The sequence below is a fragment of the Manis pentadactyla genome, chromosome X (assembly GCF_030020395.1).
Source record: "Manis pentadactyla isolate mManPen7 chromosome X, mManPen7.hap1, whole genome shotgun sequence".
Lineage (NCBI taxonomy): Eukaryota > Metazoa > Chordata > Mammalia > Pholidota > Manidae > Manis > Manis pentadactyla.
This window is the reverse complement of record NC_080038.1, coordinates 110,105,550-110,235,761: the sequence shown is the minus strand read 5'-3', so window position 1 is coordinate 110,235,761 and position 130,212 is coordinate 110,105,550. Positions and strand designations below refer to the sequence as shown.

The window sequence follows — 130,212 nt, the reverse complement described above, 5'->3', positions numbered from 1 at the left end:
TTTTGAGTTTTTTGAGGAACCTCCATACTGCTTTCCACAGTGGTTGAACTAATTTACATTCCCACCAACAGTGTAGGAGGGTTCACCTTTTTCCATATCCTCGCCAGCATTTAGTGTTCCTGGTCTTTTGGATGTTAACCATCCTAACTGCTGTGAGGTGATATCTCATTGTGGTTTTAATTTGCATTTCTCTGATAATTAGCGGTGTGGAGCATCTTTTCATGTTCCTGTTGGCCAACTAAATTTCTTCTTTGGAGAATTGTCTCTTCATATCCTCTGCTCATTATTTAATTGGGTTGTTTGCTCTTTGATTGTTGGGGCATGTGAGTTCTTTATATGTTTTGGATGTTAACCCCTTGTCAGATATGTCATTTACAAATATATTCTCCCTTATTGTAGGTTGCCTTTTTGTTCTACTGATGGTGTCCTTTGCTGTACAGAAGCTTTTAAACTTGATGTAGTCCCATTTATTCATTTTTGCTTTTGATTCCCTTGCCCAAGGAGATGCGTTTAGGAAACTGTTGCTCATGTTTATATTCAGGAGATTTTTGCCTATGTTTTCTTCTATGAGTTTTATGGTTTCATGGCTTACATTCAGGCCTTTGATCCATTTCGAATTTACTTTTGTGTATGGAGTTAGAGTAATACAGTTTCATTCTCTTACATGTAGCTGTCCAGTTTTGCCAACACCAGCTGTTAAAGAGGCTGTCATTTCCCCATTGTACATCCATGGCTCCTTTATCATATATTAATTGACCCTGTATGCTTGGGTTTGTTTCTGGACTGTCTATTCTGTTCCATCATCTATAGATCTGTTCTTGTCCCAGAACCAAATTGTCCTGATTGCTGTGGCTTTGTAGTAGAGCTTGAAGTTGGGGAGCATACTCCTCTAGTTTTATTCTTCCTTCTCAGAATTGCTTTGGCTATTCGGGGTCTTTTGTGGTTCCATATGAATTTTAGAACTATTTGCTCAAGTTCATTGAAGAATGCTGTTGGTATTTTGATAGGGATTGCATTGAATCTGTAGATTGCTTTAGGCAGGATGGCCATTTTGACAATATTCATTCTTCCTATACATGAACACGGGATGTGTTTCCATTTATTGGGGTCTTCTTTAATTTCTCTCATGAGTGTCTTGTGGTTTTCAGAGTATAGGTCTATCACTTCTTTGTTTAGGTTTATTCCTAGGTATTTTATTCTTTTTGAAGCAATTGTGAATGGAATTGTTTTCCTGATTTCTTTTTCTCCTAGTTCATCGTTAGTGTTTAGGAATGCAACAGATTTCTGTGTATTAATTTTGTATCCTGCAACTTTGCTGAGTTCAGATATTAGATCTAGTAGTTTTGGAGTGGATTCTTTTGTTTTTTTATGTCCAATATCATTTCATCTGCAAACAGTGACAGTTTTTCTTCCTTACTAATCTGGATGCCTTTTATTTCTTTGTATTGTCTGATTGCCATGTCTGTGACCTCCAGAAACTATGTTGATTAAAAATGGATAGAGAGGGCATCTTTGCCTTTTTCCCAATCTTAAAGGAAAAACTTTCAGCTTCTCGCTGTTAAGTATGATGTTGGCTGTTGGTTTGTCATATATGGCCTTTATTATGTTGAGGTACTTGCCCTCTATACCCATTTTGTTGAGACTTTTTATCATGAATGGATGTTGTATTTTGTCAAATGCTTTCTCAGCATCTATGGAGATGATCGTGTAGTTTTTGTCCTTCTTTTTGTTGATGTCGTGGATGATGTTGATGGATTTTTGAATATTGTAACATCCTTGCATCCCTGGAATAAATCCTACTTGATCATGATGGATGATCTTTTTGATGTATGTTTGAATTCAATTTGCTAATATTTTGTGGAGTATCTTTGTATGTATGTTCATCAGGGATTTTGGTCTGTAGTTTTCTTTTTTTGTGGTGACTTTGTCTGATTTTAGTATTAGCATGATGCTGGCCTCCTAAAATATGTTTGGAAGTATTCTCTCCTCTTCTACTTTTTGGAAAACTTTAAGGAGGATGGGTATTAGGTCTTCACTAAACGTTTGATAAAATTCAGCGGTGAAGCCCTCTGGACCAGGACTTTTGTTCTTAAGTAGTGTTTTGATTACCAATTCTATTTCATTGCTGGTATTCAAAATTGGTCTGTTCATATTTGCTGTTTCTTTCTGGGTCAGCCTTGGAAGCTTGTATTTTTCTAGAAAGTTGTCCATTTCTTCTAGGTTATCCAGTTTGTTAGCATATCATTTTTCATAGTATTCTCTTGTAATTCTTTGTATTTCAGTGATTTCTGTAGTGATTTTTCCTTCCTCATTTCTGATTCTGTTTATATGTTTAGACTTTTTTTTCTTGATAGGCTGGTGAGGAACTTAGCTGTTTTGTTTATTTTCTCAAAGAACCAGCTTCTCGTTTTATTGATTCTTTCTATTTTTTTATTCTTCTCGATTTTGTCTATTTCTGCTCTAATCTTTATTATGTCTCTCCTTCTACTGACTTTGGGCGTCATTTGTTTTTCCTTTTCTTGTTTCATTAATTTTGAGTTTAGACTGTTCATATGGGATTGTTCTTCTTTCCTGAGGTAGGCCTATATTACTATATACCTCTATCTTAGCATGGCCTTTGCTGTGTCCCACAAATTTTGATGTGTTGAATTATTGTTGTCATTTGTCTCCTTATATTACTTGATCTCTGTTTTTATTTGTTCATTGATCCATTGATTATTTAGGAGGATGCTGTTAAGCCTCCTTGTGTTTGTGGGCTTTTTTGTTTTCTTTGCGTAATTTATTTCTAATTTCGTACCTTTGTGGTCTGAGAAGCTGGTTGGTACAATTCAATATTTTTGAATTTACTGAGGCTCTTTTTGTGGCCTAATATATGGTCTGTTCTTGAAAATGTTCCATGTGCACTTGAGAAAAACGTGTATCCTGCTGCTTTTGGATAAAGTGTTCTGTAGATGTCTATTAGGTCCATCTGTTCTGATGTGTTTTTCAGTGCCTCTGTCTCCTTACTTATTTTCTGTCTGGTTGATCTGTCCTTTGGAGTGAGATGTGTTGAAGTCTCCTAAAATGAATGCATTGCATTCTATTTCCCCCTTTAATTCTGTTGGTATTTGTTTTACATATGTAGGTGCTCCTGTGTTGGGTGCATAGATATTTATAAAGGTTATATCCTCTTGTTGGACTGACTCCTTTATCATTCTATAATGTCCTTCTTTGTCTCTTGTGACTTTCTTTGTTTTGAAGTCTATTTTGTTTATACAAGTACTGTAACTCCTGCTTTTTTCTCTCTATTAGTTGCATGAAATATCTTTTTCCATCCCTTCACTTTTAGTCTGTGTATGTCTTTGGGTTTAAAGTGAGTCTCTTGTCAGCAGCATATAGATGGGTCTTGCTTTTTTATCCATTCAGTGATTCTATGTCTTTTTATTGGTGCATTCAGACCATTTTCATTTAGGGTGATTATCGATTGGTATATAGTTATTGCCATTGCAGTGTTTAGATTCATGGGTACCAAAGGTTCAAGGGGAACTTTCTTTCTATGTAATTGTTTAACTTAACTCAATATGCTATTACAAATACAATCTAAAGGTTCTTATTTTGTTTTTCTTGTCCTTTTTCTTCCTCCTCCATTGTTTAAATATTAGGTGTCATATTCTGTACTCTTTATCTATTCCCTGACTGACTTTGTGTATAGTTGATTTAATTTTGCATTTGATTGGTAATTAATTTGTCTACTTCCTTTTTAGCAGTTTTATTTTCTCTGGTGACAGGTCTTTAGCCTTAGGAGCACTTCCATCTATAGAAGTCCCTTTAAAGTACACTGTAGAGATGGTTTGTGGGATGTAAGGTCCCTCAAGTTTTGCTTATGTGGAAATTGTTTAATCTCTGCTTTAAATTTAAATAATAATCTTGCCAGGTATAGTATTCTTGGTTTGAGGCCCTTCTGTTTCATTGCCTTAAATATGTCATATTAATATGCTATTCACTTCTGGCCTGTAAGGTTTGTGCTGAGAAATCTGCTGATAACCTGATGGGCTTTCCCTTATACGTAGATTTTGTCCCTCTTTTGTAATACTCTCTCATGTCATTGATCTTTGCCATTTTAATGATTATTTGTCTTCGTGTTATCCTCCTAGGTTCCCTTGTGTTGGTAGATCTGTGTACTTCCATGACCTGAGAGACTATTTCCTTCCCCAGATTGGGGAAATTTTGAACTATCATTTCCTCAGAGATCCTTTCTTTCCCTTTTTCTCTCTTTTCTTTTTCTGCTTTCCCTGTAATGTGAATACTGTTCTGTTTGGTTTGTTCACACAGATCTCTTATTCTTTCATTCCTAGGATACTTTTTTCTCTCTTTGCTTTAGCTTTGTTTTCCTGTTCTCTAATTTGTATTTCATTTGCTGTCTCCTCTACCTCATATAATCTACTTTTAAATCCCTCTATTGTATGTTTCATTTCAGATACTGTAGTTTTCAAAGTTTCTTGCTCTTTTTTGAAGTCCTCCCTGATAAGTTGAATATTTTTCTCTGGTACAAGTTGAATATTTTTCTCTGGTACTCTGGTTAGCATGTTTATGTTTGTCAAGAATCTTTTTTTAAAAAAATCTTTATCAAGAATATTGTTGATTTTAGTTTCACTTATTCCTCTTTCTGGTGTTTGTATTTTTGTTTGTACAAGTTTTTTTGCCTTTTCATTCTAGTGATTCCTATGGAATAATATCTCTGTGCAGGCGGCGCCCTCTAGTGCCCTGAAACTCTCATCTCTGGAGGTGTCAAGCACCTGGATTAATGGCGGATGTCGCAGGTGAGCGGCACCAGTGCCTGCCAGGTGGAAAGGGCTCTTTTCTGCTTCCCGGCTGCAGTGCCTGCCTCCACTGCCAGGTGCTGTGGGCTGTGCTTGCAGGGAGAAACCTCTGCATTACACCCCTGTAGCTACCATAGGGCCCGCCCTCTCCTGACTGGGCGCAATGGGGCCAACAGATGTTCCACACCAGTACCTGCTGGGAGGAAGGAGCGGTAGGCTGCGTATCTCAGTATGGGTCTTGGAGCTGCATTGCTAGCCAGGGGGTTGTAGCTCCTGAAAGTTCCCAACCTGCTAGGCTGAGTGTGCCAGGATGATTTTGTCCACCTGTCCTCTCTCCTGAACAGCAAGCTCGTGTAATCTTTGCCCCTTTAATGCCCCTCTTGCTGTTGGGAAATCTTTCAGTGTGCCCACCTTTCTTTTGTACTAGAGTGGCTGGTTGTGTGTACCTGTTCTCCACAAGCAGCTGGAATTTCAGTCTCTCTGAATATTCTGCCTGTCTGCTTTCCAACCTTACTAATCTCCATGGTGCCATATAATGTGGGTTTGTGCTTCTGGAGCAGAACTTCAGGACTGGATGTTTAGCAATCTTGGTCTTCTACTCCCTTCCTGCTTCATTTCTCTTCCTCCTTTCCATGAAATGGAATGGTGGGAGGGTATTCATCCTGCCAGATCGCTGCTTTGCTACATTACCCTTTTCTGTGAGGTCTTCTCTTTTCCCCAGATGTAGGCAGTCTTTTGCAGTCTTCAAGTCACTCTTTCAGGATTAGTTGTATTTGCTGTATTTTTGTGTTATATGTGGTTTGGGGATGATGTTTCTGCCTCACTTCTCATTCTGCCATCTTTTTCCCCTTCCTTCTTTCTTAAGTTCTCTTTTATATAGAACAGTGCATTGAGCAAGTGTTAGGCCACAAAATGTGGGAGTTGATATTGTCAACAGAGGGTTGAAGTGATGGACTATGAAATCTAAAGTTGATAAGGAAAGGAAAGACAAAAGTTCATATGGTGAAGTAGACGGGTCTGTTAGATGGTGATTGAAGAACTGATGCCTTGAGATTGGTAGAGTGAGAATCCTGAAGATCCTCTCAAATGGTATAATGACAAAATTTATTTCAGTTAATTATTGCTGGGTAAGGTCCGGAATATTACTATGTATTTATGTGGCTATAATGGGGGTAGAAGTCAAATGATATACAGAATAAGGTAATGAAAAGTACAGAATGATGAATAAGTCATTGACCTATATTTGAAATACCCTAGGATGTCGGGACTTGGAGTGAAAAAGAATATTGAACTATGAGTCAAATCTTTATTGAATCCAGGAACGTTAGAAGCAACTTAAAGTTCTGCAACCAAAAGATGTGTGGTTAGAGATGAATGGCATAAGCCACATTTTTCACAGGAAGCCAGAAGTGTGAGGCTCTCATAATAGTATGAAATGAAGAGGACACTGATCTCATCACTTCACGCATTGCTGAATTAAATGTGGGAGAAATAGCTCTACTTGATCATATCTCAAGAGAAGTGTTACCCAGAGACAAACCTATTTAAATTAAGGTCAGAGGAGAAAGTTAAATTGTAGTCCAGTTAAGTGTAATGGATGTTTAAAAGGAATAATGGAGACACAAGAGAGAAAAATATCAGTGGTAGATTTAGTCAGGTGAAAAGAATCTGAGAATAGATAGCTAAATGAATTTATATTCTGGTTGTTGATCAAGGATGACAGGAATGAATGGATTAAGTTGCTTCACAGGTACAAGACATCCTGGCTTTCTCCTAAAGGATGGAAGCAAACAGGTATAGGTCCATTACACTTCCAAGAGGATTTGAGTCTTTGCTGGATTCAAGGGAGGGGTCTACTATTCAGCTTGAATGGTGAGGAGTCTGGCTCATAGCTCTAAGGATTCACAGAGTAGATGTGAGATTCCCATTACTTTTCTTCTTTTTCATTTCATTGAATCTTTTGAAATAGTCCAAGTTAGATGTTCTATAGAATGTCTCACAGTCTGGATTTATTTGCATGTTTCCTTATCATTAGCTCCTTGTGAAACATCTAACAGAAAGATCACATGAGTGGTATGCATAATTCCCACAGTATCACTTCAAGGAGCACATACTGTCAAGGCATTTCAGTATTGTTGAGGTCAAACTTGATCACTTGGTTAATAATGTTTACCACTATGTCTGTCCATTATAAAGCATTATTTCCCCTTTGGTCCAATGATCCATAGCTTAAAGGGGAACAGATCATTTGGTATAGACAATGATACATACTCAGCAGGGATGTGATAAATAGGTAATAAGCTAAGACTAGTATGCACTTATAATCCATGTATTACAATGGATTATAGTGTATAGTATATAGAGCTCTTATAGCTCCAATCAATGTTATACATTAATTAGAGCTATAAGAGAAGTGCTTGCAGGACCATACATGAGGGAGCAATTATTTCTGTGTGCCTAGAGCAAGGATGCTTTCAGAGGAAAACGATAGGAAAGATTTGGAGCTAAGGTGGTACTGGAGAGTTGGATCTTTTAAAGTGAGTGAGAGTTTATTAGTGGCCAAAAATGGTGAGGGTTTCCCAGCCAGAGAGAAAGGACGTGAGGGAAAGCAAAAACAGGTGCATGGAAATGAGTGACTAGATATGAGATTGGAAAAGTAGACTAGGATAGGTTATGAGAAACGCTGAACTTAGCCATAATTCTGTAGTAATGATTGCTAATGAAGGTTTCTATGCAAAGGAATATTCAGTTTGAGCTTTTAGAGAGATGTGTAGATGGCACCGTGGCAGATAAGATAAGGTGAAAGATGAGCAAAAAGTCAGAGGTTTTTATGAGAAATGAGGGCAAAGACTAGGTCAGTGGCAGTGGAGTAGGAAAAGAAGGGACTGATAGGAGATTTTTTTAGGGATTAGATCAACATAATTAGATGAGTGGCCACATGTGAGCATTGGAGAATTTAAGAATATATCTGTGCTTTCTGAACTGAATCATACTGATGGTGATGCCATTACCAATTTAAGGAAGATATGAGAAGCAGATTTGGGACAGGGAAGGTAAGTTTTACTTACATTGAATTAGAGTTACCTAAGGCATACAGTGTCCTATTGTAATTTCATTTGATTTTTTCCTCTTTTTCTAATGAATCTTTTTTTCCTCTATATATCACATATTACTACTTCGATCACAGAGAGTAAACTGGAGTGATATGAACAACACAAGTTCCAGGTAGGCATGATAGGTAAAAATATGTCTTTTGACCTAAAGATAACTGGGAAGGAATCAATCATTTGTTTCTTAGGCTGCACATTGGTACTCTGACTTTGTGATAGCTGAACAAATTTGGATTAAAACTCTAGAGAACTGTTCTCAAAGGATTTTGTACCTAACTCTTCCATATGCTTTGTGAAGTGACTTAAGCCATTTATTTTTCAGTCAAATGAGAATAATCAACCCACAGATGGATTCTTTTAACTTTTAAAGATTTGAAAGTTAATTAGGTAAAATGTTTCTCTTTCCTTAGAAGCCAAGCGTTTGTTATAGTGGTCCCAACCAAGACAAATTATGTGTTTTCTTTTTCTTGAATTTCTTTTTCTGACAAAGCTGTTTTGTTTATTATATCTAATTCCACCGAACTCTCTAATTTCAATAGATACTAAAAATAAATCCCCTAGAGCAGAAAAAGAATGGACAAAGAGAAAATAAGCCAACAATATGACACAGAGTTCATGCACAGCTGGCTACAGTCTAATAAGCAACATCTAAGAACACTGGAATCTTAAGAACATTTCCCTGATTATGGTCATGATCTGTTCCTTCCAAGAATAATATAGCATGTGCAGTATTTTAATAAGGGTGGAGAAAAACACTGGTAACAAGATCTCTATTTTCATTAGTATCTTCAGGTCATGACATGTAACCAAAGATATCTATCTTACGTATTCGTTGGAAAGTAACTTAAGAAATCTTTAAGCTATAAAAGGTTGATAATTTTGAAAATAAATTTAAACAGAAATGATAGATCTGTGAAACTTTAAATAAAATCTGAAGATTTCTAGGATGACCTGGAGTTTCAAGTTGTGGGTGTTTTTTCCCCCCTCTAATCCAAAGCAAGTTTCTCCTTGGGGAAATTCTACTGCCAATTTCCTTGTTTAGGTTATATTCTCTACTGGGCAGGGTTTATAACTCAGTCTTCCCAGATATATTTTAATGTTTTCTCTCCAAGTATCTCGTAGTTATTTTTTGGCCTAAAGAGTGTGTAATGTAGTTTTTGTTCTGCATGTCACTTGGGATGAGAGGAGAAACAGATTGAAACACTGCATTGGGAAAAAGAGTAAGAGCCATATACCTATTTGCCTATACTTCATATTTTCCTGCTTATAACTTGGCTTTCTACTGTTGTGTACTTCCTCCTTTTGTACCCAGAAATTTCACGCTGATTCTTTATCTTCCAGTCTGCTAGATCAATCCCGTCCGGATTAGAAATTAAAGAACAGAGATTAGGAAATGAAGTATAAGAATAGAATGAGGAATCTGCAAGAAAAGAAAAACAAGGAACCAGAAGATCTGGAGATGAATGTAATCAAATATATGAAGCAGACATGTACTTGTCTTTGGTATCTTCTATTTTCTTTGTTCAGCCTTTCTCTCCACCTCCACCATCCTTCATTTGCTCATTCATCCCCTTCTTGCCTAGTTTGATTTTCTTTTCTGTAGGGCTTTGCCCCTTTCTATCTCATCAGCTGTTTCCTCTAAGATATTAGTGGATACATCTAAAAGTATTATCTTTCCTGCATGCATTTGCATTTACTAAAACTCTGTTACAAACTAGAATTCTTTCTAGGCCCAAGAATGAATTCCTAATGGTTTAATGGAATTTGCTTCACTATTTGTATTAGTGTGTTCTTTGAACCCCTACTTCCATATTTATCAGTTTCATACTTGCTTCCCTCCAGAACTTCATTCTTCCAGCTACTGCAGTCCACTTTGTACATGCTCAGTTTCAGGATTAGTACTTCACCCAGATAGCCAAAGTGAAGTGTTGTGGATGTGTGTATAAGAAGAGTGGACAGTACCTAAATGTACACACACACACACACGCACGTTTGAAAGCTTTACTGAGAGCTATAATTCCAGTCTAAGGAATGGAGACTCTTCCAATCAAAACAACAGCATAAGACACTCTCTAATAGGGAACATCTGCTTCACCACTGCTTTTAGGAAAAGAGTATTTTATCTTGGGAAACTTGTATCTATGGTCACTTAGTTGCTAGGTTCTTCTTGGACTTTCTAGCAGTGAAATATCAGCTATGTGATTACAAGCTTGAAAGTAAACTTTTTTTAGTTACTCAGAAGCTATTTAGCAAGTGTGTGCATGTGTGCGTGTGTGTGTGTGTGTGTGTGTGTGTGTGTGTGTACATTCCCTTTGAATTAGCTTTTCTCTTTTCCAAGGGAACAGTCTCTTGCAGGGGGCAGATACTTATGCCCTATTGCTCTAGGAAACTAATGGAGGCAGCCAAGTTGGCTTTGGGGAATGGAATACAGGAGAGAAAAGAAACCATACAGGTGCTTATTTCTTTTTAAGGACACTCAATATAAATGTAGACTGGAAAAAAAAGAGAAAAAGGCAATATAAACTTTGCCAGACCATGAGGAAATCACCTTCCTTAATATGATGTTCTTTGATTCCTTTGGAAAATAATAGTTTGAATGAATAAAGGTACAGATAGGATTATAATAAATTGAAAGATAGGTAAACACAGTGATCTGGTTGTGAACCTTTTCTACAATAGCAAGAGTGTGAATATTTTCCCCCAGCCTTTCTATAAACTGATACCCTCTGCATATGGATATTGTTGTCTTTCTAATATCTTTTCAAAAATCAGCTGCAGACTGATAGCTGTCTACCAATCTCTGTTCTCCCCTTCCTCCTGTGCACATAGCTAGACTACATTTCCCAGCTTCCCTTACAGTAAGGTTAGACCATCTAAGTTCTCTTCAATGGAATGGGAGCATAAGTTATATGTTAATTCCAGGACTTTCCCATAGAACCTCCACACATGTACTTCAAGCTTTATTTGCCTCCCTATGGGAAGGAATGGTGGCAACCAAAGCAAGATTGGAAACCATGTGGAAAGTAGAAAGGCTACTTAGGGACCTGACTACCCACTCTGGATTGTTACATAACCAAGAATTAAGGCTTTGTTGTGTTTAAGTGTTACACACTTGTATTTATTTCTTAACAGTTTAATTTATCCTACTACATTATTGTAGGAGAGCACTGTATCCCCACAAAATCTGACATTGTCGAACATAGAGTAGGTACTCGGAAATTGTTGAATGTACAAGCCACTACACTAGTCCATCCATGAGAGATCTCCCAGAAGGTATAATTACCATGGGACACTAAGCTACAGTATTCCCCTACTTGCACATAATCTCATTTTAAGTGGTTATTGATATTCTGGTATTTAGCACTTACTGAATGCCATGTTTTACTTGCAAAAATTCCTGTTGAGGGAGATGGTGTTACTTCCATTTAATACATGAGGAAACTGAGGTTCAGAGAATTAAACCTCTTTAGCAAGGCCACACAGTTCCTAAATGGCCGAGCCAGGATTAAAATTCAAGACTGAGTTCAAAAATTTTTCCATTACATCATGCTTCCTTAAATATGTGTATGGTATAATATGCCATGTTTCTTTAGATTTGTAATCTTGAGACTATAATACGATTCAGAACAAAGTATGATCACTTGGAGTTAAGCAAATTTCTCAGTAAAGTAATAACACAAGAGATATGTAATTGTAACCAGTTAATAGAGCCATTTAATTAGTCTCATAATCAGTTTATGATCACCTCTTATACTCTTTCTTCCTAAGTGACTTTTAAACCTACAGAGTAAATACAGTAAAAACTCAGCCAGAAGGTATGTTGGTTGAATTTGAGACACCATGATTAGATGATTTCCTGGTTAGAGATCAGAAAACAACAGACAACATTTTTTATTTTAGTCCTTACTTTATGGAAAATCTTACAAAATTTAGAAATTTGTTTTCTGACCATTGAACAGACTGGTGCAGTGGTATCCCAAATTAGAGTAATGTACTTTAGGGGTTGTTTTAGATGGACTTTGGGTGTTGAGGGGTTGAGTACACATATAAGAATGTCTATTTATTTTAATAAAAAAAATCTATATATAATAGCAATATATAATTAAATAAACATATATACAAAAATAATGTTATTCTGTTTGACAGTAGAGGATCACATGTGATGTCATATGCGTTATGCTGGAGCAAAAGTGTGGAGGACTGGACAGGCATTTATTTAATTTTGCCATATTACAAGATATTGAAGTTTACAAGTTCATAGTTAGATTTCTCAATCACATTATCAAGATTTTTAAAAAACAACCTTTGCAAAATGGCTAAAAGATTCCTGCAAAGAATATTGATGATATTGCTAATAATGTAAGCACAAGTGAATAAGAATTTCACAGCATTCTTTGTCAACTACATTATTAATGTAGATGCAAAATGAATCCAAAAACTATCAAGGTCTAATTAGACCAGCCAAAATGTCCTACAAACTTCAAAATTAACAAGAAGACTTCGATACATGATTTACATCCTGTGTAGTAACAGTAAATTTCACCTTAAATGTTTTATGCCTTAGGATATTAGCAAATTATGACACTACATATATATAATTTCTAGATATATATCTACTGAGAGCATGTGTTTAAAATAAGAAAACACAATGAAGTTTGTTTGGGGACCCTTACTACAACCCTTTATCTTACTGCATTGGCAATATTCATTTACATGTCTGTTTTCTATACTAAATACTAATTTCCTTGAGGCAACAGGGACTGTGTTGTATGTTTGTATCTAGAGTATGTAGCCCTTGGCTTTGCAGTGGCAGTTGCTCAGTGCTAAGTGGAAATAGAAGTTCATAGCCAACATTAAAAGGTGCAAAGGACTAAAACCACCTGCATTCTCTCACCAAATATTGTACACAGTTTTTGGTCATGTGATCTGGAAAAATGTACTTTTACTTTTCTCATCTAGAAACTAGGGTGAATATTTGCTCTACCTATCTTGATGGTTTCTTATGAAACTCAGATGTAAATATCACTGTAAATTTTAAAGCCATGTACAGCTGTGATACGTTTATATTTTTGAAATACAAACTACTTTGGAGGCTTAGTGTCTGAAAAACTTAAGAAAATGACAGAGGAGAAAAATGTCAATGTCCTGAAAATTAAATGCCTTTTAATATGTTCAGCCTTTGTAATGCTGACACTTTCTTTCAATTGTTCAAATAAATTGAATGTACATGCTATTGTTATGGAATTTTTTGAAAAAGAGATGGGAATGTAGACATTGCTTAACGTTTCCAAATGCAGCCTATGATTCATGTGGTGTCAGCATTCCCTTTGTTCTTGCTTTAGTTAGTTATGCTTAAAAAGAACTGATACAGAGATAAAAAATGGAAATAGAAAAACTAAAGGAAAACCAATGGGCAGCTTCCCTGTTCTGTTTGAGAGCTCATTTCCTAAGAATATCAAGATTTATAGTCACATATGAAGGCAAGTCTAGTACTTCATTTCTATTTTGTTATCTAAGGTAACTGAGTATCTTTGGATTTTGTCTTTCTTTTTTGATTGTGAGAAAACGAACTATAACAGTTTAATGAAACCAGGGACATATGGCACCTTGGGAGAAAGGAATTTGGCATTAAAATCTCAGGGCTTTAATAGGTAGGGATCCCAGGAGCAAGGATAAAAGGAGTGAGGTTTGTGTGGAATTAGGCTGACCTGTGCTACTTGATCAGAGTTAAAATGCTTGAGACTTCAAGTGAGACATTTCCTGATTATGTTCTGATACCACCTCTCGATGTTTTCCTGAACATGTTTGTACTCTCTTCATTTCCCCACAAACCATTTGCTGTCCTTCCCCTACACAAATCCGTCCATGGTTGTCTCCTTTTTATGTTAACTTGCCTTCTACTATTCTTCTCCTTTAGTCCTTTTGTTTCTTGCATGTGTGGCCTTGTCTAAGTGTTTATATATTATGCATATGTGATTGTGATATGTGAATAGATTTGTTTAAATGATGATGAAGTGCAACTTGTAAGGTCTGAAGAAATGTTTTGAAATAGAAGCAACATCCACTAATAATTTGCAACTGTATGAATTATACTTGCTATTTCTGTTTTCACCTTAATGATTTAACTGGATACCTTCACTAGTATATCAAAATAGAGCATGTCACAGTGACAGTTGTTATGCTAGCTGTCCCTCATAGGGATTGTTCTACTCATTCATTGATTTAGAACATACTTATTGAGCATGTCATGTGTGTCAGGTACTGTTTTAGGTACTTGGGCATCATCAGTGAACAAAATAGACAAAAATGTCTTGTATAGAGTTTAAAGCCTAGAGGAGAGAGACAGCCAATAAATGACAAAACCAACGAATTAATTAGCTAGCTAAATAGATGATACTGTATATTAGAAGGAAATACATGCTTTCAAAAATACAGAAATAATAGGTATACTGGGGCTGGGGAATGGGGGCAAGTATTGGTACAGATTGCAGTTCTATATAGAGTGTTGACAGTGTTGGTTTTATTAAGGAGACATTTGCAAACCCAAAGGAGCAAATCAGGAACTGGACCAGACGGATCATTTAGGGCCCCTAAAATCTCACTACAAATGTGATACCTATTCTGCCTAAGTGTAGGGTTGGTCCCAGTTTAAGTCACAACAGGGTTAAATCCAGAGGACACCATTCATTTCTCTTGGCTGTGTGATTCAGCAATAGAAGACAGAATCATTAGAGAGGCATTGGTTCTCATGCTAATGTATAATATATAGGAAGACAAATTTTATATTGGCAATACCTTCATACATTCCACAAATTCAAATTTCAAATATATAAAATATGGCAATTAGGCCATAAAAATGCACCTTGGGATACACTGTGTAATTCTCCAAAGAATCTAACTTCACAAAATGAAGTGGTCTGGAAATAGGACAAGTATCTAGTGCTTAGCCAAAATATTTCTCTGGTGACATAAGAACTAGGGGGCCAAGAACGGCATCACCCACTCCAGATTTCTGGCTTCCTCCCAGGAGTCTAAATATTTGTTTCCTGAGAAATACCACTTGAATAATTTTTTGACCTCTGGACAGGATACCACAAAGCTAAAACTGCATTGCCCTTATTTTGTTAGCTGGAGTCAGGACTTAATTTTTTTTTTAAATTTGTGTTTTTTTGCACTGTGGTAATGCAGCTATATTTTGGATAATCTGGGCAATACTGCTTACTATTGGGAGATAAAATGGGAGATAAAATCCTAAGGAAGGAGCAGAATCTGTAGACCCCATGGAAATTGTAAATACATTCTGAAGAGTTTGAGTGCAAAACATAAAAAGAGAAACTCAAATCCAGGCAGACCTTAGCAGAATCCTGATGCAATACATTTACCTAGAGAAACAGAAGATAGGTCACAGCATGAGTTGTGTCCTGAGGGGGAATGTTGAAGTACAGTATTCATTAACCCAGTATGAGAGAAGCCTGAGGCATAATTCCATAATTGTTTAAAAATATCCATGACTCAGATCAGAAGGTAGTCAATAAATACACTCTTTCTTCTTAGATGATTAAATAGACTCAAGAAAAGTCGTGGGAGATTTTGGAGAGACTTTAGGAAGAATCTTATGAAACACTGGAAATGGTTCATGAGGAAAGTTGTGGAATCTTCTCTCGAGAGGTTTATAAGTAGGGGAGAGTCTCATCTGTCTGTGATGGTTTGAGTGCAGCAGCAAGATGTAGCAACCCTAAGGTTTCCTATGTAGTACTACATTTGGTACACCAGCTTATTGGGAATCATGTTGTCTTTATGTAACATTGGAGTGTACTGGCATTGGCATTTAATTTATTGGTTAAGTGATATGTTTTTTAAAAATGAACAATCTATAAAGAAATTATAACTTTTAATAGCTTCCTCTCTTTTCCAGACATAATATCATGACAGTCTGAGTATGTTTTTTTACTGTGTCAATCTTAATTATAAAATTTGTGATGATTAATATTAACATCACCCATTCTTCTTAGAAGGAGGGAAAGTAATGTGGACTATGCCAGTCCTCATAAGCCCTGTTACCTAAACCATTTTATAAAAGAAAACAGTATTTATTTAAATAATTTTATTTTCATTGATATCAGGAGGTTACCACATTTAATGCTCTTTTGCTGTAAGTTCATTTGCTTTTAACCAATATTACTCTCCTTACATAGGGCTTGTAGAGACAATTTATAAGAAGCAGCTGGATCTCACATTTGGAAAGGTAAGTTTTAATTTTATTAAACTTCATAATAAAATTGCATAAATATATTTGAAATAAAATAAAATTTAAAGTCTTTTTCAGGGAATAATTAGAGCTAGACTGGGAAGGTTATCAAACTGATTTTGGCTATTGAGGAAATTAAGATCCTGAGAAAGGGAAGTTTGTATCTAATATTACAGTGGTGGCATTAGGGCCAAAACTCAGGTCCCCTAACTCACAGTCTAGTGCTCTTTACAACCCACATCACTCAGTCTTTCTCAGTAGTGGTGGTTCTGTGTCTGGTCGGGTAGCATGAGATGACATGTAACATCTGTTAGGGCTAAGAATCTGTTGGCTCATAGAATTATGATAACCATATGAAAGTGCAGCAGCAGAAAAATGTTCCTCTTCCTTGTAGGTTCTTTGATTGGTCTAATAATCAAATTGCCATAATACAGATTAATAAGAGAAAAAATTTCATACGTGTGGGAGCTCCATAAAAATGAGGCCCAAAGGACAACTGAGGTAACTGAGGCTTATAATAACATCCTGAGGAAAGGAGAGGGGGCTGGAGATACAAAAGGGAGGAAGGCCTTTCAAGGAAGGTGAGAGGAGATGGTTGGAAAACAAAGGTTGCCCTGGTATCTCTGGTAATAGCTCTCTTCCTGGTACATGCCCCCTTTCCAATGTAAATTAGGCAATTGAGGGGGAAATAAAGAGCTTTTGCTGAATCTGCAGTTAAAAAAAAAATCAGCCTGAAATGATCCTTATGCCAAAGGGACATATTTTGGGGTGACAAATTCTCCTCCCCTTGAAAAGTGAGAGATGACACAGAGTATATTCTATGAAGAAGAGGCACACAGGAAGGTTACCATGGCAGAGGGAGACTCACACAGAAGTATTTCTTATCAGTTTAGAGATGACCTTGTTCTTTTAGGATTCTTTTAGAATAACAAGTTAGGAGAAAGGAGAGACACTCATTTACCATGCATGGAAATGCAAACAAATTGGGTATCATGGGAATTTGCCTTACATTAAATGTCATAGACAATAGTTAAGAAATTAAATGTGGCATATATTGGCCGCAACAGTATCACACCAAACCTTAGAAAAATATATATATTTATAGCTGTTGAATTTTGTTTGTTTGTTTGTTATCATTAATCTACAATTACATGAAGAACATTATGTTTACTAGGCACCCTCCTTCACCAAGTACCCCGCCCAGACCCCATTACAGTCACTCAGCGTAGCAAGATGCTATAGAATCACTACTTGTCTTCACTGTGTTTCACAGATCTCCCCATGCCTCCCGCACATGCAAATTAAACATGCTAATCATAATACCCCCTTTCTTTTTCCCTGCCCTTATCCCTCCCTTCCCACCCATCCTGCCTAGTCCCTTTCCCTTTGGTAACTGTTAGTCCATTCTTGGGTTCTGTGATTCTGCTGCTGTTTCGTTCCTTCAGTTTTTCTTTATTCTTATACTCCACGTATGAGTGAAATCATTTGATACTTGTCTTTCTCCGCCTGGCTTATTTCATTGAGCATAATACCCTCTAGCTCCAACCATGTTCTTGCAAATGGTAAGATTTGTTTTCTTCTTATGGCTGAATAATATTCCATTGTGTATATGTACCACATCTTCTTTATCCATTCATCTACTGATGGACATTTAGGTTGCTTCCATTACTTGGCTATTGTAAATAGTGCTGCGATAAACATAGGGGTGCATCTGTCTTTTTCAAACTGGGCTGCTGCATTCTTAGGGTAAATTCCTAGAAGTGGAATTCCTGGGTCAAATAGTATGTCTCTTTTGAGCTTTTTGAGGAACTTCCATACTGCTTTCCACAATGGATGAACTAATTTACATTCCCACCAGCAGTGTAGGAGGGTTCCCCTTTCTCCACAACCTCGCCAACATGTGTTGTTGCTTGTCTTTTGGATGGTGGCGATCCTTACTGGTGTGAGGTGATATGTCATTGTGGTTTTAATTTGCATTTCTCTGATGACTAGCGATGTGGAGCATCTTTTCATGTGTCTGTTGGACATCTGAATTTCTTCCTTGGAGAACTGTCTGTTCAGCTCCACTGCCCATTTTTTAATTTGATTATTTGCTTTTTGTTTGTTGAGGTTCATGAACTCTTTATATATTTTGGATGTCAACCCTTTATTAGATCTGCCATTTATGAATATATTCTCCCATACTGTAGGGTAACTTTTTGTTATATTGATGGTGTCCTTTGCTGTACAGAAGCTTTTCAGCTTGATATAGTCCCACTTGCTCATTTTTGCTTTTGTTTCCCTTGCCCGGGGAGATATGTTCATGAAGAAGTCACTCATGTTTATGTCGAAGAGATTTTTGCCTATGTTTTTTTCTAGGAGTTTTATGGTTTCATGATTTACATTCAGGTCTTTGATCCATTTCGAATTTACTTTTGTATATGGGGTTAGACAGTGATCCAGTTTCATTCTCTTACATGTAGCTGTCCTGTTTTGCCAGCACCATCTGTTGAAGAGACTGTCATTTCCCCATTGTATGTCCATGGCTCCTTTATCGTATATTAATTGACCATATATGTTTGGGTTAATGTCTGGAGTCTCTATTCTGTTCCACTGGTCTGTGGCTCTCTCTGTTCTTGTGCCAGTACTAAATTGTCTTGATTACTGTGGCTTTGTAGTAGAGCTTGAAGTTGGGGAGCGAGATCCCCCCCACTTTATTCTTCCTTCTCGGGATTGCTTTCACTATTTGGGGTCTTTGGTGTTTCCATATGAATTTTTGAACTATTTGTTCCAGGTCATTGAAGAATGTTGTTGGTAATTTGATAGGGATTGCATCAAATCTGTATATTGCTTTGGGCAGGATGGCCATTTTGACTATATTAATTCTTCCTAGCCAAGAGCATGGGATGAGTTTCCATTTGTTAGTGTTCTCTTTAATTTCTCTTAAGAGTGTCTTATAGTTTTCAGGGTATAGGTCTTTCACTTCCCTGGTAATATTTATTCCTAAGTATTTTATTCTTTTTGATGCAATTGTGAATGGAATTGTTTTCCTGATTTCTCTTTCTACTAGTTCATTGTTAGTGTATAGGAAAGTCACAGATTTCTGTGTGTTAATTTTGTATCCTGCAACTTTGCTGTATTCCGATATCAGTTCTAGTAGTTTTGGAGTGAAGTCCTTAGGGTTGTTTATGTACAATATCATGTCATCTTCAAATAGTGACACTTTGACTTCTTCTTTACCAATCTTGATTCCTTGTATTTCTTCGGGTTGTCTAATTGCCGTGGCTAGGACATCCAGTACTATGTTGAATAACAGTGGGGAGAGTGGGCATCCCTGTCTTCTTCCTGATCTCAGAGGAAAAGCTTTCAGCCTCTCGCTGTTCAGTATGATGTTGGCTGTGGGTTTATCATATATGGCCTTTATTATGTTGAGGTACTTGCCCTCTATGCACATTTTGTTGAGAGTTTTTATCATGAATGGATGTTGAATTTTGTCGATTGCTTTTTCAGCATCTATGGAGATCATCTTGTGCTTTTTGTCTTTCCTTTGTTTTTGTGGTGGGTGATGTTGATGGATTTTCGAACATTGTACCGTCCTTGCATCCCTGGGATGAAACCCACTTGGTCATGGCGTATGATCCTCTTAATGTATTTTTGAATTCGGTTTGCTAGTATTTTGTTGAGTATTTTTGCATCTACGTTCATCAGGGATATTGATCTGTAATTTTCTTTCTTGGTAGGGTCTTTGCATGGTTTTGGTAATAGGGTGATGCTGGCTTCATAGAATTAGTTTGGGAGTACTCCCTCCTCTTCTATTTTTTGAAAAACTTTAAGGAGAATGGGTATTAGGTCTTCTCTGTATGTCTGATAAAATTCGGAGGTAAATCCATCTGGCCTAGGGGTTTTATTCCTGGGTAGTTTTTTAATTACCTCTTCGATTTCTTTGCTGTTCATTGGTTTGTTTAGATTTTGTGTTTCTTCCTTGGTCAGTCTTGGAAGGTTGTATTTATCTAAGAAGTTGTCCATTTCTTCTAGGTTTTCCAGCTTATTAGCATATAAGTTTTCATAGTAGTCTCTAATAATTCTTTGTATTTCTATAGGGTCCTCCGTGTCTTTTCCTTTCTCGTTTCTGATTCTGTTGATGTGTGTTCATTCTCTTTTTCTCTTAATAAGTCTGGCTAGAGGCTTATCTATTTTGTTTATTTTCTCAAAGAACCAGCTCTTGGTTTCATTGATTTTTTCTATTGTTTTATTCTCCTCAATTTTGTTTATATCTTCTCTGATCTTTATTATGTCCCTCCGTCTGCAGACCTTAGGCCTCATTTGTTCGTCTTTTTCCAATTTTCATAATTGTGACATTAGACTATTCATTTGGGTTTGTCCTTCCTTCTTTCAGTATGCCTGGGCTGCTATATACTTTCCTCTTAAGACTGCTTTTGCTGCGTCCCACAGGAGTTGGGGCTTCGTGTTGTTGTCATTTGTTTCTATATTTTGCTGGGTCTCCATTTTAATTTGGTCATTGATCCATTGATTATTTAGGAGCATGTTGTTAAGCCTCCATGTGTTTGTGAGCCTTTTTGCTTTCTTTTTACAATTTATTTCTAGTTTTATACCTTTCTGGTCTGAAAAGTTAGTTGCTAGGATTTCAGTCCTTTTGAATTTACTGAGGCTCTTTTTGTGGCCTAGTATGTGGTCTATTCTGGAGAATGTTCCATGTGCACTTGAGAAGAATGTGTATCCTGTTGCTTTTGGATGTAGAGTTCTGTAGATGTCTATTAGGTCCATCTGTTCTAGTGTGTTGTTCAGTGCCTCTGTGTTCTTACTTATTTTCTGTCTGGTGGATCTGTCCTTTGGAGTGAATGGCGTGTTGAAGTCTCCTAAAATGAATGCATTGCATTCTATTTCCTCCTTTAGTTCTGTTAGTATTTGTTTCACATATGCTCGTGCTTCTGTGTTGGGTACATGTATATTTATAATGGTTATATTGTCTTGTTGGACTGCCCCCTTTATCATTATGCAATGTCCTTCTTTATCTCTTGTTACTTTCTTTGTTTTGAAGTCTATTTTGTCTCATACTAGTACTGCAACACCTGCTTTTTTCTCCCTGTTGTTTGCATGGAGTATCTTTTTCCATCCCTTGATTTTTTATTCTGTGCATGTCTTTGGGTTTCAGGTGGGTCTCTTGTAAGCAGCATATAGATGGGTCTTGCTTTTTTATCCATTCTATTACTCTGTGTCTTTTGATTGGTGCATTCAGTACATTTACATTTAGAGTGATTATTGAAAGATATGTACTTACTTACTGCCATTGCAGGCTTTAGATTCGTGGTTACGAAAGGTTCAAGGTTAGCTTCTTCAGTATCTTACTGCCTAACTTAACTCGCTTATTGAGCTATTATAAACATTGCCTGGTGATTCTTTATTTCTCTCCCTCTTTATTCCTCCTCCTCCATTCTTTATATGTTGGGTGTTTTATTCTGTGCTCTTTTGTGTTTCCTTTAAGTGCTTTTGTAGGTAGTTTATTTTATTTTTTGTCTTTAGTTGGTATTTGGTTGGTCTGCTTTCTTTGCTGTGATTTTATTTTCTCTGGTGACATCTGTTTAGCCTTAGGAGTGGTCCCATCTAGAGCAGTCCCTCTAAAATACCCTGTAGAGGTGGTTTCTGGGTGGCAAATTCCCTCAACTTTTGCTTGTCTGGGAATTGTTTAATCCCTCCTTCATATTTAAATGATAATCGTGCTGGATACAGTATTCTTGGTTCAAGGCCCTTCTGTTTCATTGCATTAAATATATCATGCCATTCTTTTCTTGCCTGTAAGGTTTCTGTTGAGGAATGTGATGATAACCTGATGGGTTTTCCTTTGTAGGTGACCTTTTTCCTCTCTCTATCTGCCTTTAAAACTCTGTCCTTGTCCTTGATCTTTGCCATTTTAATTATTATGTGTCTTGGTGTTTTCCTCCTTGGGTCCCTTCTATTGGGAGTTCTCTGTACTTCTGTGGTCTGATCGATTATTTCCTCCCCCAGTTTGGGGAAGTTTTCAGCAATAATTTCTTCAAAGGCACTTTCTATCCCTTTTTCTCTCTCTTCTTCTTCTTGTACCCCTATAATGCGAATACTGTTCCATTTGGATTGGTCACACAGTTCTCTTAATATTGATTCATTCCTGGAGATCCTTTTATCTTTCTCTATGTCAGCTTCTATGCATTCCTGTTCTCTGGTTTCTATTCCATCCGTGGCCTCTTGCATCTTATCCATTCTGCTTATAAATCCTTCCAGAGGTTGTTTCATTTCTGTAATCTCCTTCTGGACATCATCCCTTAGCTCTTGCATATTTCTCTGCAGCTCCATCATCATGGTTATGACCTTTATTTTGAATTCTTTTTCAGGGAGATTGGTTAAGTCTATCTCCCCAGATTCCTTCTCAGGGGAGGATGTCTGGGTTAGTCTGGTCTGTATGAAATTCTTCTGCCTTTTCATGGCAATAGAGGTAGTTGCGGGGAGCTGGTGCATGTGTCGGCTGGGAGAACGTCCCTTCTTGCTGGTATGTGGCCTTCCTCTCCTGGGAGAACAGTGACCCCTAGCGGCTTGTGCTGGGCAGCTGCATGCATACCGGGTTTCTAATTCTTCCCAGCCACTTTGAGAGAAGCTCTGCCCTGCTGCCTCAGCCTGCTGCTCCACCATGGCAGAGTGGTGTCTGAGGGGAAATGGGCGGGAGTCTGTTTATCTCCGTGAGGGGCCTCAGAGCTGTGCTGCCACCCAGGGGGTTAGGGCGCCTGGAGTTCCCCAGGATTCCCAGGTGCTAGGCTAAGTGTCCCGGGACGTTTCTGTCCAGCCATGGGGTCCCTGTCCCTTTAAGTCTTTCAAAAAGCACTCGCTTTTCTTTGTCCCAAGGGTGCCAGCGGTGGGGACCCACTCACAGGTTTTACTGTCCCGTTTCCCTAGTATCCAGCACCCTACACACTGTGTGTCTGCGCTCCAGGTGCGTATGGCTAGGGCTCGCTATTTAGCAGTCCTGGGCTCCCTCTCCCTCCCCGCTCTGACTCCTCTCCTCCCGGCGGGAGCTGGGGTGAGGGGCACTCGGATCCCGCCAGGCCGCGGCTTCTATCTTACCCCCCTTCCCGAGGCGCTGGGTTCTCGCAGGTGTAGATGTAGCCTGGCTGTTGTCCTGTATCTTCTGGTCTCTCTTTTAGGGATAGTTGTATTTGTTGAATTTTCAAAAATATATATGGTTTTGAGAGGAGATTTCCACTGCTCTACTCATGCCGCCATCTTGGCTCTGCCCTGCTGTTGAATTTTTTGCCAGGTTTTCCATAGTCAGCAGTATCTGTGGAGCTTGGAATTACAGTCTGTGTTATAAGTCTTTGAGTGACGTAACAGGGAGAATTGTCAAGCAGTGTGGTACTCTTTTAAAATATTCTGGGTAATGTGGAAGGCCAATATATTGATACATTAAGTGAAGGAAAAAGCAGTTAGCCCTTAGTCTCCATCCCTAACAATTTAGCCCTTGATTTGATATTGTCTGGACTAGCTGTTTATTTTCCCTAGTTTCTTTTGATAGGGAAAATTTACAAGGACAGCAACCTAGCAGGTTGCTCCACTCTGTCTCACACCCCTCCCTCCTCAACATAAACAACACTACAAGGACAGTAATTTAGGAGGTGGCTCCCCTCCTCCTCACCCCCCATCTCAACCCAAACAAAAGGAAAACACCCCCTTGGTTTCCCCATGCTGCCGAGCATGGGGTCCCAAGGTTCACTCCCTAAACTGCCTCCCCCTTGCCTGCTCGCTTGCTGTGCACTTAGGAACGTTACAGATAAGGAAGCAGAAAGGTATAAATTGCTCCCTTTTCCTTTGTTTGGGGCTCAGACTTTTTGGGAGATTACTCCCCTCTGAGCCCGCCGGTGTGAAATAAAGCCGCAACACTCCAAGACCTCCGAGTGCCGCTTGTTTTTTCTGTCGGTGATCCAGTCCAGGCTTTTTTTCAGTATTTTCTGTAACATTTGGTTCCCTGACCGGGAAACCCAACCAATCTGGCCCCTTGTTGCCACCGGTTTGGGGCAACGGTGGGGTGTTGATGGAACAGGAGATCACAATGGAGAAGGTGCACCCTGCCTGACCTTTCAGCAGTCTCCCACCCGGTTGCCCTGGGCCAGCCCCGCTCCGCTGTTCCCGCCGGACTCAAGGAGGCTTGGCATGTGAGGACCTGGTTCTGACACTGAATCTGGTAAGGCCCCAGGGCCCCTGACCCAGCCAGTCCCACCTGTTGGGGTGGAAGAAGAGCCTGATCACCTCCTGGGAGACTTATTAGAAGTCTCACAGGTAGACATTCCCGGGGGGGGATGTTTAAACTCTGGTCTGCCTGGGTGTGTGTGTGTGTGAGTGAGTGTGCAGGGCAGCTGAAGTCATTCAGTCTGCACTGAATCTGTGATTCCACGGCCTGCGCTACAGAATCTGCGTGGGCCCTCATCCGCTTTTGCGGTCAGCCATCAGGGCATATCGGTGATTCAGCTTCTGCTGACCTGGCCTGGGACTTATACAGGTGCACCTTAGCCAAGGCTGGCCAAAGTCTCCGTGAGGAGCGTGAACGGACGGGCATCTGACTGGTCTCCTCTCTAGAGGAGGCACCCCTCTCTTGTCTGTTGTTGCGGCACCGTCCACGGATACATCATGGGGTCAGGGCATAGTAAACCCACAGTTCTCGACACTATGATCAAGAATTTCAGAAAGGATTTTCAGAAAACTACAAAGTAAAACTAACTCCTGGCAGGTTGAAAACCTTGTGTGAATCTGTATTGCCCACCTTTAGTGTAGGGTGTCCTCCAGAAGGAACCCTAGATGTCCCAACAATCCGCTGAGCCTGATGGGTCATCCCTAGAGATCCAGGTCATCCTAATCAGTTCCCATACTTTAACTCCTCGTTAGAAATTGCCCAGACTCTTCCCCCTTGGGGGCAATTCGCTTGCAACAGGCAAGGACAGAGAGAGAGAGACAGCAGAGAGAGCAGCGGGACAGTGAGAGAGAGAGCAGGGGGACAGAGAGAGAGAGAGCAGAGAGTGCAGCGGGACAGAGAGAGAGAGAGAGAGAGCAGAGAGAGCAGGGGGACAGAGAGAGAGACAGACAGAAGAGAGAGAGAGCAAGCAGCAGCATGTGCAGAGAGTTGTGCCTTTTATTGTAGTAGATCCCCTTGGCCTGTTGCCTTGGGGAGGGTCGGGATGTTTAGAGATAAGGTAGGGCAGGCCCAGGCATGATTCTCACCGGCTTTTGTGCTTGAGACCATGGAGTAAATGGAGGATAAATTACTATATTCTTACACTTGGAGCCACAAAGACAGCGGCAGTCTCCCCTCTCACAAGAGGTGAGAGCAGGCATCCAGGAACAACTGATCAGACTCAGAGAGGCAGGCATTCTAATCAAGTGTCAGTCACCCTGTAATACCCTGCTTCTGCCGGTCAAAAGGCCAGGAGGAGGGCACCAGCCTGTTCAAGACCTGTGAGCCATTAATAGAGTGACTGTTTCTTTACACCCAGTGGTCCCAAGCCTGCACACCATCTTCAGCCAGATCCCAGAGTCTGCCAAATAGTTCATGTGCACAGACATAAAGATGCCTTTCTCCGTCTCTGGCTGGCCCCCCAAAGCCAGCTCTTATTTGCCTTTGAATGGACTGAACTAGATAAGGGCGCAGATGCAGTTAACATGCATGCAGCTTCCACAAGAGTTCAGGAACTCACTCACCCTCTTTAGAGAGGCATTGGATGCAGACCTTGCCAGCTTTCTGAGAGATGCCACATGCTGAGCCCTCCTGCGGTATGTAAATGACCTCCTCCTTGACAGTGACACCCAGGAAAATTGTGCAAAAGGCACAAAGGCCCTCCTGCAACTCCTGTCAGACTCAAGATACCGAGCCTCATAAGAAAGGGCACAAATCTTCCAAGAGCAAGTCCAGTACTCAGGCTTCCTCCTCACCCAGGGAGAAAGGGCACCAAGGCCAGAGAAGGAAAAGGTCGTTAACTCCTTGCCCCAGCCCAAGACAAGGGGGGGCATGCGAAAGTTCCTAGGGGCTGCCAGGTTCTGCAAAAATCTGGATTCCCCGATTCTCAGCAATGGCAAGGCCCCTCTGCAACCTCCTGGGGGGCCAGACTGAAAGCCCCTGTCTGGAAAAAAAGAGACAAGAGCCACCTTCCTGGAAATAAAAACTGCTTCAGAACCGGCACCAGCCCTAGGCCTGCCAAATATGAAAAGGCCCTTCAATCTCTTCGCTACATAATAAAGGTAGCAATTCTGCATTGCAAAGAGCATCAAAAAGAAAACAACCCTACAGCACAGGGAAATGGGATGGCAGATGAAGCTGCCAAAGCAGCAGCCAGTAAGGAGGCAGAGAGAGCTCCTTCCCTCACTGTGGCCCTAACACCCTGGTAGAGGCCCCACCACCCAGGTACACTGAAAAGGAGAAAGACTGGAGCCACTTTAACTGACAATGGATGGTGGATGTTACCAGACAGATGTATCTTTGTCCTGACTGCAACCGGGAGGCAACTAGTCAGCGAATACCACCAGCTCACCCACCTGGGAAAAACTGCACTGGCAGCCCTCCTCAAAAGCAATACTACTTCAGCCAGTTCCCAGCACTGTGCCGAGCAGTGAGTAGACAGTGTGTAACTTGTGCCAGAAATAATACTTGGTCTGCACCATGACTCCCACCTGGTGTCCAAAGAATGGGAGTTGCCCCCTTTGAAGACCTTGAGATAGACTTCACAGATGTCCAACCAAGCAAGGGACTCAGACACCTCATAGTAATATGTGTACATACTCTGACTGGGTCGAAGCCTTCCCAACCAGGACAAAATAGAGCCGGGAGGTAGCCAAAGTCCTCCTGAGAGAAATTGTGCCCTAGTTTGGCCTACAGTCCACAATCCACAGTGACAATGAGTCTGCCTTTGTAGCAGATGTAGTGCAAATGTTAACTAAATTCCTCAATATTACCTAGAAACTTCACACTGCATACAGCCCACAGAGTTCAGGGAAAGTAGAGCGAATGAACCGCACCCTCAAAAGAACCCCAGTACATTCCTTCCAGGCTAGGGACTCAGTCTGAGTTAAAAATTAGAAAAAAGAACCCTTAAACCTCAGTAGACTGGCCCCACATTGTTGTTCTAACTACTCCTACTGCCCTCAAGATTGCAGGCATCACTCCAAGAGTCCGTCATTCCAGAGCGAAAAGGGCCTGTCATCCTGACAAGGAAGCACATCAGTGGGAGGCCCAGCCAGACCTCCAGATCCTGTCCGCCTCCGCATCCGACGATTGCCCTCTGACTAATAGACACCTGCGCGCCGTAGATCCTGGCTGTCATCGGAGTGGTGTCTTCTATTCTGGGCATTGGACTCTGTGCTGTTGCACCCCTGGACTGGACTATTCCTCAAAAAAAAGTTGCCCTTTCTATTGTCTATTGGGTAATCGTGAAGTTGTTTTACTGCGCTTACCTGTCTCTCCTAGCTGGACCCAAGTCTCAGCCTGCATTTCCGAAGTACTTCTCTGTAATGTTTAATTGTACAAAAGTTATTAAGTGCATAGTGGGCTAAAGGGAGCTACCTCCTTTCCCCCCATGAGATTTCCTAGGCAGAACAAGCTGCCCCTTTACTGATCCCTGCTCTAGTCAGGCTCAGTAGAGCTGGATCAGCTGCAGTAGGCACAGCAGCTCTAATAAAGAGACTTAGGGCCTGATGCCCTAACAGAGGAAGCTAATCAAGATTTAGAGCAGCTTGAAACCACCATGATTCCGCTGCAAGATCAGATTGATTCCCTGGCTAAAGTGATGTTGCAAAATTGTAGAAGACTGGACCTCCTGTTCATGTCACAGGGAAGCTTATGTATAGACCTTAAAGAAGATTGTTGTTTTTATGCAAATAAGTCTGGCATAATTAAGAGTTATCTAGCCAAAGCAAAAGAAAACATCCAGCATAGGAATAAAATGTTAGAAAATAAAAAGTCTTAGTTCCAAGAATGATTTGAATAGAATCCATGGCTAACAACTCTTCTAACTGGCCTTGCTGGGCCAGCGATTCTGCTGTTCCTTAAACTATTAGTGGAACCCTGTATATTTAACCGGCTCATTAACTTTATCGAGGAATGCATTTCCTCCATACAGCTCATGTATATGCGGAGCCACTATGACCCTGTCATAAGCCAAGGAGATGATGCCTCCTAAAATGAAGTGTTTGAAGGGTCATCAGAGTGGGGAATGATAGGGAAAACTTACAAGGACAGCAACCTAGCGGGTGGCTCCACTCTGTCTCACACCCCTCCCTCCTCAACATAAACTACACTACAAGGACAGTAATTTAGGAGGTGGCTCCCGTCCTCCTCGCCCCCCTCCTCAACCCAAACAAAAAGAAAAACACTCCCTTGGTTTCCCCATGCTGCCGAGCACCGAGCACCGCGCCCCAAAGTTCGCTCCCTAAACTCCCTCCCCCTTGCCTGCTCGCTTGCTGTGCACTTAGGAATGTTACAGATAAGGAAGCAGAAAGGTATAAATTGCTCCCTTTTCCTTTGTTCGGGGCTCAGACTTTTTGGGAGATTACTCCCCTCTGAGCCCGCTGGTGTGATATAAAGCCTCAACACTCCAAGACCTCCGAGTGCCGCTTGTTTTTTCCGTCAGTGATCCAGTCCAGGCTTTTTTTCAGTATTTTCCATAACACTTTTACTTCCCATAGGCAGATACTTTATACCAATCTATACCTTTTGCAATGCATACCTAACTTGTGGGCATGAGTGAGGACTTGGTAAGGGCTTCTGCAGACTTGAATTTAGTTATGTGGGGGAGGAAGAAATTTCCTCTACTCCTTGAGGTTTTTCTAGCTGGTCTAAGAATCAAATTGACATGAGACAGATTATTGGGAGAAAAAAACCACAGTTTTAATTAGGTATGTATGGGAAAGCCATGGACATGGGTTCCAAAGACAGGGAGAATGAGGTATATATGTCATCCTAAACCAAGGAGAAGGGGTTAGGGATCTGAGACTTAGAAGGAAATTGGAAGTAATTCACAGGAATATGAGAAGAGTAAATGTTTGGTAAACAAAATACTTGATGGGCCACACAGAAACAATGGGGCACAGAGAGAAATTTTAACATATACTTCTGGCATTCCTTCCTGTTTGTCACCCGTAGTTTACATTATAATATAGCTCTCCTCCTGGAATAGTTCTTCAGTCTAAATTCTTTTTATGCAGTTGCAGGATAGGATGTCAAAGTTATCTTCCTGAGTCTTTTGAGCTTTGGTGGTTTCTAGCTCAAAATAATCTGCATGTCAAAATGGCACATCTTGGGGGTGTCCTGCCCTTGGTCCCTACAGCTACCTTACCACTGAGGTCATTCAGTAAAAAAATGACACTTTAATACTTACTAAAAGGGGCAAAGGATATTTAAATCTTTATAAATAGCTATAGGTAACACAAATCAGGTTTACATGTGTGGCCAATTTTACTTGAAAAATTTGTAGGGTAGTCTCCATTACTCCTTTCCCCTAATTTAGGTATTCCAAACTTCAGGAAGAAGTGGAAACGATACCTCATTTTCTACATTGGCTTCCTTAAAATGCCTAATTCCATCTCTGGTTCCCTGAGATTCTGCATATGGAATTGATAATCCAGAGAAGGGGCCTGGCCATTGTTACTTAATGTTTGGGAACTTAAAAATTATCTGTGGATATTTGTTTCGGGGGAGCGTTGTATATTTTCCTTGGTCCTTGTCCCCGCCACCACAAAGAATTGAAGGGCAGAGACACAGTAGTGAATCAGAGTAAAAGTTTAATTTAAAGTTACTTAAGGAGAGAAAATGCAGCAGGCAACCTCAGCGAGGAGAGGCGGCCTGAAAGGTTGGAGAGAGAAAATTTAAGATTAAAAGGTTACACACTTACAAAGTGTGGGCGACCTCAGAGAGAGGGATGCCCCGATGGGGGTTCCCCCTTTTAAGGATTTTTCAGGAATGTAACTAAGGCCTGGGAGTACAGACCTGTTAAGTGGCCTTTGAATACTTAGAATTAACACAAGCAACTTCCTGCTCTGATTTCTCTGGAGTCTTGGTCTGGGAGCTTATCAAAGAAGGCTGCCTGCCCAGCCCCCAAGGTGGGTTGAGTTATCGTCTTTTTGCAAAAGAGTAAATTAAGAATCTTACTTCTTAACTTCTTGGGTATTAAAATACAATGTTCAAGATGGAATCCTTCCTGCCTTTTACTATGTTGTTTACGGCTGGGCCTGCATGCTAAATTAGTAGCCTAGGTTACAAACTACTTGATTAGGGCAGGAAGAAGGGAAAAAACAGCATTTAGGTAAAGTTAAAAAATAAGGTGGGCCTGCATGATTAACACAATAAAGACATGGGCTATGCTGAGGTAACCCTCCTTTATGTGGGGAATATTCAAACATTCCAGGCCAAGTTGCTCCTGGCTTTTTGAGCTTTAATTGATTTACTTTGGTTCTTTTTAGTGGACTTTCCTGGCCTTTTTCTCTTTCCTCCCCACTCATATCTATTTTCCTGCCTAACATTGCCTAACATTTGTATCCTGAGACACTTTCTGCTTCATTTTCTCCAAAGGAGGGGCCTCTTTTGTATCAACAATGGAACTTGATGGATTTCTGTTAAGCATTTACAGAAAATGGTTCTTGCTACTTAAAAAAAAAATCGAGGAGGCTTAGGCTCACTCACCAAGTGTGGAAACGAGGTCTTCAGTGGTTTAGCAGTTCTTGTTGTCTCATTTCCCTCCCTTTTGGTCATTTTTCATTATGTTTACCCTTCCTCTTCGAGGATTTTTTATTCATTTATGCATACAACTGTGTATTCACACATTTATTCTGTACACATCACTAAAATTTACCAGTCTTAGTCTCTGTACTTTTCAAAATACTCAAGAATTAGTCATGCTGTGCAAATGTGAAAGAGTAACACATACCATGCTTCTTTCTCACACAAATCTCTTGAGTATTTTATGTGAATATCAATGGATTTTTTTAGAGAAAATAATTCCTCTTTTGGGAGGGGGGGTCAGAAAGGAGGGATGTCAATATTGGGACTTATAATTGGGATGCCAGTATAACCTCAGGAGGTGGCAGGGGGTAAATCTTGGCAAGTAAATGGTCAGGTAGAGCTTTATTTCATTCACTCTCCATTCCAGTTAAAACCTTCCATCACCTAATTCACACATAGACTTACTGTATGCCAGGCACATAGTAGGTGCTTTGTATATATTCATTTCATTCTCACTACAGTCCTTTGAAGTAAGCCCTATTACTATCCCTATTTTAAAGATAAGGAAACTGAGGCATAGAGATGTTCAGTACATTCTCCAGGGTCACAGAGTAAATGATGGTGTTGAGGTTCTAAACCAGCCAATCTGACTGCAGATTTAATGCTCTTAGACACTATACTAAGATACAGAACTGGTATGATCAATGTAGTATGTAGTCTGCATTTCTCTCAGCTATTATGTGTCTTCTAAATGTTGTATTCATATGCTAGAGAGCAGCTAAGAACTACGGTATACAACTTTGCTCTCTACATTTAAACACAGCACACAAGGATTTATGGAGAATCTACCAAGAACTTCAACTGAAACTAGCAGTAACAGGAAATCAGTGTAACAATTTGGTGACACAGAAATAAGGAAGATTTAAACCAAAATTTTTAACAGCTTAATAAGGTATAATTGATATACAAAAATTGTACATATTTAATGTGTACAATTTGATGAGTTTGCAGGAATTTTTTAAAGCTGTCTTTTGAGCCCTGGAATTATGAGTTTTGAACAGCTTTCTCTTCAAGAAAATCTTCAGTTATTGTCTCCTAGTTGTCACTAGGGAGCTCCTCATGCCAGGAACTCTGTCTCTCCTCTCGCTGAAAGTCTCCCTAGCTCTCCTACCTTGACTGTTTGCTAAGTTCATTCTTCCAGTCTGCAAACAAGAACCCCAGTATCACTTAGACTAGAATTCTTGGCATCATTTTCGATTATCCTCTCACATATCCCATATCCAGTCCTTTAGAAAATTCCACCAGCCCTACCTTCAAAACATATTCAGAATATGGCCATTCTCACCATCATGGTGTAACCCGCCGTCATCTCTTGGTTAGACTGTTGCAAGAGCTTCCTAAGTCATTTCCCTGTTTCTGTTTCATACCTGTGCAGTTTATTGTTTACTTAGCAGCCAGCTATCTTTAAAACATAACTAATTTCATATTCTCCCCTCATCAAAACCTTCCAAAGGCTCACCTGTCTCATAACAAAAGCCAGTCAAAAATGGCTTACTAGGCACCCCACAAACTCCCCCCTCTACCTCTCTGACTTCTCCTCCTCCTCCTTTCTTCCTTGCTTATTCTACTGCAGCCACACAGGTCTCCTAGCAGCAACCCATCAATCATAGTCCCTTCTCAGGACCATTGAACCTGCTATTCCATCTGCCTGAAACACTCTCCACGCAATTATCTTCATGATGCCCTCTGGCCTTTTATTCAGGTCCTTCCTCAAAGACGTTCCTGATCATCCTTTCTAAATAGCTTCTTTCCCTCACTCCACCTATCACTATCTAGCCTCTCACTCTGCTTTTTTCTTTTTCATGGCATTTATCATTACCTAACATTTCTGCTCGTTTCTCTGTGGACTATCTCCATTACCTCAATGTGAATTCAGTGAGGGTAGGAATTTGTTCACTCATTGCTGTATCCCAATTACCTAGCCCAGAACTCAGTAACTATTTGTTGAATAAATGACTGAGTGACTGAATGAATCACTAAATGGCAGTAGCCTATGAAGAAAGTAGGTCATAGCCTGAGGAAAGAAAAAAAACATTTCTTCAAAGATATGCTGCCAATCTAAAATATAGTTCACAAGATCATCTCAATATTGCTATAAAATATCCAGTTGTTTTCTTCTCTTTTCAGGCAGGATAGCCACTTTGAAGTTAAATGTTTATATTCAATGAATATGATCCATAAAATTTGTGTTTTTTTCTAAATTAAATGTACAGAGTAATAGATGTGATGGTTTTTGAAACCCTGTTTAGTAACCCATTTAAGCACTTTAAAACCAATATGCCACTAAGAGAATGGTAGCTTGGGAAAATGAATACGTGTTGTTGATCTTTATTTTTCCTGAAATTATGGTGTGCCCTGGCTATTAGGAATTTTCTGCTGCTTGTCCAGTCTCCAGCTGGGACTTAACTTCCTAATTGTATTAAGGCTCAATCTAAGGACACACACATGTAACACTCTGGTTTTCTGTTAACAGTTCATTAACAAGTTCATTATCTGTTTGTTCCTGTCTCAGCATTGTCAAAAGACAAATCAGGAAAGATCAAAATGTCACGGTAAAATTCTGTATGATTTTTCTCTGAACTATTTTGAATGAATAGCTGTTTATTTTATAACACATTTAGACATTAAAGGGATAAATGGCAGAGTGTTTTGTAATTTGTATTCTTGGAAAACAATGTAGGTAGAAAAGACTCATATCTGGAGAATAACCTAGTCTGTTCTAATGAATTTTTGGAGGAAAAGCTTTACCATATATAATTTGCCATATTTCCAAAGGATTCAAATCAATTAGGGTATTTGACACTAAATAGTAGTGTGATATAATGTAAACTGTTGCTTATATAAGCTGTTACTAACTAAATGACATTGATTGGATAATCTCTCCATTCAGGGTCTTGGATTCCTTGGCTATAAAAAGAGCATGTTAGACTAGAGTTTTTAGAATTGTTTATTTAGAATTTTAGTATTATTTAAGCATTAACTTAAGAGCAGGAAGTCTGTGTCACTTGCCTCTATAAACTCAGTTCCTAGAATATCACATATGTTCAATAAATATGTATTGACTGCTTCTAGTTAGGGTAATCAAACCAGGCATATTACCCCCTTTGTTTCTGTTTAAATTCCTCCACATACAACCTTTAATCTAATAATGCAAATAACTAATGACAAAAATAATAATGACACAATAGGCTGATATTGTTGGTTTAAACTGCTTGTCAGTGTGTTTAATGATCACCCATGTTCTTTAGTCCTCACAATAACCCCATGGTGTAGCTACTACTAGTATTAGTATTAGTATTATTTAAGCATTAAGTTTAAGATTCTGTGAGCATGATACTTCCTGATCTTTGATAGTAGGAGTATCAATAACCTCCCATGATATGATTAATAAATATTTTATCTTGATAATCACTGGTAATTAGGTGTATCACATAATGGGTACATGTGATTTCATTGTACTATTTCTAGTTTTATTTATGTTTGAATATTCTTATGCAGTAGCATAATTTAGAAATATAATTGATTAATAAAATGCTTGATAGCAGATAATAGACTACATTCAAATGGACCTTGCATCTGTTTGGTGTCTATGTGGATTTCTTCCATTGGCCTCTGAAACATTTACACAAAATAGCAGTCTCTCTTATGATCATTACAGGGCAGTTTTCTTCAGTTTTTAGGTAACTCTGTCAAGGTTCATACCAGATTAAAACATTTCCCCAGGAACAGATTATCAAGGTGAAGGCAGTTATTGATCAGGAAACTAGCAAAAGAGTCTTATAAACATGATATAATTTATATTGGTCTGGCAGCTCACAACATATAAGTTAGGTTGCCTTAATTATCTGTAACTCACTCTTAAACCCAGGGTGATTTTTCCCCAAGCCACCCTACACACTGCCAGACCATTTCTGGAAGATAATGTGGCAGATTACATTGCAGCTGAGATGTTAAGCAATTCTGGGTTCAGGTCCCTATGTCAACCATTTCCTAAATGTGAGACCTTGGGAAAGTTTTGTTTTACTTCTCTGAGCCTCAGTTATTTTCTATGTAAAATGGAAATGTCAGTAGTAGTAGCTACACCATGGGGTTATTGTGAGGACTAAAGAACATGGGTGATCATTAAACACACTGACAAGCAGTTTAAACCAACAATATCAGCCTATTGTGTCATTATTATTTTTGTCATTAGTTATTTGCATTATTAGATTAAAGGTTGTATGTGGAGGAATTTAAACAGAAACAAAGGGGGTAATATGCCTGGTTTGATTACCCTAACTAGAAGCAGTCAATACATATTTATTGAACATATGTGATATTCTAGGAACTGAGTTTATAGAGGCAAGTGACACAGACTTCCTGCTCTTAAGAAAACCACATGCTAAGGGGAGAAACAGATACTTGAGAGCTTAGAATCAGAACTGAATTTGAAGGAGTAACAGAGTAGGCAATTGCTAGATTGCTGAGATTTAAGGAAGGTAAAAACAAAACAAAACAAAACCTAAAAGAAAAGCCTTTGGCCTGTCAGTAGATCTGAAACACCATTAGAGTATTTTTGCTTTGGACTTTATACATTCTTTGAGTTTTGGATTCCATGTGCAAATTCCTTTGGGAGGAGTAACACATTTATGAATATCAGTTGCACTTTCATGAAGATTTATTTCTATATTATTTAGATACAAGGTAAGTTTTTATAATCAAGAGACCGCAACAGACCCAAGATGGGCAGGCAGCAAGGGCTGTAGGAAGCCATCCAAGGCCCAGGGGGCTTTTACTTTGTTGCTTTCCCATCTCCTAGTATGTTAACTTTGTATATGTGGTCTAATATGGTTCCCATTATTGTGGCTGTGCTATAGCCTGCTGATTGTGTGAGGGGAGACAAAGAAGAGGACAAGATTTTCTTGTCAAACCATGATCCAAAAGTTGCAGATATTACTGCTGGTTGCATACCGTTGTCTAAATTTCTGTCGTATCTTCTTGCCAAACTGCAAAGGAGTCTGGAAAATTTAGTTTCTGGCTGGAAGGCTATGTACACAACTAAAACTCATGGGTTTCTATTACTAAAAGGAAGAGTAGAAGAATGGATGCTGAGAAACAATTAGCCGTCTCTGCCATAGTTTTATCAGACAACTTTATCTTGATAAACTGCCTGAAAGACCTAGGCCTTTCCAAATAGGTAGATTATATGACTGACTCATAACGAAATGGTTATAAGAAAGGTGACTCGTTGGGGGTGTTTTCTGACATCAACCAATTATCTGGTCTCAGATTCTCTGACACAAACTGGGTATCCTACTATTCAATTCAATTCTGACATTAACTATCTGTAGTTAGCAAAGACCTCACAGATTAAGGGATCAGTCCCACAAGCTGTTCCCATGTCAGATGCCAGTTGAAAGTCCCAGTACTTCTGATCAACCAGCTATAAATTCAGGAATTTCTGTGACCGCTTTCAGGTTCAGTAATTCACCAGAACTACTTATGGAATTCAGGAACAGCCAAATGGAAGTGATGCATAGGGCAAGATCATGTGTGTGTGTGTGTGTGTGTGTGTGTGTGTGTGTGTGTGTGTGTGTGTGTGTGTGTTGGGAGGATGATGTAATGCAACTCAAGGACCTTCCATTGTCTCTCCATGCATGTTGCCTTCCAGTACCTCCATGTGTCCACCACTACTCAGAAATTTCCATGGGTTTTAGGAACTCTATGCCAGGAACTGGGGACAAAGACCAAACACTTTTTTATTGTACTGTAACTTGATGTTATCAGGAGCAGAAATAGCCCCCAAAACCATCTCTGCCTGAAGATCCTCGCCCTTTTCATCACAAGGCAGGTAGAATGAGTTTTCTCCTCTGAACTCCCTTACTTGCCCGTGATTCTATCATAATGTGCTGTTCTTACCACACTATACTGTAATCAGCAGTTTCTAGTTTCTACAGCTCTAACTGGAAAGTGAGCTGCATGAGATAGTATCTAATTCATTTTTACCCCGAGTATCTAGCACGATGCTTGGCACCTTGTTGCTCTGTAAACTAGTGAATGAACATGAATGAATAGAAAGCATAGTCTGGCACTGCTGACCGCTGTGGTCTCTGGGTCTGTTTAAGCCTGTTTGGTGTTAATCTGGGCACTGGATCATGATGTTGCTAACTGTATTTCCCAGCTCATGTGAGTTTCCTGAGAATCTCAGCTCTGGTGTACTGCTGTGGAATCTGTGCTAGTCTAGAGGGGAATTCAGAGTTCGTAAATTAGTTGGTTTCAGAATCATCAAGACTGGATTTCAGGGAAAGCAGACAGTCTACATGCATTCAGTCTCACAGAGTGTGCTCCTAATAGGAAACTGCTTTTCTTTGTAATATGCCAAGTTTGCAAGTCATTTTTCTGGGGTGTTACGATTTTTAAAAACGCCTTTAGAAACTTTTAAGTTTGGCATTTGCCTTAATGTTTAAAAACTGTTCTCAAATCCAGAGAATTTTATTAAGAACTATGTCAGTATATATGCATGTTGTGTGTGTGTATACATATCAATCAGTGGTTAATTTTATTTTTTTTATTTTTCTTGTTTTTGCTTATTTGATGTCCTTTAACCTTACAAAGGAAATAACACTTTGGGGCATTAAATGCAGACTTTACTGATTGCTTTATCTGAACAGCAGTTCAGGAATACCCATTTCCTGTTTTGATGTTCAGCAGAATGGGAGTTATCGAGCTTCATACAATGAGAGATACCATGATCCTGCCAGTCAACTATTTCAGTTTCTGAGGAATCAGAGAAAGTCCCAGCAGTAGCGTGATTTTCCTTCTCCACAGGAAGAGCACTAGAGTAGGTGGCAGGTCCACCTAGATTTTCTTTCTCTTGAATTTTTGACTTCTGGAAAATAATTTAACCTGTGAAATTTGAGTGATATCCATTTACAAAAATGAAATAGTATCCACTTAGCTATCTCAGGGGATAATAGGTAAAATAAAGTAATACATATGATTCTTCTGGAGAGGCCAGGACTAGTACTTGTCTACCCTAGGTCCATCCTAGCTGAACTTCAGGGTGTCAGCCTAGGAAGTCTCAGTTATGACACAACCCTGGCCCAATGAGAACTATTCTCTTTTAGCAGGGAGAAGTATGTAAATAGTCTACTGTGTGGTAGTCCCCTGGGAATGATTTGGGCCTCTGGGAAACTATGTAAGCATCAGGGTTAGCTTTTATTATCTCTTACCCCACCGTCTGCTGTTGGCTATTTAATTGGGCCTTGGCTCAGATCTAAAGCTCAATTTTTCCTCTGTTTCTGTTGAAATTAGGGCCCAGGCCTAAGTCTTTTTGTTTAGTTTCTGCTGCCCCATTCCAGGAACTGACTGTTGACTACTTGCAGTCATTTGTACCATTGTGCCCAAATCTCTCAGAAGAATGACCTGATCCTGGAGAACTTCTGTACGCTTAGGCTTTGATGTATCTCTTCATTCCATGTCCCTTGGGTGATCTTATCCCTGGCCTACATCAAATGTGGGTTTATACCCTTTCTTGATTTTGGTATCAGCTAGCTTCCACCTAGGTAGGACTGTTCCAATTAGTCTTAACCAGCTTCCTTTCTCTGCACAAATCAGGTTTATGCCTAAATTCTCTTTTTCTTAGGAGTTGTGGTATGTCTTGTACCTGGGGCAGAGTAATGAGTGCTAAGGTACAAGTACACAAGTATCATTGGCAACATCTATTGATGTCACTAGAAAGCCATCAAATAAAACTTTTAGTGTATTAAAATGACTTCTCTTTTTAGTGTCTTTCTCTTCACACCAAGAAGCAAAGCTTAGCCTATGCTTTCATTAATGAAGCTGTCAAATCAGGGTGCAAGTTCATATCTAATGAACTTAAAAATCTGAGGTATGGTGTACTATTGTTTCCAACTGCATCTTAACTGTACTTATGGTTTGCAAATCTACAAATTTGCTGTATCATTCTAAGATGTTATTATACTTCTATTTCTTTGAATTGTATCTCTCCATTGTACTAATGGTATATACAGTACAATGAAATATTTGCAAGGGCCAGAAGACTTTGAGGAAACAGGAATCTTAAAACTTCCTGGAGAGTTTTTTTTTCTTTTTTTAAGAAGATAAATGAGTTAATTGGAATTGCAATCACAGGAAAAGGGAAGAAGATTTTTGAATCTTGGTCTCCTTTTTCTTACCATCACGTCAGCAAATTCTGAACATAAAATTTCTCACGTAGGCCTGATAAATAATTCATGACAAAAGTGATTGGGAAAGAGCCAAATTAGCTGACATCTAAAAAGCAGATACCAAATTCCCTAAATCTTGTTTCTTCCTGCCTTCCAACTTCAGTTTAGGATGAAGCATTAACTATGCAAATGAATATAAAGAAAAAATTCTTAGGGGTATAACAAAGTTTGTAATGGAGAGAAGACTGTACCATAGTTACGTCTTTATTTAGACTCCTTGCTTTTTATTTGTTTAATCACATATTTAGTGTAAAGTACATCTTTAGTATCTGGGAGAAGTTATTAAATCTGACCCTGTGTTCCAAAGTGAGGAAGATACTTTTTATCCTCTGGAATATTAGGTGGTATACAGACTGGATCCAATCTCAATTCATTACTGTTTTGGAATAAATCACTGACTTCATCTCATCTACCTTAGGAAAGCAGTAAAAAGTATTCTGGCTTCTTAGAGCTTCTCATATTTCCTGGACATGGAGATTAAATCAGGGTGGACAGAAAGTCTGTAGAGATTTGAAGGATTAGGGACAATTTGGTGGTGATCTGAATTTCTTTATTTTATCTGAGCTGAAATAAAACCTTGTTTGGTTATGTAAAGATATATTTGGAAAACTTTTAGTGGAAAAAAGACATATACATAACACTCAACTAAATTTTAATTACAACATCAAGGATTTTAGAAATCAGAGAAACCTTAGGTATCTTCTAGTTCTGCTAATTTTACATAAGAGAAACCAACCATTTCTTAGGGAAGATGCAGAGATAATTTCTGTTTGGAATTGAAGCTTAGATGACTTCTGAGGTTCCACTCAATAAACTTAAGGAAATTGCCAAGATCACCTAGCCGATTGTGTAGGAGAGAGTCTAGAGTAGATTCCAGGTTTCCAGATTCTTTGTCTGTTTATGACTCTTTATACTTAGGTATTTGAAACTCAAAACAGTGAAGCTCTTTGGATAGTACACTGAGAAAACAACATAGACCTGGCACAATCAAATACTTACCTTTGAGTGTCTTTTAATTCCCAGTTTGGTGAGTCACATAGTAAAATAATATTGGCATACTGAAATGTCATATCAGGAACTAACTAAAAGGGAAAGAAAACTACTCAGATTAATTTTGTGATTTCCTCCGAATCTTTTGACAAATGTAACTTTGAATGCTGACCTGCTTTTTGCAGATTCTCTCATGACAGTTGATATATTTAGTGGATAAAGCAGAGCTCCTCCTACATAAGGACTTCAGTTCTGAGGTTGTTTAAAATCCATTAAGCTAAGAAGCTGTTGATTGAGACATTTCAGTGGTATTGCCAAAGAATTTGATTATACTGGACACATTATTCACTTATAGTAAGTCTGGAACATAAGTTTTGGGGAGGGAGTCTGGGGGTGAGAGGTAATTTGTTTTGAATAATTATTTCACTTTATTCATCTTTATAAATGAGCTCATAAATCTTTTTTGTGGCAAAAATAGTTTGACTTGATATAGTATTAATTTGGGGAGATGCTATTTGTTTTGCATGAAGCTAATTAATAGGTGCTGGATAATCAGTATGAATAACACTACTGCTTTTAATACTTGTTCTCTTATTAGTCTTTATTTCCTATAAAAATTGTACCTCTTACAAGCAAAACTAGTCCTTTGGAAATGGTAAAGATAGTTGTATTTTAGAGTTAAGATGTTTTCTGAGATAATTTTCTCTGTGGTTTTTTTCTATAAATACATAGTAGTCCTTTATTTTGGACTAACTTTTCTCTCTTAACCTCTGAAATAACTATAGACCAACTCTAAAATGAATTATTTATATGATGTTTTGATTTAATTTATGGAACATGCATATCCTCTGTGTGGTGATTTCATTTATCTGTACATTATGATTATAAATATAATAGAATTATTGAAATAAAAATTCCAATTTTCACTGCTTTTGCTCTGAAGTGAACTAGCATCTTACACACTTGATGCTTGTTTTCCTCTGAAAGAATACATAATTAAATCTGACCATCATTTTTACATACTGCATTCCCTTGGGATCCTTCCAGATGATTTTTTTTTTAATATGTAAGAGAGTTTGTAAAACTATGACATGAATACAGGGGATTACCAGCTCTTATTGATAGAAATTTTAGTAAACTATAGAATATTTTAGAGAATTCAAATAAATTGCATGGATTTATTATTGTTGTTCTTATTCTATGTAGAGAATAATAAACTAAAGATGAAGAGATCTGATTATCAGTTGTAGGTCTCTTCCATATAGCCACGTGACCTTGGGATGGGCATCCTATCTCTCCCCCCTTAGTTTCTTCTGTATCACGAGCCAGATGTCCTGACTCTACCTAATGTAATGAAAGGCAATATAAGTGTTAGAAATGGGTTTTTAAAGAGTAGGATTAAACAAAGGAGAGGCAGATCAACTCTTGGATCCTTTTTTTTTTAATACTAAGATCTTACCTGTGAAAGAAAAGCTGCTTTCAGAATATTTTTTGAAAATCAGAAATATCACCTGTATTTTGCTACAACCTGGAGGAGTTGGGGGTGGGGGATGCATTGCTTGTTTTGATATATTTTTCAGTGTCTTCAAGATATTGATTGAGGGTGGCTCCTGGATGTGGGAGAAGTAGAAGGCCAACTGAGAACAATTCAGTTATTACACCCGCTATGCTGCAGACATTTTACTTGTGGTATCCCATTTAATCATTTCCTAAACTGTGGTGGCAAGTATTGTTGCCTTCATTTTATAGATATGAAAGTAGAGGCATAGAGAGCCGAAATGTCTTTCTCAGATCTGTGAGGCTGCAATGTATATACTCTTTCCATTATTCCATCCTGCTGCTAGGGTCTCATTGAGCCAAAGTGGAGAAGATACACTCTTTGAAATTAAGTCTTTCATTGTTTCTGTGGAATTAAGATGTGTATGCTGGGGAGATGGATAATGAATAGGGTCATAGAGTCGTTTGGCAGGTGCCTACATGGTATGATTTGGGAGGTAATTAACAGATGCCTGCCCACAAATATTACCTTCATTGGCCTGTCACAGTCACTTTGCCTGAGAGTTTATCAGTAAAGTCACGGCTTTGGGTGTAGGAGGGTTTTTTAATTTGTTTTGTTTTTCGTTGGCAGTGGGTAGGTTGGGGGGGCTTTCAAATACACATATCCCTAGGAGGGCCCACATATTAAATCTTTTGTCACTTAATACTTAATCAGGCAATGTGGAATAAAAGAAAGAGCTCAGATTTTGTAGCCTTAAAGACCTGAAATTGAATTCTGATTCCACCATATCCTACTGTTTGACTTGCATGTGATAACTGGAACTCACAGCTTCACTTTCTTCTTGAGTAAAACAGATAATAATGCATATGCATAGCCCCTTGTTATGATAAGCATAATATATTTAACATCTGGTATGGGTCACTGTGGTAAAGTGGGAAGAGCAATGGAATGGAAAGCAGGAGACTTGGTGTTCTGCCATATCTGTTTCATTCATTGAAGTAAATATTTATTAAGCATCTTCTATGGGTCATATACTATGCTAGGCACCAGAGATATAACAGTGAACCATTTGAAGTCCCTGCTTTCTTATATTTTAAATTGTAGTTTGTTGCTAACCCAGCTGTACCCATACCTTGTCATTTAGAGAAGGATTAATGTTCTTCACATTTTAGAGATTGGAAACTAAGGGGTAAATGATAGAATAGTAAACAAAATAAATATCCCTGACCTCACTGAGTTTATAGTCTAATGGAGTAGAATTTAATCAGATAATCCCACAAATTAGTGTAAGATTCAAGCCACTGTAAGTCTTTGAAGGAAAGGTAGTCATAACTTTAAAAGCATGTAACTGGGACCTCATTTCAACTTCTCTGAACAATTGACATCTGAGCTGCAATCTGAAAAGTGAATAGGTGTTAAGCAGATCATCCTCTACACGTGCTTACTCAGTCTTCTGAATTTCCCTCAGCTCTTTCAGACCTTCTTTGATGGCTGTTACAAACTTTCTCCTTTCTTTTTAAGCCTTCTGCTTAGCTATTACACATTTATTATCAGGAGTATACTTGCCTATGAGACTGTCCCTTTCACTAAACCGTGAGTACCTTTTAATGTACTGCAGAATTTCATTCCCTAGTGATTTCAGTAAAAAGTACAGAGAAGACTCACACAAACCAATCTGGGAGAGGGAGTATAGAAAGCTTATAGAAGGGAGGTACTATGTGGTCTAAATCTCAATGAGAAGATGCAATCAATGACAAGGCTAGGTAAAGCAGGATTGGTATCACAGGACCTGCATATGGAAAAGCTTAAAACAGGCCCCGTTCATTCAAGATGTATAGGTAGGTGGTGAGACCATAAGTGCTGAAAATGTTGGTTCAGCAAAACAGCAGTAGACTCATAGACACTGAGAGGTCAGGGAGGTGTTGGGGTGGGTGGGTGGGGAGGGTGAGGGAGATAAAGGGGCACAAAAATTCTCAATCCTAATGTAACTTGTTCATGGGAATAGTATTACAGCATGGAGAATATAACCAAAGGTTGTGTAACATCTTCCTGTGTTGACAGATAGTAACTGCACTAGTGGGGGTGAGGTTTTAATAATATGGGTAACTGTTGAGCCACTGTATTGTATATTTGAAATGAATACAAGATTGCTTACCAATGATACTTCAATAAAAACAAAGAAAATGCTGGTTCCAGATAATGAAAAGTGTTGATTGCTATGCTAACAGGTGTGTACTTTATTTTATGAGAGGCAATAGAGCATAGAGGTTAGAGCATAAACTCTGGAACAACACTTGTCTGGCTTTGAGTCTGGCTCCATCACTTACTAGCTATGAGAGCCTGGGACAATCATTTAACTTCTCCATGCCTCATTTTCCTTATTGGTAAAATGGGATGACATCAGTACATACGTTGTAATGCTGTGGTGAGGACTAACTGAATTCATACAGTGATGTGCTTATGAAAGCGCTGGCACACCATGAGCACATTGAATTGTGAGCTATTATTGTAAATAATCATGGGAATCCAGTGAAAGAGTTGCAATGGAAGTATTTGTGTTTTGAAAAGGTCACATGACCACACCATGTCAAATGACCTGATTCTGATTCTTTGAAGTTGTTTTTCAACAGGGAAGGTTATGTGCTGAGGTGGGGGTGCAAGGGAGAGGAGATGAGAGGATTGAAGATACTGGAAAAAGTTTGTAATGATTTTCAAGAATGGAATTAAGTTGAATAGAGGCATGTAATAGTGTTTCTGAGTAGTAATGTGGGTTTATTTAAAATTGCATGTTATAAATTTATCACGAAACCGATCTATTGTGGGACTTCTTCCATCAGCCCTTACCTGCCTCACATACAGGCACAGAAAAAACATGAGAGTTGAATTCATTTAGGGTTGGGATTTTATTAGGAAGTTGTAAAGAGGTAGAGGGGGCAGGGTTAACTTAAGGTATGGAAGCTAATCTGGATTGAACAAAGAAAGTAAGAAGGCAAAATCTGACAAATGGATTTTGAAAAAACAGTCAAACCTTTGCAAACATAAAAATTATCACACTGGCAGTACTTAAAAATGTAAGCTAGAATGAAAGGAGATTATGGGACAATCATTTAACTTCTCTGGCTTCTCTTTTCTCATCTGTAAGTCATGGTGATATATGGTGGAAGCCATGTATGTGTTTATATGTGTAAATTTGTACATACATCTCAATAATTGCAAACTTTTTCCAGTATCTTCAATCCTCTCTTCTCCTCTTCCTTCACCCCCACCTCAGCACATAACCTTCCCTGTTGAAAAACAACTTCAAATAATCAGAATCAGGCCACTTGACATGGTGTGGTCATGTGACGTTTTTAAAACACAAATACTTCCACTGCAACTCTTTCACTGGATTCCCATGATTATTTACTACCAAAATTTACTACTTTTGGTAGTAAGTATCAAGAAAACCTGGGGGCATAGGGACTTCTCAAGAGTATCCCACCCACTTCTAAGGAATGAAATGGGGTGGACGGTAGGTGGTAATAGTCACTATAACCCTCCCATGAATGCTCAGTCAAAGGAAGACAAAACCATGTTCTATAGGTGTGATTCAACAAAGGTAGTTCTCTTATTTATTTATTTATTCGTTTTTATTTTGGTATCATTAATCTACAATTACATGAGGAACATTATGTTTACTAGGCTCCCCCTTCACCAAGTTCCCCCAAAAAAACCCCATTACAGTCACTGTCCATAAGCGTAGTAAGATGCTGTAGAGTCACTACTTGTCTTCTCTGTGTTGCACAGCCCTCCCTGTGCCTCCCCCTACATTATACATGCTAATAGTAATGCCTCCTTTCTTTGTCCCCCCCTTATCCCGTCCTTCCCATCCATCCTCCCCAGTCCCTTTCCCTTTGGTAACTGTTAGTCCATTCTTGGGTTCTGTGATTCTGCTGCTGTTTTGTTCCTTCATTTTTTTTTGTTCTTATATTCCACATATGAGTGAAATCATATGGTACTTGTTTTTCTCCACCTGGCTTATTTCACTGAGCATAATACCCTCTAGCTACAACCATGTTCTTGCAAATGCTAGGATTTGTTTTCTTCTTATGGCTGAATAATATTCCATTGTGTATATGTACCACATCTTCTTTATCCATTCATCTACTGATGGACAATTAGGTTGCTTCCATTTCTTGGCTATTGTAAATAGTGCTGCATTAAACATAGGGGTGCATCTGTCTTTTTCAAACTGGGCTGCTGCATTCTTAGGGTAAATTCCTAGGAGTGGAATTCCTGGGTCAAATGGTATTTCTATTTTGAGCTTTTGGAGGAACCTCCATACTGCTTTCCACAATGGTTGAACTAATTTACATTCCCACCAGCAGTGTAGGAGGGTTACCCTTTCTCCACAACCTCACCAACATTTGTTGTTGTTTGTCTTTTGGATGGTGGCCATCCTCACTGGTGTGAGGTGATACCTCATTGTGGTTTTAATTTGCATTTCTCTGATGACAAGCGATGTGGAGCATCTTTTCATGTGTCTGTTGGCCATCTGAATTTCTTCTTTGGAGAACTGTCTGTTCAGCTCCACTGCCCATTTTTTAATTGGATTATTTGCTTTTTGTTTGTTGAGGTGCATGAGATCTTTATATATTTTGGATGTCAACCCTTTATCGGATCTGTCATTTATGAACATATTCTCCCATACTGTAGGATACCTTTTTGTTCTATTGATGGTGTCCTTTGCTGTACAGAAGCTTTTCATCTTGATATAGTCCCACTTGTTCATATTTGCTTTTATTTCCATTGCCTGGGGAGATATGTTCATGAAGAAGTCACTCATGTTTATGTTGAAGAGATTTTTGCCCATGTTTTTTTCTAAGAGTTTTATGGTTTCATGACTTACATTCAGGTCTTTGATCCATTTCGAATTTACTTTTGTGTGTGGGAATAGACAATGATCCAGTTTCATTCTCTTACATGTAGCTGTCCAGTTTTGCCAACACCAACTGGTGAAGGGGATGTCATTTCCCCATTGTATGTCCATGGCTCCTTTATCGTATATTAATTGACCACATATGTTTGGGTTAATGTCTGGAGTCTCTATTCTGTTCCACTGGTCTGTGGCTCTGTTCTTGTGCCAGTACCAAATTGTCTTGATTACTGTGGCTTTGTAGTAGAGCTTGAAGTTGGGGAGCGAGATCCCCCCCACTTTATTCTTCCTTCTCAGGATTGCTTTGGCTATTCGGGGTCTTTGGTGGTTCCATATGAATTTTTGAACTATTTGTTCCAGTTCGTTGAAGAATGCTGTTGGTAATTTGATAGGTATTGCATTGAATCTGTAGCTTGCTTTGGGCAGCATGGCCATTTTGACGATATTAATTCTTGCTAGCCAAGAGCATGGGATGAGTTTCCATTTGTTAGTGTCCTCTTTAATTTCTCTTTAGAGTGTCTTGTAGTTTTCAGGGTATAGGTCTTTCACTTCCTTGGTTAGGTTTATTCCTAGGTATTTTATTCTTTTTGATGCAATTGTGAATGGAATTGTTTTCTTGATTTTTGCTTTCTGCTAGTTCATTGTTAGTGTATAGGAAAGCCACAGATTTCTGTGTATTAATTTTGTATCCTGCAACTTTGCTGAATTCCAATATTAGTTTTAGTAGTTTTGGAGTGAAGTCTTTAGGGTTTTTTATGTACAATATCATGTCATCTGCAAATAGTGACAGTTTGATTTCTTCTTCATCAATCTGGATTCCTTGTATTTCTTTGCTTTGTTTATTTGCCATGGCTAGGACCTCCAGTACTATGTTGAATAACAGTGGGGAGAGTGGGCATCCCTGTCTTGTTCCCGATCTTAGAGGAAAAGCTTTCAGCTTCTTGCTGTTCAGTATGATGTTGGCTGTGGGTTTATCATATATGGCCTTTATTATGTTGTGGTACCTGCCCTCTATACCCATTTTGTTGAGAGTTTTTATCATGAATGGATGCTGAATTTTGTCAAATGCTTTTTCAGCATCTTTGGAGATGATCATGTGATTTTTGTCCTTCTTTTTGTTGATGTGGTGGATGATGTTGATGGATTTTCAAATTTTTTACCATCCTTGCATCCGTGGGATGAATCCCACTTGGTCATGGTGTATGATCCTCTTGATGTATTTTCGAATTCGGTTTGCTAATATTTTGTTGAGTATTTTTGCATCTACGTTCATCAGGGGTATTGGTCTGTACTTTTTTGGTGGGGTCTTTGCTTGGTTTTGATATTAGGTTGATGCTGGCTTCATAGAATGAGTTTGGGAGTATTCCCTCCTCTTCTATTTTTTGGAAAACTTTAAGGAGAATGGATATTATGTCTTCTCTGTATGTCTGATAAAATTCAGCGGTAAATCCATCTGGCCCGGAGGTTTTGCTCTTGGGTAGTGTTTTGATTACTGATTCAATTTCGTTGCTGCTAATTGGTGTGTTTAGATTTTCTGTTTCTTTTTGGGTCAGTCTTGGAAGGTTGTATTTTTCTACGAAGTTGTCCATTTCTTCTAGGTTTTCCAGCTTGTTAGCATATAGGTTTTCATAGTATTCTCTAATAATTCTTTGTATTTCTGTGGGGTCCATTGTGATTTTTCCTTTCTCGTTTCTGATTCTGTTGATGTGTGTTGATTCTCTTTTTCTCTTAATAAGTCTGGCTAGAGGCTTATCTATTTTGTTTATTTTCTCAAAGAACCAGCTCTTGGTTTCATTGATTTTTTTCTGTTGTTTTATTCTTCTTAATTTTATTTATTTCTTCTCTGATCTTTATTATGTCCCTCCTTCTGCTGACTTTTGCCTCATTTGTTCTTCTTATATAATTGTGATGTTAGACTATTCATTTGTGATTTTTCTTCCTTCTTTAAATATGCCTTTATTGCTATATACTTTCCTCTTCAAACTGCTTTTGCTGCGTCCTACAGAAGGTGTGGCTTTGTGTTCTTGTTGTCATTTGTTTCCATATATTGCTTGGTCTATACTTTAATTTGGTCATTGATCCATTGATAATTTAGGAGCATGTTGTTAAGCTTCCATGTGTTTGTGAGCCTTTTTGCTTTCTTTGTACAATTTATTTCTAGTTTTATACCTTTGTGGTCTGAGAAGTTGGTTGGTAGAATTAAAATCCTCTTGAATTTACTGAGGCTCTTTTTGTGGCCTAGTATGTGGTCTATTCTGGAGAATGTTCCATGTGCACTTGACAGGAATGTGTATGCTGTTGCTTTTGGGTGTAAAGTTTTATAGATGTCTATTAGGTCCATCTGTTCTAGTGTGTTGTTCAGTGCCTCTGTGTCGGTAGTTCTCTTTTGACTTTGGTCATCCAGCAGTGAGTAATCTCTAATTATGGACTCACCCATCTCCCTTTTCTAGCACTTTTGCAGGAAGAACTGTACATTTGTATTAGAATTAGTGTTGACTCATTGAAAGGAAACTTGAGCTCCAGGGCATTTTGATAATCACCACTCAAAAAATATGTGAGGTGAGCTGTAAACTTCTGGAAAAGATGAAGTAGCATAGGATTACATATGTGTGAGTGCACCAGCAGAGCATCATTCAGAAAACTGGCAGCAGGTCATGATGGTGGAAGAAATGTCATGGTTCCCAATAGCAGCTCATACTAGAACCTTCAGGCTGCCAGAGAAGGTTCTCCAGCACTTATATCCTCTTGTTTATGATAGTCCGGAATTTAAAGGCTTCAAAGGGGGACAATGAAGTGTCACCATGGAAAGTTCCTACTTCAGTATTTTGTGGTTACAATATCTGAAGTGGGGAGGTTCAGTGTGTTTTTTCCCCAGGTATCTATCTAATCAGAGACTTTAACCAAGGAAAGTGCTTCATAGCTTGAAAGTGATCCTTTACAAGAATGAGATTCTAACTAAAAGGATATAGAAAATGAGGATTGGCTTGTATACATACATACTTCGACTACTTAGAAATTTGGGCTTAAAAGGTTATGAACCTTTAAAATATTTTAATACACAATGCTAAATACTACTCTAATTAGGTTACAGGTTCTGCTTAAACAAGTGATTTATTTTGCCCTCATGAAATGTCTGCAGGTAGCTAATCCAGGGCCACATGAATATACAGCTTTACTGCATGAAGTCAGGGGCCCTGGGCTACTCCAGACTTGCTGTTCTGCCACCCCTAGGGTGTTTCCCTCATCTGCTTGATCCAGGGTGGCTCACTATCAAGACCACATTCAAGCAGCAGGATGGAGAAAAAGGGGAAAGGGAGAAAAGATCCAGTTCTATTTACATCTCTTAGGTCAGAACTTAATCACACCATATATAACTGAAAGGATGTTCAGAAATATAGTCTTCATTTTGTGTGGCTGTGTGCCTAGCTAAAACCTGGGGGCTCCATTACTACTGAACAACAGGAAGGAGTATTAGGGAACAGCTAGTAATCTTAGCTGTACCATCTCCAAAAAACGCCCATACCAATTCACATTTCTACCAGAAGCCTGAGAGAAGACTCAAACTTTATTAATTTTGCTCATATAATGATTTATTTAACTTTAAATTTATATAATCTAATTTTTAAAGACATTTTTTAGAAAAGTTTTAAGTTCACAGCAAAACTAGGAGGAAGGTAGAGAGTTCCCATATATCCCCTGCTCTCACACACAGCCTCCTTCATTATCAGCATCCCACACCACTGTGGTACATCTGTTAACAACTGATGAACTTATATTAACATAATCCTTATTCAAAGTCTATAGTTACATTAGGGTTCACTCTGGTGGTGTACATTCCATGCGTTTGGGTAAATGTATAGTGACATGTATCCACAATTACAGTATCTACAAAGTATGTTCACTGCCCTATAAATCCTCTGTGCTCTACCTGTTCATGCCTCCCCCTCACTCCAGCCCCTGGCAACTACTGATCTTTTTGCTGTCTCCATAGTTTTGCCTTTTCTAGGATGACATATAGTTGGAATCATATAGTATATGGCCTTTCAAGATTGGCTTATTTCACTTAGAAATGTGCATTTAAGGTTTCTCTGTGTCTTTTCATGACTTGATAGCTCATTTCTTTTTAGCACTGAATATTTCTCCAGATGTACCTCAATTTATCTACAGGTCATCTTGGTTGCTTCCAAGTTTTGGCCATTATGAATAAAGCTGCTATACATATCCATGTGCAGGTATTTGTGTGGACATAGTTTTCAACTCCTTTGGGTAAATACCAAGGATTATAATCACTGGCTGGTATGGTAAGAGTATTAGTTTTGAAAGAAACCACCACACTATCTTCCAAAGTGGCTATGCTATTTTACATTCCCATCAGCAATAAATGATATTCTTGTTGCTCTACGTCCTCCCATCTTTTGTCATTGTTGAAGATTTTGGCCATTCTAGTAGGTATGTAGTGAGTAACTGTATTGTCTGCTCCTTCAGTAGACTTGAGAGCAGGGGACACTGTGTCTTGCTTACTTTCCTATCTGTAGCCTATCTGAGTACAAAATAGGTGCTCAGGAAAAGTCTGTGAAATGCAGATCTGGATGGATGCCTATGACCATGTCAGCACCAATACAGCAATCAAAGGACAGGTGATAAAAGTAGACACTACATTCTATTTTGATGAGAAGACTCTAGAATCACTTAGGAAACATTGTCTAACCCAGACTCAAAAGAAGCTATCAAAAACAGAATGTGGGTGAGTAGGCAGTCCTACCTCTTAGGATTATGAAGTGGATTTAGAGCTTTTAAGCAAATGATTATAAAGAACCTTTAGTCTTGAAGCAGGAAATTCATTTTTATGAATGGCAGCCAGTTCACTGAAGAACAATAAAGTTCTGTCCACACATAAGTAAAAAATAATTTCTTTTTGTCTAAGCACTTTACAAAAATAAGCTTACAAGGTCACAAAACTGGTTTATTCTTCAAGTAATGCATGGAAAACATTATTCTGAAGTCAAAGAACTAATGAAAATATATTAAGAAGAGAGACTGCTCCTATATTTTTTAAATGACAGGCAGTGAAACAAAAATGTACTAATTTCCAGTTAATGGAAAAAAGAAACATTGGTAAGTAGGAAAATGGAAAAAGAAGAGAGAAGAAAAGGGTGCCAGGAGAGAAAGGGGCATGAGGGAGAAGCAAATAGCAAGAACCTGAAATGATGAAATAGCTACCCTCCACACACAGTCTTGAGTCTCAAATAGGCCACCTAAGCCAGAGTGCAAATCCTCCTGCCTAGAGATTTGCATGATTGGAGGCCTTTGGGAGTATATACAGTTGTATTGTTTCATCCCTCAGTTTCAAAGTTTTCAAAATAAAATAAAGGCTATATGTTACTATTCTGCATTTTGAAACCAGGGCTAGAACCAGAATTTCTGTTATTTCTAGATTCAGGTCATCAATCATGTTTCTGACTAACAGCCAAGTTCTTCAAGTGCCTTGTAAAAATATAGTCAAAAATGTTTCTAATTACTTTTGCTGCAGAAGACAAAACTAGAAGAAAAAAGGGAAATCTCAGATTGGATGTAGAAAATAAAGATGTTCTATAGTCTAGAGAAATGACAGATTTTAAAAATAATATTTCATTAGAAATGCAAGAAGTTGGAAATAGCTCTGCAAAACAATTTGAGCAGATGGAAAATATTTATTAAAGTAACTGCTAGTGAAACTAAACTTGAGTAGTTTCTAATTGTCAGAAAAATGTTCTGCCATGGTATGGTATTCGTTGATAAAAATACCCTGGCCTGTGTCCCTCAAATAAGAACACCTGCTGTTACTAAAGAGGTACAGTGAAAATCTAAGGAAGAGCAGGATCAAGCCTTTACGTGAATGTGAGATGTTCTCCATTCATGTTTTCAAGAGGGAAGAAGAAATGAGTGATTTCCCCCTAGCAAGAGCATCTTATATCCTTTCATAACAAATTTTTCAAGAGAGTTACTGTACTCACTGTGTACAGTTTTTGCCCTTCCCCTTTGCCTAAACCCATTTTTATCTGAGTTTCATGTCAGGTATCCCACTTACTCCCTTATCAATGTCATCAGTTATCTCCAGTTTGCCAAATCCATTGGAGCATTCTCAGGCCTTATCTTACTCAGCCTGTAATTAGTTTTTGACATTGTCTGTCACTCTATCTTTGAAACATTTTCCTCACCTGATTTCTAGGACACCGCAAACTGGGTTTTCCTCTTTCTCCCTGGCCTCCCTTAAGTCTCCTTTGTTGGTACCTCCTCATCTTTGACCTTTCCATATTGGAGGGTCGCAATATGTCCTTGGTCCTCTGTCTCATCTATACTATATCCTAGGTGATGTTAGTTGATCCTGTGGTTTTAGATACTGTCTACATGCTGATGACTCTCAAATATATATCTATAGCTCTGGTCTTCTCCTTATCTCCAGAGTCAAATATCCAACTACCTAATGTCATCTTCTCCCCTTGTATGTTTAATTAGTTTAAACTGAACCATCCAAAACCGAACTCTTTTCCATCATCCCTAGGCCCCATAAACAGTTACTCAGTTGCCTATTACAAAAATAGAGGCATAATCCTGTGATACTTCACAGTCAATCCATCAGTAAATCCTATCAGCATCTCCACTGCTATATCCACTTGGTCCAAGTCATCAACTCTAGCCTGGGTTATTGCTTCTATCCTTTCCTTCTAAACAGAGTAGCCTTTTAAAATGTAAGTTGCATCATGTCATTCTACTCAAGATTGTCCAGTTGCTTACTCTTCTACTAAAAGTAAGTGGGAAATTCATTACCATGACCTACAGTCTTCCTGTCTAAGTGGGATCATCTAAACTTTTCTGTTTCCTGTCTCACTGGTCGTGTTATTCCTAGGACTACTAAGCTGATTACCACCTCAGAGCTTTTGAATGTGCTGTTCCTTCCACCTGGAAGATTCCTCCTCTCTATCTTCACCTGGTTCATTCCCTCACTTCATTGAGGTCCTTAATGTCACTTTTTTTAAAGAGGCATTCCCTGACCACACTATCCCAAATGAACCCCCATTATGCTCGTATTATCCTGCCTTATTTTTCTTCATAGAGCTTATAATTATCAGATATGTTTATTGTCTCTCTTCCATACCAGTAAGTTAGTTCTGAGAGCGCAGGTTCTTTTTTTTGTTCAGTGCTGTATCCCCAGCTGCTGGAACTATGCCTGGCATGTAGTAGGCTTCCAAAAAAATTGTTGAATAACAGATAGATGATAGAAATGCATGTATGTTTTTGTTAATATTCTTTTCCAAAACTGATGGTACTATATATGATACAGTACCATATTTTGATGTATTTATAGTTTATACTTCATGGACATGAAAGAGCATGCTGTTGAATAACCTTGAAGTAATATCAAACGTGCTATTGTGCATTTTGTGTTCTGTTTTTACTTAGTATGGAGGGGGTGGGGCACACTCTGTTACTTACTTTTGAAGTTACGTGAAGGGAATGTTTTCAGTACACAGTGTTTGCTTGCTAACAAGTATCTGGAAGCATCTGGGAGTGGGGAGAAGGGTGTTGAACAAAAGAGATTATTTTGCTAGTTTCAGAGAAGTGCCTTTGAAAATACTGCATTGCTCTTCAGCTGTGACTTCATTTGACTAGAATGTAAGGTATGTTAAAAAATGATTTGACCTATTTTAGGAAATTGATAATTGATGACCTCGGGGACTTTTTTTAAAGGGTTGTAAAAGCCTATTGGTGGTTTTTTGAATGTGATTATAAATGTATAAAGTTCTGATCTGTTCAGATTAGAGACAGATTCTGAAATGTGTAAACTGCTCCTTGAATTAGCACTGTGTACCTGGCAATAGCTATGAGAGCTCAAAACTTAATTGTCTAGCTTTGACAGTGCTTCAGGAAACTTTAGCTGGATAAACTCAGGATGTCATGTAGAAAACCATCTAAAAAAATCAGGGAGTAAGATGACTGTGTTTCACAAGATTTACTGAACGTATTTCATAAAAATCAATAAACAATGTTAGTATGTAATGTTGGCAGGGACATAAATATAATCATGTTTTATATAACTGGATGATAAAGTGATAACTGTCAAAAAGAGATCCTACCTGTATTTTGTGTCTACAGTGATTTTCATCATTCAGCACATGCCTAACTTCTTTGTGTACTTTTGTGGAAAATGGCTTACATTAGACTAGTGGCAAGCATTGTGAATCTGTCTAATTCAAAGTCGTACTGTGTTTGAAAGTACACAGTCATCTTCAGCATTCTTTACAAACTCCTCCACTTCAGGGCATATTATTTGCTAGTTATTATCTAAATTAGATTTTACTCAGCATGGGTTCATAGGCTGTTTGTACTGCTACTGAGCCACGTATTGATCTCAGTGTGTTGTCAGGCCAGAGGTGCTGATTATGATGCTGAGTCACGGCCAGGAATGGACATTTGTGCACATGGATGGTCTCCTTGAAACAAGATTAGTTACTCAGGAAACCAGTTCTTTAGATTCGCATCCTGAAACCGCGGATGCATACACAGCAGATTAACAGATGACATAGGATGATATCTCAGGGATAACGAGTGAGAAGAAATTGAGCCTCACTAAAGTGAGGTTAGTTGAAAGATAGGCTGATATGTTAAAAGGAGCATAGTCTTTAGAATCATATATACTCATTTTTTCTTAAGTTGTATGACCTTGAGTAATTTAATTAACCTTTCTGGGCCTCAAATGACTCATTTGTAGTATTGGAATAATAGTAATAGTAACTATCAACTTTTGTGAGACTTAAGTGATCTAATCCATATCAAGTATTTGGCACAGAATCTGATAACTGATAAAAGCTTAATAACTACAGTATCTATCTATCTATCTATCTATCTATCTATCTATCTATCTATCTATCTATCTATCTATCTATCTATTTATCTATCTATCTATCTATGTATTTTTTTTTCTAAATTCCCTGGCAAAGTTTGTGCTAGAGCCCAGATTTCCTAATCAATATCTCCTTGTGTAAGACCATGATACATTTATCATTTCTCCCGTAGACAACACTCAAGCCTTTGCAGTAATCCTACTGTTCCATCTTTCTCTTCTCAAGCTCTGCTTCTTCTCTTTTTTGCCATTTTCTTTTTCTCCAAGTGCTATTCTAATTGCTTTGGTTGATATTTGTAGGTATTTTAAATAATGTGAATGGAATGTATCAAATTTTATAGCACTGATTTTTTTTAACAATGGCAACAGAAATGACATGGCCATACTTCTTTTAGGTGGTTGTGTTTTTTTAAGAAGCCACTTTAGTGACATTGAAAAACTCCATTCAGCAGTTTCCAGTAAAAAATTGTTTGTCTCTGCAACCTGGTCACTGCCTTTATGAACAAAAGAAGAACTTGTGGTCATTTCAGATACTTTGGACAAATTTTTTTTCTTTGTCAAGGTAGAGAAGGAACTTTTCTACAAAGCCATATTATTATATAAGTGACTACGTTCTTGGCCTTTGCAACATTTTTCTGTCCCTTAACTTCGTTTTTACCTTTCCTTTCAGTACAGGCTGTACCAGCTATAGGATCTTTTGCAAGTCAAAACACTTCTCTAAGCCCCAGTTTTACCTATTGTAAATATGTAATACCAACCTTATACACCTGCAGATTTGTTAAAATAATTCAATAAATTATTTGTAAACTATAAAAAGCTAAACAAATTGAAGGAATTATTGTTATTAAGACAAAGATCAGTAAAGGATCAACAAGGGTGGTGGAAGTTGGAGGTTAATAGTAAGAGCTTAGTTATCAACTGCAGATAGGTCGATTTTGCTGAGTTAGTAGGAGCAGATGTGTAGGTTGAGAGAAGTTATTTTCAGGGTTTTTCTTAGTAACAAGGTGCTCTGAAGCAAACCCCTCTTAAATTGATAGAGCAATTTCCTATTCTCATAACACTTTCACATACATTATCTCATTTAATTTTCAAAAAAAAAATCTGCCAGGCTGATGTCATTACCTTCATTTTATAGATGGAAATTCAATTATACTTTAACTCAAGAACATAAGTAGTTCAGGCAGGGCTGTAATCCAGGTTGGTATTTATCCCATTATGCCTTTTTTTTTATGTGATCCTTTGGGAACTAGATTTATTTTTTGCTCAGCATAATGTCCTTGAGGTCCATACAAATTGTTGTGTGTATGAAAAGTCCATTCCTCCTTATTGTTGAGTAGTATTCCATGGTATGGAGTGCCATAGTTTCTTTCCCACTGTGCCTTTTTATTATACAAGTTCCTCAGCTATACATGTTAGTTAATCCAAAGAATAATTAGTCCTGTCAGCTTTTACTGTACCTTGCTGTGATTCTAAATTTGCTTTAAGTGGCTTTTCGCCCAACCCATAACCTCTCCTATCTTGTGATTTGTAGAATCAATACCTGGCCTGCTGGCTGTTTCAGGAACACCTGTCTATTTTTTTCAGTGTGCTTGATTATCAGACAGGAAGGGAAGTATTAGAGATTCTAATTAATGCCTCTAAAGTGGAGAGGAGAAAAAAGAGGGCCTGTGATAATTGCCTATGATAATTCATTTCTTGAGAAATTGTGTTATTGGTAAGTACCTGGAATTTCTCCAATTATGCAAGGATTATCCCAGCCAACTCTTAGAACAAGGGGATTATGTAGCTTGTCTTTAAGGAGGTGGGGAAGTGGGTCTGAAAACAGGAAATAGCTTTAGGCTTGCTGTTGCAGAGATCCTCGGTGGGAAACTGTCTGAGCAATAGTGTTGTGTGAAACTGAGTAGTTAGAAACAGGAAGCTGCTCTCCACATTAATCTTAGGCATGGAAAATGCCTAATGTAGTTTTCATCAAGGGCTCTGGTACTAGATGTCTGGATTAAAATCCAAGATTCACCATTTATGGTCTGTGTGACTTGTGGGAAGTTATTTAATTTCTCATATGTCTCAGATTCTGTCTTTAAAATGGTAATAAAAATAGTTTGTATGTCCAAAGCAGACTCTGGGTATTATATGAAATAATGTATGTAGAATGCTTAGCATAGCATAGTGCCTGGGATGCTGTGAATGCTGAATAAATAGTAGGAAGTATTGTTTCTATTATGGATATGACTTATCACTTATACCTTATATGTTAGACAAGATTTAGCTGGAATGGTATTTGGCAGAAAAAATAAGTGCTCAGTGAAAGGTTACTGAATTATTACTCTGCCAAAAATGTCATGATAATAAAACTCTGTGGTGGGGCCGATGGTTTGGGTGATGACAATAGGTTGAGAAAGGTTCATGGGGAGGCTTCCAGTAAGATAGCTGCAGGATGGACACCTTATAAGAAGATGATATATTTCCTAGTCAGTGGAAAGGGCTCAAGAGAGCTGGCTTTCAGTCCTAGCTCTGCCACCAATAAGTTGTATGAGCCTGGACAATTCACCTTCCTTTCTGGGTATTTCCTCATTTTAAAAAATACAGAGTTAAGACCAGATGAGCGGTTAACTGTGGGCTGGGGATGGGGATATCAGTATACCAAAAACTTTTCAAATTGTGTATGTCTGCATTTCCTCCCCCATCTTCCCTCTGTCTGCAGGTCCCTGGCCCTTCATGTGAAAACCCCTGTCCTTCCTGGTAATCATATAGTAGATAAGCACCTCATTGCACTAGTGACAATCCTGTAACCTAGAAGCCAAGTAAAGAGTGGTCTTCGTGTTTATTTGGGTAAGAAAGTCTAGGTGGGACCCTAGGTGTAATTCAGGAACTCCTTTTGTGGGTTTATAGGTAAGTGACTCAGAAAGGCAGCTATCCCATTTCCTACCTTTGCTTAAATGTGTTGGGTTGATCCAGGAAATGTTTGGTACTGAGTCAAATTTCAGTAGCCTATAAATAGAACAGAAGCAAGTGATTTTTAACTGTTTACTTAGAATTTATGCTGTACATGACATGGGGCTATGAAAAATTTAAGGACAGATTGATAGGGGAGAGAGAACTTTAAGATCACTCTGAGAGCATTTTAAGGGAAGCCTGCTTGTCTTAGACCTTATAGGTAACATGAAAGGATTTCTCTTTGTGAGACCTATTGCCTTGGATCCAGAAGTAACCAGTATGTTCATCTCAACCTATGAGAGCAGCTCTGTGGAAGGTCTGTGGCCTTCTGCTATAACCAAACCTACCTACTATTTACAGATGCTTTAGAGGGCAGCAGTTGGCTGGTGAGCAGGGTGGGAGAAATTGAGGACAGAGCTTTATTGGACCTCAGTAAGGGAAATGGTATCCTCTTATGATTTTATGAGACATAGAAAAAATAGCATGGTGCTGATTCAGCCTGGCTAGCTAATTGAAGGAAGACTTAAATGCTGGCGTCCCAGAGGAAGAACTTTCATAATCCTGAGTCAAACGTGCAGGACTCAGCATACTAGGGTAGAAGTGAACTGGACTGGGAATCATCTCTCTGTCTTAATTCCAACTCTGTTACTAACTCGCTGTGTAATCTTGGGCAAGTATGAGTTTTACTTCCCAATATATAAAGGAGAATGGGTTAGCATTGTCTTCAATATACCTGCTAGCTCTAACAGTTTAGTCCTAAGATTCTATTATGTAATAATTGAAGCCTACCAACATTAGAACATTGCAGATGGACCAGGTAGGATGAAGAGGGTGGGGAAAGAGAATCTCTCCTGCTTAATTTATGTAAGAGAAAAGAAAGGTAGTCCATGAATGTTGGGGTAAGTGGCCTTTAATCCTTAACTTTCTGTGAAATTGTTGGTTTCAGGAATAAAGACTCAAAGAGAAGTATAGAACTGGGAGCAGTGATTTTTCTTTGGAAGGAGAGTAAGTAATTTTTGATTGAGTAGGTAGGGGAGACATGACTTTTAAGTTTTGATCATAAAACTAGTATTCTTCAAGAATACAAAGATGATTAAATTGTATTCTGTGGCAGTGAAGCACTCTTTTAAAAAAGGGTGATAAGTTCAAATTTGCCCTTTAGAAAGGTCATTCTTGCTGTCTGTGGTGTGGACAATGGTGTGGAGGCAGTAAAGACTAGATAAAGAGATTCCTGGTAAGATCCTCAATTTAGGAAATGGTAGTGATAAGGGAGAGATTGGATCAGAGAGGGAGGAGTTCAGGAAGACTCCCAGATTTCTAGTTTGGGCAGCTGGGAAGAAGATGGTACCATTTACTGATACAGGAAACACAGGGAAGAATGGAACAGATATGAGAGTAGAAGATGATACTTAATATTTATAAAAAACAGGAAAGTTCTGTTTTATCTGAGGCTTTGGTCTAGGTTCTGAGCTTTCTCATTAGTCAGATAGCTTTAAAATACTTTTTCTCTCAAAAAAGAGGATATGTATTAGCATATTTTCTTGGTTGCTGGGGAAGAGGATTGCTATGGACACTAATGATATAACTCCCCCTGTGAACCGACAGAACACATTGGTGGGTCTGGCCTAGTCTTCAGGCTGAAAGCTATTTGAAGTTATCCCATACTGGTCCTAGCATGTGATATGTGGAAAAGTATGGGGGTGGGGGTGGGAGAGTTGGGGGGTGTGCCAGGAAGTGAAAGGATACAGATTTTATGTTTGTTTTGCTTTTATTTTACTCTTATAAGAGGGATGAGACTAGAATCCTCCCTTTCTAATTATATTGGTTCCAAACTTGATTTTTCTGTTTCCATGGTTCAAAGGGGCAGTTTTCCTAATTACAGGTAAAAAGCATGCAGAGAGTTCCAAAATGTATTTTGTCACATTTAGTCATTTGGTTACTTCGAGTAAGATGAAGTTAAAATGTTATATTTTTCCTTCTTAGAGTGGAAATTTCAGGGTATTAAATCTTGGAGAAATGGCTTTCAATCATTTGGATACCAGATGCCTATATATTCTTCTTCTTTGCACAGCATTTGGCTCTACTTTGTCTTCAAATGCTGAGATAAAAGGTAAACCTACAATGGAGTAGTTTTAAAATTAGGGATATTAACTGTCTTTTTAACCTACCCTGTGAAAGTGCAAAACATGTGCATGGATTGTTAGAGAAATATTTTCAGGAAGTTCATGTCCAAAAGATTTGTCAGCCTCATGTGTAAAGGTAATTGATGTTAACAAATATTTTGTGGAATAAAACTAAAATACTTTCCATATCTTTTTGTATAGTCTTTTCTAGCAGATAGGTTAATTCTCTGAAACCTCATTGCCTGCTACCCAACTGACTAGAAACTTAATTACTATCCTTAACCTTTGAGGCAATTAGATAAATAAGAAAAAATATGCAGAGATTTAAGTAAAAATAATTACAGAATTATCTAATCATGTCTAATGAACTTTTCTTATTACACAAAGTATTTAGAACAATGCAGTTGACAAAGATTTCTAACCATAAGAGTCCAACAAAGGATTATTTCATCCTCAATAGAGACCTTCTTTATTGGTACATAGGAGTCCCATGTCAAATCATAATTTGTGCCATGACTTCTTACTGTGGATTCTTTTTCTCACTTCATTGATATTATGAAATGGCATATTAAAATATGAACAACAGAAGAAATGAGAGGAAATTATGAGTAGAAAGGCAACATGAGGATAACTATACTACGGCTAGATTTGCTAGTAAAAGTTTATAGTATTGTTTTTGTTGCTTTTTAAAATCACCAGATGGGGGAGCCATTGCCTCCCACTGCCCCTCTCCCAAAATAAAACAGGCAATTTCCTGATGCCACTCTACTCAGCTACTTGCCAGTTTTTCTTGTGTCCTTTGAGAGAGAGTAGCTCTGGTTTACCATATTCTAGGGATAGCTCTGAACTTTAGTTAACTAGAAAATTTGATTAACCAGATTGAAGTGGCAAGATCTATCTGTTCTCTTAATTATTAAAGCACTTAGCCATAGTAGTCATATTTTATATTTTCTGGCCATTTTTTGTATGTTCCATGATGTTACATGTGTGCAGTAAACACTGAATTAATACTGATTGGTTCTTGCTATTAGAGAAATTTATGTAATAAAGTGTTTCCATCCTAGACCAAATTCTGGTCTGTATGACCAAAGAGATAACTCCATGTTGAATTTCTTGTTTCTATGAAAACTTAGTACCTTGCTAGACAAAGTCACATTTTGCATATGTGATTTCTTAAAGAGGGGATAACTATATAGCAATAATCTAGATTTTCTAACAGTTTTATTGAGATATAATTTACATAACATAAAACTCACATAGTGAGTTTTTAGTATATTTGCAAAGTTGTATTAACAGCACTACAAATTCCAGAATATTTATATCACTTCCAGAAGAAACCCCATATCCATTCAGCAGTCACATCTCATTCTCCCCTCCCTCTAGCCCCTGGCAACCACTAATTGGCTTTCTGTCTCCATGGATTTGCCTATTCTGGATATTTCATGTAAATGGAATCATATAATATGTGGTCTTTTGTGACTGGCTTCTTTTCAATTAATGTTTTAAAGGTTTGTCCATGTTGTAGCATATGTCAGTACTTCTTTCTTATGGTTGACTAATATTCACAGTTACTTACCCATTTATCAGTTGATGACATATGGAAGTAATCTAGATTTGGCAATCTTTGTCATAAAATACAGGAAAAGAGTAAAAATATTTTATTGATTTTATTTCAGTTAATCCTCCTCAGGAATTTGAGATAGTGGATCCTGGATATTTAGGTTATCTCTGTTTGCAATGGCAACCTCCACTGTCTCTGGATAATTTTAAGGAATGCACAGTAGAATATGTATTAAAATATCGAAACATTGGTAATGAAAACTGGAAGGTAAGTAGAGCATGCACTTGCACTAGCAGAGTGATTATTGGGAATTTTCTTGTGATTCATGTTGTCAGTATCCACTCTAATTTCCATATCTCAAGAGCTATTATTAAGGTACAACAGGCTGCCATGCCTGCTGCTATTTCCTGTGCTTCCTGCCACATCTGTTTTCATCCTACCCAGTATTAAGACTGTCATTGGAAGTACAAGAAAAAAAATACTTGGTACCATGGAATATGGACTTGAAGAGTACTTAAACATTTTACCATATTTTCCAGTTCCTTATAAACCTGCATATGCTAGATTATGAGCTTTATCTCTGTAGGAATCAAGCCTTATTTATCCTTGTACTCTCCCCACAGCATAGTTCTTTGCATATATTTTAGTAAGCACTCAAGGTTTATTGAATTATTAATTACTTACATAGTCAACAAGCATGTTCAAAGATTTCTGTTGTACAAGGCATTCTGTTACGTTCCTAATTCAGTTAGGTTGTTTCAAGGGACAATTCAGACCAATGATTTATTGGGCAACTTTTTGTGCCAGGCACTCTGTAGGTATCAAGAATACAAGGATAAATGATATATGATTGTAGTCGTCCAGGAGCTCACAATTTTTCTGGCTTACTCCACTTACTTCCAAGATTTTCCTTTATATGATTCCTGTAGAGTTCCTCTGATATTTGAAAGATGATAAGTCATTTCTTATTTAATATACATATGGTATGTGAAAATAATCTCAATTTCAAGTTGGTTATAGCTCAAATTCCTGCTATAGCCTTTTTTTTCTCTTCTAGAATTTTTTGGGTTTTTTTGAATGAGATGTTAATATTAAAATGATATCATCAAATGATAAACAGCTGTGAGCTATGCCAGAAATTTATGTTACATTGTATGAGATAATCATCAGTAATTTCTTAGATATTGGGAACTCTCTGGGATATTAATGACTTCTTAGACTTTTTAATGTGGTGTATGATGTCATCAATTTCTAAGCTTTACTTTGTCTCATCTTTTTATCAAACAGACCATCATTACTAGGAATCTACATTACAAAGATGGGTTTGACCTTAACAAAGGCATTGAAGCAAAGATACACACACTTTTGCCAGTGCAGTGCACAAACGGATCAGAAGTTCAAAGTGTATGGTCAGAAGCTACTTACTGGATATCACCACAAGGTTAAAACAAAGCTGTCTTTATATTAATACTGTCAGAACAACCCATGTAGGGAACAACTCCCTTAATTCTTCTACACCACATTGTATGTACAAGTGAGAGTGTGGCACAAAATAGAATCCTTAGAAGTGGGTGACTAGCTTTTTTTAATTCTCAAATCAGAAAAACACATTTGGCAAAATATGCATTTTATTAGATTAATAAAGTTCCCAACTTTTGCATCATATTAGTAAATATGCATTTATTTGCTTAACTGCTCAGAGCAGCTACTGCATATGCTTACACTAGCATCAGTAATGAACCCTCAAAGGTTTTTGATTTTGCATGTTCCACTTAACAGTGATTTCCAACAGCTTCCTTTTGAAATAGTCCTGATTATGTTGATTGCTAAGTGAAATGGAGAGGTCAAAAGAAATGAAATAAAATTACGTAAGGATTTCACAAATGATTCATCACCATGCCTCTCAAGTATTCACAGGTCATTCATTTCTTAGGAAATCTGGAAACTAAAATTCAGGATATGGATTGTGTATATTACAACTGGCAATATTTATTCTGTTCTTGGAAACCTGGCATGGGTGTTCATTTTGATACCAATTACAACTTGTTTTACTGGTAAGTATTTTTATAATAAGAATTCTGTAGTAGGAAAATATTTATCAAAATTAATCCACAGCATGAGTAACTGTATTTTCACAAAATTAAATTCATTATATTTTTCAGAGTTGTAATCATGATAAAGGTTGTCTACTATTATTTGGGGTTTTCAATGGTAGCAAGTAGGTTCAGGCTGTAGCTACTGGAAGACACTGGGTGAAAAAAAGGAATGCAATCATTGTTTCTATACTGAATTAAATTTTGTATCCTTTAGATAGATGGAGTTATAACCTAAAATTTTTTGGCATATTTTATATTCTTGCTTTTTGAAAAAGCAGGTACCTATTAAAACTGGTCCTTTTTATGACTTCCTTACCTGTTAAGTGTCACTGACGTTTTTAAACTTAGAGCCATCTTCAATCTTCTATCTCCATTTATAATTGTTTCATGGTAATATTGATTACCATGTTCTAACACCCCTTTTGCAAGGTTGCACATCTGTTCTTTATTTCCCATATTTATTGTAAGAACTCTACTTCAGGCTCACCTCATTGCCACTCTTGCCCAAAAACCTCCCGTAGCTACTCATTGCCTCTGAGATAAAATCTAGGCTGGCATTCAAGCCTCTGCCTCACTGTATCACTGCTTTTCCAACACTGTTTTCTACTATCACCAGCGTGAATATTCCACTCCATTTAGATCCATCTCTACATTTCTTTCTCACCCATGTTATAATTTTTTATGCCTGTGTGTGCACTGCTGTCTGGAATGCCCCATCTCTCTCACCAACTCTTATCCATCTTTCAAGGCCCATCTGGTATTCAGTTTCATGAATCCTTTACTAATCACATCAGCTTTTCTTTCAGTTTTTCTCTTAACTATTACTTAAAATAGCTCTTAATTACTTATTGTCCAGATGGCATTTAAATTTTTGTCATACATATATGCTTTGACTCCCTCATAAACTTTTAAACATTGGTGTGTATGAACTATTTCTTGTATTTCCCTTTGACTATCTGTTCTGTGCTATGCCCATAATAGATTGTCACTAAATATTCATTAAATGAATGAAACGAATGATAATGGCATTGGTAAATTGATAAGTACCAGAATTTATGCATTTGTTAAAAAACAGAAAAAACAAGACAGGACAAAGTGTTACTCTTCATGAGTTTCAGGCCCAAATTATCATGGTGTTTTTCTTTAGGAAATCGTAATATGTAAGTGATAAGGTATAAACTATGAACAATCTTAAGAACTGGGTTCTGATCCCTGCTCTGGCATCATTTAACATGGTAGTCTTGAGCAAGCAGTTTCCCTTTTGGGGAGTCTCAGTTTCTTCATGTGGAAGTGGATGGACCATTTTCTAAGGTCTAGCTTACTTGTTCATTAATTCAGCAAATATTAAGCAATTGTTAAATGCTAGGCAGTGTTCTAGATAAAAAGAATGAAAGTGTGAATAAGACAAAGTCCCTGCCTTCTTATACATTGTAGTTCATGTTTGACATAACTTTACCCGCATCTTAGTAAAGTAGTGAGGGTGAATATTAACATTTTAGAGACTGGAAAATATGGGTAGCATGAGGTTTCTCAGTGGCACAAAGTAAATCTTTGTAAAAGTCAAGTCTAGAACTCAAGTCTCCCAAATTTGAGTAAGGTGAACTAACCAATAGACTACAATTTTACAAACTCTGCCCAAAGTAAATACTTAGCATAGAGTGAATTCAGTCCAGTCCAGATATTTATACCAGCACTTTATCAGCTGTGAGACTGACCTCATTTCAAAAGGGATTTTGGATGCTTTACAGAGAATGTCACATTTTGTATTTGCAAGCTATTGTTTAGGAAAATAAACCAGGCATTTTGTTGCTTGGAAATAGGGAGGGAAATCCCCCCTAATTCCCATTAGTTTTATTACTGGAAAGAGGTTAACTTTCAATGATATGGCAACATTTCTTGTCTAAGAGAATGGGAAATTAGATATTTATTTGCCAAACAGCTTCTCTTTTTCTTTTTGGCCCCATTGGCTTTTCTGAGGTTTATCTCTTAGTGTGTATTTTATCCCCAGAGTTTCATTCATTTTATTAAACACTAGCAGTATTTTATAAGTCTGCTTTCTTTTAATATAAGCTAATACAATATTAAAAAGGCAGTATCATCCAGGACTATCTATATTAACCCCAGATTTTCTTAATAGGAATCTTAGTCTTTGATTCACAAATCTACTAAGTACATTTGTAAGAAACCTTGCCTTATTTTGAGATTTTGTAAAGACTCCCACCAAATCGTAAGCTCATGAAATCATGGACTATGTTTGCTTTCCTTACTGTTGTATCCCTAGCACTTAGAGGATCTGGCACATAGTGCTCAATAAATATTGCATGTTCTTAAATGATTTTTTTTATTCACGGTATTTTAAATTAATTGAAAATTGAGCACCATGATACTAGAAGATAACTGGTAGACACAATTCTTACAACACTTCTTTTTACAGGTATGAGGGCTTGGAACATGCATTACAGTGTGCTGATTACGTCATGGTTAATGGAAAAAATACTGGCTGTAGGTTTCCCTATTTGAAGTCATCAGACTATAAAGATTTCTACATCTGTGTTAATGGATCATCAGAATCGCAGTCTATCAGATCCAGCTATTTCATTTTTCAGCTTCAAAATATAGGTGAAGTAAACAACTTCAATAGTTTAGGCCATTTACAACCACATGGAAGAGAAGAGATACAGATACACATAGATACCTGTGGGAAGGCAAAACCAGAAAAGGGAGGGCCAACAGGGCAGAGCATATGAGGAAGTGTTTATTAAATATAAAAGCATGGAAGGTGAGGAATTGAATGAAGGGAAAAACATCATTTTCATTTAGAACTTATAATTTATTTCCCAGCTTCAAAGAGTTAGTCTGCTATATAGTATTTTTGTCTAGTGTTATTGATAAGGTATGGAATCACTTATTCCCAGGCCTCAATAAGCACATGGTTCGCTATTTTCTCAGTCTGTGTTAGTTCTAACAATTACAAGAATGATGGGTTCTAGAGTCAACCATATCTGTGTCTGAATCTTGGGATTTACCACTTTCTAGCTGTATGATTTTGGCCAAGTTACTTTTAGCATGTTTCAATTACTTTATCAGTAAAATAAAGATAATAAGAGCACCATCTCACAGGTTTATTGTGAGACATGAATGAGTTTATGATATAACATCCCTGATTCCATGCCTGACACATCACAAGCTCTAAATAAGAGTTAGTTATTAATACAAAGAGTAGTTATGATTGTGGTAGTTGTTTCTAATGCTACAAAATCGAAAAATGACTAATGATTTGGATCTTCTAACTTCTCCCTTGGGTTTAAATATTTATCAACATTTGACTTATCAAAAAATTAGTATCCAAAATAACCAAGTTTCTTAAGTTAATCTTGGTTGGTGTGGCTCTGGGGGAAGGGAGTCCACCTCCTGGAACAAACTCCCCTATGAATTTGGTGAAACCAAGTAAGGCAAAGGGAAGGGTAGGTTGGGAGAAACCATTGTTATTGCTTACAGCTTGCTGGAATTTGCTAGCTAGGCCTGGCTCTGTCCCCTCTGGCCATGACATGCACCCTCCCCAAGTCCTTTCTCCCCAGTCCCTGCTAGCAAAACCTGCTCTGTGCTCCATTTCTCTAAAACCATGGCATGCTCTCTACTCCCCACCCTGCCCCTTCCTGGAGGAACTCCATGGGCAGGTCCTTGGTGACTGGCAGGTGCCAGACCAATTATGTACCAGGAACAAAGGGGAGGAGAGAACGGCGGTTTGCTCTTTACCCCTTGCCGCAGATCTGCCAAGACAGCTGGAGGCTGCAGTAGTAAACACCCATTATGTAAATGGACTAAGGCCAGGTTAGAAGATTCTGAAAACTATGCCATTTACCCCACAGTTGGCAAGCAACTTTGATTTTAATTTATATTATGAGAATAATAATTATAGAGTAATTATCCTGGAGGATTCTATTACCAGATGTCCCTAGCTTTTGGTAAAGGCTATTGCTAAACTCCAATAACTTCCTGTTGAAGTGCTTTTCTTTTGCTTTTCAGTTAAACCTTTGCCACCAAACTTCCTTAGTTTTACTGTGAAGAACTCAGAGGAAATTAACCTGAGATGGAGCATGCCTGAGGGACCCATTCCAGCAAACTGTTTGATTTATGAAATTGAGTTCACAGAAGATGATACTACCTGGGTGGTATGGACATTGCATTTATTTGGGAAAGCCATAAACATTACCTTTTAAATAAAATAGCAAACATGAAAACCAAAGTCAGTTGCTATCCACATGAGGAATAGAACCTGATCGTATCTTAGTTTAATTTCCATAAACCAGATAATCTAGCAGACGAAAGAAAGATTCTTGCAGTCTGAAAGCATAATCAATCATACTAATTTTAAAGCGGCATAGGACCTTAGAGATAACCAAGTCACTTCATATACAGATGAGAAAACTGGGAGTTGAATTGATTTGAATTGATTTACAATCACATAACACAGCTAGAATGAGAATCCAGGTCTTATTCCCAGTCCACTACGGTACATTGGTTCCCAAGAAAAGTTGCAACGAAAGAAAAGCTGTTATCTTGGATAAGAAACACTCTTCAGCTCTTTGAAATGCAAAATTGAAGTAATTGCTTCAGTAATTTATGTTTCCCTTTGAGATCGTCCAGCCTTATGTGTTCTCATATCTGAAGGGGTAGTTTCATGCCAAGCCCTGAGCACTGTTACACAGATCATGGGGCAGTTAACAAAAATAAGAATGAGAGAAAAAAAGCTCTGTGTGTATAAACTGTATTGTTTCCATAGAAGCAGTATTCACATGATAGCTCTGTCTTTTTGCTGATTTAGTGTGTGTAGCATTTTCCAGTTTATGGAATCTGGGAAATTTGACACTAATCCAAATACTGGGTATCATAAACAGCAAAGCTACCTAGGAATTTTGCCCTGTCACACATGCCATTTACTACAAGTGATCCATTATCACTATAGAAAAAAATGTTAAAATACAGATAAGGAATGGAAGAAAAATGAGAAAGAACCCACCATATAGAGAAATAATCACTGTTAGGATTTTGGTATGTATCTTTCTAGTCATTTGATATATTTTATGTAACAAAATCCACTATGAAAGTGGCAAACCAAGTGTGATCTGTCTAGCCTACAATTAGATCAAATAATGGCATCTTGTTTTTTCCTTGGCTTTCAGACTACCGCAGTTGAAAATGAGGTATACATCACAAGAACATCAAATGAAAGCCAGCAATTATGCTTTTTAGTAAGAAGCAAAGTGAATATTTATTGCGCAGATGATGGAATTTGGAGTGAGTGGAGTAATAAACAATGTTGGAAAGGTAGGAGATAAAAGAACAGTGACTAAATAACTGGAGCTACTTGCTAGCAAAATTACTTTTCTTTCAGTGTATTTTGTAATTGTGGAAATCAAAATGCTCTTGCATGTGGTCTACAGAGAAGATAAATTAGCAAGCACCTCCATCAAACATAGATTTATAGAAAATCTGATATTCAGTTTTAACTAGAAGCTAAACTAGTTGAACTAAGGGTCTTGTCATAGTTCTCTTATCAACATTCTTGTATTTTTAACTGATAGTAAAGAGAATATGCTAGTTCATTGTTGGGAGTGCCTATTTCAGTCAGTATTTTCCTATGCTTTCAATTCCCCAGAGAACAGAAATCTTAAAGTGAGGATAGGTCAGCATACACTTACTTTCAAGCATCTAGTACTGTAAGCAATAAATGTTTTTCCAATTAAAATGTCATTTTTAGTAAAATGCATATTCCATTCACTTCCAACACTGATTTAAAGTGACTTATAACAAGACATCTTTAAATTAAATAACAATATAAACTAAAAAGCCTTAAGAGGCAAAATATCAACTGTATTTCACTATATACTAACTTTATCAATCGAAATTGCTAATAATTGTTTGAAATGAAAGGAATTAACATTGCTTTCAAGTATATAGATATGGAAATACATATACAGATGTAGATACAGACAGATTCTGGCATTTCTATCAGTAATTCATCTTCTCTCATGTTGTTCCGTTGTAAGAGAATCCCTGCTCGACTATTACCACCCTACTAATATACTGGTGTCATTGTATCCTTTCATTCATCAAATATTTATTAAGCACCTCCACAGAATTTACATTTTTTTCCCAAGTTGAGTAGAGATAAGCAATAAACAAAGCAGCTAATAAACAAAAAATATACCATGTAATCACTAAGGGCTATGGAGAAAAAATAGGCAGAGAGTGGGAGAACTCAATTAACCAAGAGATAAGTGGAATCAGAAAGAACACTTACTGGTTCTAAATTTTTCAGTTTTGTCACTGCTATAAGAAATCTGGAGACTCTATGGAACTGACAGTAAGTAATATCCTGAATTATATCCTGTCATTAGTCAAAGCATAGTTTAAAGTGGATATGGTGAGTTTTTAACCACATCCTAAAAATATACATCCTTTAAAATATTTTCCATACAATCTTAAACATGATATTGATGACTACACTGAGGTTTCTTTTGCCCTGATGGGTACCTCTTAGTAGAATCTTACTTTCAGACTAGGAACAAAGAATTTCCTGAGATGCATGTAGCCTTAGTTCTTCAGGACGTTTATTATTGGATGTTTCAAGTCATAGAAAAATAGGACGATAATTTTTTTTGGAAATGAAAGTATGTCTTCTTCAGGATTGACTCTGTAGAGGGAAGCTAACTGGAACCTCTGGAAAAGAAGCCTGCTTTCCCACTTAATGTTGTATACCAAAAAACTTACATTATTAGTTGTTTCTCCAGATTATATTTTTGCAAATCTTAACTGAGCTGAGCATTTTAATTTGACAGGTAATTTTCTAGTAGAAAAGAAGATCCTACAAATTAGGACAAAGAAAAGGTGGGGTAGGGAGTAGATTTGAGTGTTCATATGGACCTAGGATTCAATATGCTCTATAGTAACTTCAAAACAAGTAGGAGGTACTAGTTCTGGAAGGACAAATTTTGTCTACTTTGTAAATTTGTCTAGTGTTTGCTCGTTTCTGGCTATGCAGAAGAACCATTAAGCCGTTACCTTTAAAGGAAAGAAAGAAACATCTCTTTAGTCTCTAGAATGTGAGACAACTTCAAAAACATGACCTTTAAAGGCTAGCTCCATTATTTACACAGTGACTTTTATTGAAGATCCAGCGTAGGGGAGTATCATTTTAGGTTCTTTGGCTGGTCTAATAATTACATTGACATAAGACATATTAATAGAAAAATTTAATTTCATATGTATGGGAACCCCACAGAAATATGAGACCCAAGGGCAAGTCGGGCAGGTAAGGTTTATATGCCATTCTGAGGTAAGGAATGGGATTGGGGTCAGAGGCTTCAAATGGAAGGAGGGTAATTCACAGAACAAAAAGAAAAGCAGATGTTTGGTAATTAGATGTTTGTCCTGCTATACAGATAGGTCATTCAGATAAAAGTTATGTCTGCTAATTAGCTCTCTGTCTATCTAAATTCTTTTAGGTAGTTAAGGGAAAGGTAAAGTTTTTCTTGAGTCTGCTGGGTCTTGATTGCCTTCAGCTCAAAATAATCTACTTGCCAAAGTGGCATATTTTGGGGTCATGTATTCTGGTCCTCTTCAGCCCCTTCTCCAGCCCCATCCCTAGAAGTTTCATAGTCCAGAAGCAGTTCAGGTACGGTTGTATCTCATTTTAGGAGGTTGGCTTCCAAATCTAGTGCATGCAATCAGGTATTTAATAAGAGGTATTTCTATAGAAACAAAAGTAAAACAAAGGTTAATTGTTGGAGCAGATTATAAATTGCTGTGTTCTGACAGTAGCCAGTTGAGAAGACTGACTGGTATGAAGCATCTTAACAAGGAATGAGGACAGGGACTAGCGGTCTGATAGATATTCCTGGTTTGCAGTTTAAAATTTGATATTTCATCTGGTGATCTTTTTGAGTGGCCCACACAGCACCAGGCACGTAGATTGTCTGTACATGAGCTGCTGTGATTTTTCTAAAGTTCGTATCAAGTCATGCACCTTCGGCTTGCATGACTTCAGGAATAGGACAGTTTTAGCTCTCAATGATTCCAAGTCAGAGGGTGGGAAAAAATTGGAAATGTCAGTTTGAAGAGTTATATCCAAATATGGGGGAAACTGGAAGACTTCAGGATCTAGTCTAATTTACAGGTAGAAACCCAAACCCCAATGACAATAGCACTTGAATTTGATATCCACAAAGGTGTATTAATGAAAAATAACTTTTCTATCTACAGTCCTCCCCATTTTTATAAAAAGTAACCACAGTAAGATTAATTTGGTTGCAAATTAAGCCATTTCAATAAACTTGGACTGATTATTTACATGAGTTAACAAGAATAGTGATTGATCATATAGGCTCTTTTAAATCTGCTTTCCTGAAATTTTTCATAAAGAATCTCAGATTGGGCTATAATTTTTTGTTGTTGTCGAAGTATAGTTGATATACAATATTATATTTGTTTCAGGTGTACAACAGTTATTTAACAATTACATACATTACAAAATGCTCACCATGATAACTGTAGTTATCATCTGTCACCATATAAAGATATTATAAAACTGACTATATTCATTATGCTATACTTTTCATCCCATGACTTATTTATTTTATAACTGGAAGTATGTGTGTCTTTAGCGCCTTCACGTATTTCACCCATCCTCCCAACCCCCTCCCCTATGGCAACCACCAATTTGTTTTCTGTATTTGTAAATCTATTTCTGGTTTTTTTTGTTGTTCATTTGCTTTATTATTTTAGGTTCCACATATAAGTGAAATCAAATGGTATTTGTCTTTCTCTATCTGACTTATTTTACTCAGCATAATACCCTCTTGGTCCATCCATGCTGTTACATATGGCAAGATATCATTATTTTTTTATGGCTGAGTAGTATTCCATTGTGTATATCTAACACATTTTATCCATTCATCTCATCATAGACACTTAGTTTACTTCCATATGTTTGCTATTGTAAATAATGCTCATTGAAAATGGGGGTGCATATTATCTGCAAAGTAATGATTTCATTTTCTTTGGATAAATACCCAGAAATGGAATTACAGGGTCATATGGTATTTCCATTTTTCATTTTTTGAGAAACCTCCATACTGTTTTCCACAGTGGCAAACCAATTTACTTTCCTACCAACAAAGGGTTCCCTTTTCTCCATATCCTCACGACACTTGTTATTTCTTGCTTTTTGCATACTAGCTATTCTGACTGGTGTGAGGTGTTATCTCATTGTGGTTTTGATTTGCATTTCCCTAATGAATAGAGATGTGGAGCATCTTTTCATGTGCATGTTGGCCATCTGAATTTCTTTTTTGGAAGACTGTCTATTCAGGTCCTCTGCCCATTTTTTAATTGGATTGTGTGGTTTTTTTTGGTGTTGAGTTGTATGAGTTCTTTATATATTTTAGATATTAACCCTTTGTCAGATATATCATTGCAAATATCTTCTTCCATTCAGTAGGTTGCCTTTTCACTTTGTTAATGGTGTCCTTTGCTGCCCAGAAGCTTTTTAGTTTGATATAGTCCCAAATGTTTATTTTTGCTTTTGTTTCCCTTGCCTGGGAGACATATTCTGAAAAAATTACTAATGCCAATGTTCCAGAGTTTACCACCTGTGTTCTCTTCTAAAAGTTTTATGGTTTCAAGTTTTATATTTAGGTCTTTATTCCATTTAAAGCTTATTTTTGTGTATGATGGATGACAGTGATCCAGTTTCATTCTTTTACAGGTACCTATCCAGTTTTCCCAGCACCATTTATTGTAGAGACCATCTTTTCCCCATTGTATATTCTTGCCTCTTTTCTGATATGTTAATTGACCATATAAGCATGGTATTTTTCTGGGCTCTCTATTGTATTCTGTTCCATTGATTGATGTGGTTTTTTCTGTTGTAGTCCTATGCTGTTTCGATCACTTTGTCTATTTAAGGTTCAGATTGGACTTTTAAAGCCTCTCAACTTCAAGAAGCCAAGCCAACGTCTTGCCATCAGACTGCTTGCACTGCCTATAGATTTGGGTAAAATTCCTCTCTTCTTGAGGTGCCCAAAACATCTGAGCAGGCCAGGAAGTGACCTTTCTTACTCACCTAGTAAGACTGCCAGGAACCTTATAAGCACAGTATCAGGCTGATTTTTCCAAAGGGCTTTATTGGCTTTATTAATGACTGATAACCATTATACCAGGATATGTCATTTCTAGGAATTTCACATAAAATTTTTATTAATAAAATATATACACACAAATATAATCTAAGAACATTTAGCATCACTTATTTGACAGTGCTTCCCATGTATTTAACATGTCAAGCAAGCCTAATTAGTTTAACATCTCTTTAAGGAGCGAGAACAAATCTTTTGAGATGTTCCCAGGCCTCTGGAAAACCCAACATTAGTTCTAACTCAAATGAATTCATTTAGAATTAGATTTTGGGAAGTTTTTCAAAAATATCAAAAGATTTGGACACTTGACAAATTAAGATCACATATCATTATAAAATGATACTTAATTATCTGTTTGACCAAGGTGACCTTTAGTAAGCTTAGATAGAATAAAAGTATTATGTTTACTGCTGATAACTCAGACATGTCTATTTTAAGTAAACCAACAAATCTAACTAGCTTTAATAACAAATGTTTTCCCATATATTTATATATACATTTCCTACATATATATATATAATATGTATCTTTATATCTGTTTATATTATGTAAATGTGAAATTTGTTTGGGTTAGTTTGTATTATATTTCTGAGAATTCACCTTATATAAATGTTTAATTTTCTTTAAGCCAATTAAATAGAGGTCTTTTACAAATTAATTTTGGCAATACCATTTGGAGGTAGAAAAATGCCATACAACACACACACACATATAGACACAAGCTTACAGACAGATGCAAACAGAGAACTTACAGCTTCCATTTTTAAAATGACTGCCATGAATCAGGTAGAATAATAAAAATTAATATTCGTAGAGAAGCATTCACCTAAGTTGCAAATCCCTTTCCTCTTTTGGTTCTCCTTGTGATAAGAATTACCTCACTGACGTTTTTACTTTAAAGAGATGATCTAGATGAGAGTTAATATGTACATCTCAAAGGCACAGGGAAAGAATGCAAGTTCCTCCAAGAGGGACTTTGGTTTCTTAAGGCCAGGGTTTTTACAATATTTTCAAGCCTTTTGAGATAAATAGGGGAAGTTTTAGGATTGATTGAAAGGTGTAGGTGAACTTTGAATTGTCTCTTGAGCTTCATTTCCAGTTTTGCAAAGATTTGTAAAATAGGGGGACAGTTACTCTCAATTGCTCAAAGAATTGGGTTGCAGCCGAAATGCTATAGGTTGATCCAACCATTATTTTCAATTTGCTTTCTTTATATCTAGGAGCTTTGAAAGGTCTTAGTAAATCCTTTTAAAAAGGCTTCACAAGGGTTTTCTTTCCCTCTGTGTAGTTTCATTTTGGCTTAGGGAAGGAGGCCTAAAAGAAATTTCCATCAGGCTTTCAATTTCTGGCCAACTTCTGACCATAGACCTACTAAAATAATCCTTTTAAATATCTTGTCATTTTTTAGTGGGGACAAACAATAAATATTCCTGGCAGTATTACACAGTACCCCTTGGATATAAAGGGGTCCCCAAAGAGGGTGCAAAGACTATTACGTTCCTAAGATCCAGAATCTTTCCCAAAGGCAGCCAGAAGAACCAACAACCTGCATGTCCCAACCAGGCAGAAAATCAAGCCAAGTTCTTAGAACACAAAACAAGACAAGCAAGAAGACAAATATCTATCCCTGGGAGAGAGGATCAATAATCAATGGGTCCAGATTTGGAAAGGAAGGAACAGTGTGAAATTTTATTTTCCTCTCTTGACTGGGCATTACAGACAGATTTTGAAGCGTTTTTTCTAGTAAGAATTCTCACTTTTTGCTGGCTTCTGCCAGTTTTCCCAGGATCCCCTCTACAGGTTCTGGTATCTACCAGAATTTGGCAAGGTTTTCATTCATATTAATTTGTTTTGCTTGGCTGTTTAAGGGAATAATGTAGCAGTTTATGAGAAAATCCCTCAGTTTCATCAACTCTGGGAGGGGCCCATATGGGAACCCTCCTTTGAGGGTAGATATGAGGGCATTCAAGTTGATGATAAAGAATTTGCATAGGGATTTTGTAAAAGTCTATATGAACCATTTTAATAAAGGTCTTCTTACTGAGTGCACAATTTAACCTTGAACTAATTCACCTCTGGGGGGGAAAAAGCCTCAATTCCTTCTGTCAGCTGCTAACATCAGCCTGCAGCTGATTCTTTGCAGGAGGGCCTAGGAAAAAATCAGGTCATCTTTTTTCTCTGTGAGGGGAAAGTTGCCATCTGTCTTGTCTGATAATTATGGTATAACTGTGGGTAGGAAGAATATGCCTTAGCAGCTAATCATGGTTGCTGTGAGTAGGGTTCCAACTCCTCTCAAAATCTGGTGTAGATCTTCTGACAGTGGCGGGAAAAGAGCTTTATAGTTTAAAAGATCTGACCAGAGAACATGAATACTTTGTGGTGTGGAGGGTCCACACAGGACATTGCATAGGAAGGCCTAAAGTTACCAGAGCCTGATGGTAGAACCCTGGAGAGTAGGAGGAGTTAGAAGGGACTGCAAAGCAAGCCCTACTACCTTTCTCTGGTACTTCTGCTGAAATCACTTCCTGACTTTCAGTATTTACATGGCCTGGAGGTCAGGCTGGAATGCTTTCTGTAAATCTTGTAGGGAAAGGGAAGCCAAGACAGACAGGGCTAAATTTTGAGAGGGGGAGTTTACATTGAATGTGAACTTTAATTTCTGCCTTAAGTCTAATTCTGCTCTTTCATCTTGTTTAAGGGAGTCCTAAGGCTTAAATTCCTTTGTGTCCTCTTTTTAATTTGGTCTTTTCATAGGTACCAGTTAAGATAACTGTTTAGGATGATGAGAGTTTTCCAAAAATAAAATTTTCAAGCTAGAAATCCAATTCAAAGGATCCATTGTCTGACCATTGACAGGTAGGGTCTATTAATTTTAATAGTGACTCAAACCAATAAGCCTCTTACGGCCTAACCATGAATGCAAGAGGCATCCCAAAGGAGAGTGCAAAAAATGCAGTCCTCACAAGATCCAGCCTAAGAAAGCAAAGTCCTTTGTTATAATGAGGTAACAATGGTTGACGTGACAAAGGCCCCTTATTGCCTGGGACACGTTATGACAAAACTACCCTGAGAGTTGGCACAAAGAAGCCTTACACTGGATCCAGTATAGCCCAAGTCTTGTTTTTTTATTTTTTACTTTTTACTTTTAATTTTTATTAACGTATCATTGATATACTATCTTATGGAGATTTCACATAAGCAACTTTGTGGTTACTACATTCACCCATATTACCAAGTTCCCCTTTACACCCCATTGCAGTCACTGTCCATCAGTGTAGTAAGATGCTACAGAGTCACTACTTGTCTTCTCCATGCTGTACCGTCTTCCTCATGAGCCGCCTACATTATGTGTGCTAATAATAATGCCCCTTAATCCCCTTATCCCTCCCTCCCCACCCACCCTACCCAACCCCTCCCTTTGGTAACCGCTAGTCCATTCTTGGGTTCTGTGAGTCTGTTTCTGTTTTGTTCCTTCAGTTTTGCTTCATTGTTATACTCCACAAATGAGAGAAATCATGTGGTACTTCTCTTTCTCCACCTGGCTTATTTCACTGAGCATAATACCCCCTAGCTCCATCCATGTTGTTGCAAATGGTAGGATTTCTTTCTTTTTATGGCTGAATAATATTCTATTGTGTATATGTACCACCTCTTCTTTATCTGTTCATCTAGTGATGGACACTTAGGTTGCTTCCATTTCTTGGCTATTGTAAATAGTGCTGCGATAAACATAGGGGTGCAGATATCTTTTTCAAACTGGGCTGCTGCACTCTTAGGGTAAATTCCTAGGAATGGAAATTCCTGGGTCAAATGGTATTTCTGTTTTGAGTTTTTTGAGGAACCTCCATACTGCTTTCCACAATGGTTGAACTAATTTACATTCCCACCAGCAGTGTAGGAGGGTTCCCCTTTCTCCATATCCTCACCAGCATTTGTTGTTTGTCTTTTGGATGTTGGCCTCCTAACTTGTGTGAGGTGATATCTCATTGTTTTTTTAATTTGCATTTCCCTGATGATTAGCGATGTGGAGCATCTTTTGATGTTCCTGTTGGCCATCTGAACTTCTTTGGAGAAGTGTCTGTTCAGATCTTCTACCCATTTTTTAATCAGGTTATTTCCTTTTTGGGTGTTGAGGCATGTGAGTTCTTTATATATTTTGGATGTTAACTCCTTGTCAGATATGTCATTTACAAATATATTCTCCCATACTGTAGGATGCCTTTTTGTTCTGCTGATGGTGTCCTTTGCTGTACAGAAGCTTTTTAGTTTGATGTGGTCCCATTTGTTCATTTTTGCTTTTGTTTCCCTTGCCCGAAGAAATGTGTTCAGGGAAAAGTTGCTCATGTTTTATATTCAACCAAGTTCTGGTTTTTAAGTTGGACTCGGTTCAACTCTCCAGTCAGCTTGGATCCACAGCCTGTTCGTCTGTCCACCAGATGCATGCTGATGCACGCTCCTTTGGTTGGCAGAGATCAGAAGGAATATTCTGCCAGCTTTTGTCAGAGGTTCCAGGATCTCTCAGCTGCAGCAGTCCTGAGGCAAGCAAGGGTCCAGCTAATTGATGTTTATCCTGCCCAGTATGCCAGCTTTTGGGGAGGAAAACTTTTTCTTTTATCCTTCTAGGTTGTTTGGCTGGTCTAATAATTACATTGACATAGGGCAGATTAATAAGAGAAAAACATTTAATTCCATATGTATGGTAGCCCCATGTATTAGACCCAAGGGCAAGTTGGGCAGTCAAGGCTTATATGCCATCCTGAGCTAGAGAATGGGATAGTGGTCTGGGGCTTCAAAGGGGAAGAGGGACAGGGCAGTAAGAAAAGAAGATGTTTGGTTTGTAGTGCCCACTTATCCATGGAGGATATGTTCCAAGACCCCAGTGTATGACTGAAACTGTGGATGGTACTGAACCCTATATATTACTGTTTTTTACTTTATCTATGATGAGGTTTAACTTATACATTAGGCACAGTAAGAGATTATCAACAATAACTAGTATTAAAATACAACAGTTCTAACAATATGCTATAATATTGTTATGTGAATGTGGTTTCTCTTTCAAAATATCTTACTGTACTGTACTCATCCTTCTTGTGATGATGTGAGATAATAAAATGCCTACAGGATGAGATGAAGGGGTGAATGGCATAGGCATTGTGACATAGCATGGCTGCCATTGACCTTCTGATGATAGGTCAGAAGGAGGATCATCAGCTTTCAGACTGCAGTTGACAGTGGGTAACTGAAACCGCAGAATGCAAACAAAACCATGGATAAGCGGAGACTACTGTAATTCGATGTTTGCCCTGCCATACAGATAGGTCACTCAGATAAAAGTTGTCTCTGGTTTAGTGCTCTCAGAGCCAGGCTTCCTGTGTAAATGCTTATAGGTAGTTAAGGCAAAGGTCAAAGTTTTTCTTGAGTCTACTGGGTCTTGACTGCCTTCAGCTTAAAACAATCCACATGCCAAAGTAGCATATTTTGGGTTATGTGTTCTCCTCACCAGCTCTTGTTCTTTGCAGCATTATGTAATGTCATTTGACTACTTGAAAGCTAAGAGATACACAAGACATGTTTATCTAATCACTTGGCTATTATTTTATCATTTTCTTACTATGAAAAATTCACAAGGTCAAATTTTAAACAAAATCATGTCAGAAAATAAGAATTAGGCTTTGGGGAATTGTTTTTTTTTTTAATGAAATGAAGCAGTTCCATAAAGTAGTTGTTTATATAAAAAGTGCACAAGTGAAAGGAATGCTATACTCTTACCTGTGGCACCTAAGCACTGGCAAATATGGCAGAAGTTGCTGGATTTGACTCAGTTCTTCACCATTTACTAGTCTACTTATAAAATAATTTTGCTTCAAAATAATTGTTAACATCTAACCTTTCCCCTCTTTTGTGATTTTTAATCCTAGGTGACATACTGAAGGAAACCTTGGTATTTTTATTGATGCCATTTGCTTGTGTCTCATTATTTATTCTGTTAGTAACTTGTCTGCTTTTGTATAAGCAGAAAGCTTTTAAGAAAATGGTAAGTTGTATAACATTATGATGTTTAGTCTGAGATAGTAGATAACAAAAAATATTCTACATTTAGAACTGATAGCCTACATTTTATAATTTTTCCTGTACACTGTGGGTATATAACTGATGTTGTATGGATTATGATGATTTCAGAAAATACAGTGATATAAAAAATTAACCCTACAAAGCTACATTTTGGGCTGTATTGACTTTTGTTGAAATATAGGAATAATGCTGTAGATCTTTAAACACTGTTTACCTTTAGACTAGGGGAAAATACAAAGAAAGATTTACAGGTGAAAAGAAGGATTGGAGAAAGAAAAAGAGTGACTAAAAATGGACATAGACTGAAATTTATTATGTGCGTGTCACAGGCAAAAGATCACAAAAATTTTTTGATGCCTTCCCTTCAAGAGCATACATTCTAGTTGGAGATAGAATCTATAACAAATGTATCACCTGCATTATGAGTTGATTTTAGATGATTGCTATTTGAGTTGTACTAATGTTCACAGAATTTCACAAAATCTAGAGATCGCTGTGGGTTAGGCTTTAGGGAGGAATTCTGACTTGTAGAAAAATGTCTTAATGCCAGGTCTTTTAAAAATAAAGAACTGTGAATGTATGAAATGTTTCACTTTATTTCTCTGCTGAATACTTTTTTGCTATTTCTTTGAGTTATTACTCTTAAGTGCAATAATTTCTATTGTTAATGATTATTTGTTAATAATGGAGCTCTTTCTTAATTTCAGATTTTTCATACAAAAAAAGAAGTCTTTTCTCATCAAGAGACACACTGCTGAGTCAGTAATTTCCAGTCTTATGGCCAACTGTTAATTATGAATCATTAAATTGCACTTTTTCTCAAATGTTGAATAAATATTACTTTAAATGCATTGTTGTATTTAATTAGGCTCTAGCATACTCAAACCTTCAATTAGTAGCAAATATTCTGGATTCTATTAGCAGGTTTTTTTCCTCATTAATCCATGGTGAGAGTGCTGCACATAGAGATGTCAAGGGATGGGCCAGATTCTATTCAGTGATGTATTAATAAAACAATGTGATTTCACAACTTGCACTAACCCAAAGAAATAATTGCTGAAGCTTGGAAGATGAGATTCTAGTATTTTTTTTAAATTGTACTTGGGATGAGAGTACTCACCATGGATAAGGCTGTTTCACTTTAAAAGTATCCTGTGGAGAGGATTAATAAGAAGCAGGAAGTTTTAAATACATTCATAATCTAAATGTGTGCTTCACATTTCTTGAGAAAGGTGAGAGGAATGCAGTGCTTAAAAGGCTAAAAATAATGAAGTGACTAGAGATTATATTTGAAAAATTAAGATGGCACAAACTACCCTGTAAAAGCTTGGGATTTTACTATACTGACTGACAGACAATGTTTCCTACTTTCTGATGGTGTGATTTTTTTTTAAATTCAGGAACCAAAAGGCACAAGCCTCTGAAATTAGGATGAGGTCTTTTTAAAGTACATCTAACCTTCAAACTACTACTGACAGTTTACTTCTGGGAGAGAATGTGGCAACCTAGGTGTAGACAGTTGCTTTAAAATTTAGGAAATAATAACCTACAGATTACAGTCTAGAGTCAGGTTTTGATTTGGACCAATTGCTGTTTAAATGTGGGCACTCATTACCTTGGAGCTTACTAGAAATGTAAAATCTCAGATCCTAAACCCAGACCCACTCAATTAGCAATCTGCATTTTAACAAAATCCCTAGGTGATTCATTCTCATATTGAATTTGAAAAACACTGATATTTAGAATGAGAAAGATTAAAATAATATAATGGAGAGGTAAGCCCATGGGCAGGGTAACTACAGCTTTGACTATCATTGTCACTGATCATCTATCTTTAAGAGGGGAAAAAGAGCTAAAACGTGTAAACTAGAATGCCATCCTCTATTGTTACTTGTAATGAATGATAACAGGCACCATTTCCCTATGTAAAAAGGGTGACTCCATCAGGAAGACACAACAATTATATATACACCTGACAAGACAGCCCAAACATACATGCAGAAGGAATCTGATAGAATTGAAGGGAGAACTACTACATGATAATAATAGATTTCAGTAACCCACTTTCAGAAATGGATAGAATAAGTAGGCACAAGATGAATTAGGAAATAGAGAACTTGAACAATAAACAATGTAGATCTAACAGATATCTATAGAACAATATCCAACAGAAGCAGGATACACAGTCTTCTTAAGAGCACATGGAACCATCTGCAGGATATACTGTATGCTAGGACATAAAGTTAAATAAATGTAAAATAGTTGAGATCATATAAAGTATGTTCTCTGAATATAATGAAATTAGATAACGATAAAAAAATTGAGAAACAAATATGTGGAAATTAACACACTCCTTAATAACTAATGGGTCAAAGAAGGAATCACATGGAAAAGTAGAAAATACTTCAAGAATGAAAACAAAATCAAAACATACCAAACTTATGGGATGCAGCCAAAGCAGTGCTTAGCAAGAAATGTGTAGCTGTAAATTCATATATTATAAAAAGAGAAAAATGAATCAATAACTTAACCTTCCACCTACAACACTGGAAAAGGAGAGCAAATTCAATCCAAAGTAAGCAGAGGATAGTAAATGGTAGAGCAAAATAAAGAGTATGAAAATGAGAGATAACAAACCAAAACTTGGTTATTTGGAAAGATCAATAAATTGACAAACCTTTAGCTATGTTGATTAAAGGTAGAGAGAAAACTCTTCTGAAAATTAGGAATGGAAAAGGGAAAATTACTAACCTTAGAGAAATAAAAATCATCATTAGGGAACATTATGCCATAAATTCGAGAATTTAGGTGAAATGGACAAATTCCTAGAAAGACACGAATGACTGAAATTGACTCAAAAATTTAAAAACCTTTATAGTAAAGATAGAAAAATTGCATTAGTGTTTTTTAAACTTCTTCCCCAAAATCCTAGTATAGATGGCCTCACTGGTGAATTCTACCAAATATTTAAACTAGTTCATGCCAGTTTTCCACAAATGCATTCTAAATATTGATGGGGAAGAAACATTTTCCAATTCATTCTATGAGGCCAATATTACCCAAACGATGTACTATCTAGATGCCAAAACTAGAGGCAAGTTATTTTGTAGAATTCTCAGTTTTGGTTTGTCCAGTGTTTCCTCATGATGCGTTTCATGTTATGCATCTTTGACAGGAACATCACAGAAATGCTGTGTTCATCTCGTTGATTTCTATCAGGTGATGCATGGTTTCAATGTGTCCTGTTATTGATGATGTTCATTTTGATCACTTGATTAAAATGGTTGCTATCAAGTTTCTTCCCTGTAAAATTATCCTCTCCCACCTTGTAATTAATAAGTATTTTGTATTTTAAAGTATATAAATAGCCCGTTCCTCATGAAACTTTAGATTTATTAATTTATTTCTATCTGATTAATTGTCTCTTGGTTTATTCAGTGAATTGCAATCTGCCACTATCATTATTTGTTTTGATGTTCACATTGTTCCAGACTTGGACAGCAGGAGCCTCTTTAAACTGGCTTCTCTTTTCTTTTGATATATCCCTATCATTCTTCAAGCAATTCCATGCTTTTGGTGCAAGATATTCTGGGCTCATCTTGCACTTTACCTGCCATAACCATGCAATGAACTATTTCTCCAAGAAGTCCCAATTCCTTTCATTGGAAAATGGAATTTAAAAGCCAATATGAGGGTTATATGTAATCATTATTTTCCAGCTCCTCTCACTGGACAGAGTTGGGGAATTTATATGTGTGTGTGTGTGTGTGTGTGTGTATTTGTGTACTTACACTGCTCAGGCTCTGATATCACAAAATGCTGGACTTCCCCCAATGCATGTACATGTCTTTCTCAATGTGCTCAGACTCTGACAGCCTACTTCAGGCCAACCTTTCACAGGCATGCCCTCCTTACCTTGCTTGGGTTCTGACACCCTGCTCTAGAACTCCCCATGTACAGATAACCTCTTTACTCTAGTCTCCCACTGCCCACACAGGGTTGTGTCAACCCATGCATGTATGCTCTCCTCACATTGCTTGGCCTCTGACTTTCCATGCCAGCCTACCCTGTGGATTTCCTTCTCCACCCCACTCAGTCCCTGACTATACATGCCTGCCCAGTCTCCTATTTGGATGCCCTCCTGACTGAGCTGCTCCCTTGTGCAGAAGCCTTCCTTTCCCTCTTGGGCACTGACAGGTCCTAGCATGGGCATCCTATTTATCCTGATCAGGCTCTGACATCTCATACTACACCCCCACCCCAAGCTTTTGTGGATCTCATCATACTTTGAGTTCTGACTCCCCATATTAACCTATTCTGACTACATGGATATCCTCTTCAACCCCACTTCACCATTAACATCAAATTGTGAGCCACCATGGTTCCATTCCTACCCATCATGGATGCCTACCTTGATCTTTCTACCCAACAAGAGGAATAAGGGGAAGGGGGTGCTTGAGTTGAATTTTGAGGGACAAGTGGGCATTGCCAAGACAGAAAGAGGGCATTTCAGGCAGAGAACATATATGTGAATTATAGGGTTTAGAAAAGTAATTTTTCAAGTTTCTAGTTTTTTCCTGCAATTTCCAATAATTGCATCACAATTTGTTGAAACAAATTCTCTTCTCTCCATGTGAAATGACGTCTTCCACCTTTATCATATATTTAATTTGTATGTGTGCACATATATGTTTGTATGTATCTTAGTCTGTTTGGGCTGCTATAACAAAGTACCACACACTGGGTGGCTTGTAAACAACAGAAACTTTTTCTCAGAGTTCTAGAGAACACAAGTTGAGATCAGTTTACAGTGTGGTCAAGTGAGAGCCCTCTTGGGTTGTAGACTTCTCTTGTATCCTCACATGGTGAAAGGGGCGGAGGGTTCTGTGGGGTCTCTTTTATAAGGGTATCAATCCTAATTATGAGGGTTCCACCCTCATGACCTAAGCATCTCCTAAATGCTCTACTCCTAATGGACATTAGGATTTCAACATGGATTTGGGGGGACACAAACATTCAAAGGAAACCTGTGTGTGTGTTGCGTAGTTGAGTTTATTTCTAGACTCTCTTTTCTTTTCCATTGAGCTATAAGTCTAATCATGTACTAGTACCTCTCTAACTGTAGCCTAATAATATGCTTTAATATCAGTAAGGACAGACCTCCCCTCTCATTAGTCTTCTTTTTTGGAAATTTCTTAGATCTTCTTACATCTTTATTTTTGAACATATATTTTAGAATTAGCTTGTTTTGTTTCCCATCCCAATCATACTGGTTTTTTTTTTATTCCATCATAATTAGAGAATAATTTGGGGATAATTAATATCTGTATAAGATTGATATTTTCTGTTCAGGGAAATGGGTGCCTTTCCATTTTGTCTTACAGTATATTGTATTTTTCAGTAGCATTTCAAAATTGTCTTCAAATAAATATTGATGTTTTTCATTAAATTTAATTATAAGTAATATCTTTTATAGCTATTATAAATAGTTTCTTTCATTATAAAAGTAATTGGTTGTTAATATATAGGAACACTTTTATATATTATTATTTTTATCCAGCCATCTTGCTCAATCCTCTCAAAATATATATTAATTTTGTTCTGGTGGTGTCTAGGTACAAAATAATGGCACCAGCAAATAATGCTATTACTTCTATCATTCTGCTTTTAAGAAAAAAACTTTAAAAGTTTTAGCTTTACAAAAAAATGCAGAGGTATTATAGAGAGTTTGCATATGTCATGCATGTTATTGTTAACTAAAGTCCATACTTCATATTTCCTTAGTTTTTACCTGATGTCCTTTTTGTGTTGTAGGAACCCATCCAGGATACCACATAACATTTAGTAGTCATGTCTCCTTAGGCTCCTATTGGCTATGATGATTTCTCAGACTTTCCTTATTTTTGATGACCTTAACAGTTTTGAATAGTAGTAGTTAGGCATTTTATAAAATGTCCCTCAACTGTAATTTGTCTGATGTTTTTCTTATGATTACACTGGGACTATGCCTTTTGGGAGAGGAGGAACACAGAGGCAAGTTTCATTTTCATCACATCATATCAAGGGTACATACTATCAACATGACTTGTTCCCTATTGATGTTGACCTTGACCATATGACCCAAGATGGATTTTGTCAGGTTATTACACTGTGAAGTTATTCTTTTTCTCTCTTTCCATATTCTATTTTTTGGAAAGAAGTCAACTATATATGTAGCCCACACATAAGGAATAGGGAGTTTTACTCCACCTCCTTGAAAACAGAGTTACCTATACAAATTATTTGGAGTTCTTCTGTATGGGAATTCTAACACATTTTATTTACTTATTCAATCATTAATTTATATCAATATGGACTCGTGGATACTAGTTTATACTTTGGATTATAACTCAATATTGCTTATTACAGCTTTGGCCATTTCCTGCCTTTGACATACCCCTATTATTATGGGGATTTTTCTTTTTTTTTTTTTAGTCCTTCCTTTTTGGCACTGTAAGATCCTCCAGGCTCATCTTCTATATTCCCTCTCTGAACCCTAGAATTACTCATTTCTCCAATGAGTCCGGTTCCTTTTATTGGGAAATGGTATTAGAAACAAGGATCTGGGCACAAGAGGTGCTTATTGCTACCTAGTAGTTCGGTTTTCAGGAGTTTCCTTTCTTTTGGGCCTTTTCAGCTAACAGAGCAAACAAATATGTGTAGATCCTCATATCCCATACATTAATATATATATACATATCTATAAATAGATGTTAACATCTGTATCTATAAAAGTTAAACATGAATTTATACTGATGTATCCAACAGTAATCCATTAACACACAAATTATTCTAGCCTTCTCCCTTTGCTTATTTATAATCCTCCACTCCAACAGTTAGAAACCTGTTTCTTACCATCTGCCATCTATTTTAGTTAGTTGTTCAAGTATACATGTAAAGCAGTGTCAGAGTTATTAAAACTGTATGCCCATGGAAAATAACATCATCAACCAGAGTACAGTGCTTTTTTCTTTTGCCTTATTTAGTCTTACAGACTCCACTCATTTTGCACTTAGATCAGCACCATTTTTCCATACCCCCTTTACTGAGGTTGTTTCGTACATTTGTAATATAGTTAGGTTGCTTAAGTCAAATTCTGTATTCCATTCCTGACATCCTAAATATTTAAAAAATATGCTTACATTAAGGTTCACTGTGCTGTAAAGTGCCATGGGTTTTGACAAATGCACAGCGTTGTATTCACCAAAATAACATCATACACAATAGTTAACTACCCTAAAAAATTCTCAGTGCTACACTTATTCAACCCTCACCCCTTCCCTCTGAACACCTGGCAACCACTGATATTTTCACTCCATACTTTTACCTTTTCCAGAATGTCACATAATTGATGTCATGCAGTGTATAACCTTTTTCAGGTTAGTTTTTTTCTCTTAGCAATATGCATTCAAGTTTCATCCATCTGTTCTCATGGTTTGATAGCTCATTTCCTTTTAGTACTAAATAGTATTCCACTATATTGATCTTCCATAGTTGGTTTATCCATACAGCTATTGAAGGACATCTTGGTTGCTTCCAGTTTGTGTGGGTGTGATTATGAATAAAACTGTAAAATTCATGTGCAGGTTTTTGTGTGGGCATAAGCTTTCAAATCAGTTGGTAAATACCCAGTAACATGATTGCAAGATCATATGATAAGACAGTGTTTAGCTTTTTGAGAAACTTCTTCCAAAGTGACTACCATTTTGCATTCCCACCAACAATGAATGAGAGTTTCTGTTCCACATATTTGCAAACATCTAATAATGTAGATTACTGTCACTAGTATGTCCATTAATATAGAATCACTATGTTGTATACTTGAAACCAATATAATATACTTCAATAAAAAAATTATGCAAGGAAAAGTTGCATGAGAAAATTTCTGTAACTGAAGGATTCAGGAATAAACAGGTATTCCTACAAAAAATTTTTAAATTGTTTTTGTCAGGTTGGGACTACTTTAAATTCTTGGTATGATGTTTTGTGAGACAACTCAGTTAATGTGAATTGAACCTTCTGACCAAAATGAGGCTGGCTATGATTATGAATTCTCAGGGAGGTTTCTTCTATTCACTATCAATGTTCAAATAGGTAATTTAACTTGTAGTCCTTCAATCTCATCTTTCTAGGGGACAAGAGGTTGGGGTGAGTTTAATTCTAGTTTGCCCTTATGCTCGAAATAAACTCTGCTCTCCTGTTTTTTTGTGTGATCTTCTATTGGATTTTAACCACTTGGTTTTTGCTTCAAATGAGATTCCCTTGATTCTGCGAATGCACATGATCTCATTAATTTCCCTCAGCAATAAAGCCAGCTTTAGTGCTCTGGGTTTATACCCTTGCTCATTCCTTGACCTGAATATTCTTTAAGTTTTGGCAAATTTTTGATACTTATTTAATACAACTTATTGATACTTAATATTTTTTCAGTATTTTGACTTGTTTTTATTTGAAAGTTAAGTGAAGTCATCTAATTCTCTTTTACTACAAATGACCTAAACCTGGACCCATCAACACTACCTCTGAATTCTCTCAATATTTCCCCCAACTCTCTATATCTAATAGTGAAATTCATATATTTTCAGTTTACAGTTTGTATTCTGTTTTAAAATGTAAATACTCTTGAGAAGGTTTCCTGGGCATCTTGCCTTTATTACTCTTTGGTATCTTAGCATTAATTAATAATGATTTATTTTCTTCTCTCCTTAGCTGAGTACTTTGTACTGAGGGAAAAGGAAACTCGGTGGATAGGCTATAGTGGGGCAGCAGATTGGGTGCTTCTGGATATTCAGGAGGTAGTGTGTGGTTCCTATGCTCCTAGAGGGGGTGATGTTTAGAAAGAGGAATTAGGATACTTTGACTATCCATTTTATTTGCTGAGTCACTTTGACAAAAGCCCTTCACTTCTTAACAAACTAATGAGTATAAAGATACAGGTGACTGATAGCAGCTTAAAGAATAAATTCACTAACAGGTCCATCCAACTACACAAAAAAGAAATCAATAGTTCCAATCCATGAATCTTTCCAGATCTGTGGACAGGGCACCTGCTGCACAGCAGGCCACAGGAATTGCTTATCCTCAAGGAAACCTAGGGTCAGAGGGTCAAGATATGGGGCAATTCTCCTTGTTTTTCTATTATAATTATAACAATAAGCTGGACAATTAAATCATTTATATTATCTGAGAGTAATAGGAACTATTCATTTATATGCTCATGATATTTTGGGTTGATGTTACACTCAAATCTAGACCATTAATGTTCTTTCTAATCCATAAGTACATTTACTTCATCTTGTCACAAGTCTCTTCCCTACCAGAATATCAAAACCTTTGAAATCCTTACTCTTAGTTATTTTCCTCAAGAGAACAGCTTCATTAAAGAGACATACATTTTCATTGTGTTGACACATTCTGTTGTCTGGCAGGAGTAACACAGTAGCTAGCAGTATGTTGATAGGTATTAATTTATTTAATAAATAGCAGTATCAAATATTGTCACACAGCAAAGAAAGGGGCCATAGAGGAATAAAGCATAGACCAATTTTTTTCTAGAATCCCACACATGCACAGAGTTCAAAGACTTTGTAGTGATTCTATTCCCGTCCAATTCTTGTATATTACAGATGGGAAAACTGAGACTCTGAAATTGGAAAGAAATCAGTCCAAGTTCACCTTTTTTTAGTTTCCAGAAAGTACTGGAACTAGACACAGATATCTGGATTCCTACTCCATTATTCATCATACTACTTCACACTATTTTTATTTATCCAAGGATAGAGAAAGTCGGAGTCGCCATTGGACACTGCTAAGGGTCATAGGCAGCCAGGAAGCAGCATGAGGGCATTGAGTGTCTGAGAATTATAGATGGAGATGAGGGAAACATTAAAATGAGAACTGGAAGGTCATGTAAATTACAAATCAAGCCTCAATGCTTGGGATAACCCTGTCAATCATAGGCTTGCTATAAGAACATGCTTGCCTGGCTCTTTGAAAACATAATAAAAGAAAGCAATTCACATTATTCTTCCTGTGCTGTGGCCTTGAAGTAATATGGCTTCTCTCCATGAGTTTAATGTTCAATTATAAAATCCCCTTTGCTTTGGATAATAAATTCGAGGTCTATTTGTTCAGTAAGCAGTTATCCTTTGCATGCCAGGGATCCTTGTAATATGGAAGTGCTGACTTGAATTTGTGTATATCAGGCATAAAGAGTCAGAGTCCCCATAAAGCTGACTACATCAGGTTATTCTGTGTATTGCCAAAATAACCCTGTGATCACAATGATAGTGGTGCTGCTAGGCACTGTTGTGGCTTTCTATGCATTTCACAGTATGTCTATAAACATGCCCCTAATTGTTTCTCATAAAAAAAACTTTAAGATATATAGGATTAATCTTAATGAAATGAGAAGATGAAAGACCATTAAAACTTTGGCTGGGATCCTGGATCCCCAAATATTAGGCAACCTCTCTCCAGTGCTAAGTTAACTTCTTGAGAGAGCAGAAGAGTAAAGGACAGCCATATTTTACTAAATTATGGTTTGTGCATTCCCAGAACCAAGCTGGAGTGGTACTGTTTATTCATTCTCTTCTTTAGCAACATTTAATGAGTGCCTTCAATTTGTCACACACTGTGTTAATTTGTGGGGATATAGTGTGACCAAAAATAAACAGGACCTTGCCCCTTGGAGCTTGTACTCTAGTGAGACAGAGAAACCTAAATAATTGAAGAAATAAGATATAGATTATGATAAGTATTTTGAAAGAATAGTATGTTATGAAATTGTGTATGTTGTTGTTTGTATTTAGTGGTATTTTTAATAAATTTCTCAGGAAAGGTCTCTAATGAAATCTGAAAAATGGAAAGGAGTGAGTCATGGAAGGAAAGCCAAGAGAAGGGTACTAAGCAGAGGGAATGGAAAGTACCTGGAGTGGGGAAATACTGGTATTTTGGAACCAAAAAGGCATCAATATTTTTGACATATCAATTACAGCAGAGAATGATACAAGATGATATCAAATAGGTAGGAGCCAGGTATGGCAGGGCCTTGTAGACTATGATAAAGGGGACATTTTTCTAAGAACAACCATTTTGAAATAGATTCACAGGAAATTGCAAATCATATTCAGAGAGGACTCATTTACCCTTCATCCAGTTTACCACAATGGATTACATCCTGTATAACCATAGTACAATATTAAAACCAGAAAACCAACATTGGTATAATCTACATAGCTTATTTCACCAGTTTTACATGTACTAGTGTGTGTATGTAGTTGTATGCAACTTTATCACATGTGTAGACCACAATAAAGATATTAACTTTCAGAACTGTTTCATCACCACAAGGATCCATTCATTGTGCTACCCATTTTTAGCCACAACTATCCCTGCTTTTCACCCTACCCCAAGTAGGGTGGTAAACCACTAATCTGTTCCCCATCTGCATAATTTTGTCATTTTAAGAATGTGTAATGGAATCATGTTGTGTATAATCTTTTGGGATTGGCTTTTTTCACTCAGCATAAATTCTTTGAGATCATCCAAGTTGTGTGTGTCAATAGTTTGTTTTACTTTATTGCTTAGTAGAATTGCATATTATAGATGTACCTTCATATTTTTATCCACTCACCCACTAAAGGGTACCTGGGCTGATTACAATTTTTGCTTATTATGAATAAAGATGCTGTGAATATTCATATGCAGCTTTTTACATTAACATAATTTTCATTCCTTTGTGATTAATGTCTAAGAGGGCAATTGCTGGATTATATGGTAATTACAAGTTTAGTTTTACAAGAGACTGACAAACTATTTTCTAATGTGACCACACCATTTTTCATTCCTACCAACAATGTGTGAGTTATCAAGTTTCTCTTTATCCTCTCTAGCATTTGGTATTATCACTATTTTTTTATTTTATCCATTTTGATATGTATGTAGTGATTCTCATTGTGGCTTCATCTTTTTATTGAAGTACAGTTGATATACAACCTTATATTACTTTCAAGTATACAACACAGTGATTCAACAGGTACACACATTATTAAACCCTCACCCCCACTAGTACAGTTACTATCTGTCAACATAGAAAGATGTTACAGTATCATTGGCTGTATTCTCCATGCTGTACTACCATTCTTATGACCAATTTATATTGTGACTGAGAAATTTTGTGCCCCTCTATCCCCCTTCATCCTCTCAACCCAACCCCTCCCCCATGGTAACAACCAATCAGTTCTCAGTGTCTGTGAGTCTACTGCTATTTTTCTCATTTGTCCTGTTTTGTTTTTAGATACCACAAATAAGTAAAGTCATATGGATTTGTCTTTGTCTGCCTGGCTTATTTCACTTAGCATAATACCCTCTAGGTCCATCCATGTTGTCACAAATGGAAATATTTTATTTTTCATAGATGAATAATATTCCATTGTATATATGTACCACTTCCTCTGTATCCACTCATCTATTAATGGACACATTAGTTCCTTCCATATCTTGGCTATTGTAAATAATGCAACAATCAACATAGGGGTGCTTATCTTCCTGAATCAGAGATTTTGTTTTTTCCAGGTAAATTCCTAGACATGGGTTTACTGAGTCAAATGGTATTTCTATTTTTAGTTTTTTGAGGAACCTCCATACATACTGCTTTCTGTAGTGGCTGCACCAGTTACATTCCCACCAACAGTGGAGGAGGGTTTCCTTTTCTTCGCACCCTTGCCAACATTTCTTATTTCTTGTATTTTGGATAGTGGCCATTTTAACTGGTCTGAGGGGATATCTCACTGTGGTTTTGATTTGCATTTCCCTGATGATTAGCAATGTGGGCATCTTTTCGTGTGCCTGTTGACTATCTGAATTTCTTCTTTGGCGAAATGTCTGTTAAGGTCCTCTGCCCATTTTTTAATCATGTTATTTTTTGGGGTGAGTTGAAGCATATGAGTTCTTTATATATTTTGGATGTTAACCCCTTATTGAATAAATCATTTACAAATAAATCATTACAAATAAATCATCCCCCCATACTGTAGGTTGTCTGCATGTTTTGCAATACAGGAGCTTTTTAGTTTGATGTAGTTCCACTTGTTCAATTTTTATTTGGTTTCCCTTGCCTAAGAAGATGTGTCCAGAAAAAACTTCTCATACTTATGTTCAAGATACTTTTGACTATGTTCTCTTCTAAGAGTTTTGTGGTTTCAGGACTTACATTCAGGTCTTTGATACATTTAGACTTTACTTTTGTATATGGAGTTAGACAGTAATTCACTTTCATTCTCTTGCATGTAGCTGTCTACTTTTCCAATACCACTTATTGAAGAGACCATCTTTTCCCCATTGTATATTCATGACTCCATTATCATATATTAATTGACCATATATGCATGGGTTTATATGTGAGATCTCTATTCTGTTCCATTGATCTATGGGTCTGTTCTTGTGCCAGTACCATGCTGTTTTGATCACTGTAGCTTTGTAGGGTAGCGTGAAGTCAGGAGTATAATACCCAAGCTTTGTTCTTTCTTAGGATTGCTTTGGCTATTCAGGATCTTTTGTGGTTCCATATGAATTTTAGGATGATTCTAGTTCACTGAAAAATGCTGTTGGTATTTTGATAGGGATTGCATTGAATCTGTGAATTGCTTTGTGCAGGATGGCCATTTTAACAATAATTCTTCCTGTTTGTGAGCCTGGGATCAATTTCCATTTATTTGTTTCTTCTTTATTTTCTCTAATCAATGTCTTATAGTTTGCAGAGTACAGATCTTTGACCTCCTTGGTTAGGTTCATTCCTTGTGTTTTATTCTTTTTGATACAATTGTAAATGGAGTTGTTTTCCTGATTTCCCTTTCTGCTAGTTCATTGTTGGTATATAGAAATGCAACAGATTTCCCTGTACTAATTTCATATACTGCAACATTGCTGAATCCACTTATTAGTTCTAATAGTTTTGATGGAGTCTTTAGGGTTTACTATAATATGGTATCATGTCATCTGAAAATAGTGAAAGTTTTACTTCTTCCTTACCAATTTGAATGACTTTTATATTTTTATCTTGTCTGATTGCTCTGGCTAGGACTTCCAGTACTATGTTGAGTAAAAATGGTGAAAGTAGGCAACCTTGTCTTGTTCCCAATCTTAGATGAAAAGCTTTCAGCTTTTTGCCATTGAGTATGATGTTAGCTGTGGGTTTGTCATACATGGCCTTTATTGTGTTGAGGTACATTCCCTGTATATGCATTTTGTTGAGAGTTTTGACCATGAATTGATCTTGAATTTTGTCGAATGCTTTTTCAGCATTTATTGAAATGATCATGTGATTTTTATCCTTCTTTTTGTTAATGTGATCTATCACACTGATTGATTTATGAATATTATACTATCCTTTCATCCCTGGAAAAAATCCCACTTGGTTGTAATGAATAATTCTTTTGATGAATTTTTTAATTCAGTTTGCTAATATTTTGTTGAGGAATTTGGCATCTATGTTCATCAGGGATATTAGTCTGTAGTTTTTCTTTTTTTCATTATTTTTGTCTGTTTTCGGTGTTAGAGTGATGCTGGCCTCATAGAATGAGTTTGGAAGTATTCCCTCCTCTTTTATGTTTTGGAATACTTTGAGAAGAATGGGTAAGAATACTGGATTAATGAGGGTGGCATAAGTGGTGAGACAGAGAACTCCTCCCAAAACAACATATAATATGAAAATATAGTTAATACAACTAATCCTAAAAGAGCAACAGGAAAGAAGGCTGCTCCAGACTACATACACCTGGAGAACAGAGCAGACCTCTCAAAACAGGGTAATGTACCAAAGCCTTGATCCGGTGGGAACAAAGCCCTTCTCCCACCCCAGCTCACTTGCAGGAGGAAGAGAAACAGAGTGGGGAGGAGTGGAAGCCTAGGAATCCTGAATACCCAGCCCTGGAGATCTGCTCTGAGAGTGCAAACCTACATTGCATGCTGCTCTGGAGATTAGTGGGGGTGGAAAGCTAAGACAGGCAGAATACTTGGAGAGACTGAGATTCAGCCATTTTTGGAAGACAGGAATTCACATCAAGCTGATCTTGGACAAAGGAAAGGCAGGATGTCTGAGAGGCTTCTTAGCTGTGAGAGGGCTGCTGAAGGGGTGGGGATTGCATGCACAGAGCTTGCTGCACAGGAGAAAGGATAGGTGGACAAAGTTGTCTGGGCGTGCTCTGCCCAGCAGGTTGGGAACTTTCAGGAGATTCAGATACTCCATCTGTCTGTTTGGCTACTCAGATCCAAGGCCCTCCATTGTGATACACAGCCTGCTGCACCTTCCTCCTGAACTGCTGGCACTGGGGTGGAAACCAGCACTCCCTACCCTGGTGTCAGGCCAGCCAGAGGGAGGCTAAGCCTATGGCAACTACAAAAGTGAAGCATAGAGGCTTACAACTGTGTGCTCTGGCCACTGGTTCTGACAGTGGAAACAGGCACTGCAACCGCGAAGCAGAAAACAGCTCTTTCCTCCTTCCAGGCACCAGTGCCGCTCACCTGCAACCCCCAACATCACTCCAGGGGCTGAGCAGCTCCAGAGAGTAGAGCTTCTGGGCACTAGAGGGTGTCACATACAAATATGAAATGTCAGAGGATCCTGGTTCAAACGAATATCTCACGAACACCAGAAAAAGGGCCAAGTGAAACTGAACTCACCAATCCTCCTGAAAGATTTCAAAATAAAAATCATAAACATGCTCATGGAAGTACAGAAAAATATTCAAGAATGCAGGGTCGAATTTAGGACAGAGATACAATCATTAAGAAACTTCATATCTGAAATGAAACATACAATAGAGGGATTTAAAAGCAGATAAGATGTAGTAGAAGAGAGAGTAAATGGAAGAGAAATTAGAGCAGAGGAATACAAAAAAGCTGAGGCACAGAGAGAGAAAAGAATCCCTAGGAATGAAAGAATATTGAGAGAACTGTGAGACCAATCCAAAAGGAACAGTATTTTCATCATAGGGGTACCAGGAGAAGAAGATAGAGAAAAGGGGATATAAAGTATCTTTGAGGAGGTAATTGCTGAAAACTTCCCCAATCTGAGGAAGGAGATAGTCTCTCAGGACAGGGAGGTGCACAGATATCCCAACACAAGGGACCAAAAGAAGACAACACCAAGACATATAATAATTAAAATAGCAAAGATCATGGATAAGGACACAGTGTTAAAAGCAACAAGACAGAGAAAAGAGATGACATACAAAGGAAAGCCCATCAGGCTATTATCAGACTTCTCAACAGAAACCTTACAGGCCAGAAGGAGTGGCATGATATATTTAATGCAATGAAGCAGAAGGGCCTTGAACCAAGAATACTCTACCTGGCAAGGTTATCATTTAAATTTGAAGGAGGGATTAAACAATTTCCAGATAAGCAAAAGCTGAGAGAATTTACCTCCCACAAACCACATCTACAGTGCATTTTGGAAGGACTTCTATAGGTGGAAGTATTCCTAAGGCTAAATACAGTAAAGAAAGTACAACAATTAATTACTAAGCAGATGCCAAATCAAATCAACTACCCCCAAAGTCAATCAAGGGATAGACAAAGAGTACAGAATATGATACCTAATATATAAAGAATGGAGGAAGAAAAAAAAAGAAGGAAAAAAAAAAGAACCTTTAGGTTGTGCTTGTAATAGCATATTATGTGAGTTAATTAGACTGTTAGATAGTAAGGGAATAACCCTTGAACTTTGGTAACCATGAATCTAAAGCCTACAATGGTAATAAGTACATACCTATCGATAATCACCCTAAATGTAAATGGTCTCAATGCAAAAGTCAAAAGACATACATTCACTGAATGGATAAAAAAAACAACACCCATCTATATGCTACCTACAGGAGACTCACTTCAAACTCAAACACATACACAGACTGAAAGTAAAGGGATGGAAAAGATATTTAATGCAACTAATAGGGAGAAAAAACCAGGAGTTGCAGCACTTGTATCAGACAAAATAGACTTAAAAACAAAGAAAGTCGCAAGAGACAAAGAAGGACATTACATAATGATAAATGGGTCAGTCCAACAAGAGGATATAACTATTATAAATATCTATGCACCCAACACAGGTTCACCTATGGATGTGAAGCAAATACTAACAGAATTAAAAGGGCAAATAGAATGCAATGCATTCATTTTAGGAGACTTCAACACACACTCACTCCAAAGGACAGATCAACCAGACAGAAAATAAGTAAGAGACAGAGTCACTGAGCAATGTATTAAAACAGTTGGACGTAAGGGACATCTACAGAACACTTCATCAAAAAGGGACAGGATACACATTGTTCTCAGTTCACATGGAACATTTTCAAGAAGACATCATATACCAGGCCACATAAAGAGTCTCAGTGAATTAAAAAATATTGAAATTGTACCAACCGGCTTCTCAGAAAACAAAGGTATGAAACTAGAAATAAATTGCACAGAGAAAACGAAAAAGTCCACAAACACATGAAGGCTTAATAACATACTCCTAAATAATCAATGGATCAATGACCAAAATGAAAGATACGAAGCAATATGTGGAGACAAATGACAACAATAATTCAACACTGCAAAATCTGTGGGATGCAGCAAAGGCCATTTAAGAGGGAAGTACATTGCAATACAGGCCTACTGCAGGAAAGAAGAACAATCCCACATGATCAGTCTAAAATCACAATTAATGAAACTAGAAAAAGAAGAACAAATGAGGCCCAATGTCAGTAGGAGGGACATAATAAAGATTAGAGCAGAAATAAATAAAATCGAGAAGAATAAAACAATACAAAGAATCGATGAAAGGAGGCACTGGATCTTTGAGAAAATAAACAACATAGATAAATCCTTAGCCATACTTATCAGGAAAAAAAGAGTCTACTCACATAAACAGAATCAGAAATGAGAAAGGAAAAATCACTATGAACACCACAGAAATACAAAGAATTATGAGAGAATACTATGAAAAATTATATGTTAACAAACTGGATAACCTAGAAGAAATGGACAACTTTCTAGAAAAATACAACCTTCAAAGGCTGACTCAGGTAGAGACAGAAAATCTGAATATACCAATTACCAGCAAAGAAATTGAATTGGTAATCAAAAACTACCTAAGAACAAAATCCCTAGACAGATGGTTTCACTGTTGAATTTTATCAAACATTTATTGAAGACCTAATACCCATCCTTCTTAAAGTATTCCAAAAAGTAGAAGAGGAGGGAATAATCCCAAACTCATTCTACGAGGCCAGCATCACTCTAATACAAAAAAAAACAGGCAAAGACACCACAAAAAAAGAAAATTACAGACCAATATTCCTAATGAACATACATGCAAAAATACTTAACATAATATTAAAAAACTGAATTCAAAAATGTATCAGAAAGATCATCCATCATGATCAAGTAGGATTTATTACAAGGATGCAAGGAAGGTACAACATTTGAAAATCCATCAACATCATCCACCACATCAATAAAAAGAAGGATAAAAATCACATGATCATCTCCATAGATGCTGAAAAAGCATTTGACAAAATTCAGCATCCATTCATGATAAAAACTATCAAAAAAATGGGTATAGAGGGCAAGTACCTCAATATAGTAAAAGCTGTATATGACAAACCCATGGCCAACATCATGCTTAACAGCAAGAAGCTGAAATATTTTCCTTTAAGATCATAAACAAGATAAGGATACCCACTCTCCCTACTTCTATTCAACATAGTTGTGGAGGACCTAGCCTCGGCAATCAGACAACACAAAGAAATAAAAGGCATCCAGGTTGGCAAGGAAGAAGTCAAACTGTCACTGTTTGAAGATAACATGATAGTGTACATAAAAAAACCCTAAAGAATACACACCAAAACTACTAGATCTAATATCTGAATTCACCAAAGTTGCAGAATACAAAATTAATACACAGAAATCTGTTACATTCCTATACACTAACGATGAACTAGCAGAAAGAGAAATTAGGAAAACAATTACATTCAAAATTACATCAAAAAGAATAAAATTCCTAGGTATAAACCTAAGCAAGGAATTGAAAGACCTATACGCTGAAAACTACATGACACTCATGAGAGAAATTAAAGAAGATACCAACAAATGGAAACACATCCCATGCTTATGGATAGGAAGAATTAATATTGTCAAAATGGCCATCCTGCCTAAAGCAATCTACAGATTCAATGCAATCCCTATCAAAATGCCAACAGCATTCTTCAATGAACTGGAACAAATAGTTCTAAAATTCATATGGAACCACAAAAGACCCTGAATAGCCAAAGCAATCCTGAGAAGGAAGAATAATGCAGGGGGAATCTTGCTTCCCAACTTCATGCTCTACTACAAAGCCACAGTAATCAAGACATTTTGGTACTGGCACAAGAACAGACCCATAGACCAAGAGAATAAACTAGAGAGCCCAGACATAAACCCAAACATATGTGTTCAATTAATATGCAATAAAGGAGCCATGGACATACAATGGGGAAAAGACAGCCTCTTCAACAACTGGTGTTGGCAAAACTGGACAGCTACATGCAAGAGAATCAAACTGGATTATTGTCTAGCCACATACATAAAAGTAAACTCAAAATGAATCAAAGACCTGAATGTAAGTCATGAAACCATGTAACTCTTAGACAACAACATAGGCAAAAATCTCCTGAATATAAACATGAGCAACTTTTTCCTGAACGCATCTCCTCGGGCAAGGGAAACAAAATAAAAAATGAACAAATGGGACTACATCATGCTAAAAAGCTTCCATATATCAAAGGACACTATCAGCAGAACAAAAAGGCATCCTACAGTATGGGAGAATATATTTATAAGTGACATATCTGACAAGGGGTTAACATCCAAAATATATAAAGAACTCACATGCCTCAACAACCAAAGAGCAAATAACCCTATTAAAAAATGGGCAGAGGATATGAATGCTCCAAAGAAGAAATTCAGATGGACAAAAGGCACATGAAAAGATGCTTCACAACTCTAATTATCAGGGAAATTCAAATTAAAACCACAATGAGATACCACCTCACACCTGTTAGGATAGCCAACATAGAATAGACTAGGAACAACAAATGCTGGCAAGGATGCGGAGAAAAGGGAACCCTCCTACACTGAAGGTGGAAATGCAAACTAGTTCAACCATTGGAAGGCAATATGGAGGTTCCTCAAAAAACTCAGAATATAAATACCATTTGACCCAGGAATTCCACTGCTAAGAATTTACCCAAAGAAGACAACTCAGATTCCGAAAGACATATGCACCCTTATGTTTATCGCAGCACTATTTACAATAGCCAAGATATGGAAGTAACCTAAGTGTCCATCAGTAGATGAATGGATAAAGAAGAGTTGGTACATATACACAATCGAATACTATTCAGCCATAAGAAAGAAACAAATCTTACTACTTGCAACAACATGGATGGAGCTAGAGGGTATTATGCTCAGTGAAATGTCAGGCAGAGAAACACAAATACTAAATGATTTTCCTCATTTCTGAAGTATAACAATGAAGCAAAAGTGAAGGAACAAAATGCAGCAGGTTCACAGACTCCAAGAAGGGTCTAGTGGTTACCGAGGGGAGGAGTGGTTGATTGCAGGTGGGGAGGGAGGGAGAAGGGGATTGCAGGGTATCATGATTGGTGCACACAGGGTGTGTGTGGGGTCATAGGCATGACAGTGTAGCACAGAGAAGACAAAGAGGGACTCTGTGGCATCTTACTACACTGAGGGACAGTGATTGCAATGGTGCATGGGGGGTGTCGATAATAAGGGTGAATGTAATAACTATATTGCTTTCCTTTGAAACCTTCCTAAGAATGTATATCAATGATATCTTAATAAAAAGAAATAAAATAAAATAAAATAAAATAAAAAAGAAGGATTGGTATTAGGTCTTCTTTAAATATTTGGTAAAATTCACCTGTGAAACCACCTGGTACTGGCATTTTTGGAGGCAGTTTTTTGATTACCAATTCAATTTTCATCACTGGTAATTGATCTGTTCAGATTCCTGTTTCTTCCTGAGTCAGTTTTGAAAGACTGTGCTTTTCTAATAATTTATCCAATTCTTCTAGGTTGTCTAATGTTGGCATATTAGTTTTGTGGAATTCTTTTATATTTCTTAGAACTTCTGTGGTGTCTGTTGTAACTTTTCTATTATTGTTTGTGTCCTCTCTCTTTTTGTCTTGGTAAATCTGGCTAGGGGTTTGTCTATTTTATTTTTCTCAGAGAACCGGCTCTTGATTTCATTGATTTTTCTTCCTGTTTTCTTAGCCTCTATTTTATGTATTTTTTCTTTGATCTTGATTATGTACTTCCTTCTACTAACTTTAAGCTTTGTTTGTTCTTTTTCTAGTTCTTTTAGTTGTCGGTTTTCACTGTTTATTTGGGATTGTTCTTGTTTCTTGAGGTAGGCTTGTTTGCTAGGCTACTGCTTCCACACCTGTAGGCAATAAGGTGTTATTGACTGAGTCACTATATAAAGAGCTCTGCCCAGTGCTCTGGGCAGAGGCAGAGACAAAGGAGGATTACAGACCTGCAGAATATTGGATGCAGACGTAATTTCAGTGCTTGAACTATTGCCGGGAGAACAAACCAGGTAATAAATCCTTTTACCCCATGAACATTCCATTGTCATTCCTCGGTCTCACTGAATCCATAGTGAATTTGCCCTGGGCTGAAATCCATTGGCAAGACACAAAGTTAAAAATTTTTTTTCTTAACTGTAGGACTTGTCCTTTATCATACTATTTGTTGTGATTCTCAGATAGTAGCATTCAGCATTTTCCAAATTTGATTCATGAGCCACATTCTTTAAACCACAGCTGCTTTTTGCTAGCCTTATTGAATATAAATGATGTACAACACTGTGTAAGTTTAAGGTGTTTAGTATGTTGATTTGATATACTTATATATTACAGTATGATTCCCACTGCAGCACTAGCAATTTTCAAGTATATTATACAGTATTATTAGTTATAATCACTATGTTGTACTAGATACCCAGAACTTATCTTACAGATGGATGTTTTTACCCTTTGACTAACATCTCCCCATTTCTTCCAACTCCCAGCCCCTGGTAATCACCATTTTACTTTCTGCTTGTGTGAGTTTGTCTTTTTTGATTCTATGTATAAGTAGATCACAACTATCTACATGTCTCAAGAAAATATTCCAGGGACAAAGTAATTTGAGCTATGTTAATGGCTCCAGAGCCCTGCCCACCTGAGAAGTCAGGTAATGCTAATGCTAACTCAGGAATGAAGTATCACTCAGGAGGAAATGGCCATTAAAAGAACGCATGTGTGTGTCCTGGGCACATGGAGGTTTAGATTTGTTTACTGCCTGCTTAACCAATATCTGTGATTCAATCTGATTCTGAATGAGGAACAAAATTTCCTTCAGTGTCCTTAAGGGAGCAACAGATATTTGGAAGTGAGATGACAGCCAGTACATAAATAAGATATTAAAAATAGACAGCTGATGGTGGAGTTTATACACCTGCTTCAAGTACTGCCCAGACATCAGCTGGTGGGATGGTGGACAGAGTGAGATAGATGGGCAGCCTGCCTCTGCTCACTTCCCTAGCAAATCTTCCTCCTCTTGCTCCTGCAGTTGCAATGTAGTTAGGCCCCAGAGTTCTGTTCTGAACATTCTCCCCTTGCCTTCCTTTTCCTTCATTTCCTCCTTGCATGACTTCATCCATTCTCTTGGCCTTGGGTATCATCTCCCATTTCTGGGTCTTCAGCCCAGAGCTCCTACTTGAGCTCCAGATCTGCATGTCTCCTTAGATGTCTCACATTCACCCCAAACTTATCCTCTCCAAATCTAAGTGCTCCCTCCTTCCCCTATGGACCTGTTTCTTCTATTTCTGCTTTGAGTTGTATGAAAGGGATGTTCCCAGACTGAAGATGGGATGGGTTGGTGCTGAAGACACCAACTTAGTTGGAGTGTGAAAGCAACCATCTCCAGGCCCCCCTTCTAGATTCTGGTTTAAAAAAAGAAGTGGAGAATTAAAAGTTCCTGGTTAGGGACAGCCCAGGATCAGAGTCCTATGACTTCCTGTTTTGAGGGAATGGTTGGAAAAGAAAGGGTAAAGGGTGAGAAGTCTGGCTGAGATAAAGACAGAGCTATTAATAGAAATGTACTCCTGGCAGGAAGGAGCTCAGGCACTTGACCACTGTTCTCTCTGGATGTAAACAAAAAAGGATCAGGGGAGGCAAAGAGAATAGCAAGGAACTTCTTGTATTTACTTTGATAATCCAACAGCTGTGACAAAGTGTCTGTGACAAATCAAAGCCATTGACAAAGGATAAATCATTTTATAAAGTCTTTTGGATTTCAAGATATTTTGAAACACTGTGTACATACCCTGGAAAAGTTGTTTTCCCTCCAGATTAAGAGATTCACTTGTGGGGGGAGGGGAGCAGGTTGTGGCTGGTGTGGGTTGTGTGGTGTTCTATCCAACATTAATTAACATCTCTGAGACCAAGACTCTAAATGGGAGAATAAAGCACTTAGTAGAGTCTTCCTGAGGATTAAATAACTACAGTATGTATTACTTCACAGAGCACAGAGCAGGAGCTCAGTAAATGTTCCATTTCTCTTTACATCTCTCAAAATATGTAAATAATGTTCTTTCCCCTAGAACCTAGGACACAGATGCTGCCTCAAGCTAATGCAACTTGAGGACTGTTGCATTGCAAATACTCAGAGACAGAAAGGAACACAAATGCCCAGGTAAAGTGGACCTTCCTTAAAGACACAGGACCTGACTTTTGAGTTTGTGCTTTTCAAAACAATATTTTTATGCTAAACCTTAAGTACTTTCCTTCCGTTCATATTATTATTTGAACTAACACTAGAGAAATATGCTCAGTGAAGGAGTCCATAAGCTAAACTGTAATAATAAAAATAACAATAACAATAGCTAACATTTGGTTAACACTTATATGTCTGTGTGCAAATCAGTTTAGATTCATTTTCTTATTTATTCTCACAGAAACCCTGTTTGTTAGTGATGGAGGGCAGTGACAGGAGACAAACATCATGATTAATTTTCCAAAAAAGCTGAGATATAAACAGTATAGTCAAAATAGGAAGGATTCCATCTTAAAGCTAAGATTCCATTTTAAAAACCAGGAAGTTAGGAGTAAGGTTCCTAACATATTCTTTTTTGTTTTGTTTTGGTATCATTAATGTACAATTACATGAGCAACATTATGGTTACTAGACTCCCCCCATTATCAAGTCCCCACCATATAGTCCATTACAGTCACTGTCCATCAGTGTAGTAAGATGCTATAGAATCACTACTTGTCTTCTCTGTGTTATACTGCCTTCCCTGTGCACCCCCCGCCACATTATGTGTGCTAATCGTAATGCCCCTTTTTCCCTTTATCCCTCTCTTCCCACCCATCCTCCCCAGTCCCTTTCCCTTTGGTAACTGTTAGTCCATTCTTGGGTTCTGTGGGTCTGCTGCTGTTTTGTTCCTTCAGTTTTGCTTCATTGTTGTACTCCACAGATGAGTGAAATCATTTGGTACTTGTCTTTCTCTGCTTACCTTATTTCACTGAGCATAATACCCTCTAGCTCCATCCATGTTGTTGCAAATGGGAGGATTTGTGCCTTTCTTATGGCTGAATGGTATTCCATTGTGTATAAGTCCACCTCTTCTTTATCCATTCATCTACTGATGGACACTTAGGTTGCTTCCATTTCTTGGCTATTGTAAATAGTGCTGCGATAAACATAAGGGTGCATATGTCTTTTGGAATCTGAGTTGTCTCCTTTGGGTAAATTCCTAGCAGTGGAATTCCTGGGTCAAATGGTATTTCTATTTTTAGTTTTTTGAGGAACCTCCAGACTGTTTTTCACAATCGTTGAGCTAATTTACATTCCCACCAGCAGTGTAGGAGGGTTCCCCTTTCTCCACATCCTGGCCAACATTTGTTGTTGCTCCTAACATATTCTTTAGCAAACTGCCAATAAATCAATCCATTTTTGGGGGCCGGGCAGGGGTTTTGATTGATGTGTTCCCAGAGGGAAGCTGCTAACCTGGGGAGGAACCGATCAGTAAATTTCTTGTGTTAAAGTCATTTTGCAGCATTACTTGGAGGACTGATAATAAAGAAGAGACTTAATGTCTCTCATCAGAGATAAGCACTTTATAAGTTTATATCCCCTGGCTCTTTGAAAAATCCTTAAAGGAGGAAACCCCCAACCTTTTAGCATGCCTCCTCTCTGAGGATTCCCACACTTTTTCTCTTTCAGTGCATAGCTTTAAATAAAACTTTCTCACTGCTCAACTTAACTTCATTTTGTCTCTCTGTGCTTTTCCAGTGGTCAAGTGTCTGTTTCTTTGCTATTTCATTCTAAGTCTTCACTTAGTCTCCACTTTACTCCTGATAAATAGGGAGGGTCTGCTGATAGCTCAGATTTGGGCCTGCAAGTTTCTGTTGCCTGGGTGACCGGGATAGAATTGCATCTGCAGGGGCCTGCCTGAAAATCTTTCTTTGGGAAGTTCTCAGAACATAATCTCACAACGTCCGATGCTCTGCAGCTCCCCAAATTCAGGGGTGGTAGGGGCTAGTCCCCACGCAGTGTAGATCCAAGCAGACACGGGATACCAAGTGACCCTGGTTTTATGAGATGGCCAGGGAATCTGCCCTATACCAAGAAAATGTTTAGCAAACTTTCCGTCTACACCTCTGCATTTTCCTATTCTCAGCTGCCTGCAAGGCCACTGCCATTCATTTCTACTCTTACTCTAATGAATTCCTTCTTTACTTACAGTCTTCCTACCTGCTCAAGAATTCTTTCTCATTCAGAGTCAAGAACCCTTCCCCTGTCCAGGGTGAGGTTTCACCTGGTCTGCAGGGAGAGACCTCCCCATATGCAGCTGCCTGGCAACAGTAGTGACTACAAGTATCCACGTGGGAACAGCAAAAAGTGTTATTTATAATCTTTTGCTGCCCTTTAAGGAGGGGGGATACTAACAATGAGGGTCCTTTGTTTGCTGAGTAGGTTTTTGAGTATGGGTATATGAATGTGGAAGTCCTTAGAGAGAGAGAACTCACTCTGCCTAAGAAAAGGATAGAAACAGAAGGAGTAATGATGCTGGAAGGGAAAAACCAAATTGGGAAGGCTAAGCATAATATAAGAGAGTGGGGAAAAGGAGAAAAAACTGGAAAACCTGGGCTGGATTGCTGATGGAAGAACCAAGTGGCACTCGGAGGTCTTGGAGTGTTGAGATTTTATTTTACCCTGGCGGGCTCAGAGGGGAGTGATCTCTCAAGGTCTGAGCCCTGAGCTTAAGCAAGGGGAGCAATTTACATTATTTTGAAATGTGGCATTTTGGTGCATGCAGGGCAAAAGAGGAACCCAGAGAAGGAGGGGAGGAGGGAGCTGGGGGTGCTCTGCTGACTTTGCCAACTGGAGGAAAAAAGCGGTTTGCTGACCTTAATGGCTGTGTTGAATATTTTCCTTATCACTCCGCCTTCTGATGCCCCTTTAAACACTTCATTTTAGGGGGCATCATCTTTTTGGTTTATGATAGGGTTATGATGGCTTGTATTTATACTTTTAATTGCTTTGAGCTAGGATTTTTTTTTCTTGTGACTTTTTTCATTAAAGTCCTGAGTATTTTGTGAAGAACACAAATGATTATGTTTTTATGCATTTGTCTGTATGGGCCTTGTATGTACAAGTTGAAATGAGTCCTTCAGACTCTTGATAAGCCTGCACTTAACAAAAAAATACCCAGTTTTTCTTAGTCCTAATTTATTTTTATGCAGCCGAGCATAACACTCAGGCTGGCTTATTTGAGTGTGAGAGGACAGGTGCTAAGGGTGGAGGGCCACTGAGGGCAGCTCCCTTGGGTGATGACCATGCACTTTACAACTTTGTACAGTTAATTTGATAGAGGTAACACTACAGAGAGGTACTTTGGAAATGCAGGCTGAGACTTGAGTTCAGCTAGGAGAGACAGGTAAGCACAGCAAAACAACTTAACGATTTCCTGATAGACGGTAGAAAGGGCAACTCTTTGAGGAACAGTTCAGTCAGAGGGGGCAGCAGCAAAGAGCTTAATGCCCAGGATGAGACTCTATTCCGGTGAGGGCCAGGATCTAGGGCAGGCAGGTGTTCATTAGTCAGAGGGTAATCATCAGATGAGGAGGCAGAGAGGATTCTGGAGGACTGGCTGGGCCTTGCACTGATGTATTTCTTTGTCCAGATTATGGGCTGTTTTCACTCTGGAATGATGGCCCCACGGAGTGATGCCTGCAACTCTGAGGGCACTAGGAGTGGTTAGAACAACAATGTGGGGGCCAGTCCACTGAGGTTTGAAGGGGTCCCTTATTCAATCTCTGAGCCAGACTGAGTCCCCCACCTGGAAGGCATGTACTGGGTTCTGTATTGCTGCAGTTTATTAAGGGTGGCTCTTAAGGCTTAGAGCTGCTCTCTTGCTCCCTTATCTCCTATCTGGTGTAGGTTCCCTGGGAGGCTTCCTAGACATGGGGGAGGGAGTTCATATACTAATTCAAAAGGGGAAAAGCCTTGAGTTCCAGGTGTGCAGGGAACATGCAGGAGAGCCAGGGGCAGAGTAGGTCTGGCTACAGGAGGCCGGTTTCTTGACAAAACTTAGCTAGGGTTCCTTTGAGGGTGTGATTCATTCGCTCCACTTTTCCTGAGCTTTGTGGCCTGTAGGCAGTGTGGAGTTTCCAGGTAATGTTGAGAGATTTAGTTAAAATCTGTACTTGCATCTGCTACAAAGGCAGGCCTATTGTCATTGTGAATTGTAGACGGTAGGCCAATCTGGGGCACAATTTTTTTTCAGGAGGACGTTGGCTATCTTTTGGGTTTGTTTTGTCCTGGTTGGGAATGCTTTGACCCACCCAGAGTATGTACACACTTTTACTAGAAGGTATCTGAGTCCTCTGCTTGGCTGGACATCTGTAAAGTCTATCTCAAGGTCTTCAAAGACGGCAACTCCTGTTTTTTGGACACCTGGTGGAGGTCGCGGTGCAGATTGAGCATTATTTCTGATGCAAGTTACACACTGCTCACTTAATTGCTTGGCTTAATAATGCTGGCAACTGGCTGATGTAGTATTGCTTTTTGAGGAGGGCTTCCAGTGCAGTTTTTCCTAGGTGGGTGAGCTGATGGTATTGCTGACTAGACGCCTTTCGGTTGCAGTTGGAAGAAAGATGCGTTTGTCAGGCAGCATCTACCATCTTTTTTTAGTTAGGGTGGCTCCTTCAGCCATGGCCCAGTCCTTCTGTTTTTTAGTGTACTTGGGTGGAGGGGTCTCCACTGGGGGTGTTAGGGCCATAGTGAGGGAAGGAGCTTTATCTGTTTTTTTATTGACTGCTGTTTCAGCTGCTTTATCTGCTAGCTGGTTCCCCTGTGTTATAGGGTTGCTTTCCTTTCGGTTTTGTTTGCAATGCAGAATTGCTACTTTTTTTTGAAGCCAGACAGCCTTGAGGAGTTTTAGTGTTGTGCCAACCTAGAGTTGGAGAGGAAGCGGTGTCCTTTGGTGTTCATGAGGGACACAACAGCATGGGGGACATTGACATTCAGTTTTTTGTCCCAGGGTAAGTTTACCTGCTTTTTTAATGAATAGAACTGTGGCTGCCAGCATCCTGAGGCAGGGTGGCCATCCTGCCGCAATCAGGTTCAGTTTCTTTGACAGGTATGCGATCGGCTGCTGCCAGGGCCTAACAGTCCATGTGAGAACTCCGAGGGCTACTTTTTTTCCATGTACGAAGAGATTGAAGGGCGTTTTTATATTTGGCAGGCCTCTGAAGCAGCCTCTCTTTCTAGGAAGATGGCTCTTGCCTCTTCTGTCTAGACAGGGGGCTCTCGGTCTGTCCCCCCACCCCCACCCCAGGAGGCTGTAGAGGGGTTTTGCCATTGCCAAGAATCCAGGAATCCAGATTCTGCAGAACCCAACGGCCCCCAGGAACTCTTGTAGGCCTTTCTTTGTCTGGGGCTGTGGTAAGGAGATAATGACATTGTTTCTCTCCAGCCCTAGTGCCCTTTCTCCCTGGGTGAGGAGGAAGCCCAAGTACCAGACTTGCTGCTGGACTGCTTTTGTCCCCGTGGCTCTGAGAATAGTAACAGTCTTGTTACTGAAGGGGGCTACAGGGATTGTGACCACAGTGTTCTGCCCCTGTGTCAACCATAAATGTCATGTTTTGGCCCCCCACTTTCATTCTGACCGTGGGCTCATGAGGGCCGAGAGTGAGAGAGCCCAGTCCTTGTCAATCTGAGTCTGTTCCTGCCAGGCCAGTGAGCCTTTCCCGGTGAGGGTCCTTCCGGTAGTGACTGGGCTTTGGGGCTTTGCCTCGGTTGGGGCATTCGTTCTTCCAGTGCCCCTTCTTTTAACAGTAAGCACACTGGTCCCTGGCTAGGGGGGTTCCTCGGCTTTCCCCCTCTTGGCGGTCGGCTTTTCTCTGCCTTTTGGTTATTTCTTTCTTTTAAGGCAGCTGCCAGGAGGCGGGCCTTTTTTTTTCATTCTTCTTTCAGCCTCTCTGTCGGCCTGAACTTCTCTGTTTACATATACTTTGTTGGCAATTTTAATCAATTGAGTGATATTTATTCTGGCAAGGCCTTCGAGTTTTTGGAGCTTTCGTCTGATGTCTGGGGCAGCTTGAGCTACGAATAAGGTGTTGACCATTTGCTGGCTCCCTGGTGACTAAGGATTGAAGTGAGTGCAGATGCGATAAGCTTCACACAGTCTTTCATAATAGTCCCCAGGAGACTCTCCTGGTTGTTAAGAGACTGAAGATACTTTGGTCATGTTCATAGGCTTTGGGGACCCAGCTTTGATCCCCTGAAGGAGGGCGTCCTGATACTGGTGGATCTGATGCTGTCCCTTAGGGGTGGTAAAGTCCCACTTGGGGCACTCCTCGGGGACAGAGATTTCAGCCCATGGACCCCGATCAAGGACCCTTGCTGCCTCTTCTCTTCCATTGTGAACAGGTTGTGGAGAAGCTGTTGGCAGTCTTTCCAGGTGACCGATGGGTTTGGAAGATGGATTTCATGAGATCAACCAGGGCTTGTGGCATTTCTGATGGGGTGTTGTATTCTTAATTGAGGAGGTTAGTTGTGGAGAAGGGTTGATAGTAAAGCATGGACTGGCTGGGCTGGATGGTCCTGTCTTTATTATACCTTTCAGGCTCCTGCGTCTCTTGCGCTGGCATCTGAAGGGCACCTGCTCCCAGCAAAGGGCTCGGTCTGGCTGCTGGTCTGGGGGAGAGTAGGTCCACTGGTTTTGGAGTTGGCGGGGAGGCTGATGGTGGTGTGGTGTCTAGGACCAGGGGGCTGGGTGCTGATGGCCTTGGGGGTGCATAAGGTGAGGGCAATATTGGCTCTTCCTCTGGATCACCAGCAAGAATTTGTGAAGGCTCAGGCTTCTGTTGATTCTTTGTGAGCTGCTTTGTTGAGGTGACTAAGACCCTACCTTGTCCCTGCCTGTTGCAAGCAAATTGCACCCAAGGAGGAAGGGTCTGGGCAACTTCTAACCAGGAGTTAATGTGTGAGAACTGATTAGGATGACCTGGATCTCTAGTGATGACCTACCAGACTTGGCGGATTGTTGGGACATCTAAAGTTCCTTCTGGAGGCCACCTACACTATAGGTGGTCTATACAGATTCACACAGGGGTTTCAACCTGCCAGGAGTTAATTTTACTCCATAGTTTCCTGAAAATTCCTTCCTGAAATATTTTCACCATTGTATCGAGAACTGTGGGTTTGTTGTGTCCTGATCCCATTACGTGTCCATGTAATGGTGCCATGACAACAGACAAGGGAAGGTGTGCCCCATTCAGAGAGGAGATCAGTCAGATGCCCATCCTTTCACCATTCCTCATGGAGAATTTGGTCAGCTTTGACTAAGGTGTACCCGTATAAGTCCTGGGCCAGGTCATCTGAAACTGAATCACCATTATTTCATGGTGGCTGCAAATAGGGCAAGGGGCCAATGCAGATTCCGTAGCCCAGGCCATGGAATCACAGAGTCAGTGCAGATTGAATGGCTTCAGCTGTGCTGCACACTCACTCACAGACTCAAACCAGAGTTTAAACATTCCTCCCTGGGAATGTCTATCTGTGAGACTTCTAAGAAGTCTCTGGGAGGTGATCAGGTTCCCCTTCCACCCCAACGGGTGGGAACTGGCCGAGTCAGGGGCCCCAGGGCCTTACTGGATTCAATGTTGGAACCAAGCCCTCACCTGCCAAGCCTGCTTGAGTCCAGTGGGAACAGAGGAGCAGGGCCACCAGGGACGACTGGGCAGGAGACTGCCAAAAGATCAAGCAGGGCACGCTTTCTCCATTGCAATCTCCCCTTCCATCACCACCCAGCTGTTGCCCCAAACTGGTGGGCTGACAGAAGAACCAAGTGGCACTCGGAGGTCTTTGAGTGTTGATATTTTATTTTACACCAGCGGGCTCAGAGGGGAGTGATCTCCCAAGGTCTGAGCCCTGAGCACAATCAAGGGGAGCAATTCATATTATTTTGATATATGGCATTTTGGCCTTTGCAGGGCAAAAGAGGAGCCAGGAGAAGGAGGGGAGGAGGGAGCTGGGAGTGCTTTGCTGACTTTGCCAACTGGAGGAAAAAAACGGTTTGCTGACCTTGATGGCTATGTTGAATATTTTGCTTATCACTGGCTCTGAGAAATAAGACTTGGAAAGGGATATCAAATGGGGGTTTTTGGAGAAAAAGTTTTGTTTAATAAGTGTACTACAACTTGCCTCTAAAATCTTCAATATGATACACATTTAATGTAAAGGTCTTCTTTATGGAGAATGCAAAGAAGTTCTGACTCTTGTTTTACATTTGGTGCAGGAACAAAAAGAGATACTACCAATATATAGAATATACCTTTCCATAAGTAAAGAAATGGAGGCTTAGAGGCATTAAGAAATTTATTCAAGGTCAATAAGTAAGAAGTGAAGGAGCCAAGATTTAACCCTATTCTATAATATAATCTTTAAAAAAAATTTTTATTAGGGTATTATTGATATACACTCTTATGAAGGTTTCACATGAAAAAACAATGTGGTTACTACATTTACCCATATTATCAAGTCCCCACCCATACCCCATTGCAGTCACTGTCCATCAGTGCAGTAAGATGCCATAGATCCACTATGTGCCTTCTCTGTGCTACACTGTACTCCCTGTGATCCCCCACACCATGTATACTAAACATAATACCCCTCAATCCCCTTTCCCCTCCCTCCCCATCCACCCTCCCACACCCCTCCCCTTTGGTAACCACTAGTTACTTCTTGGAGTCTCTGAGTCTGCTGCTATTTTGTTCCTTTAGTTTTGCTTTGTTGTTATACTCCACAAATGAGGGAAATCATTTGGCACTTGTCTTTCTCCGCCTGGCTTATTTCACTGAGCATAATGTCCTCCAGCTCCATCCATGTTGTTGCAAATGGTAGGATTTGTTTCTTTCTTATGGCTGAATAGTATTCCATTATGTATATGTACCACCTCTTCTTTATCCATTCATCTACTGATGGACACTTAGGTTGCTTCCATATCTTGGCTATTGTAAAAAGTGCTGCGATAAACAGAGGGGTGCATATATCTTTCTGAATCTGAGAAAATTCCAAGGAGTGGGATTCCTGGGTCAAATGGTATTTCTATTTTTAGTTTTTTTAGGAACCTCCATATTGCTTTCTGCAATGGTTGAACCCTGTTCTATAATCTTAAACAATAAATTACCTCTCTGCATGCTACTTTAAATGTTTTTATCAGTTTATAATCTCATACCATAACCTTTAACTGGAAGCCCATCACATTCTCTGACTCACTGGAGCACTACAATGTGTCCCCCTTGGCCAGGGTATAGGGGATTCCTTTGTCCTTCCTCCTTCCTTAACAACTTTGAGGAAGGTATGCAGAGTGACCTTCTCTGAAATAAACTTTTGAGGACTCTTGGTTAAGTATGTGGCTCCTGACTTTCAATTGAAGAGCTGAACACGGCAAAATGACTATAATGAAATGAATAACCCAATGTAAGAGCATATGGCAGGAGGCTAACTTTCATACACTGTTTTCTTGCTTAAAACACTTTTTCAATGTTTCCTTTTCCTCCCCAAATAAAAAATATGGGAATGCTTCCCACATTTCTTTCTCAAGTCCTCTTCTTTCCCTCCCTCTTTTGTCTCCTTCTTCACTGAAATTTTCACAGGAACTTTATATAGCTTTGGTGCTTCAAATTTCCAAGGAGTTTTCTCTGGAGTTATTGAGCTAAGTAAACCTATACTTATCAAGAGCTACCTGAGAGCCCAGGCCTCAATTCAACAGCAAGGTCACTAACGGGGATTATCTGCTTGTGTTAGTAGTAAATCCAGTACCTGAATATGAAGAATCTTCTGCCTTCCAAATGCTTCCACAATTGAACTGCTGGAATCATCTGCAGTTGGTCAATTGGTCAGGAAGCTGTGGATAGACCAAGTATCCACCTTTTAGCACTCCAGAACTAGCCTAATGGTGCCCCCATGATGTGCCAGAATCATTTGAGCATTGTCCCCTACTCTGAGGTCTGAGGCCTGAACTAGGCCTATGTATTGCTTCCACATTCTTTTTACCTTTGCAATCTTTTATTGCCTGTTTACCTAGTTCCTTGCATTACACTCTGTTGAAATATCCAATATAGTTTCTATTTTTTTATGGAAGTGTTTATTTTTCAGTGTCTTGATGACTAGATTGAGTCAGTCAGGAGGTTTGTTGCATTTCTCTTAATTTTAATATGTTTGACAGTGACTCAAATCCTAGGCAACAAAAGAGGCCAAGGGCAAAAACTTTTTTGTGAGTCCTTCACCGTCATCATTTAATTTAGTCATCTGCAATTTGTCTCCAAGGAAGAGAAACACATAAGAGTCATTTGTGGGTGTGTTTTGGTCTCTTCACAGCTTCCTGACCTATATGCCTGATCTCTGTATGTATCAGAGGATTTTAGGAGTGCTGAGATAGTAATCCCCTAAAACATCCCACTTCCCTGGTCAGTCCTTTCTGGAACAAGGAGTCTTATTCATCTACCTTTTTGTGGCCACAAAAACATTAACAATTCCTTCATAGGTGTGTATTGACAGGAAATGATTGGGAAGCATTGGTCTATTGCATTTCATTCAGTTTCTCCTAAAACATCTAAGTTTAGTGTTCTCCAAAGTATGTTCTATAGAATAATGGTTTCTTATGAAGTTAACAGTTGTTACAAGGGGAAAAAAATGTCCTATGGCCAAATTAATTTGGAAAGTTCTAGGTTAAACAGTAGACTAACCACAGGTCCCAGTTTTCCCAGGACATTTCCAGCATGCATTTTTGTCCTGGTCTAATTATTAACAACATTCGCTTTGATGATCAGAAGTGGCATAGTTTGGATGATTAATTATAGGTCACCCCATCTTTGAGACAGAGCTTATGCAGTGTTTCCAACATTTAATTGTCCATGAAACTTTTTTTTCAAGGAGTGTCCTACATGGTCCATTGACTATATTTAGGAAACATTGTATTTGGATTTATTTGTTCTCAATGACTGTGAGCATCTTGTGGCAGAGTAAAGGGCATTTAGTTTCATGAGATCGGTCCTCTGCTTCTGGACAGAACAGAGGAAATGTGGCCTTATAATCCACAAGATTGGCCCAGGACAGGCTTTCATGGTTGTAGTTTGAAGCTAATTTAGATGTTAGGAGGCAGAGAACTTGACATTGCAGCTTTAGGATAACTCTTCTTTCTGTATTCTTGTAATCAGATATTGGAACCATGAGAGAAACAGAGAGAGAGAGATCCCTGTGTTTCATGTAAGATCCCCATTCCTATATTTCCCTCATGGATTCTCTACTGGGTCTTCACAGCTGCACTGATCTCATGGACATTCTGGAGTTCCATTCCCTCAGCTCTCAGGTGACTGTCAACCAATCTCAATTAAGATGTTAGTAGATTAAAAACTTAAAACAATGGGCATGTACTTTTAAAAGTACTGAGATGTTTTCTTTTGAAATCTTTAACACTAAAATATAAAACAAGTAAAAGTGAAGTTACACCATTTGAAGTATAAGAGAAGTGAGAAAGAAAGGAGTGCTCTCTCAGCCTTTCTTCTGCTCTCCCTGCCAACTTCCCTTCTTTACCATGGTGACCCGTGATTTACATAACTCAGAGCCATGGAATTCTATGGAGAATAGGGAACTACTGGTTTATGTTTAAACTACTGGTTTAACCTATACTCTATTGGTATAGATTATGGATAAACACAGATTTTTTAATTGAAGTATAATTCATACACATTATGTTATTGGTTTCAAGTATACAACATAATGATTCAACAGTTATCTACATTATTAATTGCTCTCCCCAAGTAGTGTAGTTACTATTTGTCAATATAGATGTTACACAGCTGTTGACTATATTCTCGATGCTCTACTTTCATCCCTGAGACTAATTTATATATGACTGAGATTTTGTGCCTCTTCATTTTCTTCACTTATTTCACCCACCCACCTACCTTAACCCTTCCCCAATGGTAACCACCAGTCACTTCTCATGGCCTGAGTCTGTTGCTATTTTGTTCATTTTTGTTTTGTTTTGTTTTATATTCCACATATAAGTGAAATTGTATGGCATTTGTCCTTCTCTGCCTGACTTATTTCACTGAGCATAATACCCTCTAGGTCTATCTATATTGTCACAAATGACAAGATTTCTTTATTTTTTATGGCTGAATAATATTCTATTGTATATAATATTCAATTGTGCATTACCACTTCTTCTTTATCCATCTATTTATTCCATCTATTGATGGACATTTTGGTTGCTTCCATATCTTGGCTATTGTAAATAATGTGACAATCAACATGGGGTGCACACATCTTTTCAAATCAGATTTTGTTTTCTTTGGTGGGTTTACTGGGTCACACGGTATTTCTATTCTTAGTTTTTTGAGGTACCTCCATACTGCTTTCTGTAGTGGCTTCACCAATTGACATTCCCACCAACAGTGTAGGAGGGCTCCCTTTTCCCCACATCCTTGCCAACACTTGTTATTTCTTGTCTTCTGGAGAGTGGCCATTCTGACTGGTGTGAGGTGGTATCTCACTGTGGTTTTGATTTGCATTTGCCTGATGATTAGTGATGTGGAGCATCTTTTCATGTGCCTGTTGGTCATCTGTATTTCTTCTTTGGAAAAATGTTTGTTTAGGTCCTCTGCCCATTGGGTTATTTGTTTTTTTGGTTTTTAGTCTTATGGGTTCTTTATACACTTTGGGTGTTAGCCCCTTATCAGAAATATCATTTATGAATATATTCACCCATACTATAGGATGCCTTTTTGTTTTATTGATGGTTTCTTTTGCTGTACAGAAGCTTTTTAGTCTGATGTAGTCCCACTTGTTCATTTTTACTTTTGTTTCCCTTGCCCAGGGTGACATATCCAGAAAAAAATTATTCCTGGTTATGTTCAAGAGATTTTTGCCTATGTTTTCTTCTAAGAGTTTTATGGTTTCATGTCTTATGTTTCGGTCTTAATCCATTTTGAGTTTGCTTTTGTGTATGGTGTTAAGACAGTGATCCAGTTTCATTCTCTTGCATGTAGCTGTCCAGTTTTCCCAACACCATTTATTGAGGAGACCATAACTTCCCCATTATATATACTCTTGCCTCTTTTGTCATATATTAATTGACTATATATGTATGGGTTTATTTCTGGGCTCTCTATTCCGTTTCATTGATCTATGTAAGCACACAGATTTAGAATCAGAAAAATCTAGATCTGAATCCTGCCTTTGTTTCTTTTGACCTGTATAACCATTGGCAATTTAAATAAATTTTTTGACCGTAAGTTTCATCTGTAAAATATGGATAATGTTACCTTTTGGTAGATGAGTTTGAATGTTAACTGATATAGTGCTTATAAATTGACTGACACAGTTCTAAGCCTATATTAAGTGAAATATAACAGGTCACTAGAATATTAGAAAGAAAGTCTAGGGTTAAGAATTAGGTTTTGCAGACAGACCTGAGTTTGAATTCTGACTTTGATCACATGCTGTATAAATTTGGGCAGGTAATCTGTCTAAGGATTAGTTTCCTCATGTGTCACATTGGGGTATTAACAGTATTTGACTCATGGGACTTTCTAAGGGATTTTGTATGTGTATGAGATAATGCATGTAGTGTCTAACACAGTGCCTAGGATGTAAAAGCACTGCATTATTAGTATCATCTTGGTTATCAGTATTTATGCTTCTAGTGTAATTATTTTTGTGTTTCTATAGGGAGTTAAAGATGATAAATAATTTAAAATACCAAAGAATAGTTGTATGGTACTGGAATGATGTAGGTCCCGTGATAGGTGGGACATGAGCCCTGATATAGTTGGCTACCTTTATTGAAATAATTCCTTGTAAAATGAATGCCTTTCAGGTAGATTAGTCATGAGGGTCAATATATTCTAGCTATTGCAGGATCTTCAAAACTGTTGTGGTAATGAGCTTCTTCAATATAAGTCCTGGAGTGAGGTGACAGAATTTCTTGGTGGACAACTGATTCTAAGACAATTATGAGTTAGAATAAGTTATGAAGGAAAAGTCAAAATTTTTGTTTCTTTAATTAAAATATAATGAATTATAACACAACTTAAAAAGAAACTGCTCCCATTGAATCTACTGTTTTTCAGAAACAGCAAGTATGAGTTTCCTTGGGAACAATACTCTTGGTGACCTCAGCTGAAATACTTATTGACTTGGGCAATTTGTGTTACTTCCTTTGATTTACCTGTGCTCTTTTGGTGATCTTTTTCCCCTCAACCACTGAGTGCTTTAGATTGTCAGACTCTCTCTTTAAGCCCTATAGAGTAATCATTTAGCACTCAAAATGTTATGGAAAATACTGAAAAAACCTGGACTGGATCACCGATGGAAAAACCAAGCGGCACTCAGAGGTCTTGGAGTGTTGAGGCTTTATTTCACACTGGCAGGCTCAGAGGGGTGTAATCTCCCAAAAAGTCTGAGTCCTGAACAAAGGCAAAGGGAGCAATTTATATCTTTCTGATTTTGTATCTGTAACATTCCTACGTTCACAGCAAGCGAGCAGGCAAGGGGGAGGGAGTTTAGGGAGTGAACCTTGGGAGCAGGTGCTGGCTCAGCAGAATGGGAAACTCAAAGGAGTGTTTTTGTTGTTTGTGTTGAGAGGGGCAGACAGAAGGGAGCCACCTGGGCTAGATTGTTGTCCTTGTAAATTGCTGTCCTTGTAAATGTTTCCCTATCAAAAACAAAGGCCGTACTGGTTTAGAAAGTGGAAATTAAGTACCAGAAAAATTTGAGCATAATAAAAACGTCCTTCTGTGAGAATGTATGGACTTCTCCCAGAGTGATTTTTCTATAATGCAAATCCAATTATATAATTCTCCTACTTAAACCTTTCAACGTGTTACTATTGCTATCATTATAAAGATCAATTTCATTGCATGGGATACAGGTCCTTCATAACCTGGTCCCTCATTAGTTCATCACTACGTTTCCCATCTCTGAGCCTATACCCTTTCCTGTCACTCCACTCCCTGGGTTTTTCCACGCCTCCACAGACCACTGGTTCTCTATCTTTTTCAGCTGCATTGAGCTATTTGTAGTTAGTCATGGCATCATCTCTCTTACTTCTATTCCCTATAATTTACTACCCTCTCTGTCTGGAACACCATTCAAACACTTTTGCTTTAGCTTGGCTGCCTGACTACTGCTTGTTCTTTGTGGGACTAAATGTCATTTCCTCCAGAGTCTTACATAAGATGAGGTTATGTTCCTTTCATTTATATTTTTATGTCAGTGTTTTGCCACCTTTTAAAATCCATGTATACTTTAGGTAAAAAATGATGCTATATCCGCCTTATAATTTAAAATATGAAACATTATTGGCAGTTCTTTCTGAATAAAAAAGTATACTTTAACATTTAATTTGTTTTAATTTAAACAATTTAGTTGAAACTTCCTGCCCTAAAGATTCTGTCAACACCCCTTCCTGATCTCCCTTAACACTCCTTCCATCTGGTTGCAAAACAATGCTATAGGTAGTGAATTTTTCCTTAAAGAGGGAATGAAGGAGAGTGCCAAAAAGCCAATTAGTGGTTTTGTTTTGAGGATGTGGAGTGTTAGGAAAGAGTATAAAACCTAAATGTGATTTATTCCCACTAGGATGTTTAAACATTTTTAACAGTAAGGTATTAAGAAAGGGCCACGTGGTGGAAGCTGCTCAGGCTGAGAGTTGCGGGTGGGGGTGGGGGAATTGGTATGGGTCTGCCAATACCTGTTTGAGTTTTTTTTTAAACCTACCAATAAGATTAAGACAAATGTAAAGGAAAGATATAACTGGCTTAGGCGAAGTCCGGGGAAGAATGTGAACCCTGTAGTACTCAGCCAATGAGGAACCAGGGGAGGGACTTGTGCACTAGGAGATAAATTATTGGCACCAAACTCCCCAGGTGTGCCTGCCCACCAGACACCCAATCTTGTAAGACTGTCATTAAAGCCTCACTCTGCTGTTCTCTTTGTCTCCGTGTCCACTTATTGAATTTGGACCAGTGAGTGTGTTTCTCACAATTTGGGGGCTCATCCGGGATCCTCTTGCCTGTGTGAGGTGGGGGCCCACACGGAGTGGGAAGACGTGTCCCACCCGGCTTTGGGTGGCTCACTGTGTCTGGGCATTTCACCTTCACCCAGAAGCCGAGGGGAGACCCGAGACTGTTGTACGGAGACAGTGTGACTGATGCAGGAGGGAAAACGCAGGCACTGGGGCAACCAGGCAACCTCGTGCACGAGCCAAGGTAGGAAAACTGGGCTATAAGTACTGCCTTGGTGGTTGGGCATTTTTCGGAGGTTGAGTGTGTGTGGCTGAGACATATCCTAGATATGAAGCGAGTGTGGAGTCCCAATCCGCGGTTTCCTTCTCCTGTGAGGGAAACGGCCAGAGACGGACGAGGCGAATCTCGGGTGTGTGCAAGAAGCCTCCATTGCAGAGGGGGCTGAGTACACAGGAACTCACACAGGGACCTCTTGAAAGATGGGAAATAAAAATTCTAGGCCTAGGGAAGCAGGGAAAGGGAACCAGAAGAGCTCCCTTGAAATTCCCCCAGATAGTCCACTGGGGTGAATATTACAGTACTGGGGGGATGCCCCCTGTACTGGGGATAAAGACAAGCAAAAGATGATCAAATTTTGTTGTTTTATCTGGACTGAAAAACCGATCCGTAAGCCATCAGTTTTCTGGCCACAGTTTGGATTGGTTGAAAACTGGCTTTGCCAGACTCTAGTTCTTTATGTGAGTGACAAAACTTCCAGCTCACCAGAGGAAAGGGACTATGCCTTCTGCTGGTTATCAAGGGCGCTTCCTATATTTCCCCTCAGTATCATCGGAGGGAAAGTTGAGGAGAAAGAACTATAAAAAATTTCTCAGGACAAGCCCTGGGACCCACTTTCTTCTCTCCCTCCCCCATATAATCCTCAGGCTAGGACTCGAGGAGAACAAAGCTAGAAAATTCAAGTAACAGACTCAGATTCATCTGAGAGCCAGGAGCCTTCAGCCCCTACTAGGCCTCTTACCAACCCCTATTCTAACCTTAGAAGGGAATTAGAACAATGTAAGAAGGACTTAGAGAGTTTCCCCCTTCCTTCTGGGGAGTCCACCAGAAACCCCATGATGTTTCCATTGAGAGAGTCCCACTAGGATAAGGGGAAATTGGGTTTGTGAATGCTCCCCTCACTGGTACTGAGGTGATAAATTTTAAGAAGGAAGTGAAACCATTGCTAGAAGATCCCCTTGGCCTAGCAGACCAACTAGATCAATTCCTGGGACCTAATATATATACTTGGATCGAGTGGATGTCCATCATGAATATCCTATTCACTGGTGAGGAGAAGGGGATGATCAGGAGAGCTGCTATGTCCATTTGGGAACGAGAACACCCACCAGGCCAGGGTGTCCAGCCAGTGGAACAAAAGTTCCCAAATGTAGATCCTGGATGGGATAATAATGATCTAGGGGATCAGGTAGGACAGGGTCTTTTAAAGGTCAACTTTGTAACCAAAAGTTGGCCAGATATTGTTAAGAAATTACAGAAGCTAGATGGATGGAATGAGAAACCTATAGAGGAGTTACTGAGAGGAGCTCAAAAAGTGTTTGTTAAAAGAGAGGAAGAGAGGCAGAAGCAGAAAGCAAAAATTATGGTGACTACTGTAGAAAAAGTGATTGAGAAGAGAGGCAGAGGACCACCTCAGAGGAGAGAAGTGAATTAGAAAGGACAGAATAAAAGGGAGATGGGACCACAAGGAGGAGACAAGAAATGCTTTAAATGTAGGAAACCAGGCCAATTTAAGAGAGAGTGCCCTCTATGGGAAAAAGAAGTGGTGACTTCCCTCATGGCATTAGATGAGAAATAGGGAGGTCAGGGGTTCCCCTTTATTAAACCCCACCAGGAACCCTTGATAAATTTAAAGGTGGGGCCTAAAGAGGAAGATAGAATTTTTTTAGTAGATACAGGGGCAGCCCGTTCTTCCTTGACCTTTCAGCCACAAAATGTGAAATTTCAGCCCCAAAAGCTCTTGGTCTCTGGGGTAAAAGGGGAGGGATTCCAAGTTCCTATTTTTGAAAAAACTGTAATCAGGTTGGAAAATGAGATCACAGAGGGATCATTCTTGTATGTCCCAGAAGCAGGAACTAATCTCTTAGGAAGAGATCTAATTATTCAGTTAGGCCTGGGTCTAGGAATAGAGAAAGGCCAAATAAAGGTTCTAATGGCATATCTTACAGAGGAGGAAGAAAAGAAAGTAGATCCTAGGGTATGGGTTAAAGAAGGAAATAGGGGAGGTTTACAAGTCTCCCTAATCAAAATAACTTTAAAGCAACCAAGTGAAATAATTTGCAGGAGACAATATCCATTCCCCTTGACGGGAGAAGAGGTCTCCAGCCAGTAATGGAAGGCCTTGTTAAGGATGGTTTGTTGGAACCTTGTATGTCACCATACAATACTCCCATCCTTCTCATGAGAAAACCTGATGGGTCATATCGGTTGGTGCAGGATCTCTGGGCTATAAATCAGATAGTCCAGACCCAACATCCTGTAGTCCCTAACCCTTATACCCTCCTGAGCAAAATACCATATGAACATGAATGGTTTAGTGTGATAGACCTGAAGGATGCATTTTGGGCCTGTCCACTAAGTTTGGATAGCAGAGACCTTTTTGCCTTTGAGTGGGAGAATCCCACAAATGGAAGAAAACAGCAATATCACTGGACTGTGTTGCCACAGGGCTTCATGGAGGCCCCCAATTTGTTTGGTCAAATTTTAGAATCCATCTTAGAGGACTTTGAACCTGTGCAAGGAACACAACTTTTACAATATGTAGATGATCTATTAATCTCAGGGAGAGAAAAGACAACAGTGTCTAAAACTACTATAGATTTGCTCAACTTCTGGGGGCAAAAGGGGTTGAGGATTTCTAGAAACAAACTTCAGTTTGTAGAAAAGGAAGTTAAATATTTAGGTCATCTTATAAGTGAAGGGAAATGAAGAATCAGTCCAGGAAGAATTGCTGGAATCTTAAATTACCCCAAGCCTAAAACAAAGAGGGAATTTAGAAAATTTTGGGGAATCATAGGATATTGTAGATTATGGATTGACTCTTATGCACAGAGGACTAGAGGCTTGTATTTCAAATTATTAGAGGGAGAGCCAGATCCTCTCCAATGGACCTCAGGGGAACTGCAAATCCTAAAAGAATTAAAGCAATCCTTAGTCACCACCCCAGTCCTGGCACTCCCTTCTTTAGAGAAGCCATTTCACTTGTTTATTACAGTTCAACAAGGTTCCGCTGTAGGGGTTTTGACCCAAGCCCTGGGGGCGGGATGGGGGGGGAGAGAAACAACTTGAGGCCTTTATGTCTAAACTATTGGACCCTGTCTCTCGTGGATGGCCTGAGTGCATCCAGGCCATTGCAGCCACAGCCTTACTGGTGGAAGAGAGCAGGAAACTAACTTGTGGAGGAACCCTCATGGTCAGCACTCCTCACCAGGTTCGGGCCATACTTATTCAGCGAGCTGGGCACTGGCTAAAAGAATCTCAAATTTTAAAGTATGAAGCCATTCTACTTGAAAAAGATGACCTGATTTTAACTACAGACACCTGCCTCAACCCGGCCAGCTTCCTATGTGTCAGGGAGGCTGAAGGTCAATCAGAATTGAGCCATTGTTGCATGGACCTCATAGAGTATCAGACTAAAGTCAGACCTGATTTAAGAGAAACTCCTCTAGGTGGGGGTATGAAACTGTTTATAGATGGGTCCTCCCGGATGATAGAGGGCAAACGACATAATGGCTATGCTATCATTGATGGAGACCAGTTATCCATCTGTGAAAAGGGGAGATTACCCAATCATTGGTCAGCTCAAACCTGTGAGTTGTTTGCTCTTAATCAGGCCTTAAAACTACTTTCAGATAAGGAGGGCACCATTTACACAGACTCCAAATATGCCTTCGGAGTAGTCCATACCTTTAGAAAAATTTGGACAGAAAGAGGTCTCATAAATGTAAAGGACAGGAATTGATTCATGGGGAATTAATTAAGGAGGTTCTGGAAAATCTTGTACTTCCAGCTCAGATTTCTATAATGCATGTGAATGGTCACCAGAAAGGAAGTTACTATGAAGCAACGGGTAACAGGATTGCTGATTAGCTGCTAAAGAGGCTGCATCTGAAGATGAAATTAGATTTTTGAACCTCACTCCAAATATCCCTAAAATTTCATTGATCCCAAAATTTTCTGAGAAAGAGATTAAGAAGCTACAGGAGGTGGGGACATCACGAGATGAGAAAGGGACGTGGACTTTACCAGATGGGAGAGAAATGATCAGCCAGCCTATTATGAGAGAGCTAATGAACATGTTACATAGAGGGAGCCACTGGGGTCCTCAGGCGATGTGTGATGCTTTGCTAAAGGTTTATGGGTGTGTTAGCATTTACACCATTGCTAAACAGGTTTGTAGGAGCTGCATAACATGCCAAAGAATTAATAGGAAGTGTATGAGAAAGCCAGTATCAAGAGGGAGACTCCCAGGAATAAGACCATTCCGAAGTATTCAGATTGACTTTACTGAGATGCCGAAAGTAGGAAAGCTTAAATATTTAGTAGTGATTGTTGATCATCTCACTGGGTGGGTGGAGGCCCACCCATTAACAACTGCAATGGCAGGATCAGTAATAAAGGTACTTTTAGAGCAAGTTATTCCTAGGTTTGGGTTAATAGAAAATGTTGATTCAGATAATGGGAGTCATTTTACTTTAAAAGTACTACAGGGAATAATGATGGCACTCCAGGTACAGTGGGATTTTCATACTCCTTGGCATCCACCATCCTCTGGAAAGATAGAAAGAATGAATCAGACTCTTAAGAAGCATTTAACCAAATTAATATTAGAAACCAAGTTGCCTTGGACTAAATGTCTTCCCATAGCATTCTTAAGGATAAGAACTGCTCCCCGAAAGGATTTGGGACTTTCTCCTTATGAATTATTATATGGGCTGCCATATCTGGGAAGGGCAACAGACTTGCCCACTATGGAAAATAAAGATCAATTTTTAAGGGAATATGTGCTGGCCTTGTCTTCCACCTTATCTTCTCTCAGGCTGAAAGGACTCCTTGCCCAGACTCCCCCACTTGAGTTCTTCGCTCACTGCTTCCAGCCTGGAGACCTGGTGTTAATAAAATCCTGGAAAGAAGACTGACTCCAGCCCAGCAGGGAAGGCCCCTACCAAGTGCTCCTGACCGCAGAGACTGCAGTGAGGAAGGCTGAAAAGGGTTGGACTCATTACATCAGAGTAAAGAAACTGACTGGGGAATCTGGGGACAAAGCAGAGAATTGGCAGGTGTCCCAGGTGGCTAACCAACCCTTAAGGCTGAAACTAAAAAGAACCTAAAAAATGTTAACTTTTATCCTTCTGACTTTGTATTTCACAGGCAAGTCGCAGGGAGCCCTAGGATGGGAAGGAACTCCTGGTTATCCTGTCAAACTGGTAATCAATATTACTAAAACATCAAGCCCCCAAACCATTAGGTTTGATTCTTGTCAGGTTCTCTCTTGTGGTGACCTAAATGACCAAAGACAGCTTTCTGGAGATAATAAGTATCTCTGTCCTGAATGGACAAATTTTAATAGAATAAAAAGGGCAAGTGGGCCCCCATGTCCAGGGTGGAGCAATGTTTGGTGGACAACCCAGTTTCAAGGATGTACAGCCCCTCATGCAGCAGAAAAATCATTAAAAAGAAAGCTCCACTTAGCTAAAGGAATTCCTCCTGATAATTGCCAGGACAGACAGTGTAACCCCCTTTTATTAACTATACATAAACCTCAAGACTTAGACTCAGACCCTGTAATTGCCCCTTGTGTTTATGGGCTCGGTGCAGATGTCATTGCAGTAGATCCTGTGGGAAGGTTTGGTCTTAATTTAATTGAAGACAAGACTTCACCCATAGTGACCACTCCCAATCCCGAGGGAAATAATGAGCCAGAGCTTCCCCATAATGACCCTAGACTAGTTCCTGTAACAGAGATAAAAGATCTAAAGCAGACTCTTGAAATAGAGATAGGTTATGGAGACACCAATGCCTGGGTAGAGTGGGTTAAATTTTCAGTACTCGCTTTGAATAAAAGCGATTGTTACGCATGTGCTGCTGGATGGCCACAGGCGCTGGTGGTCCCATTCCCTCTCAGCTGGGACACAGACCCCACTGGGATGAACTGCATGTTGGCCCTGTATCAGGACAAGGACGCTTGGGAAAATGAGACTTGCAAGGGCTTGTCTTTACTCTTTCATGCACTAAAGAAGTCAGACCCGAGGGTAATCCCCTGTTTTTCCATAGGGAAGATGAATCACTCCTCATGCCTCTCTAGGCAAGGGGAAGGTTTTACAACTCCTGTGGGGAACTTACTGACTTGTACCTACGTCCTAAATGTCTCTAAAGAGGGCAACTTCTCAAAATTATGCATCCCTCGAGCGGATGTTTGGTGGTACTGTGGAAAGGGGAACCTGTGCTACTCATTGCCACCCACCTGGACTGGGACTTATGCTTTAGTCCAATTGGCAATTCCATTTACCCTGGCATTTCTCTCCACACCCAATGAAAAACATTTTCATAGAAGTCGCAGATGATTACAAGGATCCTTTGATTCGAATGTATACATTGACTCAATAGGAGTCCCTAGGGGAGTCACTGATGAATTTAAAGCTAGAAACCAAATAGCTGCAGGATTCGAATCGGCACTATTTTGGTGGTCCACCATCAACAAAAACGTAGATTGGATCAATTACATTTACTATAATCAACAAAGATTCATTAACTATACCAGGGATGCTCTTCAAGGAGTAGCTAGTCAACTAGATGCTACCAGCAGAATGGCCTGGGAAAACAGAATAGCATTAGATATGATGTTAGCAGAAAAAGGAGTCTGTGTTATGTTAGGGGAAAAATGTACTTTTTTCCCAAATAATACTGCCCCTGATGGTACTATTACTAAAGCCCTACAGGGACTCACCACTTTAACTAATGAATTAGCTGAAAACTCTGGCATCAGTGCCCCTTTTACAGACTGGTTGGAAGGATGGTTTGGAAAGTGGAAGGTATGGTTGCCTCTGTGTTAACCTCCCTTGTTACAGTTGCAGGAGTTTTAACTGCTGTAGGATGCTGTACCACCCCTTGTGTGAGAGGCCTGACTCAAAGGCTTATAGAGGCAGCCATAAACAGGCAAATATCTATGACCTACACCCCAAATAATCTTATGTTATTAGAAGAAAAATTGAACTATGAAGGAGAGAGTTAAAAGCTATTAGAGAAATTTGAGAAAGGACCAAGTGTAAATTAAAATACATTACTGGGAATAAAATCAGAAATTCTTAAATAAAAAGAGGGGGGAACTGTTAGGAAAGAGTATAAAACTTAAATGTGATTTATTTCCAGTAGGATGTTTAAACATTTTTAACAGTAAGGTATTAAGAAAAGGCCACGTGGTGGAAGCTGCTCATGCTGAGAGTTGCGGGTGGGGGTGGGGGAAGTGGTATGGGTCTGCCAATACCTGTTTGAGTTTTTTTTTAAACCTACCAATAAGATTAAGACAAATGTAAAGGAAAGATATAACTGGCTTAGGCGAAGTCCGGGGAAGAATGTGAACCCTGTAGTACTCAGCCAATGAGGAACCAGGGGAGGGACTCTCGCACTAGGAGATAAATTAGTGGCGCCAATCTCCCCAGGTGTGCCTGCCCACCAGACACCCGATCTTGCAAGACCATCATTAAAGCCTCACTCCGCTGTTCTCTTTGTCTCCGTCCACTTATTGAATTTGGACCAGTGAGTGTGTTTCTCACATGCAGACATTAAAGACAGAAGAGAAGAATGCTCTAGAGACTTAAAAACTTCCGTGATACCTGAGTTGTAGTCCTGGCTCTGCAATTGAGTAGTTTTGCTGATTTAGGCATTTCACAGACTTTTCTGGGTCTTTCTTCCTTGATCTTTAAAATGAGAACTAGGTTAGCATTTCTTGGACTATATTTGAGGTGCACTAATATTTTGCTAGGTCTTACTAAAAAAGGTCGGTTGCAACTAAATATATTTGAGACACCAAGTTAAGCAAAGTTAAATAGGTTCCCTTCAATCATCAAGATCCTGTAACATGCTAATGTCCTCTAGAGTCCTCTAGAGGGGACTTTTCGTCTGAAGTGTTGTTTGTGTGTTTTTTTTTACATGTATTAACCATGAAATCCTTCTGATTCAGAATCTCTTGTAGAACTCATATTCTGTGTAATATAGCTGGACTAAATGATCTCTCAAATCTTTTCCTATTCTGATGTATTTTGATTCTTTTAATAAAATTGATGAACCCTCAGCCTCTTTGTCTTGTTTAGACTCTTCCAAAGCAGCCTCAAGCATTCATCTGTGACTCATTGATAATCTGATTGTTGACACACCCTATGAAGCTGCTGCTGTATGATTTTCATGATTCAGTTTCTTGTGCCTTTTCAAATGACTTGACATTTCTGGAATGCAAAATTTAGAGGATGGTGACTAGCTTCAATTAGTTGTTTCTCTATATACAAGAGGATCTGGGCATTCTGTGTTTCTCATTAGTTATGCAATCTAGGTGGTCATGTTGAAAAACTTTCTGGAGAAAATATCTTGGGAAAGCACCTACAGAAATATGGAAATTTTGACAATGCACATGAACCCCTGTTGTGTAAGAGCTCTGTTTTCCCTTTTCTAGATTTAGAATGATTAGCATGGACAAAACAAAATGGAACAGACTTCCCTCTGAAACAGTGAACTTTTTATCACCAGAAGTGTTTTGTGTGAAGGATTATAGCTAAACTAGTTCATGAAATGTCAGGACTGTGAAAGAAGAAATTCTCATATTGGAAGGGGAATTAGACTAGATTACCTTGGGAAAGTCTCTTCTAGATCTATGACTGGTCTGCAGTGATGTAGTCCTCTCATTTTGAATTGCAATTGCACCTTTATATCTCTCTTCTGGAGGTGAGCTTCCAGAGATCCAATTTAAAACTGAACAAATATCTGGGAAAGGTCTCTTATGGATTTTTCCTTTAATCATTAATGGGGGCTTTTTCTTCACTTAAGTGTTCCCTGTGAAAACCTAGAAATTCAGGCCATGAAGGGATGGTATATTGAACCAAAAATTTACGAATGGGGTAGATGATGAAGAGTGGGTAATGAAAAACATGATTTGGATGAGGAGGATGGTGTTATGGATGTGTGAGTGTCACTTCATATATCTAATGGAGAAAACAACTTGGTTAATTGTCAGGGAAGGAAAAACACTGGAGTGCCAAATGGAGGGAAAAGTAAAACCTACCTTCTTTCCTGAAACTCTCTCCTCTCTTGTGTCATAGAAATAGATGCAATTAACATATGCCAGGGAGAGGGGGAAGATAAAATTAATAGGGTATATCTCCTATACTCAAGTTGTTGTCAGTTCAGTGGATTGGAAAATCAAGCAAGCAGTTACAGTTCTATGTAATATTACACAACAGAATTTTGGAAATAAGGAATGGGTGGTATGGGAATGTTTTCATGGCTAGTCCTTTCATTTTCTTCTTAAAGAAATCATTTCCGATTCTAAGGTCATGTAAACTTTTTGTATTTCCTTCTAGAAGTTAAAAAATTTTCTCTTTCACATTTAATCTCTAATCCTTCTTGAATTAAATATTGTTGTATAGTGTAATATAGGGCTTTAACTTCATTTTTTTCTAAATGGGTAACAAATTTATACTAGTACATCTTATGGAACCATCCCTCCTTTCCCCACTGATTTACAATGAGTTCTGAGACATGTTTATTTCCATATGCGAATGAGTATTCCTGGTCTCCCTATTCTGTTCCATTGATTAATTTGTCTATTTTTGTGGTAAAACCTTATATCTTCATTTCTATTGTTTTATAGTCAGTCTTGAGATCTGCTAGGGCAAGTTTTCATACCATATCCCCTAGTCTTCTACTCTTCCTTCTCTTTTTCTTTTCCTTCTCCTCCTTCTTCACTTCCTCTTTGTTCTTTTTCAGGAGCAGCTTAGCTATTCTTGGCTTTTTCTGTTATGTATCAGTTTTAGAGTCAGCTCATTAA

At 38.5% G+C, this 130,212-nt stretch overlaps 2 protein-coding genes across 10 annotated transcripts; both read left to right on the top strand.

Moving 5' to 3' along the window:
• The first annotated feature begins 15,504 nt into the window (after positions 1–15,504).
• On the top strand, positions 15,505–81,480 carry IL13RA2 (interleukin 13 receptor subunit alpha 2). Of its 9 annotated transcripts, XM_036917249.2 has the most exons (12): positions 15,505–15,585; positions 16,105–16,154; positions 58,150–58,277; positions 60,366–60,492; positions 62,182–62,333; positions 63,354–63,507; positions 64,000–64,120; positions 66,597–66,781; positions 68,189–68,334; positions 69,346–69,490; positions 80,283–80,398; positions 81,144–81,306. In XM_036917249.2, the coding sequence occupies exons 4-12, from the start codon at positions 60,399–60,401 to the stop codon at positions 81,192–81,194; spliced, it is 1,164 nt and encodes a 387-aa protein (XP_036773144.2). In that variant the 5' UTR covers positions 15,505–15,585; positions 16,105–16,154; positions 58,150–58,277; positions 60,366–60,398; the 3' UTR covers positions 81,195–81,306. The 9 variants fall into 9 exon arrangements, with proteins under 9 accessions (XP_036773144.2, XP_036773146.2, XP_036773151.2 ...); XM_036917251.2 differs by lacking the exons at positions 15,505–15,585; positions 16,105–16,154 and adding an exon at positions 40,369–40,508; XM_036917250.2 differs by lacking the exons at positions 15,505–15,585; positions 16,105–16,154 and adding an exon at positions 54,093–54,225.
• Positions 81,481–120,282: 38,802 nt separating this feature from the next.
• On the top strand, positions 120,283–127,112 carry LOC130681935 (uncharacterized). The gene is made up of 2 exons (XM_057495802.1): positions 120,283–120,362; positions 125,215–127,112. Exon 2 carries the CDS (start codon positions 125,510–125,512, stop codon positions 126,737–126,739), a length of 1,230 nt encoding a protein of 409 aa, XP_057351785.1. The 5' UTR covers positions 120,283–120,362; positions 125,215–125,509; the 3' UTR covers positions 126,740–127,112.
• Positions 127,113–130,212: the final 3,100 nt, after the last annotated feature.

What these genes read in the sequence shown, in the direction of transcription:
- IL13RA2 (XM_057495803.1), top strand. An exon ending in TTGGTAATGAAAACTGGAAG is followed by an intron (nt 62,334 to 63,353) that starts GTAAGTAGAGCA and finishes TTTATCAAACAG; the next exon opens with ACCATCATTACTAGGAATCT. An exon ending in TAATAAACAATGTTGGAAAG is followed by an intron (nt 69,491 to 80,282) that starts GTAGGAGATAAA and finishes TTTTAATCCTAG; the next exon opens with GTGACATACTGAAGGAAACC.
- LOC130681935 (XM_057495802.1), top strand. Translation starts at nt 125,510, where the DNA reads ATGTTAACTTTTATCCTTCTGACTTTGTATTTCACAGGCAAGTCGCAG.